Raw genomic sequence first — 122,138 nt, 5'->3', positions numbered from 1 at the left:
GCCAACAGGCGAGATTGTGCAATAAGAAGGTTGTCCGCAAGAGGTCAGTATTGCTCAGAGCTCGGATTACAATGCGAAGTCCATTGGTCTCTACGTCAAGGCGCTCAATTATTTGATTTCTTGAACCTGTTTTCACAAATTCACAGATTCAAGTTTCCTTCCCGTACAACCTGAACCCACAAATTTGCTAATTTTCGTCGTTTCATACAAAGACTTGAACCCATTATATTGTGTTAGCTGGACTCACCATTGCGGCTAATTTCGAACAGTGACGGGCATTGCTAATGCTGCGTATTAAAAGTAAATCATTATTGTTCTATTGGCAGATGGTTTTGCTCATCCAAAGTATATATATTTTGTTATTTACCACCTAATATTTAAACTAACTGACTAACTGACTCACTGACTGACTAACTGACTGACTAACCAACCAACCAACTAACTAACTAACTAACTTCATACATGAGGAAAATTATCTGCATGAACAAGATATTTTTACTTGAAAATAATAATATTTTACCACAAAAGCATACTGTTCCCACACTCGGGGGAAAATTAGTATGATGCAAATGATTTATTTCCTTATTTATTTATTTATCTACTTATTTGTTCCTTATTTGTTTATTTATCTACTTAATTATTTAATATTCTTGAGTGGTTGTGTCAGCAGTAAAATTTCTCATTTTACATATTTTTCCTCAGTTTTCTAATTGGATGTTTGCATTTCATTATACATGACAGGAGTAAATAATAGACACTTTCAAATAGGGATTCCGTCACAATCTTGCACTCAGGTTCCCTCTCTGTCACTCTTTCTTACCTTTTTCCTATTTCTGTTGACGTTACCTTATTTAGTCACTCACTTCCAGGTTCAATTTTCCCCCTCACTTGCCTTGATTTTCCCCCTATCAGGACCCTCCCTTGTCACTATCGAAACCCTTTGTCACCTTTGTTCTGTGCTAGTTCATTGTATTTCATGTCACATCCCAAACATCTTTGTTTCAGAGTTTTGTCATTCCAGCGTAGCACACTGAGTATACTGAACCCTTGCCTGCCCTTCCGGATCACAAATGCCGCCTGACAATTTGTTGGACTGGCGCCTTTGTTAATTGGACTTACAGGAAAGACCCATTGCCTGCATCTTCGGTTTACAATTGTTACTTCACAACCTGACAACCTGTGTACCGAATTCTGCCCGAATAAATACCAGTGTCCCGCACTCATAGGTTTTTCGGCACTTCTCAGTGTGGGATCTTGAAGGTTTCAAAATTATTCTCGGCACTCATGTTCAGATGTTAGTAGTTTGTTGCGATTTGCACATAAAGGATTAAAGGGTTTATGTTCTACGAAAATGTGGTGTGATTATTTTTGAACTTTCATGTGAGGCTTCGTATTATATGTTTAATGTCCCTGTCATGCATTGCTGTCAGGGCATGCAGTGTTGTACACAACATATACAGTATCAGCCTTATCTTTCCAGCTACTATAGAGCTTTTCAACCACCCAAGCAGGAGGTCAATTTGTTTGCTTTTGTTGTACACTGAGATGTGTCAGATCTAAAGAGGAGCCTGAAAGAAAAAGGTCAGCGTTTGACCAAAAGAACCAAACAAAATTCAAAGTAAGCGACCTTGCTGTCGTAATTCTTCTGGAGGGAATCGAATCGGACTTGCTTTCCACCCTGAACTGTGCCCGTCACAATTGATGAAATTCAAAGTAGAAACACAATAATATAACAGGTCAGTGTGCTTATTTTCTCACTTGCACAACATGATAAGAAGGATAACATGTTATTTTCCTTTACCGAAATATTTAGGCGTTGTCAAAACTGATAGAGTGGTTCACTTCAGTATATTTGCGCAGTTGAGTGTTTTACAAGAGTGACATTTTGACCCTGTGGCAGATTACAACGATTAGCATTATTTCCTATTGGGACCTGGGGGAACATGTGTTTCTTGTCCACTGATTCTTTTGGCTCCTCTCCAGTCTCCACACCGGGTTTAGCTAATAGCCAGGGGGATTGAAGTGAGAGAGAGAGGAAGAGGGAATAAGGGAGGGTGTGCATGTGTGTGTGTGTGTGTGTGTGTGTGTGTGTGTGTGTGTGTGTGTGTGTGTGTGTGTGTGTGTGTGTGTGTGTGTGTGTATATGAGAATCAACACTACTTGCCCGTGATGGGTGGAGAGACTCCCAACAAAACGAAGGAAGAACAAGGAGGGGGATAACAAGGGGAAGAAACTCAGAAATTGCAGAAACTTCCCAGAAGAAGAAGAATGAGGACGACCTGAGTCAAGGATTAGCGTGGAGCGTCCTGGTGAACAAAGTATGTTGCGTGTGGCCTCATGAGGTAATCCAGATGTTTAGTGTCCGCTCACTGGGACATCTCCTTGTTGAACTTCCAAACTCAATGAGATCGTAGGAGCAGAGAATGGAGGGTATCCTGGTGTTCTTCCTGGACCTACTGTGGATGGCAGTGGTGGCAAGATGTGCACAAGGACCGTCAGCTCTACATCAGGAAAATGGTGAGGTGCCTTTGCATAGATTTTGCTTTGACATATTGGACAATGTTGATGGAGGTATTTATTTTAGTACGCAAGGCAGAATTTATTTAAATAAAGGATACTGTGATAGTTGACAGCCACAAGCCATAAAAAAGATGTTGACGTTATGGTCTCTATTACTGTCTAGTGCTTTGTTTTGTTTACAGTACTCCTGCCTTTGAAATGAGGGCTTAGGAATTTAATGTGGATTTTTTAAAATGTACGCAAAAATAAAACACAAGCCTACAGAATGTGACACAAAGAACAATTTTAAACAGTATTTTTGATGTCAACTTGTATTGTGCACAAATAAGGTACAGTTTTTTCATGAAATATAGCCAAGTGGAATAGTAAACTCTTGAAACAGTTCAAACAAAAACAAAGTTAGGGTTCAAAATAGACCAACCTTATCCTTGAGTCAATTTGACCCAACATTCTGTGCTATTTTGCAGAAACACCAACCACAAAAAGTGTGTAATGTCTGGTTTTTTTTGTACAAGATAATTATGCAAAAAAAAAGTACTTTTCTAAAAGTGACACTCCTAAAATTGGTTCATTATAGATTAAACAGTCAGGTTCAAGCTATTTGGAACACTTGTTGACCTCTTATGAAGACACATCTTATGAAGAAGAATAGAATAGAATAGAATAGAATTTACTTTTATTGTCATTCTTTGTAACCATGCACACAGGACAAAATGTCGATACACCTGACCCATACAGTTAAACTGTAGCGAGCCGATGCAGCCGCAGCCAAACAGGGCGTCGCCATTTTAGACCCAACTGCTGTGTTGGGAGTCATTAGGTGACCAGACCCCCCAATTCTAACCCCTAATGCTGCACACCAAGCAGGGAGGCAACGGGTTCCAATGTTTAAGTCTTAGGTATGACTCGGCCGAGGCTTGAACCAGCGACCCCCCAGTCTCGGAGCGGGCGCCCTACCATCTAGGCTACCGAGCTGGTAAATAGAGGGTTCTTTATAAAAATGTTATCAAAATAATAAAGTGATATCATGTAAATGGCTTCAAACATTTGTCTAGGTTTCATCCATTGAACAAAGTATCTATGGAGCTATTATTATATTATTTTATTTTATTTTATTCCAACTATAAACCTTCTTACCAACTAACTGACCATCCATCCATTCATCCATCCATCCATCCATCCATCCATCCATCCATCCATCCATCCATCCATCCATCCATCCATCCATCCATCCATCCATCCATCCATCCATCCATCCATCCATCCATCCATCCATCCATCTATCCATCCATCTGGCATAGAATCTACATACACAGTAATAAATTGCAATAAGATTCTACACACGTTTTAAATCCAGACTGTTGAAGCTAATGCCTCATATTGCTTATGCTTGTGTTAGTGTTCCATCATAACTGGAAGTTTCATATGTGTTCCCAGTAATTGATCTGCTGTCAGCTGTAAACATATCCCACCCAAAGAGTGGTGTGTCCACACTGCACAATTTGACGGGGGCCGTGTACCGAATCCGTTCCAGAGCGCCTCACTTGACGCTTCCAGCTCAGTATTCCAAAATCTTGCACTCTGAGCTCCAGGGAAGCATGGGGCTCCACCTGATGGCCCAGCAACTCGGAGGAAGCAACATCACACTCTTGTCTCTCACCACGTCATCTTCATCCATTCTTTTCCAACTCACCTCTTCTACCCTGGACAATGTGCTGCGAGTGGACTACCGGGCTGGAGGGGACACTCGGAGCATTATTTTCCCCGGGACGAACCCCTTTTCTTTGGGGCAATGGGTCCGGTTGGCTGTCAGCCTGGAGCCAGAGAGGCTCGTATATTTTGTGGATTGCCAAGAGGTCCAAGTTGTCCTCGTAAAACCGGAGGAGAGGCTGGCGGTGGAGCTGCCTCAAGATGTTGTTGTCACCCTGGGAAGCACACCAGGGAAAAGAAACAGCAAGTTTAGTGTGAGTTTTTCAACTTGTGTTCTAACAAACAAGGTTTGCTTCGTGTGCATTTCTATCGAAATTTCAAGAAATTTTGACGTTTATTGAGCAGGGGTTGCCAACCTTTTTGAAGCTGAGAGATACTTTATTTTCTTACTGTTTAGTTTGATGGGCTACCGGTGTGATATGCAGTTCTTAAATAACAACTTATCAGATTACTTTGATGTTACTATGTTATTAATATGTTACTAACAGGTTGTAATTACAGGAATCAGGGTTAAAGCAATCTCAATCAACCACTAAAACAACAGGGGCACTGACTGATCAAATATGTACCGGTAAATTATGACATAATTTAAAAATGATAAAAAAAACTGGTCATGTACCCTAGTTAAAGACACAACGTCGAAAACTTCTCAATAAGTTGGGAATTAAATTTCTTCGAAAATCACAATGACTGCTGAGGTATTTTTAGAACTGGCAACATGTTGTTATGGAAATTCCTTTTGTGAATCCACAGTCATATTCTACAAAATGTTCCAGTTAGGACATTATGTGTTTTAACATCAAAAAAGGTACACTACTTAAACAGTTTAATACATTTTATGTTAAAAATCACTCGTCACAACAGCAAATTAACAGCACACGCACAACAATTTTCAATTTCCGACTAAAAGATAGTGTAGAACCCAGATTAACCTGCTAAAGGAAGGATAATGCTGTAGTTTAAGCAGTTTAGAGGTAATTTCAAACCAACGAATAAAAAAAAGCTAACTGTTTGTCCTTCCTTCCTCTTTTCCCACAGTCCTAAAGTGACAGTGTAATATTTAGTGCCTCCTAGTGGTTCAAAAAACTTTCATCCATTAAAAAAAAAACATTGATTTGATTACAAAACAAAAATGCATAAACTATCATACCAATGTTTGTTTTAAATAAAAACAAAATCATAGGTCGAGACATTTGTACTGTATATCTTTCTCACCTTGGAATCCCTTTTTGAATCGGCGCCATGTTCTTCCGGTATCCTGCCGCCACGCTTGGTCCTGTATCACTGGCCCTCGCTAGTACCAGACAACACAATGCCATCTAGTGGTCAAATATTACATATTGGGGCTTTAAGGGCTCATATTTGTAGAAAGTGGTAAACAGTTCTTAACTTTTTAGGTTTTACATGTATCGTAAGGACTTTAGAAGTACCCAAACATGTTACCGTGTCTTAACAAGAGAGGGAAAACTGGTCCAGGGCTGTTATTGGGCTATGACGTAAAAAAAGGGTCATGTTTTTTCTATCCTTGAGATCATGTTTGTTCTTTTCACGATTATTAAGATTGAAAGGCTTTGCTTCCTGACTCTAATATGTCATTTGTATGATTTTTTTTCTTTCCAGGGTAATTTAAAAAAAGCAGAAATCTCACTCAAGTCTTATGAGAAGAGACCTTGGCACTGTGACAACGTGACAGGTAAACATTTGTTCTTTTTAATTTGTGGTAGTCAAAAAAATATGTCAAGATCTCACTCACAAAAATCATACACTAGAAGTCGTTTAAAATTCATAAAAATCTAACTTGGACTTAAGAATAATTAATTAACAGAAAAAACACCTTTAAAATAAAAGGAAAATGCAGATATATTATGGATAAAAAACGAAAAGAACGGGTAAAATATGTCAAGAACCGGAACAGGAGAAGGACCCAGATGCGTGATGTTTCTCACAAAAGCTTTATTTTACTGGAAATTGGGCAGTCATGCACATTAACCCAAAACACCAGTAATTCGGCGATCGTTGGGCGGAAGACGTAGGGCAGCAGTCTGGCGTGAATGACAGGAAGCCAGAGGCCGACGTGATCGATACCAATTGCACGAGCAGATATCGGACGGATGGGGTCGATATCGGACAGGACTGGACAGACAGGATTGATATCAGGCACTGGAGACTGGAGTCCGATAACAAGCAGGACAAGATAGACGGAAACGATACCAGACACTTGAGATAGAAATTAAAAAGGACAAACTAGACGGGAACGCTACCAGACACTGGGGATCTATAACAAACAGAACAAAATAGCTGGGAACGAAACTGGAGATCGATATTAAACAGGACAAACTAGACGGGAACGATACAGGACAGGAAACACGAGCAGGAAACCAGTCAAAGTCAAAACCCATGTCTTGTGGGAGCAGAGGTTTGTTGACGGACTGACAAAGGGTGAGTAAGAGCACTAAGCTCAAATAGGAGGGAAGCCAATCAGTCAACGAGCCGCAGCTGGCGCCAAACGGACGGGGCACATTGGGTGCCATGGGCAACCGTGACAAAATACACAAGTAAAAAAGTATTGTCGAAAAAAACAATGAATTCTGCAAATCCAAAAATCTAATTAAAAGAAATAAACTGACTTCAATGTTAAAAAAACAATAATTCATACAATTCAAACTTGTATTATGAAGTTACTTCTATTAAAACACATGTACCCTTATATTATAAAAAAAAAATGAAATATGATAATTATTACAAGAGAAAAAATGAGGTACAGTTTCTTAAATCTGTTTTTTCTTTTCCAAGCCAAATTAAAAGTAAAAAGAACAACAACATTTTGACAGCAAAAATATTATCGCTGGCAGAAATATTATTCATAAATGTAAATAATATTACAACAAAAACAATTAAATCATGTACATTCAATATACTTATACAATAAGATTGTAAAAACCTCAACTATACCACATTTAAAAGACTATATTTATTAAAAAATGTGAAATCCATGCTTTTCATAGGACTGCATGTTACTGTTACAACAACACACCTTTCCAGACATTCGGATCTTTCTTTGTTGCCTTCCGCCTGTCTGTACATGTACATTTAATGTCTGGTCAACAATACATCCTGTAGTGAAAAGATACTTTCATGACAATTTACCATTTTCAGTGTGCCGAAGGCCACACTGACACTCATTTCCTTCCTCTTGTTTACATTTTTAACATCTCATCTTGCCATCAGCGGCTACACAAACACTTAAAGTCAATTAACTTGGCCTGGAAACTTTCCAGGGCCCCAGGAGGGGTAGAGGGGTTCATTGAACTTCATGCTTAGCCCTTAAATGTGGTTTTAATTTAAACATAGAAGTCATGCAAGGCTATCGCTGTTCAGTATATCTTATGTATTATTTCCCTCCCTAGATGTCCCGTCTGCAACCACTCACATGCACAGTGAGGATTCTCAGAATTTCAGTGGCCCTGAGCTTCAACAGGAGCCTTCTTACGCCACCAGTAAAGTTAAAAGGAAGCACAGAGCGCCGTTCCAGAGCGCTCATTATCCACCACATAGCATCCAGAGTGAGCAGCTGCAAAGGGGAGCAGTCCTTGGCCCACCAGGACTCCCCCAAAGGGGGAAGTCTCCTTCACAGACGAACCTGAGCGGTCTTGAGAGACGCCTGGAGGACCTGGCTCGTATGCTGGACATGTTGAAAGCTCAGGTGGAGACTACAAAAAGTAGCCATGTTTTTTTTCTAGAACTACAATCCACATAATACCTGTTAATGAAACGTACAATGCTGTACATTAGGCTCCTATTTAGTCGGATTGGGAGTCAGGTAGAAGTGGCTTTAGAGCTGCATGAGGCTATTTGTCGCTCTCCAGTGGCTTCCTAGTGCTTTTACAAACATGTTTGAAAACGGAAAATGATAAATTATACAGTTTCCGCAGGACAAACACACACACACACATATACTTTTCTGCAAGGCCATAGAGGCTTATATATATATATATATATATATATATATATATATATATATATATATATACACACATATATATGGTCCATGTCCTTGTAAAGCGTTGATGGATTGATGACTAATCTAAAAATCAAATCTAAATTCTGAAAACCCAAATAAGTATGCCTTCGCCCTAAAATGTAGATCAAGTTCAGCGATTGTGATTGTGTTTGGCCCAGCAGATGACATTACACCACACAGAACAGGGTTGGGCAAACTATGGCCCACAGGACCAAGACAGCCTTTTTAATCCGGCCTGCCAAACTACTGGTAGAAAAATGGCAAAATTCTAACATTTTATTGTCACACTATAACTTAAGTGCAGGGACCTTTTTCAGCCAAACTGAGATTTTTGCCTAAATCAGCTTCCCTTTAAAAACTGCACTATCTGCACAAGTGCCCAAGTCAGTCAATCTTTTATATTGAAGATAACAAAACAAACCTTTTTGCCTAACTCAGGATCTTATTTAAGACTACCATTCTCTTTAGAAAGGTCTTTTTTTCAAGAAATTATCCCGAAAATGGCTCCAGAAATTATATGTGACTATATAGTAAAAATGTAAATGTTTGCTCTTTGGGTGCCACTCTTGTCCCCAGTCTCCCTTCATTTAGGGCCGTGCATTGTTAAAAAAAACAATTAAGCATTTTTCAATACTTACTAATTTTCTGTCATGTGTTTTAATTCATTTTTTAACATATTAAATTTGACGCCCCAAAAACTTTTGAGCTAGTCCTAATTTAATTTGCGTCATTATCAAATTTCTTACTTAAAAAGTGACAAAATCTATTTGTTTGCTTTTATTCCTCATGTTTCAAAGCATATTTGATGAAAGGATGGATTTTTTTAAACAAAAATCTAATAAAATATATTATGTACAGTATGCCACAAAAGTAAGTAGACCCCTCAGATTTCTGCAGAGCTTTTATTATTGTCAGGACCAGAACAGAATCAGGACCCAATTGCGTAACGTTTACCACAAGTTTTATTGAAAGAAAGAGGAAGGGCTGCGCCCACGATCCGGTGTTCGCTGGAAGTGGGAAGCAAGTCGCTCTCGCACTCGGATTGTGATCTGAGTACGGGAGTGGATCTTCCGTAGCGAGCAATGGCAGTGTCAGGGACGGAAAAACAGGTGGGTAGCTGGGACAGGGAGAGCGAAAACGTGGTTGAGGTCGGAAAGGAGTCGTAAACCAGGACAGGAGAATAGACCTAGTCGGGATCAAAAATGGGTCGTAAGCTGGAACGGGAGAGCAGAAGTGGTCTGGATCAAAACAGGTCGTAGCTGAAGACAAACAGGAGCAAAATCAGGACAGGCGAGTGTTAGGGTCGAAAAAGGCTTGCCTTGTATAAACAGAGGTTCGCAGACGGACTGACAACAGGGGATTGACAGGACTGGGTTTAAATAGGGGCAGGGAGCCAATCAGAATCCGCAGCGGTTGGTTCCAAATGAGCGGGCACAGGTGATTCACATCGGTAATCATGAAGATTATAATGTTTAATCGAACACTACTGAAGAAACATTGCTTTTACACAATGAAAGATACTCAGTGTAAAGCTTATATAGCAGTGTAAATTCATTTTTCCCCTCAAAAAAACTCAAAGTATAGCCTTTATGAGCTAAACCCCTGTTAACAAAAGTGAGTACACCCTAAACTAAAAGTTTTTTGAATTTCAATATTTTGTACGGCCAATATGATTTCATGATATGATGTTTCTTCAGTGATGTTCTACTAAACATTATAATGAAAACCCTGCATACATGTGAGGGGGTACTCACTTTGTGATATACTGTATGTCACTGCAATTGAGAAAAAATAAATGTGTGCTTTTTCTTCCTGTTTGAGACATCGGATTCCAGACACAATCACTCAATTACTCGTGTTTTCCCTCCCAGCCCGTCTGCCAAATTTTGAACCCGATGCCTGCAAGTCAAAATATTTGGCCAATCCTGACATAGAACATCATATATATCTGTATTATACATAGAAAGAGATAAGCACATTTCAGTAATTGAAAACTTCAGTACAATTCTATACTGTACATGTCATTATTTGTCCTGTGACAGAATGAGGACCTGCAATCACGAGTGCACTACCTGGAAGGGTGCGAGTGTGTGCGGCGGTCTTGCATTTGGGAAGGCAGAGAGATGGAGGACAGACAAAGCTGGCAGACCGACGTCAGCACTGTATGCATGTGCACGTCCGGGACAGTTACCTGTCGAGCCACCATCAGAGGTACACTCAACTATAATCGATCAAGAAACCAAAAAAACATCACCAAAGTAGGGCATGACCTGAAAAGACACTTGGATGAATACATCCTCTGTTGCTCCAACTGAGACAGCTGTTTTGACATGCATAGTGAATTGTGTCCTATCTGGTTTCATCCTATCAAAAACACTTGCTGCCTGTCACTCATGACTAACAGCTGGTGCGTATCCATTTTTGAGTGTTTTGTGCTGGAGTTACCCGGTATGTTTATACTGGCCTACGATTACAGATAACTCTTAAACAGAAATGTTAAGACAGAAGTCCTTACATAGCACTATTGGACCTAATCCCGTATTATGAAGATGGTGTGGTTCTGCTCTGATAATCAGGAAGTGTCAATTTAGGTAAAATGGAGAAGTATCCTTTTCTAGGCAGGACTTGGCATCCCAGTGCACGAAGCTAGCTCACTAAAACATGCTCAGATGAGTTTAGCACGGAAGAACTCAAGGGCGACATCTGAGAGCTTGGAGATTAACTTAAAAGTCCTGCTTCCATTTTGACTTCCTGTGTATGGTCTTCATTGAAGAGGGGGGATGTGCATAGATAGTCAATCATACCGAAAGCATGTACACTCTAGACAGTAAATTTTACTTGCTGCTTCTAAAGGATAGTAGATTCCAGGGTATCCACTTTGTCCCCCTCAAATTTTCATTGACAACTTTTTAGTTTGACTTGAATGTGCTGCGAGAGAGGCTTTGGATTATCTACCCTGAGGTGGATGTCCCAACTTAACGCACTTGGCTTCCCCAGTCAGTGTGAACAAGGGCCTCACATAATTGTTTCCTTTTGCCCTCCCTTCTATCTTCTCATTAATTCTTTCTGCGTGTCAGTCTTAGGAGACTCCAGATGTATACACTGCTTTGACACGTACATAGACACAGAATCAGTAAGTTCCTCTTTCAAATGGATTTTTTTGCAAGATTAACTTTAATGTTTTGTGTATGCTATGTAGGTTTTGTAGGTGTGTTTATTGTGGTAGTGGCAGTGGCAATTTGGGAAGGGGGCGTAACCATAGAGAGAGGAAGACTATGGCTTATACCAATAAACAGTTCTTCTAGCAAACCAAGCATGAATAAGATCAAAGTGCGTGTGTGTGTGTGCACAGTGATATGTCATCGGATATCCTTCAGATAACTGCAGTTCCTACTTAAAGACGTTTGAGCATTTATTCTATATCACTGACTATCTACTAGTACGCCCTTCGTACTTGTTACACATCTAAGTGCACTGATAAAAATAGTATTTAAATCTGCTACATTTACAGTATTTTCACTTAATAGGCCATTGTTTGACACACTTATATGACAAAACTATGCAAAACTGAACTGGTTCAAATCCAAAGGTAGCACAACTAATAAGAAACAGTCATTATACAGACATACACAGATCTTGTGGTGCATAATAAGGAAATGAAATAATTGCTCAAGGGTCCAATGCTTATCAGCCCCTTCCTCCTCACAAAGAGAAGCTTCTGACATCCAAACCATGCCACCCTCTCATTACGAGTGGAGCCAGATGTTGCCCATGCAGTTGACCTGGTGAGAACCTGATAGGGGAAGTGTGTGTTTGGGTGACCCCATCATTTCCACATTCCTTTTCTTGTGGCCTGGCAGTGCACTCGCTCCTGGTACACGTCCTAGTACTTGGATCACAAACACAAAATCAAGCGATTGCTACATGCTGCTGCATAACCGGAACATGACACTTGCTTACTCTTCCCATTAGATTGTGAGCACAGCGACACGGGAGTTCACAATGTGTCCTACAATGCCAACACGTGTGGGGTGAGTTTTTTATGTACACACTATCACCACATACACAGCAAAGTTAATTTCATCGCACTTTGAAAGAACATAATTTCAAGGCAATATATTATTTTTTAGGGCAGCACGCCGGCGCAGTGGTTAGCGCGTGTGCAGCACTGTTCTGAGGTCATAGGATAGAATCTTCCTGTGTGGAGTTTGCATGTTCTCCTCGCGCTTGCGTGGGTTTCCTCCGGGCACTCCGGTTTCCTCCCACATTCTAAAAACATGCATGTCAGGTTAATTAGCCATTCCAAATTGTCCCTAGGTGTGGATGAGCGAGTGAGTTGTCTGTCTCTTTGTGCCCTGCAACTGGCTGGCAACCAGTTCAGGGTGTCCCCTGCCCACTGCCCGAAGACAGCTGGGATGGGCTCCAGCACACCCGCGACCCTACTGAGGATAAGCGGTCCAGCTAATGAATGAATGAATGAATGAATGAATGAATGAATGAATATTTTACGGGAAAGAAATATTGTCAAGGACATTATGTGTGAGAAAACTGTAAAGTTGTTTTTATGTATAGATCAGAAAAAAATGTAATAGAATGACATGACAAAGATCATTCCAAATATGACTAGAAACAGATTGCATTAAAACATTTAAAACGGTTACATTTTTTTGTTCCAGTCGGGTGAGACAGGTTGTTCGGGTGTGGCATGTCCACCCCTTGACTGCACCCAGAGAGAGAACATACCTGGGAAGTGCTGCCAACAATGTGCAGGTACCATATTGCAATTGGAACTTTCATTTATTATGAATTTATTGACCCTTTGGTTATTTATTTTTTTTTTGTCAGGCTGCATCCATTCAGGTGTGCGTTATGATCACAATGCAAAATGGAGGCCCCCAGAGAGTCAATGTGATGTCTGCCACTGTTTGGTGAGTGTTACTTGGGTTTCATCATTTATGTTTTACAAATACAAATAATGATATGCAAATGGAATAAAAATAACCAATGAGTATAATTGATTCATTTTACCTCAGGAGGGTGACGTTCGCTGCGAGCGGGAACCATGCCCCCTTTTGCCCTGCACCCACCCTTCAACTCCCCCAAACCACTCCCCAAACCACTCGTGCTGTCCGCTGTGCCAAGGTGTGTGTGCGAGTGTGTTTTGTGTAGTAAACACAGATGTGTACATGTTTATATCAATCCCAGTTTACATTTAATTTTTACATTTATAGCTGTCAAAAATGAGAGATTGCAATAATAAAGTTTGTCCTCCAGACTGTGATGTGAACGGTCACCACTTCCCGAACGGAGCTGCGATCCCTACCGGAGATCGATGCGAAGCATGCTCATGTGTGGTAAGTGCAAATGAGTGAAGTATTTCAAAGTGTGACTGAGTAACAAACACCAAAGTCCTAGGATGGAAATGTGGCCTGTTCAGCTCATCCCTGTCCAGTCCTGTTTTGTTCCAATCCCGTGCATCGCGCCGGAGACTGTTGCCCACGGTAACAAAAAAACGCCTCCTGCTTCTAAATACATAAATCCCTCGTACATTTATCACGTTTGTGTGATTCGCAGGTGTGCTGAGTGTGAGTACGACTCTCGGATGTATCTTGACGGACAAAAGATTCCGTCCACGGATGACCCTTGCGTGGAGTGCCGCTGCTCTGTGAGTTGAAATGAAAGAACTGAATGCCTTTATTGTCATTATACAAGTATAACAAAATTTGAACTTCACCACATGTGCATGCATAAATACGAAGAATAAAATACGTACTGTAAAAAATAGAATAAATAATATTGTGCAATAAAACCAGTATTGAGATACTGTCGGCTATATATAAAGTGTCTGGAGAGGTAGGTGCAAAAATGGTAATTGCAAAGTTATATATCAGTTGTGTGCGTTGTAGACAAGCGTGTAATGAAAACAATTGATATCTTTTGTCAGGCAGGTCAAGTATCCTGTGAGCGCACGGAGACATCATGTCCCGCGCCAAGCTGCAGCCACCCGGCAAAACGCAAGGGAGAGTGTTGCCCAACATGCATTGGTACTCTCCAAATTTTATAATACATATTACATACATGATGTTAATTTTTTTTTAGAAAATAAGACATTTAACTCCAGGTTATGTACAAATTGCTTTAAAGGGAAAATCTTGCATATTTTAAAACAGTTCATTTTGTCACGGTTGCCCATTGCCCTCACTTGGCCCCGCCCGTTTGGCGCCAGCTTCGGCTTGTTGCCTGATTGGCTTCTCTCCTATTTTAACTCAGTGCCCTCATTCACTCCTGGTCAGTCTGTCAACGAACCTCTGCACTTGCAAGACGTGTGTTTTGACTCTGTCCGGGATCCTGCTCGTGTATCCACAATCCGGTATCGATCCTGCCTGTCTCCTCCTGTCCGGTATCTTGCTCCAGTGTCCGGTATCGACCCCGTCTGTCTCGTCCTGTCCGGTATCTTGCTTCCGTCTCCAGTATCTGATATCGATCTCGTCTGTCTCCTCCTGCCCTGTATCTTACTCCAGTCTTCAGTTTCCGATATCGATCCCGCCTTTCTCGTTCTGTGCTGTATCTTGCACCAATCTCCAGTATCCAGTATCGACCCCATCTGTCTCATCCTGTCCGTTATCTTGCTCCATTCTCCAGTATCTGGTATCGATCCCGTCAGTCTCGTCCTGCCCGGTATCTTGCTCAAGTCTTCGGTATCCTGTATGGATCCCGTTTGTCTCATCCTGTCCGGTATCTTGCCCCAGTATCCCATATCGATCCCGTTGGTCTCATCCTGTCCGGTATCTTGCCCCAGTATCCGGTATCGATCCCGTCTGTCCCGTCCGGTATCTACCCGTGTGTCCAGTATCGATCCCATCTGTTCTGTCAGCCCTCGATCTCGTCTGCCTCTGACTTCTCTGTCTCACTTCTTCCGCCCAGCAATTGTCGCATCCCTGGCGTTTTTCTTTTATTAAAGTTATTTTCCAATTAAAATTATTCATTGAACAGAAAAACTTGTGTAGTTTCAGGGAATAATGAAGGGATTCTCAAGAAAATGTTTTATGTTATAACAAAATTAATATATTTAAATATAAATGTTCAAATACATGGGAAAAAATGGTTTTCAGTTACGACAAAATTCAGTTTATTTTTATTGAAATAAATATATTTGGTTGTTTATTTTAAAGGATATTTGAATATTTCTTCTTGGGAAAAATAGTTTTTAACTACTTTGTCATGTATGTGTTTAATCTATTTTAATTAGAGGTGTTTTTCCATTTTAAAATTACACTTTTTAAAAATGGCAGCTTTTGAAGGAAGGTTTTGAAATAAAATAAATTTGACTTTATCAATAACATTTAATTTCCAAATACCTATATTCTAGTAAAACAAGATTGTTTTGCAGGAGTCAGATTTTATATTGATATTGTGTGTAATGTGTGGAACAGAGTGCGAGTACGACGGGAGGGTACATGCCGATGGAAAAGTGTTTGTCCCGCAGGGAAGTGGCCCCTGCCTGCAGTGCAGGTGTAAGGTAAGTCCTCACCAACAAATATTATTATCATTTGGCTTCTCATCCCTCTGTTATTTGCATTTGCCACATGACAGAGCGGGAATGTTGTTTGCCATGAAGAAAAGTGTCCTCCCGTACGATGCTCGAACCCCGTGCGAGATCCGCATCGCTGCTGCCCTGTCTGCAAAGGTAAACCCATCCCAGAGTTATCTGATCAGCCATATAATTAGCAAACCCCAGTAGAAGGATGCCATAACTATTTTCTCCTTGCAGAATGTGAGCCAGAGTTTGAAGACGGTTCCAAGTTGCGTCCGGACAATCCCTGCTCCAGCTGTACGTGCCCGGACGGTGACCCGCAGTGCACCCCTATCTACTGCCCCTCAGTCAGCTGTCTTCATCCTACCAAGACTGCTGGTAATACAAAAATAGAATAAATACATGATGGATAAAAATGTTGGAAAGTACCTTAAAAAAGTAATCCGTATAATAGAATATAGCTGTGATATTCAAAGTCAACACTTCAGGTTTGTGTGTGTTGTGGGCCGGCAGGATCTTGCTGTGTGGTGTGTGACAGCTGCACATATCATCACCGTATCTATGCCAACGGGCAAACGTTTGGGACGCCCGAGCAGCCATGCCACGTCTGCACCTGCCTGGTAAGTGTGGGATGTTGCCCATACATTCTACTTTACGGTAATTCCTGTGAACAACTACCTTCCACTGTTCCGGCAGCACGGCACTGTGAATTGTGAGAGACAATCTTGTCCAGCACTGAACTGCAGCAACCCGTACATGGCCCCTGGAGAGTGTTGCCCGAAATGCTTAGGTAATTTGAGAGTAGTCCAATATTGTATCAAGAGCATTAAGTCGTGTACGTGTAAGAGCACAGTGGTACCTCTACTTACAAATGTCTCAACATACGAAAGTTTCAGGTTACAAAGTTCCTGAACGGGAAAATATTGCCTCAAGTTACAAAGACGTTTCAGGATACAACTTCAAAAATATAGTATAGCTCTCACTTGCATTCACCCCTTTCAAGAGTTCTACCTGGCACTTTGGTGCATATGAGTTCATCCCGGCATGCTCTTCATGTCCCCCTTCCCTCTCTATAAACAGTCTTCTGTAAATGACATGAAGTCTCAGAATAGGTGGAAAGGAATCACGCGGAAAAAGTATTGACAGGTCGGGCTATCGCTCATTATTATGACGTCTGCCTCGCGTATTTCCAACAGAATGTCGAAAGCCAGCAAAAGAAGATGTCATTGGATCAGTTTTTCAAGACACGCCAGGAAAAAAATAACTGATGAGGACCAGTAAACAAAGAAGCCAGTTAAAACAATACATGAATATTCCTATTATTTCCTTTATTCTTTGTTTTCTTTTACACTATGTGCCTTTCGTTTTATGTTTCTTGTGCGGTGATGACCTAGAGGGGGATAGGCTCCACCGTGCTGAACACACCACAGGAAATGGTGCCCCTTACGATCCTAGTGGTTATGGGATCCAAAGAACCAAACAACAAACCAAACAACCAACCAACCAACCAATAAAACATTTTAACATAGATATCTAAAAAAAAAAAATCATACTTTTGCAGGGCTTGGAATGGATTAGCGCATTTATATTCAAAAAGCGTTTCTACTTACAAATGTTTCAGGTTACAAAGCTTCGCCCAGAATAAATTAAATTCGTAAGGAGAGGGACCACTGTGTTTCATGATTGTGTGTTGAGAAAAATACCTTCTTTAGCACTGTTTGAGATTCTTACCTTCTTTAAGTCATTTGCGTGAGACGTCACCGCCTGATTTGCCGTTGTTTTTGCTTCTTGATTCCAACGCCAAGACTGCGTGTTTGAGAAACACGTATTTGTAGACGGTCAGGCCTTCGCCAACCCGACAAGCGCATGCGAAGAGTGCACGTGCGCGAGCGGAAGAATCGATTGCAAGCAGGCCCGGTGTCCTCGGCCGCGTTGCAACGCTCCTCTCGCGGGTACATGTTGCAGAAACGATTGCAACGGTGAGCCAGGCAACACATACAGCACAACACAAAAGTCTGATTTTGGTCCATATCTACACATTTGTTTGATTTCACACACACTGACAAAACAATTTCAGGTCTTACCTAAAGACTTCTAGGTTTATTGAAAAAAAATTGCCCCGTCTTCCCGAAAGATCTATGGCTTAGTAAAAATTTAGCAATGAAAATATTTTTGCACATACACAACAAGGGTGAAATGCCATTTTGATCAAATATTCACTCACGGAGTCTACCGAAAGCTTTTACATACACACCCGAGACACACTCAGATATTAGTGTTTTTTTTCAAATAAACTTTTAAAAAACACACTTAATCACACAACAATTTCATACATAACCACTCACACCACTGAAATGGAAAACAATTCACCCGCATTACACGACTGAAACACATCTGGAATGATGTCATACACATTTGAAATATGGAGCTTGTCACATAATAAACAATGCCATACTACTTAAATTGCCTGATATACTTATAAAAACATGTGTAAGTGTCATGATTACCGATTCGAATCACCTGTGCCCGCTCATCTGCCGCGGGTTCTGATTGGCTCCCTGTCACTATTTAAACTCAGTCCTGTCAGTCCCCTGTGGTCAGTCCGTCTGCGAACCTGAGTGAATACTAGGCAAGCCTCTTTCGACCCTGACTCCCACCTCTCCCGTTTTTGCTCCCGTCTGTTTCCGGCTACGACCCGTTTGGTCCTGACCACGTCTGCTCTCCCGTCCCAGCTTATGACCTTTTTTTGTCCCCGACAACGTCTACTCTCTTGTTCTGGCTTACGGCTCGTTTCCGACCCGACCACAGCTTGTTCTCCCAGTCCTGGCTACCGACCCGTTTTTCCGTCCCTGACACAGCCATCGCTCGCTACGGAAGATCCACTTCCGTGTTTGGATCATAATCCGAGTACGAAAGCGACTTGCTTCCCGCGTCCAGCGAACACTGGATCGAGGGCGCTGCCCCTCCTCTTTCTTTCAAGAAAATTGTGAGAAAACGTTTCGCGATTGGGTCTCCCCTGTGTGCTGGTCGTGACAGAAAAATGTTCTGATGTGTACGTACTTCTAAAGAAAAAAAACTGTACTTAACAACATAAATACTTTCACATATTCCTGAAGAATTTTCGCTGACATTACACTAGGGCAGGGGTGCCAAACTCATTTTAACTTGGGGGCCACACGATAAAACAAACATTCTCTCGGGGGCCGTACTAGTGGATTTGAGAGAAAGAAAAAGAGAGAGAAAGAAATAAGGCAAAGCAAAGGAGATAAGAAGAGAGAGGGTGGGACAAAGAAAGAGAGAAAGGGAGAAAGAGAGAGAGAGAGTGAGAAAGAAAGAAATATAAGTACACCATTTTTGTGAGAGGCTTTGGCAACATCAAGTGGACATATGTCAACCTGCAGCTTGTTTTTCTCTTGCGCTTCTCTGAGCGTTGTCTCGCGGGCCGATTTTAATCCCTTAGCGGGCCTGATCTGGCTCTCGGGCCCCCTGTTTGGCACCCCTGCAATAGGGATATACTCTCCTGCAGGGGTCAGCTGTCATGATGACTGATTAATTTCACCTGTGCCCGCTCGTCTGGCGCCAGCCGCTGCGGGCCTCCTGATTGGTACCCCGTCCTACTTAAGCTCAGTCCTTTCACTCGTCTGTTGTCAGTCCGTCAGCGAACCTCTGTTTCTACAAGGCAAGCACTGCGACTCTGACTCCCGTCGGTCCCGCTTTTTTCACCCGTTTTCCACCCGTCCGTTCCTGATTTCCCCGTTTGTCTCCGGCTATGACTTGTATTTTGACCCCAACCACGTTTTGCTCTCCCGTCCCGGCAATCGACCTGTTTTTTCCGTCTTCGACACCACGATCTCCCGCTCTGAAAGATCCACTTCTGCATTCGAAACACGTTCTGATTCTGTGAGCGGCTTGCTTCCCGTGTCCAGCGAGCACCGGATCGTGGGCGCTGCCTTTCCTCTTTATCTCAATAAACTGGTGATTAACCTTACGCATCTGGGTCCTAATTCCGTTCTGGTCGTGACATCAGTAACCTTTTTCAAAATTAAAAGTACATTTTGTTACTTATTAGCACAAAGGGCACCCAGTTTTATATGCATTTCTAAAAAAATAAAAAAATAAAACTTTATTACTATACTGTATTGTTACTATGTGATTACCATGTTAATTTTGGAAGTAAGGTCAAACAAACTCAGTCAACCGCAAAAACAAAAAAGGATTTTACTGGAAATCACAATGACCCACCACTGGTGAGTAATTTTCACAACAGGTCTGCAGGTACCGGGGTGCCCCCTAAGGACACCAGAGGTGCCTGTCGGCACCATGTTGGAGTCCCCTGCTCTACAGTATAATTGATTTACATTATAAAAATGCTCTCACACATTTTTTAAACTCTCTACTCTATTTAATATTCACACATGCACCAGAGCTCAGACGCTCAAATATACAGCAGAAAATATATTTTTTGCTTCCACATGCACTACTGAAGCTCTTACAAATCAACCAGAAAGTTCAGCACACAGACGTTGATATGCAGTTCACCATGACTGTCAGGACCATTAGGAAACAGGACCCAATTGCGTTACGTTTCTCACAGTTTTATTGGAAGAAAGGGAAGGGTTGCACCCACAATCCGGTGATCATTGGGCGCGGGAAGCAGGTCGCTCTGAACGCGGAAGTGGGACTTCCGTGGCGAGCGATGGCGGTGTCGGGGACAGAAAAACAGGTCGATAGCCAGGACTGGAGAACAAAAACGTGGTCAAGATCAAAAGACGTGTCAAAGCCGGGAAACAGACGGGAGCAAAAACAGGTGGGAGTCAGAGTTTAAAAAGCTTGCCTAGGGTACACTGAGGTTTGCAGACGGACTGCCAACAAGTGACAGAAAGGAGTGGGTTTAAATGGGGACCGGGAGCCAATCAGAGTACAAGGCAGTTGGCGCCGAATGAGGTGCTTCACATCAGTAATCATGACAATGACAACGTGATTTGTCACCTTTCAGGATGCAGCTATGGTGGCAAGGATTATCCCAACGGTCACCAGTTCGAACATCCCACCGACGCATGCAGGACCTGCAGTTGTATTGTGAGTCTTCACTTTCACGTTTGCTGAGAGTTTTTCTATTTGCTTCGTACAAATACAGTAGTTGTGTTTCTGTAGCCTTTTTTGTGTCTCTCCTTCCAAAGTTTGTTTTGCTTTCATGACCTCTTTCTTGAATAACCTCTTAATTTTCCCTCTCCACCAAGTTTGGATCTACAACTTGCACTAGGAATCATTGCGTAAACAGTTACAATTTTATTTCCCTTCCACAGAATGGAAATGTCCAATGCCTCATGAAAAGATGTCCACCCCTATCATGCTCCAACCCGAATGTACTGCCTGGTGACTGCTGCCCTCAGTGTCCTGGTGAGGAAGTACAAGCTAATGCACAATTTGTATGAAAAAGCTGCTTTTCAAAGAAAGAGCATTTGTCTTAAGGAGACAACATATTGCTTTGTCTTTAATATTTTTCTCCTCGGGCTGGTTTTGATCGTAGAGCTGCCCTTGGATTGCGAGCTGGAAGTCCAAACCTACCGACATGGCGAGCGCTTCTACTCTCCATTGAACCGCTGTCAGTTGTGTTCATGTGACAACGGTACTGTGCATTGTCACAGGAAGCCGTGCACCTTCGCTTCTTGCGCCCATCCTGTCACACGTGACTGTTGTCAAACTTGTCAAGGTATTACATAGGATATAAATGAACTCAGTCTTCATTGCCTCACTCTGTCCAGTAAATACATTATAAGGAATACTGTAATATGAAATGTATACAGTATGATTCTTAGGAAGTTAAAAGAACAAGTACCGTTCCATCTCCACTAGGATGCCTTTATGAGGGTCGCGAGCGAGCCAATGGCGAGATATGGGACGATGCTTTGGACCCATGCGCTGCATGCGTGTGCCAAGAGGGGTCTGTAAGATGCGAAAAGAAGCATTGCCCCCCTAGCAACTGCAAGCATCCTGTGCAACGACACTGCTGCAAGTCCTGTGACGGTAGGGAGTTATGAATGTTACAGTAAATCACAAAAGATAGTACGACCCTCACATTTCTGCAAAAAATTATTTATTGTCATGATTACTGATTCGGGGCACCTGCGGCTGCCCCGGTGGCGCCAACGGGCCTGGTCGCTGATTGGCTCCTTGCCACTTTTTAAACCCCCCCGGCTCCCTGTTACCGGCGAACCTTCAGGTCACGCTAAAGCAAGCCTACTGAACCAAACTCCCCTGTTTTTGACTCCCGTACGTTTCCCGGCTACAACCTGTTTCCGTTTGATCACGTCTCTGCTCCTGCGCCCCAGTAACCCGACCTACTTTTCCCTCTTCGACAATGCTATCGCTCGCCAGAGAAGTGCCACTTCCGCGTCCCGAGCGACCTGCTTCCCACAATCAACGATCACTGGATCGTGGGTGCCAGCTTACGTCTCTTTTCAAATAAAACTAAGAAACTAACGCAATTGGGTTCCCGTCTCTGTTCCTGGTTCCTGACATTTATAATGTTTAATAGAACATCACTTAAGAAGCATCGCTTTGACACCATGAAAAGAAGTCTGTCAACAAAGGCCATGGCTTACTGGGAAGTATCTTCTGTTCTGATGAGACATGATGAGACAAATATTAATTAATTTCGTTCAGATGGTGTGAAGCATGAGTGGCAGCAACCAGGAAAGGAGGACACATATGTTTGTGTCGTGCTGTAAGTCATGCATTGTGTTGGGAATGTCATGGTTTGGGGCTGCACGGGGCTGAGTTGGGGATTTGCATTTCATTGTGGAAAAAATGATCTCAAGCATGTACTATGAAGTACTGGAGCAAGCAACAATCCCCTCTTTCCAGAAACTGGTTTGCAGGGCAGTGACCAAGGCTTTTCTAAAGAGACTAAGGGTAAAGGATATGCAATGGCCAAATACGCCTCCAGATCCAAACCCAATAGAGCATTTTTGGGGCATATTCAAGCTCAAGGTGGAGAAGCACAAGATCTCAAATATCCCCCAGCCCAGTCATGTTGTTATGGAGGAGTGGAAGAGCATTCCAGTGGCAATTTGTGAGGTTCAGGTGAAATCCATGACCAGGAGGACTGACGTAGTTGTGCAAAATCATGGTTGCCAAAAAAAAATATTGAACTTCAGGAACTTTTACTTAAGGGTGTACTCACCTTTTACCAGGGGTTTAGCTACTAACGGCTATATTTTGAGTTTTTGGAGGGGAAAAATACATTTACACTGTCATATAAGCTTTACATAGACTACCTTTTTATTGTGTCAAAGCGATGTTTCTTCAGTGTTGTTGAACTAAGCATTATGTTGAAATCTCTGCAGAAATGTGAAGGGTCTACTCCGCTTTGTGACATACTGTATATGGTTATTTTTAAAATTGAGTAACCAGTAAAGTAACTAACTTATTATTTTCGTTACGTGACACAACTTTGGACTGCACTCTTTGAGAAAAAAATGCATCCAAATTTGATATATTATCACGATATGAACAAATACAAAATACACACGTTTATTGAAATATCTTCTTTGGGCAGGCTGCTTGTACAACGGAAGGGAGCTAGCCGATGGTGCAGAGTTTGTGGATGATAGGGACCCCTGCATCGTGTGCTACTGCTATGCGGGTGAGGTGGTCTGCACCCAACTGCCTTGCTATGGAGACTGTCGCCATCCGTATAAAGCACCCGGCCAATGCTGTGCCGAGTGTGAACGTGAGTTGCGCTTTCAGAAAAATAAATTTTTTGCAAGAGTGATAGTATTGACAAAAAACACCAAACTTGGAGGACATTTTTTTGAGATTTTTCAACAATGGATGCAAAAAAAGCTTGAGAGGAAAGTTTTGAATGGATAGATGGATCAAAAAAGAGAAATACAGCGGCTTGCGAGTCTATTTGGCCCCCTTAAACTTTGTGACCTTTTGCCACATTTCAGACTTCAAACATAAAAATATAAAACTGTAACTTCTTGTGAAGCATCAACAATAAGTGGGACACAATCATGAAGTGGAACACACATTATTGGATATTTTAAACTTTTTAACAAATAAAAAATGAACAAGTGGGTGTGCACAATTATTCAGCTCCATTGAGTTAATACTTAGTAGCGCCACCTTTTGCTGCCATTACAGCTGCAAGTCACTTTGGGTATGTCTCTATCAGTTATGCACATTGAGAAACTGATATTTTGCTCATTCCTATTGCAAAACAGCTGGAGCTCAGTGAGGTTGGATGGAAAGCGTTTGTGAACAACAGTTTTCAGTTCTTTCCACAGATTCTCAATTGGATTGAGGTTTGGACTTTGACTTGGCCATTCTAACACCTTGATATGTTTTTGGGTGAACCATTCCTTTGTAGCTTTTGCTTTATGTTTTAGATCATTGTCTTGTTGGAAGACAAATCTCCGTCACAGTCTTTTGCGGACTCCATCAGGTTTTCTTTCAGAATGGTCCTTTATTTGGTTCCATCCATCTTCCCATCAATTTTAACCATCTACCCTGTCCCTGTTGAAGAAAAGTAGGCCCAAACCATAATGCTGCCACCACCATGTTTGACTTTGGGGATGGTGAGGGTGATGAGCTGTGCTGCTTTTACGCCAAACATTGTTACCAAAAAGTTCGATTTTGGTCTCCTCCGACCAGAGCACCTTCTTCCACATGTTTAGTGTGTCTCCCTGGTGGCTTGTCGCAAACTTTAAACAACACTTTTTATGGATATCTTTAAGAGATTGCTTCCTTCTTGCCACTCTTCCATAAAGGCTTGATTTGTGCAGTATATGACTGATTGTTGTCCTATAGACAGATGCTCCCACCTCAGCTGTAAACCTTTGCAGTTCATCCAGAGGGGTCATGGGCCTCTTGGCTACATCTCTGATCAGTTTTCTCTTTGTATGAGCTAAAAGTTCAGGGGGACGGCCCGATCTTGGTAGATTTGCAGTGGTCTGATACGCCTTCCAATATTATTGCTTGCACAGTGCTCCTTGGGATGTTTAAAGCTTGGGAAATCTTTTTGTATCCAAATCCACCTTTAAACTTCTCCACAATAGTATCTCGGACCTGCCTGGTGTGTTCCTTGTTCTTCATGATGCTCTCTGCGCTTTAAACAGACCTCTGAGACTATCACAGTGCAGGTGCATTTATACAGAGACTTGATTACACACATGTGCATTCCATTTATCATTGTTAGTCATTTCGATCAACATTGAATCATTCAGAGATCCTCATTGAACTTCAGGACAGTTTGCTGCACTAAAAGCAAAGGAGCTTGAATAATTTTGCACACCCATTTTTTTGTTTTTTATTTTTTTTTAAAGTTCAAAATATCCATTAAAGTGTGTTCCAATTCATGATTGTGTCCCACTTATTGGTGATGCTTCGCAAGAAATTACCGTTTTATATCTTGATGTTTGAAGTCTGATATGTGGCAAAATGTCACAAAGTTCAAGGTGGCCAAATAGTTTCGCAAGCCACTGCGACTAAAAATAAGCACCATTGCAAGAAATCGTAAGAAAAGAGGCTCCTTTTCTCTAGTAATGTCATCTTTTGTGACACTTCCTCAAAAATACAACCAAGTCAAATGGTGTGTTTCGATTCGTCAGGCTGCTTTTACAACGGAGCAGTTCTGAATAATGGCCAGTCCATTCCTGACCCGGGGAATGCTTGCTCTGAGTGCACCTGCCAGGTAACACCCAAAAACATACGCACACAAATCCTACCTTCTTGAAATGCGCATGTTTGCTTTCAGATTGGCACAGTGCGCTGTGTAAAAAAGTCCTGTCCAGTGACGCTGTGTCCTCACCCTGTCACCGATATGTGCGGATGTCCAGTGTGTGATGGTATGTTAACACATATCGGCGAAAATATTGTTTCAAAAGACCAAATAATCGATATTTTTTGAGGGTAACGAATTGTGAAAATGTGATATCAGATGCATTGTGTTAGTCTATCGACTGACAGGAAGGATACCCTAAAAAAGGATCGCGGATCTGTTTTCAGTGGATGGTTTACTTGACAAAATAATGAAAAACCAGAGTGTCAATTACACTCCTTAACAGTAGATGGCGCTGCTCAAAACATCCTTCCTGTTGAGCCAGTCGTCACCGTCCCAATTGTATTTGAGTGGAATTACATCTCATTTTATTGTGATTTTGTCAGTTTTATTTCCTTTTTCTGCCCATAATAATGGGTCCCAAGAAAGTTAAAGGGGAAGAAAAGTTGAAAACAATGACGGCAACAATCAAGTGGAAGTAGGAAACGATTGGGGAACAATAATATATTGTGCGAGTGTCTGCCATTGAAACACTGCTTTAAGGTTCAGTAAATGGCTTAAAAATATTACACTCCTCGCTTTTTTTTTAGTTTAGTTAATCTTAACCAAATCATTGTCTACGTGTAGGTACACCTTTTACACACATTTTCAGTACGCATTTCTTTTAGTGTATGGCTATTTTAAAGCAAGTTTATTATGATGCTTATTTGCCATGTTGGCTTGTTTGTAAGTATATATGGTAGGTTTTGGTTTTGCTGGTCATTTTGTATTTTGAAAAAAAGGTAGATAAATTCTACTATCTCTGCTTCAAACGGCAAAGTCCTTTCATTTGATAGATTTGAGAAGTGGATATTTTTTCTTGATTTGGGTCACTGCTCTGTACGGTGAATGAGGGGTAAGCTCGTCCGCAGCACAGTTCTAAGGTTATGGGTTCAAATCCAGCTACAAGCCTTTCTGTGCAGAGTTTGTATGTTCTTCCCGTGCTAGCGAGGGTTTCCTCCGAGCACCCCGGTTTCTTCCCACATTCCAAAAACATGCGTGTCAAGTTAATTGGCCGGTTTAAATTGTCCCTAGGACTGAATGAGTGAGTGAGTTGTCTGTCTCTGTGTGCCCTGCGACTGGCTTGCAAGCAGTTCAGGGTGTCCCCTGCCCACTGCCCGAAGACAGCTGGAATGGGCTCCAGCACCCCTCGCGATCCTGCTGACGATAAGCGGTGCAGATAATGGATGGATGGGTCTCCTCTTTTCATTGGGGTGGAAAAGTGGGTCCCAAAGTCAGACTGGTTGAGAACCATTGCTGTAAAGGACATATAAGCCCAGGCAACAATTAAAAAAAACAATTTTTAACTGAATTCTTCCAGAAATTTAAACAATATATCAATTTAGCTTGTTGGTGATAGGAATGAGTGGAGAGGTGTTGTAAAAGGATAGTGGGATGTTTAGACGTGTTCTAAGGGATGGGCAGGGCACCCGTATGATGCGGCAGGGTTAAACCAGGGACAGCTGTCGCGCCCTGCTGTTGAAGAGAAGAGTGTGTTGTGTCATCCTGACCCGAGTGACACGGCCGCTTTCTTGTGTCCCGTTTCATCTGGAGGGACGAAAGCATGACCAACTTGGGTGCCGAGGTGCTTAACTTGTTTGAATGTTTGGGCATGTGGGTTGGCCATGGTCAAAAATATTTTTGTGTGTGCTTTTTGCTACTTTTCCCCCTTTTTTTATTTTCTTTTTGTGTATGTGTTTGTCTTGCTCTCGGTCACCCCTCTCGAGGGATATGACCAGGGTAGATATTAGGTAGGTCTATCAATTTAGCAAGCAACAGTTAAGTTGTCCATTCTTTTTCGAGAAAATGAAGTTGTTGGACTGGGTGCCTGGAGTTTGACGCATTGCTCTTACATCTTCAATGTTTTGTTTTCTTTCTATTACAATCTCATTATCTGTTGATATCATTTCATCAATGCAGGCTGCCGCTTCCAAGGTGTCGATTACATGGACGGTCAAGTCCTGGCGGGAGAGAATAGCTGTCAGAAGTGCACATGCTCTGTGAGTACACAATCTTAACTACAGATACACCACCTAAGGGCCAAGTACTCATTGTTTTCCTCCACAGAGAGGCAAAGTGGTTTGTACTCAGAAACAATGCCCTGCCGTGTCCTGCTCTCACCCGGCATTGGACGGGTGCTCATGCGGCTCATGCAACAACTGTCACTTTGAGGGGCGCAATTGTTTGAGCGGGGAGCAGTTCCCGCACCCAACCGATCGTTGCCAGCTCTGCTCGTGTCTGGTTGGTACAAACAACAAACTGCTTCGTTAAGCCTGTGATTTTCTGCTGCTATAATAATGTCGGTTGGTCTGGAGAAGAACGGCGACGTGCTGTGCTCACGTGTGTCATGTCCGAGCATCACCTGCTTGCATCCGCTGACCCCTCCTGGCGAGTGTTGCCCTGTCTGCACTGGTATGTGTCGACACCAAGGGAGGGAATATCAGTCCGGCTCGTCTTTTCCGTCACCCTCTGATCCATGCTCCTCCTGCTCCTGTCTGGTCAGTTCACTTATCAGAACATATGGACTATTCACACTCTAACATTCTATTAGAATCTAGAACTTTCATCGTGGTCGTTCCAATGTATCAAGTAAAGATGTTCCTGCCCCTATGGTACATAATTTTGCTCATGCTCGTTTTCCTTTTTTATACTTTTAAATTATTTTTCTTGTCAAATAAGGCAAATAATCCAATTCAATATTGTATTTATGTATATTTACTACTTTCGTTTCTTCCTCGTATTTTTTTCATTTTACTGTATTTTAAATTTATTTTCTGGTATAATTATATTGAGGATAGCCTTTTTTTCTGTAATAATTATTATTTTTCTTATTTTTACAGAAGTCTAAATATGTTATTTTTCAAGTAACCCCAAAAAATAACTACATTCAATTTCATATTTCGTATTTTGTAATCAGGATCCTTTTCATCATGTATATTTATGATAAAAGTACTGTATTTCCTTTTTACTATATTATAAACTAGTGGTACCTATTACCATTATTATTTACATGCTACTACACATCCATATATTTGTACATTATATGGTCCTCACAATTCTTTGACACTTGTATAGTATCTTTTCACTTTTACTACGTACTTAGTTTTACTTCATATCTATTATTTATATATTTGGAGAAACTGCGGATCCGATGTATCGACATTTTCGTTCTGTATACTGTACATGTCTCATCTCATCTCATTAGCTGCACCGCTCATCCTCAGTAGGGTCGCGAGGGTGCTGGAGCCTATACCAGCAATCATCGGGCAGTGGGCAGGGGACACCTTGAACAGGTCGCCAGCCAATTGCACGGCACACAGGGACAGACAACCCGCTAGCTCATTCACACCTAGGGACAATGTGGACCGGCCAATCCACCTGAAATGCATGTCTTTGGAATGCTGCCCCTACTGTACATGTGTACAAGATAAAGTAGATCTATCTATCTCATTTTTTAAGGGAAATATAAAGCTTAATCCTAACAATGAGCAATACAATCTTATATGGTGACGGCAGAGTTTGACTATTTTGATACTAATTTCAATAGTTTATTTATTTATTTTTTTAATTCAGTCTTTTATACATAGGCCCAATGTTTTAATTTTTAATATGATAACGAAATTGGCAGATGAACTTGGTCATTTTAAGGATCGTTTCTTTCATTTTGGTAGAAAAACGAGATATAAATATTAAAATGCATAGTATTTTGCTGTATATTGTAATACGTTCCAATGATAGGGCAAAATTTGATTACATTGGATAGAATTCAATTGTCTTTATTGTCATTGATACCAACATAGTGAAACATTATAAGCAATGAGATTAGACATGGCACTCCAGGGTCAACATGTAATAACATGTAAACATGTAACAAGAGTGCAATAAAAATGAATGCAGTAACATTTCAGCAGCAACCAAAATTCCCAAATAAATCATGAGATCTATATTTCCAGTTTTGCACACTTGTTTAGGATGGTGATGGCCCTGGGGAAGAAACTGTGAGCCTGTTTGTCCTTGTTTTAAAAGAAAACGATTCGTCAGCTGAAATGTCTCACTCGCAATATCGAATGACATAATATGACATAATCTCTTTTATAACAAAAGAGAAACAAAGTATTTTAACGTTTTGACACTTAAGGACAATGCTTCCGAAAATGTATTTTTCCGTTATGACATTGAATGAGTTGATATTGTTGTGATTATTGTTACTTTAGAAAAAGTACAAACATAAATGCCACTCTTGGGCCACGCCGTGGAAATATTATGTCATTTATTTATGTCTGCATCCTTCAGAACGAGGTGGTGAGTTGTCAGAGGCGACCATGCCCCGTGCAGTGTTCCCACCCGGTCCCTTCTGACACCTGCTGCCCTGTGTGCGACTCCTGCCTGTTCGAGGGTGCAATTCACGCCCACGGCTTACCCTTCACGCCTTTAACCAAGCCTTGCCAGCGTTGCACCTGCTTCGGAGGCACAGTCACCTGCACACCTCTTGCATGTCCAAGGACTCCCTGCCACCGTCCAGTGACAAGGCCAGGACAGTGCTGCCCTGAGTGCACAGGTAACGTAGGTTGACGTAGTTCAGCTCGCTTATAATATTCCCTCTACTGCTCAATTTTCTGCTTTTTAATGACATTCAAACCGCTTACTTCTTACTTCTGCTTTGTCTTTATGATAATGAAATACAGATCTCATATATTCTTATGGTGTTTCTACGTTTGGCCATGCTAAACATTTGTACACAGATTTTATCTGTCTTTCTCTGTGGTTTGAAATGGCATGTGTCAACTCGCATTTGCAGGGAATTATCGGCATCTACTGTAAAGGAGTTTAAATTCCCCTCTTTTATTGGCATTATTTTCCTAGGTTCAAGTCCCGTGACCCACTGAAAACGGATCTGAGATCCACTTTTGGGTCCCAACCCACCAGTTTAGAAACACAGGTCTAGATTGTAGGGTCTAGACTCTATATCAGGCCAAAGGTTTCAGAAAGCGGGCCAGATTTAGTAAGCCAAAAATGTATAAGGGCTAATCGAATTTTTCAAGCATTTCTTAACACAGTCTTTAATAAATTCACCCTTTATAAAAGGATTGCATTTCCAGTGTTTGGCGATCAGTGTCGCAACCCCGAAGCTCGCCTTTGTAGCATTTCGATTTGACTCACGGTGTTCGTTTTATGGGTTTTTACCCACCAAAAGGGGTGCCAAGGAAGCAAAATCAGTGCTACAACTCTTGCTGTAGGTTCAATTTCCAGGCAGTCAGTTAAGTTATAAACCTACAATACAATGAACATAATTTACTTTACTTTCATTTCAATTACTAAATAAACAATAAAGCAATTAAATACTGTACTATATATTTTAAAGCAACATTCACTCTCCTAACTCCCGACAAATGTTTGAATAGAACAACTACATTACTCATAAATCACCGCACTAAGGAAGTGCGGTAATGTGACTGCCTAATGATTAGGCCCTAATCTAAACATGGCGCGGTGGCTAAAAGGGCTACTGCCACCATCTGGTGAAATTGTGATTTATTTTTTTTTGTACAAATTTAATTTATACTGGGGTCAGCATTACTGGCGGGCCTCATATTATTAATTTTATGACAGACGCCAAGAGTCAGAGTAAATTTGATCACATGCCATATCTGGACTTTGGACATATCTAGTCTAGACTTTAGACCACAAAATTGGTATCAGGACCAATATCAGCCTTTATTGAGGTATCAGTGCCAATATAAGCCTTTTTTTAGATTTCGTAGTTCTGATAGTCCTTAAACCAACATAGGTTACCTTCAAAAATGAAGAACCTGGAGTATTCAATTTCCCTCATATAATTGCAATATTTAAGTAAAACAATATGTTGGGATTCAAAGGTATTTTTTTAGTATATCAGGCATTTTTTGCAGGGGGAACGGAAGTTTCTTGTATCAATGGTATCGGAATGTGCTATTGGTATCAATGACTCTTTAAGATCAGTATGGGACTGAAAATATGTCGTGTCAAATATTCTTACTCTATATACTCAGATGCTTGAGAGGTTTTATGTCCATACACATTTATTATCGTCTTCATTTTCAACCGGGTTGTGTCTCAGTAGTGTAGTGTTTAGCACATTCGCCTGACGCACGATAGTCATAATTCGAGACATATGTTGGCCTGGAGAGGGATGGGCGCCACCAGGCTGTACTTGCCCAAGACACACCACAGGAAATGGTGCTCTAGTGGTTAAGGGATCCAACAACACCAACCACAACACTGCAAATGTTATCACCAAGCTACACATACATGAAAAAAATCAAAACACAAAACAATTTTGGAATCTCCATTGTGTTCTCAGGGTGCATGCTGGATGGCCAAGAGTATAGTGATGGCCAGACATGGACCCAGTCTTCAAACCACTGCTCCACTTGCACCTGTCAGGTAGGAATTGTCCCACTTTCCTTCAACCTAAGTGGAGCCAATTCCTAAAGGCTGACTCATTGTTTACCTTCCAGGCAGGTGTGGTGCAGTGTTCCACTCCGCAGTGTCCCAAGTTGGCCTGCAGGCATCAGCTGAATGATCCAGCATCCTGCTGCCCTCGCTGCAGAGGTAGATTTATTGCTTTCCAAATGGACGGCCTGAAAAAGAAATAAAATTTTAGTTAAAGTAGTGTTCTTACATGTGCTTGAAATTTTTGAAAATGCTTGAAATGTAATGTTATGTTTTAAAGGAGTGAAAAGTACTTAAATCTTGGGTAAAGTACTTGTACATGCTTGAGATTGTTGCCATGTTTCTCAACAAAAACGACGCTAACACCTCTCTCTTGCGGCTTCACTTTGCCGTTGCATATCGTCTTCCCCCGTGATTAACTGCAGCTGGCATAAGTTTGTACGGCATTTTCCTATGAAGCGTCATTGCCCGCCTAAAAACATTAGGGTAGCGTTTCTTAGTGGTGAATTGTAATTGGAAGAACTTCCTGCAACTGAAAATGTAAGCTCGTGCAACTATGTACATTTTATAGACGCTCTCGAAATAAAGGATTTTTTTATTTTTCTCTGGTTTTGGATTGGCGTTTGGACTCTACTTGAGCCGGACTTTTTTAAGTCATGTTTCTGCTACGGGGACGAGTATTAGGTCATTCTCCAACACTCTCCTCATCCCTCATTCCTCCTATCTTCTGTGTTCTGCCCCAATCAGCTCTACTAAAAGTAAGATAAGAGAAAATAGGTGAAGTTCAAATCAAAGGCTTTTAGTTGGGCATTGCTGACACATACCTAATAGTGAAAATTTGTAACCTTTTTAAGGACACCTTAAACGACGCACCCCACCTTTAAGGGTGGTGTCCGTAACTTCAAAACATTCTACTTACAGATGTCTTATTCTGGCTGAAATCATCATTACAGCCTCTGTCATGACCTTTAGTTATGCGTGCAAGTACGGTTACTTCCTGAGACGCACTGAAAAAAACGTCTTTTTTTTATCTTTTGGAATGTATCTGAAACAGTCATTTTCATACTTTCAGCATTTCAATCCTAGAATCAAAGAAAACCGCATGCACGCATGTGAAATCCCTTTCCTCCAGCGTACTGCGATCTGCAGCTGTAACACTGAATGTAAACGTAAGATAAAAAATAAAATAAAGGCAAATAGGCGCGATGGAAAAAATATAAAGGCTCTTTGAACTTTTTGTAACTACAGACTTAATAAAGAAAAAAAATATACTTTCAACATTTTATGGACACCTTAAACCATGCACCCCATGTTCAAAGTATCAAATATTGCTTGTTTTTTGAACACAAGCAGAGGCAGTAGCTAATGTTCCTAATATATTCTGCTATGTATTTTCTGGTAGCTGAGTGGTTAGCGTGTCCGCGGCTCAGTTCTGAGGTCATAAGTTCAAATCCAGCTACCAACCTTTCCCTGATCACTCCTGTTTTCTCCCACATTCTAAAAACATGCATGACATGTTAATTGGCCGGTCCAAATTGTCCCTAGGTGTAAATGGGCGAGTGTCATCTGTCTCTGTGTGCCCTGCGATTGGCTGCCAACCAGTTCAGGGCGTCTCCCACCCACTGCCCCAAGATAGCTGGGATGGGCTCCTTGCAACCCTACTGAGGATAAGCGGTGCAGATAATGGATGGATGGATCTTTGTTTTCATATTTTTACTTCATCGTATTGTGCCATGATTGTCTGTCACCAGGTTGCATGTACGGTGGCAGCGAGTACGCAGAAGGGAGCAACTGGTTTGCCGACTCGACCCAATGCAGCAGTTGTATGTGCGTGGATGGTGTTACTACATGCTCAGAAATCCGTTGCCTGTCCCCTTGCGCCAACTTCATCAAAGTGCCCGGCGAGTGCTGCCCTGTGTGCGCCGGTAAGAAAACTCAGTTAGGGAGGCAAAGCATTAGGTCTGCCATTGTGTTGGACTACCGGTAATTTTTTCTATGGGTTTCTAGACTGTGTATTTGAGGGCAAAGTTTACGGCCCAGGAGACACCTTCCATCCAGCTGGAGACCCCTGTCAAGTCTGCACCTGTGAAGTATGAAAATCACAGATCTTAGAAACTTTCATCTGATAACTTTAGCATAACAGCAGTCATTAGCGGACAGTCCTATCCTAAAACTGGTAACACAAAGCATATGTGTATCTTTTCAGGTAATGCCAGACGGGGAACAGCACCTACGCTGTTATCGCAAACAGTGTCCCAGTCTGGTTGGCTGTCCTAAAAACAATATCTTGTTCTCTGGACCTGATGAATGCTGCCCTGTTTGCGCACGTGAGTCGTTTTTCCCAACTCATCAACACTACATTTTTAAATACTTTTCAATTATTATTTGTTGTATGATTGTTTGTTCAGAGCCTCTTAGTAACTGCACTTCAACACTGATCGGCAATGAGGTCCTGGCTACAAACGACCCCTGTTTCACCTGTCAGTGCAGGGTAAAAAAAAAACACACACTTCTTACAATTCTATTAATTCGACTATTTTTAAAATGAACACTTGCTATATTATAAAATATAGGGAAGGAATTTAAGAGTTTAATTTGAATCTCTCATGACCACAGCTGGGCACATCTCAAAGGGGTACACAGACCATCACGACACAATCTCCTAAACCAAAACCTAAATGAGGGCAAGGAAAAACTATAAAACCTCAGCATGAGAAAAATGAAGGAATCTTGAGGAGGGGCGGCACAGGAGGTAATCCCCCTTCCAGATGACCAGGCTACAATGGATGTTGCAAGGGAGACAAAAGTAATTAGTTACAGTTACACACTACTTATTTCAAAAATAAACCGAGTTAGTAAATGAAAACCTCAATACAAGTAACTGGTTACCAGGGAAAGTAATTATTTCTGTTACTTTACAAATAAGTTTTATGTCGAAAAATTTGAAGTTGTTGGGGCAAATACGAAACACTGCGGTGACGTCTTTTACCTGGAACTAATATTGAGCTTAAAAATATTCATCCCGACACGACCCGAGTCGTGGGTAAATAAACCCGAACCTGTCCAAACCCGACGGATTAACTTGATATGGTAACCAAGCACGAAACAAACCCGAAGCTTTAATTTGCCCCCTAAGTAAACACGAAGCAATACAGCATACTTCAGCATCCAACTGTGCGTTTTGGTTAGGCTACGCAGCTTAGGGTTGACTTGGGGCCGAGCCCCTCAAATCAAGTGTGCACTGCAAATGCAGCGCCTAAATTAACCTTTTGGCGCCGAAGTGTGCATCTCTGCGACGTGCAGCGGATGAAAGTGAAACTGAACAAAAGGGCAGCAAAAAGAAATTCAAATGATTCAGATTACAAACTGCAAATAGTGAAAGATTTGGCCGAAAAGCAGAAAGAAAGTTTGTAAATCTTGTGAGCTATTAGCAAGAAGCAGAAATGACGTCTGACGTGAGGGAGGTGGAAGGAGGAAGCCACGCATCTTTTTCCGTAACACCGTGGAGGAATATTCATTTGGATATAGTGATTTTCAGCTAAGCTGATAGTTTGGTAAGCATGTTCTTTATCTAAACAATTACTTGAGTAGAAGTAAGCGCATGCTGTGTAGATCCTCCAAGAAGGGGGAAAACAAAACCAAAAAAATGGCATGAGAGAATCCCGACTAGCCCCACGTAATGATTGACATTTTAGGCCTGACTATTTTAGGGAACGGAGCATGAGGAAAGCCCCAAACGGCTCCTCATGTTATTTTTTTTACTTTAATGCCTACATTCCTGATTATGATGTAACATTATGCATTGGAAAAAAAGACAAAATTGTTGAAAAAAAAACAAAGAAAAGAAAAAATACAAGAATGAAAGTTAAAAGATAAAAGAAGAAAAATAAAGCATTTTACATAAACACATTAATACTGAAAAACAAAAGAAATATACCCGCAATTAAAATATTTTTAAATCTCCCCAAAAGATAAAATACAAATTAAATTTTCACCTTTTTTAACACGCATTTAATCAAAATGTTCAGGGTGTCCCCTGCCCACTGCCTGATTTCGCCTGAAATGGGCTCTAGCACCCCTGAGACCCTAATCAGAAGAAGCGGTTCAGGGGATAAATGTCAAAATAAATTCCAGATTTACATTTTTGGTCCTATTGTCCAGCCCAAACACAACGTTGCACACGGTTGTGACTTTGACTACATGCGTGTTTGTTGTGCAGGATCTAACATGGACGTGCCTTCATCAAGGATGCCCATCGCTGACTTGCCCCCCTGGGGAAGAATTCACCCCTCCTGACTCGTGCTGCCCCGTGTGCAAAGGTGATGTATTACTGTCTTTGCACCAAGTCCTTTTTTGTCAAATTGGCGTTTCCATTGTCACTGAATTGACCTTCGTGGCACAGATTGCGTGATCGAGGGTCAGGGCCGCCGCGTGGCGAGCGGCAGCAGCTGGACGGACAGCGACGATGACTGCGTCACGTGCACTTGTAATGTAAGTCCAACGTGCGCATGTCTTGGAAAATATTCTACCTAAAAAAATCTGTACGCTCGTGTCATTTAGCTAGGCTACATTGAATGCAGCATTGAGGAATGTCCATCCGCACCATGCCCAGATGGTCAGAAACAAGTGAAGGTTAAAGGGAAATGCTGCCCCCGTTGTCAAGGTAACCCCGTCGGCAGCTTGTGAATGCGCTTGCCGTATGTGACCGCGAGTGTTTTTGCGGTAGAGTGGGGAGTTCCATGCGTGCACCAGGGCACGGTGTATCAATCCGACGAGCACTGGCAGGTGGACGAGTGCACCGGCTGCACTTGCGTGGAAGGGGACGTGCACTGTCATAGCCAACGCTGCCCTCCTCTCAGCTGCAACACGGTCAGTAGAATCGAAAATCAAATGTCTCCGGACTATAAGGTGCACCTAAGAACCCCAAATTGAGCAGAAATTTTAGAGTGAGCTTTACGATCTAGTGCGCCGTGAATACAGTATAACATGGTGGATGAAATTGCATAGTTACAATTAAGTGATACTGCATACAGTAACTGTTCTGCCTTTGAAAACATATAGAGTGGTCGTCTAGTGCCCTCTCGTGGTTAACATGTTAATTGTACAAGCATGCTCGTTACATTTCAACCAATGATGAAAGTTTCGAGTACTTTTTTATCTTTAGCCAATTTTCAGAACCCTGCCAATTATTTGAGAGCATTTTATCCCATAGTTTGTATTTTTTAGTTATGCATGTTTAATGGAAGTATTTCCCTTGTGCAGTGGTTAGCACAATTGTCCAACATATGAAAAGTCCCCGGAATTCAAGACAGGGTGGAAACATATGTTGGCCTGGAGAAGGATGGGCACCACCAGGCTGTACTTGCCCAAGACACACCACAGGAATTGTGCCCCTACGACCCAAGTGGTTAAGGGATAATCAAACCAAACCAAAAATATTTAATGAAATGGATGGAGCAAATGGTTGGGTTGGAATAAATCATGCTAGTGTAACTATTCTGCCTTTGAGAAACATATACAGTGGTCTTTGAGCGCCCTCTTGTGGTTAACATTTTAATTGTACAAGCATGCTTGTTACATTTCAACCAATGATGAAAGTCTTATTTTTGTCTTTAGCATATTTCAGTGCTCTGCCAATTATTTGAGATCATTTCATCCCACAGTTTGTTTTTTAGGTATGTCTTCATAGTTCAGTGGTTAACACAAATGGATTTGAAGAATATTTGTGTGAGGTCACTGTTCTGCCTTTGAGAGATATATGGAGCTGCTTGGAGCGCACTCTTTTGATTAACATGTTCAATGAAATATAGACGCCGACTTTCAGATACTTGTCGCAAATCTCTTTTCGTTGTTGCTCAGCGTTTACTAGATACAGTGGAACCTCGGTTCTCGACCATAATCCCTTCCAGAACCCTGTTCAAAAACCGATTGGTTCGATCACCGAAATCATTTTTCCCATTAAAAATAATGTAAATCGTTTTAATCCGTTCCAACACCCTGAATGTTTACCTTGAATGTTTAACGTGAACATAAAGATAACCCAGGCTAATTGTACGTTCGCGTTATCGTAATCTTCCGTTCGAAAGATTACGCTAACATGAACGTGTAAAAATAAAATAAAAGGATAAAGAAAAGAATTATGAATAGGATTTCTTACCTTTGTGGTGGTCAGCAGAAGGCGCAGGTGGACGGTGGGGAGAGGAAAATCATCAAAAGTTTTTCAACCTCTTCCAAAACTTGCGGCTGTTGCTTGCTTATAGCACTCACTCCCCTAGTCACATCACTAGATTTCACAGCCTCCTTATTCTTTAGTATTGTACTGATCGTATATTTAGCCATGCTGCATTCCCTAGCAAGATCAGACACTCGCACATCTCCTTCATATTTGGCTATTATTTCTTTCTTAAATGCAATAGTTGTACGCACTACTTTTCCTTTTTCACCTGTAGCAACTTTGCTGCTTGCACTTTCTTCGGAGGCATAATAAGGGGCTAAAACACCCGTACGCCGCTCAGCATCGCACCATAGCGTACGCACTCACGCATTACCGGCGTTCGAACTCCGATTTTTTGACTGAACAGCGAAGAAAGAATTTCTCTAAATTTTTGGTCGGACTCCGATTTGTTCGAACTGAGAGGTGTTTGAAAACCGAGGTTCCACTGTATCTACTGTTGTAAAAGGAGATACTTTGGAGAGGACAGAACAGTAACCATTTATAAATAAATTAATCTATTATACTATTATTAATTAGTGGTGAAACCAGATGTCCTAAAGTAAGTTTATGTTCTATGAAATAAATTATTCTAATTTAAATGTATTTTTATGCAATCTTTGCACTTACTGTAGTTTTAATATGATGCGCCTTAAAGTGTGCTATATATATGAAAAGTATATGAAAAAAAGACAATTTTTGCGGGTGCACCTTATGATCTTGTGCACCTTACAGTGTGGAAAATATTGTACAGTATATGTATTATTTATGTATTATTTTTAACTAAAATGTGTAGGGATTTTTCTAGCTTTAATATTGAAAATCATGGTACATGGTGAATTTGCATGTCCGGGAACTGTCCAAAAGGGGATGTCGTCATTCTATCCATTCCAAAGTGAGCCAGCCGAAACAGAAAAAGTGGAAGTCATTTTTGTGCTGGGCTTATTTGCTCTACAAAATCAATAGAATTTCTAAAATGTTTTTTTTTTATATTTTGCCACAATAGGATTATTTTTAGCACATTAAATATAAAAAATAAAACAACCAACCTAGTTTCTGAATGTTTGCACATAAAAAAAAACTAAACAAATAAGCTATTACAATAGTGATTCAAAACAGTATTAATTATTGGAATTCAAAAAGTACAGTTTTTAAATTGTGGAAATGTTTAAAAAAAACACGCTTTTTTGAAGTAAAAAATTCTTGTTTCACTGCATGATCATTTTTTAAATTTTAAACATTTTTCTTTTTCAGACGTATTTTAACTAATATATTAATGATGTTTGAAGTTTAGTAGACAATAAGAATGAGGAGACACCACATCAATAGATTTTAAACTTGCAAGGACAACAGCGAAGCCCAAACCTCGGACATGAAATTCCAACCCGTTCTAAAGTCTCTCCCCGGATCTCTCAATTTCTATTGAATCTCTTAGGTTAGAAAAGCAGAATGAGCCTTCAGGGATGGGCATACCAAAAAACAGCAATATTATTGGATGAGAGCGACAATGATGTAAACACTCATAATAATCAAAACAACAAACAACAGTGCGCAACAATAGTCAAAATAACGAACGAGCATCCTATCCTATCTCCTTTGCAAGGGTCCAATATTAAAAACAGCATAAAATTATCAGTTGTGTCAAAAGAAAAGTGGGAAAAAACATCTGCCGTTCTTGTGTTCATTTTAGGTAAAATAAGGAGAATATTACACAAATAAACAAGCCCAATTATTTTCTAATGAACAATAATTTAATAATCTTAAGTTCTCATCCACTTTACTGTACCTAAAAAGCTAAATATATAATGAAATATTATCAGATAGTATATTGAGAAATAATAAGAATAAAACTTGACATCGGAACAGGAAGATTACAAAGAAAATGTATTTTGATTATTACAATAATGACAAAGTTGAAACAATTAAACAAAGTGTTTATTACTGTGTGTTATGCACACATCCAGACCTCCAACTGCATTGTGTGGGTTTTAGGATGAGATGCCATCGTTGGTCCCTGGCTTGTGCTGCCCTCACTGCATCGCCCGACCAGCCACGTGCATCGCGTTTGGCGACCCTCACTATCGCACCTTCGATGGCCGCATGCTCCACTTTCAGGGGGCCTGCACCTACGTTCTGGCACAGGACTGCCAGGGAGGAGATTTCAGGTGAGAGAATCCCCGCGGCAATGGAAAATGCACGAAGAGGCCTTTGCAACGACTTCTGTTTTCGTTTCCAAGTATACACGCCACCAACGATGATCGTGGCCGCCAAGGGGTGTCATGGACCAAAGAGCTGACTGTCTTCATCGGAGCTGTCACAGTGCAGCTGTTGCAGGACTGGCATGTAAAGGTTGGTGTAAGGAGACAAAATAAAACATTTACCCTAAAAAATGAGGGTTCGTTAGGATGGAAGTTAAAACCAAATACATTTAAGTAACTCACAACTTTATTTACCTTCCAAAATGAAATATATTTATAGACCTTGAAGGAGAAACCTCAAAACCCTAGCTTCAACCAAAAGCCTTACCATAACTCCAACCCTAACCCTAGAACTAGTAAAGCTTGTTTAGGGAGTACACCCACACTAAGATAAGGAATTTACCAGTTAAGCTCCCAGTGAAACACTTTAGTAGGTTAGTGCTGAAACCCTACCTCTTTAACCCTTGTTCCAAACAAAACCCTAACCTTAGCTCCAACCAAAAACCCCAATTAACCCTAGCTTCAGCCCCAATCATAGGGATCAGTTATAACCAGGGGATCAAACCCACAACCCTATGCATGTAACGAAAGCAGCTTACCAGTAAAACTAGGCATGAAGCGCTTTAAACATGTAGTCTAGTGTTCAAACTTTTGCCCAATAACCCTAGTTCTAACCAAAAGTCTGCCTTCAATCCAAATCAAGAATTAGTACTGGCTTTCCTGGGGATTAAGCCACACCTTCCAAGTACAAGACAAGCAGCTTAACAGTTGAACTACCAGTGAAACACTGTGTGTTAAAGCTGAAAACCTAGCCCCCTAACCCTAGCACCAACACTTACCTGAGCTTCTAACAAAAACAAAACCTTAGCTCCAACCAATTAAGTATAGCCATACAATTAGTACCAGCTTGCTTGGGTATTAAACATGCACTCTTTAGTATAAATGGCAAGTACTATACCAGTCAGGCTGCAGGTGAAGCATTTAAAGCTGTAGTTTAGGACACAAACCGTAGCCTCCTACAACATTTGCTCCAACCAAAAGCCTTACCCTTGAATTAGTACTGCTTTGCCTGGAGATTGAACCCAAATCCCTGTTTGGGTGAGGCAAGCATTTTACCACTTAGGTGCTGGTAAAAACAAGCTGCATGATAATCATTTCTCTTCATAACTTAATCTCGTTCCATACTATGTTTCACAACGGTGATATCAATGACAATAACGACAATTTAATTCAATACTTGTACAATGGAGGAACGTTAAAAATTTAAACACTCCAAAATCAGTTTTGATCACCCAACAATTAGTTACAAAACTTTCTGACTGATAAAAGCCAAAATCCACATAAATGAGGAATCCTAGTTATACACTTTGACGGTTCCCCTCAGGTAGACGACACGCCGGTAACATTGCCCTTCCTCCGAGAACCGCACGTCTACGTTGAGCGCAAGGCCAACACTATCCTGCTCAACAGTAACATCGGGCTTAAGGTCTGTCCGCCTCCAACTTGGAGCCCGAGCACTTCCTGTTGACGACCTCTCTCTGGTGCAGGTCCTGTGGAACGGCCGTTCCCACCTGGAAGTGAGCGTTCCGGGCTCCTACAAAGGACGCACCTGTGGTCTGTGCGGAGACTTCAACAACTACCCTCAGGATGACCTACGCATGCCCAGCAGACAGATAAGCCTGTCCGAAGCAGACTTTGGCAACAGTTGGAGGGTAAAAAACAAAAAACAAATTACCTTTTCCAACCTGGTTACAATTATACAGCAACCAACTATTATTTGTGTGAGTTAGGTGACAAACGGGAGTCACTCACTAGCATCGTGTCGCCCGGGCTCGGACGTGGACCCGTGCAAGGAGGCAGGTTATCACGCCCGCAGAAGTGCAAACGCCCGCTGCAAGGAGCTCAAGTCTGCGGCGTTCAGGCCGTGCCACCGTGTTCTCCCCCCTGAGGCCTGGTATGCCGCCTGCGTCTATGATTTGTGCGCCTGCGGAGCCAACACCGACGAGTGCCTGTGCGACGCCCTGGAGGCGTACGCCGGCCAGTGCCGGGAGGCCGGCGTGGTCCTGCAGTGGAGGGGGCCCTCCTTGTGTGGTAAGTGGCACCAAAGTAGAGCTATGGGAGACTATAGGAGATTAATGTCTGCAAGAACTCCAGCAATATTTTGATAGTGGAATTGCTGTGGATATATATATATATATATATATATATATATATCATACAGGTGCCCTTCCCATCCCTTAGAACGCGTCTGAACAAGAGCTCTAGCTGGTGATAGGAATAAGTGTGTTGTAAGAGGATAGTGGGATGTTTAGACGTGTTCTAAGGGATGGGAAGGGCACCTGTATGATGCGTCAGGGATAAACCAGGAAAAGCTGTCGGGCCCTGCTGTTGAACAGAAGAGTGTGTTGTGTCACCCTGACTTGAGTGACATGGCCGCTTTCTCGTGTTCCGTTTCATCTGGAGGGACAAAAGCATGCCAACTTGGGTGCCGAGGTGCCTAACTTGTTTGGGTGTTTGGGCATTTGGGTTGCCCATGGTCAATTTTTTGGTGTCCGTTTTTTGCTACCTTTTCCCTTTTTTAAAAAAAATGTTCTTTGTTTTTGTGTATGTGTTTGTCTTGCTGTCGGTCACCCCTCTCGAGGGATATGACAGGGTAGGTAGATAGATAGATAGATGGATGGATGGTAGATGGATGAATGGATGAATGGATGGATGGATAAAACTGAATAAATACAAAAGACCCTCCCCAAGCATCAAATTTTATAATAATTGGATGTCGTCCACAGCGGTGAGCTGCCTGACGGAGAGGGGCTTCGTGTTTGACGAATGCGGGCCCCCTTGCCCCGTCACCTGCTTGAACTTTGGGGCCCCGCTGGGGGTCATTGAGAGTCGCTGCTTCAAGCCTTGTGTGCCGGGCTGCCAGTGCCCGGCCGGCCTGGTTTTGCACAACAATTCCTGCGTCCATCCCAGCAAGTGCCCCAAAATCATTCACGGCAAGCCGTCGTGATGTTCCTTCAAATTCGAGCTGTGAGATGATGTCAGACTAGGTGACCCTCGGTGGCCAATCGCAGAGCTTCAAAACACAAAAAGAAGAAAGGTGCTATTTAAAAAGTCACAAAGGTTAGTCGTTTAACTTGAAGATCCACTTGTATTATTTTCAAACACATTTCTAAAACGATGATGGACTGTGTTCCCAATGGACCTACGTGTTCTTCAAGCACTATGGAATGTCACATTATCTCAGGTTTTATTCTTTTTTTTTTTCAAACGAATAAAGCGCCTACTACCGTGTCTGTTCAATTATTAATCTGCTCAACGAAAGCTTTGAGGGAAGGAAGTCAAGCCTAACCGTATAAATGTGACTCCATGCCCTCGTGATACTGCTGCTCCCCTGTTGGCTGTGGTAACCATAGCAACCGTTTGCATTATTCATCACCCCTTTAGATGACACACCATGGAACAGGTAAAGAAACAAAATACCGGAATTATTCAATTGGGTTTTTTAACATTTTGTTCGTTTAAATTGATTTTTTTTTTCCAGTTTTACAAAATGTTTCCTGTTTTTCCTTACTAAAATAAGAACAATTATACTAAACATTTAGCGAGAACAAATAGCAGATATTTTTTTCTTCTACAATCACAACTTTTTATCAACATTCACAAACTTTTATCTACCTTTTAGTTCTTCAGCAGTGAATGGTCCTGCGTTGGCGAACGGATTTTGGATGTTCTCATTGAAACAAAGAAAATGAAGGAAAAGGTAGAGAAAGTGTGCTACCTTGATTTATAAGTGCAATTCTCTGTTTCCAAAAGCTCGTAACTCAATATACAAACAAAGAATCATGTTTTTTTTTTCCAATTTTGTGTGTAATTCTGCTTGTGGCCACTAGATGCAAGCATTTATTCCTTAATTCATTTATTCTTAGATGTTGTCCAAATGTTTAGCATTAACGGTCTTTTTTCAGTGAATCTTTTTAAAAATATATAATTAAACACTTGACTCATACAAAAGAGTGATTTTAATATTATTTTGTGCAGTTACATTGTGAACGCCAGCTGCTCAAAGCATGGCATCTCGATACGCAGCAAGTGTACAACAGCCCATTTGTCGGGGACACAACTGTGCTCCAATGCTCACATCAAAAGACAAAGGTAGAATATTCTGTGAATTAATTTCCCCACTCCAAAAAAATTGATTTTCAAAAATAAATAAGAAATCACCAGCAGAAGAAGAGATGAAAGTTGTGCAGCGAATCCAAAAAGCAGCAAGAAGCAGCTGGGCCAGGTACGATTTTTCAGCTCGTTGTATAATTTTAATTCAAAGGATTTGAGTAGATTTAATAGTTGCACACTTTTTTCACACAAAAATGAGACTCAATCCCAATAACCCCACTTCATTAGTAGACAAAGACTGTCCCCTTATCCCAAAAGCAGGAAGGGGAAGTGGGAAGAGGAAGGGGTACAATCATTGTTACAGTTAGGTCAGGAGTGCCCTTGCTTCTTTCATTTCACACCCCCTTGGCATTATTGAGCAATTGTGGGAAGGAATAAAACAATCATAGGTTTATCAATCATTCCTACAGAGTCCAAAAAGCAGAGAGGTGGTGACAGGAAGACGAGGAAAGGATTGTTTTGCAAGTGAAACGCTAGGGTTTAAAGTGATGTTGTGATAGGCAGGCGGTGTATTCCCAATCCCTAAACTCTAGGTCCAAGAGTGGGCAAACTACAGCGGCCCGGCAGGCTATTAAATCCCTACCGCCGAAAATGGTCAAAGTATAATGACTACAATACTACAATGAAAACATGTATTTTTGGGGGCAAGCTATGTCCTTATTTACCTTTTTTATGCTTACTACAAAAATACTATTGACAGAAATATAACAAAAATACTACAAAATGACAAAACAAAGTATTAAATTTAGTGCTTTAAAACGGGACCTGGGCAGCACAGCGGCGCAGTGGTTAGCGCGTGTGCGGCACAGTTCTAAGGTCTTGGGAACCTCAAATCCAGCTACTAAACTTCCTGTGCGGAGTTTATATGTTCTCCCCGTGTTTGCACTGGCACTCCGGTTTCCTCCCACATTTCAAAGACATGCATTTCAGGTGGATTTGCCGGTCCAAATTGCCCCTAGGTGTGAATGAGCGAGCGAGTTGTCTGTCCCTGTGTGCCCTGCGATTGGCTGGCAACCAGTTCAGGGTGTCCCCTGCCCACTGCCCGACGATTGCTGGGATGGGCTCCAGCACCCCCGCGACCCTACTGAGGATAAGCGGTGCAGCTAATGAGATGAGAAACAGGACCCAGTATATTATTTAGCTTTCATTGTAAAAAGAAAAAAAATCTGAAATTCTACAAGTATAGTACTACAATAATACCATCATACAGAAATGCAACAACAGAAATACTGCTTCAGAAACATTGTAAAAATCCTATTTCAGAATACTACAAAAATCCCACTACAGAAATACTACAAAACACTAGAAAAATACTTTTGACTACTCTTATAAAAGTCAAATATAAGAAGAAAAATTCTGTGTAGATGTGTGCATGTATATTTTCTCATCTCATCTCATGAGCTGCACCGCTTATCCTGAGTAGGGTCGCGGGGGTGCTGGAGCCCATCCCAGCTATCTTCGGGCAGTGAGCAGGGGACACCCTGAACTGGTTGCCAGCCAATCGCAGGGCACACAGGGACAGACAACCCGCTCGCTCAGTCACACCTAGGGACAATTTGGACCGGCCAATCCACCTGAAATGCATGTCTTTGGAATGTGGGAGGAAACCGGAGTGCCCGGAGGAAACCCACGCAAGCACGGGGAGAACATACAAACTCCGCACAGGAAGTCCAGTACCTGGATTTGAACACGCACAGGAGGTTTTCAATACCATAGAACTGTGCCGCACACGCGCTAACCACTGCGCTGCCGCATGTATATATTTTATTTTTTCTAATAAATCAGAAAAATAAATAGGTCTCCGAATGTTTTAACCCCTTGTGGCCCGCAACTGAAAAAGGTAAAGACAAACAACTTCAAGTGATGAGTATTGGGATTTTGCACCTTGTCATTTTTCCGTGAGTGCAGCTTGGTAACAAAAGGCGTCCAAAGCATACTTGGACTCCCCAAGCCGGTTCAAAGTTCAAAATTCAGAGGTGAATCTTGGCCGTGGGCATGCCGTCCGGACGTGATCCTCTTGAGCGAAATCAAATACGACGCGGTGACCTGTTTGCTTTACGCTGACATGCTGCGGAGACACCACGGTGAGGAAAAAAGGCGCTCCCTTTTGCCCGAATCGGGAAATCCATTTTTCCTATCTGTTGTCGCAGGGATGAATGTGTGGGAGACTCTGTCGCCATGGCGACGTCACCAAGAGGAGCTTCAGGTGGAAGAGCTCGCAGAGGAAGCTTTGGCACGGGACGACTTGATGGCTTTGGCCCACTTGCCGGGGGCGTTTACAATATACAAGTACAGTAATGTTCCACGGACAGACTGAGAGGATCATTTCTTCCTCATGCCATGAGGCTTTTTAACTCCACCCAGGGTAGTAAAAACCCACATTAAACCCCAGCCCAACATTTGCATATTACCCTATTTTTATTACAGTGTGTATTTTCCCTAGCACCAATTAAATACTCTGTAGCAAAACATTATATTGGGTATTTTGTATTCTATATCTTTATTTTATTTTTCAACACAAGGATACTGCTGGAAGTGTGAATTACCCTACGGGCATGAATCAAGTATCTATCTATCTATCTATCTAATATTGGTAACTCTTGTTATTTGGTGAGATTTTGGGCAGGTTCAAGCATTAAATGTCAATCAGGAAGTCAAGCCGGGAAGGGCTTCTCACTCTCCATCTCTTGCTGATGTTTCTTTGATCATCCACACGTCATGTGTTCTATGTTTCTTTTTCTATGTGGAGGACCTGCACAGCATGCAGGCTACCCTTTTTTGAGCCCCGATCTTAAGTTGAGTGTGTACAACTACAACCATACCGCCATTATTGGAATCGAATCAAGTCCTATTTTTTTTTATTTTTGTTCCAGAGCTTACCCTGAGTCCGGACCAGGATGCATCACTGCGGTTTCTCTACTGTACAAATTAAAGACGTGTCGTCAAAAAGAGAAAGAAGAACTGACATCTTTGGTGGAGCGGTACAAGTTATATTCATGTTTTTATGAACGATTTTAAATGTTCCCCTCTTAATCGTTGTGACTCGATAGGCTGGACAAAGAGAGTCTGCCTTTGTTGTGTTTGCACATTCGATCAGCGACTCTGAAAGCTCAGAGAGAGAAAAACGCTTACCAAGCATTTTTGGCCGTGAGGCAATCCTGGAACACATGGTGAGACGAAAAAGGATAAAGACGATATTTTGTCGTGCCGCGCGAGTTGATTGCGATTTGTTGCAGGCCACAAGTTCGACGTCCGTGCAGGGAAGAACAAGCCGCTGCGTTTTTACACGAGGATGACGTCGAAGGACACGTCAAAAATGATGATTTAAGGTTATCGCAGCAGGTATTAATGAAAATTTTAGGGCATTGATGCCACCTAGTGGACTGGATCTGAAACTACAGGCATTTTTAAATTTATTTTTTTCTCCTTTATGAGGCCTTCCTTTTTCAAACCGTAATTTAACAACGCCATCAAAACCCTTTAAGTTTTATTTGTAATTAAAATCCAGGTAGCTTTCAATAAATTTTAAAACTAAAAACCCCCATAATACAACATTAATCTGTGAGGTGTGGGTCATTAAGTGAAGTTACCGAATGGCAAGGGGATCGAAATCTATGGTAATAAGCTTCTGCGTTCCAAATCTCCCAGATCCATAACAAATAGTAAATAGTAATTACTAATTCTATGATTTAACTTGGCCATGAATTAAATGTTATACATAAATAAAACATTTTTTACATTTGGTGTAATGTGGCACAAGCTGGTACTGTGGACTTTGTGGGTGGATGCAAAGGCATGGGTTAATACGAACACTATATTTGAAATTCCAGGATTGTCATATCCTTAGAGTACTTTGATCGCACGCTTATTTTTCGGTTTGTTTTCTTGTATTTTTTTATATTTGCAAGCTTCATTTCCATGGTTATCATGTTTTTACTTATTTACTTATTTAGCAGGCATTTATTTACTTATTTACTTATTTGCTGTCGGTCTCCCGTTTTGAGGGATATGACCAAGGTAGATAGGTAGAATTTATTTAGCATAACTGCAAGCCTTGAACTCATAGCGAATAAATCCAGTTTAAAAATACTTTATTGTATCACCTACTCTCTGAAAGAAGAGTGTAACACATTGTGGGCCAGAAGTATTTCACCATCTTCACGATGCTTTTTTGCAAAAAATAGCAGACCAGCCTTTTATATGACGTCGACCAATGGCAGACATGCATCTTAGAGCTGTATATAATAACACATCAAAGTTTAAATGTTGTATATTTTTTGGCGTGTGATATATTTTGTTGATGTTGTATAGTTGTGAAAATGTTGTAACGAGGGGCTGAAATGAAGAATGTAGGAGCTAAGAGTATGAGGTTAATGTGCCATAATTGGCCCCCAGCCCATAGTTTAGACAACATAGGGTTTGGTTTTTGTATGGTCATTCCAAAACTGTCAATGTGTGTATTCCAAATCCTCCAGTCATTACTGCAGTTATTGGTGCTGACCCAGCAGAAGGAGAGGAAGCAGCTGGTTCAATTGTTGCATGATGTCACTTTGGAGGATGTACAAAGACCACTTCCTGGAGATTCTCCTAAAACAAGTACTGTAGTCTTCTTACTCTTAACTATTTCCTGCAGCCTAAGTTCCTCCCAAAATAACTTTCCTTGCCTGGTAGGTTGCATCAAAAGACTGCAACAAATTCACGCCAGGAGTGAGAATAAAGTCACTAGTGGACCTCCAACAGAGTGGACCCGAGACCAGTTGGACCGAGCCACCTTGGTGCTCCTGGGAGACCTTCTGGAGATACAGGAGAGGCAGGAATCATCCTTCCTTGTGGAGCTGCTGGATGAGGTAATGCTAGCAATGAATGCATTGAATCCAGCGACTGACTTTAGAATTTGTCTTCAGAGCCAGCATCAACAAGTACTGAGGCAAGAGTTTCAGTTCAAACTCCAAGAACAAGACCATCACCCCAACCTGCTTCAACTCCTTGAGTCAATTGTCCCCTCTGCTACTTTGGATGCTAATTGTTGCTGCCAGGAGCAAGTCCAACATCCGCCCTGTTCTGGAGGACTTGCTGAAGTCCAGAACTTCCCTGGTAGACCATGTGAATCTAAGATAAAAGGCATACTATTTGAAGGAGTACAGATTGAGGAAAGCCCTGATGAACATGGAGTCTGTGCAGGTACAAACAAGAAAAGAATGTTCACTCTAGTGATTCCCGCAGGGACCAGGTAGCTTCCCAAAGCAGTGGTCCCCAACCTTTTCTTTACCATGGACATGTCTAAAGTCTGACAATGTTCTCATGGCCTAGCCCAGGGGTGGGCAACCCGCTCCTCAAAAGCCGCATGTCCTGCATGTTTTGGAGGTTTCTCTTCTCCAACTCAGGTGATTCAAAGTTAAGATTGTTAGTAAGCTGTGTGGGGAGCTTGATAGCTCTTCAGTGATAGGTCATTATGATTTTCTAGGAAATTATATTCCAACTGGCATGATGGTTTAGTGCAGTGGTTCTTAGTGTGGCGCGGGGATGGGTGACATCGCGGACCTTTTTTGTTAAAAAAACGTATTAAAGGATCAAGTGCAGTTGTGCCTCCACTGCACTAGGGAGCAGTGGCGCTCTCATTGGGAGTGTTTTTTTTACATTGAACCTCCATGCCGTGCATAAAGGACAGATTATAAGCATCGAGAATGAAGTTTAGATACAAAGTGGGGCAGACCCTCAAGTGACCCCATGAGAAATAATTAACCCAGATGAGACAATTCTTGGGGGCACGAGAGGATTTCTTCTTCCTAGAGGGGGGCCTTGACTGAAAATAATCACTGGTTTAATGGTTGAGTGAGACCAATGACCTTCGTCCTACTTCTAATAATGGCAACCTGGTAATAACATAGTAATAGCTTAGTGATAAGGGATAATTATGTTTAGATACATACATCAAACAAACTAGTATCCCTTCATGTTAAGAAATAACAAAAAGGTGATTCACCACTTCAAAACGGTTGCTGACCCCTGCTTTGCACCTTACAGGCTGTCAAATTGACATTTTTTTTCCTCATCTGTTTCAGACACAATGCCAAAAGTGGCAGGAGAAGATGAGCAAGAGTCACTGATCACTCTACCATGGAGCACACATCTTGAAGATGGTTCTGAAAATGAGGGCGAGGCCTCGCCTGTAGCAAAAGTGCAGTATCAGCCCGGCACCTCTGCAGAACACATGACTATGGAAAATTGTCAAGCAGAGTTGGGACCAGCTCGACTTGCAGTGAGACAAATCCGCCAGCAGGAGGTGCTCATTTTGTCCTCTCACAATGCCCTCAAAAAAGTGTAATTGGTGGGTGGGCGGATCCCTTCACCACTAGGGTCAAATGAACACCATTTCCTGTGGTGTGTCTTGGGTAAGTACAGCCTGGTGGCAACCATCACTCTCCAGGCCAACAAATGTTACCGTTACCCACGTCAAGTTTTAGGGGGTCAAGTAGGCCCCCACCTCCTTAAAGGGACATTGTGTATTGTTTATAGTCTTCTCTTGGGAAAACTAAACTTAGTTTCAAAAAATAATATTGATTCAGCAAAAATAGATTAACTGTAATATAAACGTGCATTTCTATAATATTGATTGAGAAATTTGCATCTATTTGACATAACATGGAAGTAAGCTGACATAAATGTCCACCACAGGTACCTAAAAAGACAAAAAACCTTGTAAGAGACTGGCTAAAAAATGTGTTTTGGTCACTTTGGGTCTCCATAGTAGGGGCAGCACGGCGGGACAGTGGTTAGCAAGTGTGCGGCACAGTTCTGAGGTCATGAGATCGAACCTCCTGTGTGGAATTTGCATGTTCTCCCCGTGCTTGCTTGTTAATTGGCTGGTTCAAATTGTCCCTAGGTGTGAATGAGCATGCAAATTGTCTGTCCGTGTGTGTCCTGCGACTGGCTGGCAACCAGTTCAGGGTGTCCCCTGCCCACTGCCCGAAGATAGCTGGGATGGGCTCCAGCATCCGCGCGACCCTACTGAGGATAAGCGGTACAGATAATGGATGGACGGATGGGTCTCCATAGTTTGTATTTTTCCTCTTGCATTGTAGCACTTGTCAGTTACAACACACAATACAGCGACATCTAGCGGCGAAAGTGTACAGTGTCTATTTAAAACAATTTAGATTTTCCATCTATAAGGAGTTTGTGGATTTACTTAAAAAGAACTAGTTTTAACTAATAATAGCAGATAGGTTTGCTACTTCATTTAATATTTTTATTGACATATTTTGAATATTGTTGCAAATATGTACTAACATTTTACTTTATATTTGTGAGATTTAAAACCATTTTTCATTAGAAAATTTTTTTGTTAGAAATAACAAAATACCATTTGACATGTAAAGCTTGTTTCTTAATAAAAACGATGAATAAAATAATTATGAACAAAATTCTATTTCATCTTATACAATTCAACTCTAGAATAGAGATCATATAGCTTTCTTTATTGGAAAAACAAAATTAAATGCACTAGGAACAGGGAAAACAAGTTTAGAAGTCAGTTTGAATTTAAATAAAATAATTATTCATTCAGTATAAACAATTTTTCTTTAAAATGGGATTGGAAACCTATTATAAATATTTGATCATTTAACTGACTTAAGGAACAAAATACATCAACTTAATTAATAGACAATGATTTCTTATTTCTTGTTCAGAAAAAAAAACAGCAAGTGCAGTTAGCTCGATGGTTTATAAGTTGTAGGTGGAAGCCAGGTCCCTAACCCCTAAACCTATGTTGAAAAATGTTTTTTTAAATATCTTGAATACGTACACAGGAACGAATGTCCAACCTGGAGAAGCCAAATAAAGAAAACGACCAGATTCGTGGACGGCAGACCTCAAAGTCAATGGAGCTGGATGGAGATACGGTAAAAGAACAGCGAGCTTCTGAACCAACCACATAGGCTAATGCGGGGGTCAGGAACCAATGGTTTGCAAGCCATAGATAAAAAAGTTGTCATGCAAATCTTATCTATAACGTTAAAATTTTGATGAGAGCAGTCTGGAGTCTAGTGAGCACTTAGCAGACAGTGCTACAAAAGAAGATGGGAGCAGTTCAGTTTATAAAGAGAAAACACCCCACTATTTCAGTCAAGGTGTCACACCAACAGACTCCATTATGGCTGTACATTGCTAATGAATCCTTTAAAAACAACAACTAAGGTTCACTGATGAGACATTTTATGAAAACCAACAAGAAAAACTCAACAGGCAGAAATGCCAGCCCAGCACACAGTGCCATTCTGTTGGGTGAACAGTACCAATGACCGCTGCTACGGTCACAGCGCACTTCTGCCTGCACCGAAGGGAAATACATCAGTATGTTTGCAGTATTTAGTGACATTTTTAAAAAAAACACCCTGCTTGCACCTTGTTGCAAAGCCATGATTTAGTAAAAAATGAAAATCAGAATGAGGATCAACTATCTTAAACTGTGGGAGGGAGAAAAGTTTAAAGTAGTATATTAGATTTTAATTTTTAATGCTCTGGAAAGATTTGATTTATTTAAAAAGAAATCCAAATGTTTTTCCATGATGACTTTTGGGGTAAAAAAGGTCCCCAACTACTGTATGTTCTTACTGAAAACAAATACAGAAGTCTAGTTTGTCACAGGTAATGGTTAATTTCATAATCAATTCTAAGAGAACAAGGGAGAGAAAGGCATCTAGGGAGGCTAAACGACCAAGGGAGCCAATATCAGCAATGGAGAGAGAAAAGACCATGCGGAAGCTGGTGGATGTTCACCGTCGAGTGGAGAGAAAGCACCAGAGGGATCGAGACAGACAACAACTCAGGGTGAGAGGGGGAAAAAAAATGAAAAAGACAGGACAATGAGGACCATCTTTTTTGCTTTAGGTCCAGGAACGTTTGTCCATCATTCAGGACAGGAAGGCGGAAAAGGAGATTTTGGGGCCTGAGCACAGGGAGAGGATGAGAACTCTCAGTCAAGACATTCCTCAAGTAAAGGTAAAGTATACTTCAAGTACTGCATTTAACTTAAAACTTGGGTCATTATCAGTTTCTGACTTACTAGCATTTTTCTACAGCGTGCAAAAAAATATCCAACACACTATTGAAAAACACTTGTAAAATGTGACTTAATTTTCCAGGTTGTTATTGACAGATATATTTTTTTATAATTAACCCAGTTCTGGTCTTTTTAAAAAAATAACCCAAAACGGGTAAACAAAGGACTGACAAGCTAATTGTATCAATTTGATCAAACTTTCTGCAGTTTAGCATGATACATCGTTTTTGTTTTTAAAACATGACCCAATTTTCAGGTTATCATCAAAAATAGCTCAATTTAACAAATAGACAACTTGTAGCAATTTGATCCAACTTTCTGGGTTGTTTTATACGGAATACCCTTTCAGAGGAGTTGTTTTAAGATATATATTATATATTGCATCATATTGTATAAAACAATTCATCTAATTTTTTTCAAATTGTTTTGGGTCATTTGGATGAGCCCAACCTAATTTCTGTGGTTCATTTGAACATTATTTTTTAAAAACAAAGTACGGTAGTTTGTTTTGCAATACTTTCAGACTGTGACCCAATATTTAGGGTGTTTTATTGGGGACTATGAAGGTGTGCTATATAAAGTTGTCAATTTGAAGGACAACTACCCATTTTTTGTAAGATATGTTAATGACCAAATTATTGGTCTCTTGAGCAAAACATGGCATGCCATCTTGAATGATGGCAAGTGGTGGATTGGTCACCACTTGACCTAAATTGGATTATCTTTTCAACCAACATTTTTAAGATTGTAGTACAGTAACTGTTACATGGTCATCAGGATAGGAGTCAGCAGAAGATGATTCTGAGAGAACAACTGGAGAAGCTCAGAAGAGAACGCTCCTTCATCATGCAATCCAGAAGAAAAAGGTGATTGCTCAAATGAAGAGTGCAACATTTCTAGAAAAACGATGTTTGGGTTATCATTTCTTGAAGGAACACTGCTGGTTTCAAGGAACTCCTGGCACCTGTGCATCTCCCAAGCAGAGATCCCGAAGACGGATTTGAGCAAGACGACGGCTTGTGTTGAGTCGTTTTAAAAAATAAAATTGTGTGTGTGTGTGTGAACAATGATGGACTTGCGGATTGTTTATTATACAGTTGATTTTTTTTTGAACAAACATAAGCATGAACAGTAACATCACTAAATCAATGACAAGCCCCGGGAGCCTGCTACCAAATGTACACATTAGAGCTCCATAAAGTCTTTAGAATTGAAAGTCGGTCTTTTACGCAACCATAAGGATGTCGATGAAGCGTTTTGTGTCGGGTGGGGTTGACTTTCTTACAAATCAGGATACAGCACTCCCCTTTTGCTCTTCTGAAGCGAGTTGGCAAAAAATTGAGTTTCCAAACAGCTCCAATCAATGTTCTGACATCAGATTTTGTCGAGTGGTCTTAAAGGAAATCCAACCCAAAAAACTTAAAATACTACAATTCAAAAACGGCACAAGGGACTGGTGAGACTCGGCAGTCTGTGGCGCCTCGTGTGTGCGAGTGGACCCAGTTTGTATGTTATCGGCCGGTAAGCAGCATGCTTGTGTGATGGATTACACTAAACCATGTAGACTAGTCAACAATATCCTTTGTTTTTTTAATACACTTGACCTTAAACTGGTTTGTCAGCCTCAACAGCGAAAGCGAAGGTCTGAATAAAGGTCCGACCCGAAGCTTTGCCGATCACTACAATCCATTCAACACAAAACCATAATTCCGACTCGAGCATCACAAATAGGCACCAGAAAAGCCAAGGACGGTGCGAGTGTGTGTGGTTGAGTCTCCGTGACCGGAAAAACGCGCGGGTGTGATTGTGCGTGAGAAGTTCTGTAAAGGTGTTTTGTAACAGCAGGGCCGGCGGAATGTCTTCTACTGGTGCGCACACTGCACCCCGGGCCCGTGGTGGCCCCCTTCCTCATCGGAGCTGTCGTTGTAGGCCTCTCTCCGACCCCCGCCGCCCTGACCTTGACTCCGGTCGAAATCCATCAGGTCCACTTCCTCGGCGTCGGCCGAGATGTTGGGATCCTCTGCGCGGCCTGGTAGCAGGCATTCCAGCTCCTGCAAAGGACCGCATCGATCATTAACCTCGTTTGTGATTTTGCCATACTCGAAGTGACTCACGTTTAGCTTTTCGGGGCTAATCCAGTTGTTGGTGGGGAACTGTACGTCAAATTTAACGTAGAGGTCTCCCTTCTCAAAGGGGTTTCTGTACTGTGGCATTCCTTCACCCTTAACTACGCGAACACAGCCTGAGAAAGATAGAGCAGAAGACAAACTACTTTAGCACACCACTGTTTCCCATCAAATTTTGTGAGACCCCAGTGGGTGGACAAGGGGATGAGACAGAAGGTCACATTTACTGATGAAGGGGACCAAGTTCCATGTGAAGCATTTTTTTTTTGTTTGGCTGTGGGTGCGACTTATAGTAAGGATGCGACTTATCTGTGAAATTAATAATACATTTACCGGGCATATGACTACACATGTTTATTATCACACTAAACTGCGGAAGGGCGCTCTAAGCCTGTGTTGATCATTTCAACCTTGCCATGTTCTCCACCATTTCTTAAACGGGATTTGAAAGTTCAGAAGATACGGCATCATTAGACCAAAGTAAATGTTTTCAACTTGCTCAAAATGGATTTCTTTAACATGAACAAATGTTCTGTGCTTTACTGTTCTATTACATTTTCCACCGAAAATGAGATACAAAGTCATTTTAGTGACGTTTGGGCAAGTGACATATGCTGGGGGTAATGGGATGAGTGCATTTTACGCGGTGAGGCGGAGGGGGCGTTTTCAGCACGCACCAGTGATTTATAAATAACAACCGTGGAGACTATATGTAATGGCACTGAAAAGAAAAATCATATTCTGCAGATTACAAGGTGCATATAGTGAAATATGCAGAAAGAAAGTTTGTAAAGCTTGAGTAGGCGCAACAAGTGAGGTGTGAGTTTGAGTTAAGAGTTGTGTGTTCAATAAATGGGTGCCGAGTGTGTCGCTCCCAAATGAAGCTGCACATGTTCTGTGTATTTTTCTACACAGAGGTGTGATCCAAGACCCTCCCCAAAACGACACGATACACTTATCAGCTACTGATGAGAAGCGAAAATGATGTACAGGACTGTCTCAGAAAATTAGAATATTGTGATAAAGTTCTTTATTTTCTGTAATGCAATTAAAAAAACAAAAATGTCATACATTCTGGATTCATTACACATCAACTGAACTATTTCAAGCCTTTTATTATTTGAATATTGCTGATTTTGGCTTACAGCTGAAAAAAAACCTCAAAAATCCTATCTCAAAATATTAGAATACTTCCTCAGACCAAGTAAAAAAATAATTTTATAACAGCAAAACTAAATCAAACATTTGAAAATGTCCATTGATGCACTCAGTACTTGGTTGGGAATCCTTTTGCACGGATTACTGCATCAATCCGGCGTGGCATGGAGGCAATCAGCCTGTGGCATTGCTGAGGTGTTATTGATGCCCAGGATGCTTCGATAGCGGCCTTCAGCTCATTTGCATTTGTAGGTCTGGTGTCTTTCATCTTTTTCTTAACTATACCCCACAAATTCTCGATGGGGTTCAGGTCAGGGGAATTAGCAGGCCAATCAAGGACAGTGATGCCATGGTCAGTGCACCAGTTACTGGTGGTTTTGGCACTGTGGGCAGGTGCCAGATCATGCTGGAAAATGAAATCCTCATCTCCATAGAGCTTTTCAGCAGATGGAAGCATGTAGTGCTCTAAAATCTCTTGGTACACAGTTGCATTTACTCTGGACTTGATGAAACACAGTGGACCAACACCAGCAGCTGACATGGCTCCCCAAACCATTGCTGACTGTGGGAACTTCACACTGGATTTCAAGCAACTTGGATTTTGCTCCTCTCCAGCCTTTCTCCAGACTCTGGCGCCTTGACTTCCAAATGAAATGCAAAACTTGCTTTCGTCCGAAAAGAGGACTTTGGACCACTCTGCAACTGTCCAGTGCTTCTTCTCCATAGCCCTAGTCAGACGCTTCTTCCGTTGTCTTGAGTTCAGAAGTGGCTTGACCATGGGAATACGGCTATTGTAGCCCATTTCCCGGACACGTCTGTGAACTGTGGCTTTTGATACCTGGACTCCAGCTTCAGCCCACTGTCTTTGAAGCTCCCCCAAATTCTGGAAGCGGCTCTTCTTCACAATTTTGTTAAGGCTGCGGTCATCTCTCTTGGTTGTGCAGCGTTTCCGGCCACAATTTTCCCTTCCAACAGACTTTTTGTGGATATGCTTTGAAACTGCACTCTGTGAACAGCCTGCTCTTTGAGAAATTTCTTTTTGTGTCTTACCCTCCTGATGGAGGGTATCAATGATGGTCCTCTGGACAGCAGTCAGATCAGCAGTCTTCCCCATACTTGTGATTTAGTTTACTGAACCAAGCTGAGTGTTTTTAAGGCTCAGGAAACCCTCGCAAGATGTTTCGAGTTAATTAGATGATTCAGGTGATTAGTTGAATAGCCTACTTGTATACTTTTTCATGATATTCTAATATTTTGAGATAGGATTTTTGAGTTTTCTTAAGCTGTAAGCCAAATTCAGCAATATTAAAATAATAAAAGGCTTGAAATAGTTCAGTTGATGTGTAATGAATCCAGAATGTATGACATTTTTGTTTTTTTAATTGCATTACAGAAAATAAAGAACTTTATCACAATATTCTAATTTTCTGAGACAGTCCTGTATAATGTGAGCGGCGTAGAGGCGAAGAGGAAGCGGCGCATTGCTACCGTGACACAGTGGATGAACATTTCTTTGGATTTAGTGATTTGAGGTAAAACATAGTTTTGTAGGCATTTTCTTTATGCTAAAGTTATCTGAATAATAAGTTATGTTATTGATATTAACAGGCATGTCAAATATGAAGCGTTCAGTCGTGTACAAACTTATTCAGCCCGTTGCTCTTTTATTTGAAAGATGACAAGTTATGTTTTTGCAGTTGGGTTTTATCAAATAAATTTACCCTACAAGTGCAACTTATACCAATTATAATTATACACCACCCCCCAAACTAAGCGGCACTAAATAATACACAATACCCCTTTTAGTGCTGAAATTTCAACCCACTCAGTTCCATGCGTACCTGGTTCTATGACTTTTCCTGGTGGGTACTTGACAAGCAGCTGCCGTCCATCAAGATGTGTGACTGTCATTTGGAAGCCGCAAAGCGCCTCAACCAAACCGATCCGCTGCACCATGTGAAGGTCGTTGCCATCTCTGCGAAATTCCTAAGACCAACCGCAATATTTTTTTTTAGATCTTTCAAATGCGATATTGACGTGATGGTTTTCATTTTCTCCCTACGTCGTGTTCTTTCTCCTGTAGGACCAGGACAATGTCTCCAGGCTCCACACCTGGCGCTTGGTCAGCTTCACCAGTAAACGTGATCTTCTGTCCGTGTCTCATGCCTTTGTCCACGTGCACCTCCAGCAATTTTGTTTCCTTGCAGACCTTGTGACCTTCGCACTTTTTACAGCGATCTTTTTCACTTATGACCTCGCCTGCGCAAACACAAGTGGCCCGATATTGGGGATTACTTTTTGATCCTGTGCATGACACTGTGTGAATTGTTTCCAGTCACATTACCCTCTCCTTTGCAGTCTGTGCAGACCGACTGCACCTGTTGGACCATGCCGGGTGCGAGTTGTCGAATCACCACCCTCATACCCAGTCCTCTGCATGCCACGCACTTTTGCACTGCGCCAGCTTTGCCACCCTGACTGCACAGGAAATGATACAATGTCAGAACTGTGGATGCTCAGGTATTGTAATCGAACTAAACAAAGGAGACTCACCCATTGCAAGTAGCACAAAGCACGTTCTTGCTCAGCTGGAGTTTAGTAGTTTTACCATTATAGAGATCTTCAAGTGAGACTCTGGAAGTAAATGTTCACATTCACTTTCATAGATAGTAACGCCTTGTGTGGTAAATTAGATACACAAGAAATCAAATTCGGAATCGACAATTTGCATAAAGTTGATCTATTTTGTGTAAAAAAATTAACAAAAAAAAAAGGTAATTTACTTGAGAGGGTGCACCATGTCTTCCCCTCGCCTCCGTCCTCCGTTTCGTCCTCTGCTTTGCCCCCCCATGAAGCCAAAGAGTCCGCCGCCAAAAATGTGAGAGAAGATATCGTCCATTCCAGGCCCGCCACCGCCGCCTTCCCGTAGGCCTTGTTCGCCATAGCGGTCGTAGAGTTCTTTCTTCTCCGGGGTGGTCAGTACTTCATAAGCAAAACTGATCTCTTTAAACTGGGTGGCAAGATAAAAACAAACAGGAGAGGCGAATATTGGTTAAATGGTAGCCTTGACAAATGTTAGCAATAATCATAATTATACGCTGCTTTGTATATCGTCTCTATTTGTTTGGGGTCTGATGATTACAGCCGAGTAAAGAGAAACAGAGGTTCTAAAACCCAAAAAGTATTTCCTGATAAGCCAGTTCTTATAGTTCATATCTCAAGCGAAATTTGCATTTTTCTTTTACATCAAAAACTTTGACAATCAGTTTTACAACATTACGATTTTTAAAAAATCCAGCTCTGAGTAAGAAAAACTGATGAAAGTATACATAAATAACCTCACAAATAGGAGTGTTGCATTCAAAATTACCATACCACTATCAATTTCAAAGTGCATTTTAATGTTTCAAATGCTATTTAAATGAATTCAAACCAAACCCGCCACAATTTCAAGTAATCAAATGATACCAAACTAGTCTAACTATAGTGAACAGAGGAAAATTCATTTTTGAAAAACACAATATCTTGTGACACTCAAATGGCAATTTTGGATGTTAAAAATATTACCTAAAAAGGATCACCAAGCTACTTTTATTTCTTATTGACGCAAATGGATACCAGTCTGATATGAATCTCAAACAGTAATTTAGAATGTTATTACTATGTTGTAGGTTTAAAATGAACTTAGTCAAACACTAAAATATCTGCCTTTTGTAAGGGCACCTCGTGACGGACATACATAATTTACAAAGAATTTTGAAAGACTTGAATTTAAAAGGTTTATTGTGGTAATTATTTCTTGTGCCACCACTAAACTAATTCCTAGAAAATCCCTTGTCAAACATTTTAAGAACCGAACTGAAGGGTGGCGTTTTTGGGATCTACCTGGTGGGTGCCTTTGTGCAGTACGTTGGTGACCCCAGACCTAAATTTTGGCCTTAGTAGGCCTAGGCGATCAAAGGATAACAATCAACAGCATAAAATTCTCGCCAAACGAAATACTAAAATCGTTCACTAAAAGTCAATAATTTTAACTGTAATTACACCGGATATAATATGGGCGTTAATGCAATGAAACGCAAGTTCCATAATTCAGGAGACAAAGAAGGTGACGAGGACCAGCCAATCATTTCGCAGGAATAGCAGCTCACACAGTGAAAGCCAAAAGACTATAACACGGTCAAAATGAGAGGTAATGAGACGAAGGACACCCAGTGTGAATTTCCCTACGGGGATGAATAAAGTATCTATCTATCTATCTATCTATCTATCTCAGTAGACTGTCCACTCAAAGCATAGTGTAAGATAGGAGAGGCCCATCATTTTCAGTTTTTTGGAGGCATTTAGGTTACCTAAAAGCCCAATAAATGACAAAAACGAGCGTCAACATGAACTGCAAACCATGACGTGCAACACAAAAAACTTACTCCACCACTTACAACAGTATTGCCCACTAGAACACGCTGAAGAAAAAAAAAATTCAGTCCCAAATGAGTGCTAGTGGATGTTCAACAAGCACCGGGCCAATAAGCAAAAAATACGAGCTAGCAAGGCGCTACCTGCCTATACCTGCAACGAGAGTTGGGAACGCCCTGACCTGTCACAAAGCAGCAAGAAAGCCAGATACTGTGGACATACTGATTTTTCTTTGATTCGTCTGTGTGCCAAGCGACTGGCTGGCGACCCGTTCATCCTGTCCCCTGCCCACAGATAGCTGGAATGGGCTCCGGAACCCATGCGACCCTACTGAGAATTAGTGGTGCAGATGATGGCTAGATGGATATTTATATGCAACATTTTTTTAAATTGAACATTTTCTTTTGTCTATGTAATATTTAAGATTGTCAGACACCCTATGACAGGGGTGTCCAAACTTATCAGAGAGCGAACCAAATTTGCTAAACCAAAGATGCGTGAGGGTTGACTATTAAGCCTGAGATTCCTTTGAACAGTTAAATTAATTCACCCCTCGAGAAAGGTTTGCAGGACCTGACGGTCAGTGTCAAGACCTCGAAGCATTTTCATCTGACTAAAAAAGTGCTTCAAGTTGCTTTACCTTTACAAAGCATTTGGCACTTTGTAGTCAGCATGTATCGCGTGGCAGTGCCTCTTGATATTATACTCTTTGAAGACAGACACAGTCTCTTGGCAAATTAGATAGATAGATAGATAGATAGATACTTTGTTCATCCCCGAAGGGAAATTCACATTTCCAGCAGCATCCCTGAGCTGAGAACAATCGAGAACAATCGATACAAACGTAGATTATGTGCAATGTTCTGCATTTTGATTTCTTCATTTTGTCAACTTTATTTTGTTTAATATTACTCATATTTGTGAAATGTTGTGTAGTCATTTGTCACACTGTGTCTTTGTCCGGTCATTAAAGATTGGTTAAAGCAGCATCTGGTTTTGTCAATTTGAACACGGGGGCAAAAATTAAAACGTACAATGTATAATAAAAACTATGTGATAATTATCATGATAAATATCGATAATGACTGATTACATTTTTTATTGTGATAACAATGTCATATCGCCCAGGCCTGGTCCTTAGTATAAAAACATTAAATCACATATAATCGTGAAACAGGTCTTATATTAGTAGGACTTCAGTGAAGCCAATCGTGGTCACTTTCCTTTTAACACCTTAACGTTCCGAAGCGGGCCATCGGAACGTTGACAAATGTGCGCGCTATGTCACCAGTCACTGAAATACATGATGCCTGCGTATCATTGGAAACCTTAACTCTTGGGATTCAAGATATCATAACAATTTAAAAAAATTCTCATCACAGAAACACCTCAATCAGTCTGAAACAAGATACCCGAAAACTATAAATCAAGTGCAGCTCACCAATTACGCAGTCATCAAATTAGTTGAATGTAGGCCATCATGGAGTCGTTACTTCCAGGAATGTCCAGTGAATCCATCGGAGTAAAATGTTTACTCCGAAACACGCGATAATGACGTCAGATAGAAAAAAAAATCAGCCTAAAAGCATTTATGCTTTCTTCGATGATCTTTGTAATCTGTTCCCATCCCCCTAAAGACTCGTAAAATTGTTCCAAATGCGGTTGTTAGCCTCTGACCATTTGATTGACACCGCTCTCATCCATAGGCGGCTTTTATTTCATGGTCCACAGCTCGCACTAGCCTATACGGGCCCGTTTGATTAAACAAATATTGCACTATTATTATACACGGGGGTGCACAATCATTGGTTGACTTATGGAAAGAGAAGTTAAACATTTACAACTCTTTAAAATGTTTAAAAAATTCGCCCAACTAAAATAAAAACATTTTAGTTTTAGGGTTGTAAACTGGTCATCCCTAAAGGGCCACTTTTGGAAACGCCTACCGAAAAAATGTATGAAACACAATGTTTAGTTTTTTTAGATTGTGATCAAATTTGACAAGGTACCAGGTATGGCTTCGAGCTATTGTTTCACCAATTTTCTAGCTACGATGCCCATGCTGCACTCATCTGCAGGCATTTTAATGAGAAAAAAATTCGGGCGAGAATAAAAACCTATTTTTGTGTATTTCGACTCAGATTACTCAACGTTAGTAGCACTTGCAGTGATCATTTCAGCGTGGGGAAAAAAAATCTTACCATTCAAATTAGACCAAAACAGTCCATATTCTCCAAACAGTTAAAGAACAGCAATATTTACTATGGGTACGTCTTGAATTGCGATTTTAGCCAAATTTACAGGAACTTCAAGGGGGTAAATTACACCAAAGAGTATTTTTTTTTTCATACCTTGTCTCCAGCATCCGGGTTCTTGTCGGGATGGTACTCTTTGGCTAGTTTGCGATAGGCCTGCAATACACCAAGAGGAACACGTGGCAATTATTAAACCAGAGGCAGAAATTGATCATTCCCAAAGAGAAAGAACATCACAGTGGGGATGTATCAAACACCAACCACTTTTATAACCTGATCAGCCCATCTACATTTTTTATTATAATGATTTTCTGGGTCATAAGAAGCAGCAAAACCTTTCTGATTCCAATTTTTATTGTATTGAAAATCATTAATTGTGCATAAAGTACTTTAAAGGCTTGTTTTAACTCGTCAGATATGGTTAATGGAGAGGAGCTGAATATTTCTCGAGTTGAGGCCTTTAATCCATTCATCAGATGTGATTAATGCAATGGATCTGTTCATTGACCAATACAAAATAATGGAAGGCACTGGGACAAATTGTTGAACCCCCAAACCAAAGCTTTGGTGTGCTGCGTTCTAAAAAATAAAAAGCTTCGACTGGGAGGCCGGCTGTCAAAAACACCAGGACACCAGCAGGAACATTGCTGCCTGTGACACCTGCAGTCTTCACTTCCAAAACTTTTTTTATTCATGCAGTTTAAAAAAAAGGTTAGTTTGTCTGAAATTTCAAACAATCCACTGACTCATCGAATTGGTTGTTTTAGGGTTTGCAAAATAACATGTTTAAAAGATGTGATGTTCGACATGTTCGATTAACTTTGTTCGAGAATTTAGATGTAAATAAAAACAAAAGTCAGCATAAAATTAAATAAAATATAACAACGCAATGTCTGGTATTTTAATCCAAAGGCAACATGAGGGTTATGAGATGTGTGATAAATGAAATTAGGCCATTGTAGAAATATTACCGTGACATCTTTCACCCACAATCGAACATTGAAAACGTATATTTGGCGCTTATTCAAGACAAAATTGAATTAAACATGACAATCTTGACTTTAGTAACAATTTGACTTCATTTACAAGGCCGGACGGCCTCGGCTATTTCCTGAAAAGTATCGTCTAATATCCGGTGCCCTACACTCGTGCTCACTTCGGATTAAATATAAACGTTAAAACGTGACTGTTTTTTTAAGTGACCCGATAGTATGCTATTAAATTAACACATGGTAAGGAAATAAATATACCCGTAGCAAAAGTCGAATAGAGTTTGCGTCACACTTGTTATCTCGCCTTAGCATACGCGCTAGCTAGCATGCTAACAAGCTAGCTCATGTCGGCTAAGAATTCGAGGCCCATTTTCACAGGTGACCTCGCCATTACCGTTTCACGATTCGAGTTTTGGGGACGTCCTCACCTTTTTGAGTTCGTTTTCGGAAGCCGACGGCGAAACGCCGAGGATGTCGTAGAGTTTAGTGTCCGCGACTTTCGACATGATGCTTGCGAGCCGGCGAACTCCTTCGGCGGACGTTCAGCTGAGTGAGGGAGGAAAGGGAGCTGAGCCGGCTTGGTGTTGGTGCCGGGTTGCCAGATTCAGACGCAAAATCCCCCCCCCCCCCCCTGGTGTGACGTAGAGGGCCCCCAACCAAAGGGGGCGGGCACAGGGTATTTCTATAATTTTATACGGGGCCATAATCAGGTTTTATTATTAGCCTTACGTGCAATGACGATCTTTTATGACACTAGATTGTAGAGTGTAGTTGTGTTTGTATGAAGACAACCTAATGGAACCCAGCGTTGGGCACTCCTCCATGAGATTCACAATTTAATATTTTTTATACGCACCAGCATACTCGTGTTTTTGCTGTTATTAGTGTCAATAAATTTGTTCAACCCCCCCCCCAAAAAATAAGATCCGGACTACAAAGCTAAATAAGGAGGATCGTGTATATTTTGTTAAAGACGTGTTATAAGATAATTTTAATTTGCATATCATTTAAGTCAAGTCATGTTTAATTGTATAGCCCTTAATCACAATAAGTCTCAGAGGGCGGCACAGACGATTTACTCATTTCTAAGAACTAGGACAGATGCTGAAAGATTTTTTTGTGGTCTTTGCTGTATTTGGTAAAAAGATGCTGAAAGAATTAATTGTGTTGTTTATTTGGTCAATAGAATAAACTTCATCTCATCTCATTAGCTCATTAGCTGCACCGCTTATACTCAGTAGGGTCGCGGGGGTGCTGGAGCCCATCCTAGCAATCATCGGGCAGTGGGCAGGGGACACCCTGAACTGGTTGCCAGCCAATCGCAGGGCACACAGGGACAGACAACTCGCTCGCTCATTCACACCTAGGGACAATTTGGACCAGCCAATCCACCTGAAATGCATGTCTTTGGAATGTGGGAGGAAACCGGAGTGCCCGGAGGAAACCCACGCAAGCACGGGGAGAACATACAAACTCCGCACAGTAAGTCCGGTAGCTGGATTTGAACCCACACGGGAGGTTCCCAAGACCTTAGAACTGTGCCGCACACGCGCTAACCCTAGAATAAACTTCTTTACACAAATTATCTTGGTTTTTGTTCAACATAATTGCTGTGAGTAAATAGGTGCCGTGCTGTGTTTGTAAGGTTTAACATTGTTTAATAAGGGGAATTGCAATCCTTAATAAGGCTGACATGTATTGAACATACCAGAATGCTTGTGTGTAAATAAATACAAACTAAAAAGATAAAAGAGCACTCACTCTTCTGTTTTTTTTTCATTAAAAAATGTTACACATTTTTACAACAGGAACTTTAAGCAACTGGAATCTCGTGTGAACAGTGCAAAACCTCCCATTTACATTAGGTAAGTTGCTAACACTAAGAATGTTTAAAGCCACCTTTTTCAGAATGATAACTCAATATGGTTCATCAACATGGTGCTCGTGGGCAGCAGTGAGCCCCCTAAAAATACCAGAGTAGCTCATATGTTTCTAAAAATAACTCACTGGCCATGGGCCATTTTGAATTTCTTGCAAATTTGAGTTCTAAGTGGAAATGTTTTAGTGGTTGACTGATCTCATCTCATTAGCTGCACCGCTTATCCTCAGTAGGGTCGCGGGGGTGCTGGAGCCCATCCCAGCAATAATCGGGCAGTGGGCAGGGGACACCCTGAACTGGTTGCCAGCCAATCGCAGGGCACACAGAGACAGACAACTCACCCGCTCATTCACACCTAGGTACAATTTGGACCGGTCAATTAACCTGACATGTATATGTTTAGAATGTGGGAGGAAACCGGAGTGCCCAGAGGAAACCCACACAAGCACGGGGAGAACATGTAAACTCCACACAGGAAGGTTCAATGTCATGACCTCAGAACTGTGTCGCACACGCGCTAACCACTGCACTGCCGTGCTGCCATATATATATATATATATATATATATATATATAAACGGAGTAAACTCAGGTGCTCTGCATCAGTAATCATAGCACGCCATGCTGTACTTGCCCAAGATACACCACAGGAAGTGGTGCCCCAACAACCCAGGCGGTTAAGTGTTTTATGAACTGTGATTAACATACTAATATAACATACTAATGAGAAAAGTTTTTAGAAATGCACACATTACATTTTCATCTTTTTTCCATTCTATTACTTGAGCACTGAAAGGAGTACTTCTGTTTAATGACAATAAAGGCAATTCATTCATATCAATCTGGTAGCCCTTTACTCTAATCAGTGACATAAAATAGCTCTTAGCTTCAAAAACGTTGGTGACTCCTGCCACGAACAATTAGTACATACGCTTTCTCTGGTATATCCCACCACACTATATATTCTTATAATACATTTAATGACAAGTTACCATTCCTTTAATTTAAACCCTTAATTTTAAATGGCCAGTAGAAGACAGCATAAATTGCAAGTAATTGGCACAAATACAAAACCGATCCAAAGGAATGACTTTTAGTCATATAAAAGAAAATTAGATCATTATATTGACATAATTGGGTTACACCCCTGAAACATACATCTATCATCAGGTTCACAGATTTGATCGATTGGACAATTTTGGATTCCTCATTTAAACTCTTATTACTAAACTGAGCTGAGCTGCTGAGGTTAGATCAGGGTTATGGAACACCCATTAAAGCAAAAATATTTTGATGTTTTTTAAAAAAAATTCAAGAGCCACGCAATATGTTTTATGATAAAATATAACAAAACTGCCAACTCGCTCTCCAGACAAAAGCCGATTCTTCAGCACATTTTATTTCTCTATAAACTATTTCCATAGTACTATTTTGGAGTAAATAATTCTGTAGTAGTATTTTCAATATAGTATTAGTGTAGTAATATTTTTTGTACTAGTTCTCTACTCTTTTTTTATTTTCAGAATGAATGTAAAATCATACATGATCTCCGTTTTTAGCACTATATTTGGTATTTAGTTTTGTAGTTATTTTCTAGTAATGTTGTTGGATTTCTGTAGAAGTATTTTTGAGTGGACAAATAAAGAGACTGGGGAAAATGTTGGAACCAAAGAAGTTAACCACTCTTGGGGGCCTGTAGCTGTTGCGGGGCCCTAAACAACCGCTTAGCTCTTCATATATGGCTCGCAAGCCATAATATCCCGACCCCTGGGTTCGAGGTCCTTTAAAGGTATTCACCTAACAAGTATTTTACCTTATAAAAACCGATATGATATCTAATGAATTATTGCATGTGAATCTACATGAAACTCATTTTTCTTCTTTGTTTGCAAGATCCCTAACTCCGCAGCTGAAATAGTGGAAATTGATGACACTCCCTATTTCATCACAGTATCTATAGAAACCAAATGTAATAATGCATTCTATGGAATGGCAAAATACAAAATGCCCACTATAAACCATTCAAAACGATTTTATATTTGTGTGTAATGTCACTTTGTAGCTTTTCTTTGAATTCCCCTTTGACGACACAAGTCCGCTAACGGTGACACCTGCCGTCGTCGAAATGTCATCAGGGTGATCGCGGTTGCACGGTAAGACGGGCAGCCCAACTTCTGGACTAAATCAATATTTTGCGCCATTTGAATCGCGATGACACCACCGGGAGTCGTATAGATAGTTGTTGCAGTAGAGTTCGTCTGACGTCCGTGTGTTCCGAAACCGGCGCGGTGGTGAGTGGAGCCCGCTCGGCTAGCGCTTAGCTAACATACGCCACAATCGGAGCCCCGCTGTGGGCCGCGCTGAGTGACCTGACAGCTCGAGTCGAGACGATGAACAAGGACAATGACGGCTAAGAGGTGAGATCTACAATTCCATTGAATTGAACAATTTTTCGTTTAAAGAGGAAGTCAATTGGAAAGCGATGACGCAGAAAGGGGGAGTTGGAAGTCTGCTCGTTAGCTGGCCACATTTAGCTCTGCGATGTAAGGTCCAACATGTTCATCTTCATTAAGAAGTGCGAATGGGAAGCAGTCTACTGTATACAACCCTCTTAAATTGGTGCGTAATGCGCATTGACAATTAATTAAAAAGAAAGTAATTCAACTCATGTCACGGTTGCGTCCTATGACAAGTGACGCTCTTTTGCAACACTGAATCCAATCGGCACGTGGAAATAACAATCGCATATTGCAAAGCCTAGCACTTTGACGGTCAAATCCAGGGGTCGACATCCTTTTTGAAGCTGGCAGCTATTTTGTTATGTAGGGCAGTTAGTGAAAAGTGTCCCTAGGGGGCGCGCTTTCACTGTCTATTGTTTTCGTATCCCTTTTAATGTCAGCAGGTGGTTTTATTTAGTCAGTTTGGAGACCCCTTATTTTACCAGCGTCTTCTTGTGGCACCATACACGTGTCAGTGTTTCTTTTGGATTGATGAGGTGAGGACGTCTGCATTTGTTGATCAATCCATCCATCATCTGCACCGCTTATCCTAAGTAGGGTTGCGGGGTGCTGGAGCCCATCCCAGCTATCTTCGGGCAGAGGACACCCTAAACTGGTTGCCAGCCAGTCGCAGGGCACACAGGGACAGACAATTTGCTCGCTCATTCACACCACGGGACAATTTGGATCGGCCAATCCACCTGACATGCATGGAGTGCCCAGAGGAAACCCACACAAGCACGGGGAGAACATGCAAACTCCACATAGGAAGGGTTGATCTCACGACCTTAGAACTGTGTGCACACGCGCTACCCACTGCCCCGCCGCTCTGCCCACCCATAGAGCATTAAAGCAAAGGTCCGCCGTGCTGCCCTTCACCCATAACCATATATTCCAATTCCATTTTATGGCTCCTGACTGATACACATAAATTATTTTATTTTATAACCTTGAAACGGGTGACTGGAAACCCTAACACAATTAAAGGGTTGAAAACGGTTGATGACACATGCTGTATTTGAGTTGCATATTTAAGAGACAATCAGTGGCTATAAACTTCTAAAATAAAGCTCCTTAAGTAGGTATCAAGATAATGACATAGAATGAAATAAGAAGAAAGGGATGTTAATCATTGCTCTGTTTGGACAATCGGCTTATTTAGATGTACAAGCAATCGGCCACTTTCACCTTAGCATTGCTACATTTTAAGTTTCTGTTGCTAGTATATAAAATCATGTATGGACTTGCTCCCTCATATCTTTCAGATTTAATTTCCCTCTATGTTCCAGTCCAGAGCCTTCACTCTGAAAATGCTGGTCTACTAGTGATCCCAAGAGCCAAGAAGAGAGCTTTTTCCTTTCCCTCATGTAGGTTTTAGATCAGGGGATGGTGTAATAATAGTCTGTGGTTTACAATAAACTGTGGTCTGTTCAGCCCTTTGAGACTCTTTGTGATTAAGGTCTATACAAATAAACATGACTTGACTTGAAAAGAGGACCTTAAGGAAAAACACAGCAAATGAAATATTGTTAAAGTTGAACAATTTACGTTAAAATATCAGATTATGAATACGGTGTCAAATTTTCTCCACGCAGCTAAGCAAACGGTTCGCCGCAGACGTCAGCCATGTTTTGGAAATTTGACCTCCACACAGCATCTCATCTGGAAGCCTTGCTGGACAAGGAGGATGTCACGCTCACTGAGCTCATGGATGAGGATGACGTGCTGCAGGAGTGCAAAGCCCAGAACAGGAGGTGGTAACTATATCGTTTACGTTGCTTCATTTGTTGCCACTTCCCTGACTTGAAATGATTTTGGCTTCTGTAGACTCCTGCTGTTCCTGTGCCAGGACCAGTGCATGCAGGAACTGGTTCGCAAGATTACCACAGAGCCTCCAGCTGGCATTGAAGAAACCAAAAGATTCAAGTTTGTGCCACTTACACTGATGTTTATGTTTTTTCTGTGTTTTTTTTTTTTTTTTTTAATTTGTGATATTCCGGATCCACAGGTATTCAAACATAGCATGTGAGTTGTTGACGAGCGATGTGGGGGCCATCAACGACAAGCTGGGCGATGAGGAGGCGCTCTTGGAAAGCTTGTATACCTTTTTGGAGCAGCCCTCCCCTCTTAACCCACTTTTGGCGTCGTTTTTCAGCAAGACTGTTGGGAACCTCATCGCAAGGAAGACTGAGCAGGTAAAAAACACCAGACATGAATTACTTTGAGTAATTGTATGTGCACAGCACTTTGTATTTAGCTATGTCTGTTATAAAGGGCTTTACAAATAACGTTGACTTGAGTATTTTTAGTAATATTTAAACAGCTCCTGATACAGATACTGTGCAGAACTATCAAGTCGTCATCAATACAGAAACCAACTGCATACATAAAAAAATCTAAATAATGTTTTAAAAATCCCTACACGAGTTCTTCCGCTCGCTTAAAGTGTGAAATTATCCAAATTTCCTCCCTATTTCCCCGCCTCATTTTGAAAAGGCCACCAGAGGGCGTCGAATTTTACATCACCATCGCTGGAACGAAACCATAACAATGTCTCACAAACGTGGTGCCCTACTCACGGGCAAAACAACTCACTAATGATAGGTCATTGTGATTTTTGGGGAAATTTGAAAATGTAAAAAAAAAAAAAAAAAAAAAATCATACAAAACTTTTATATTTCTAGTTTTTTTATACCCGGTGTAAGAAGTTCTTAACATTATCAGCGTCATTACATACTCAATGTATTCTATACATAAGTTGTATTTTTTTTTTAAGTGCTATTTTTCAAGGAACAAGTTTTTTTGGTTGGTTAAGCTTATTTATGTTTAACTTCCAATAACAACAGGGTAATAACATAATGTAAACAACATAGTCAAATACTAAGTTATTTCAGAAGTGCATATCAACTCGTATGATATAAAGCTGGTATCGGCAAAGATGCCAATAACTGGTATTGGTATTTACACGAAATGTTGTTGTATGCATTTAATATTACGAATTATGAATCATTTGATCTGTTGTTTTAAATGCATAGCTTAAAACATTAAAAATGTGAGGGTCTCACTTGAAAGGATGAGAAGAAAGTCTAGTTTCCTTAAATAACTGAATTTGGCTGACATGCCCTTGTGTTTGGTTTGCATTCAGGTGATTAGTTTCCTGCGGCGTAAGGAGGGATTCCTCACCTTGGTCCTTAAGCATATCGACACGTCCGCCATGATGGATGTTCTGCTACGTCTTATCAGCTGCGTGGAGCCGCCCCCTCTCCGATTGGAGACTCTGGCTGTACGACAGGAAAACATGTTTTGGATGCAATGGTGCACACGCTGATATTTTCTGCTCTTTATGTACAGTGGCTGAATGAAGAAAAGCTGGCCCAAAGACTTGTTGAAATCATTCACCCGGAGATGGATGGAGAGGTTAGTGCTCAGTGAAGCCATTTTGAAATAAATTTAGAACTTGAGCGCTACCTTGCCTCTTTTGCGAATTGAACCATCATTTGAATGAATGGAGCCATACAACATAAATTATACTGAATAAAACACATTTGTTACCTTGTGCATAACGATGTCCCAAATTTGATTTGTGTATCAACGTAGCAATGTAGAAATCAATTCGCATTAGTTTTGATTTTTACAATATTGAAATGGACGTCGCTGTGTGTTTTTTTTTTGTCAAGAGGCAGTCCAATGCGTCACAGACTTTGTGTGACATCATTCGTTTAAGCAGAGATCAAGCCAATCAGCTCCAGGAAACGTCCCAGCCCGATCCTTTGCTGACTGTGCTGGAATCGTATGTTACGGAGACACAAACCCTGCTGATCATGTTATTTATGGAGGGACTCACACATTCCTTGTGTGCGTCTGTTTTGGTAGGCAGGAGTTGGTGGAGGAGCTGCTCCAGAACATGTTCTCGGGAGACAAGACCGAGAGCTGCATTGTCAACGGGATTCAGGTCCTGCTCACTCTTTTGGAAATCAGGAGGCCTGTGTGGGTTTGCTGACCTTTCTTGATTTCGTCAATGTGAAATTGCCCAAGCTCACTGTTTGATGAAGCTGTCCATGTCTTTCTTCTTCAGCGTGGATGGTGTCATGGACACTCAGGGCTTTGAGAGAAGTTACACCGTGAATAGCAGCATTTTGTTGGCCATTCAGCCACACTTGGTGCACTTCCACCAGCTCCTGCTGGAGCCTCCCAAAGTAAGTTAATTAGAATTATGAAAACATTTAGAAAGCATTAGTCAAATCTTTTATCTCCTAGCGGAATCCGATTCTGACGACTTTGGGCGTAATTGATGAACCTTTGGGGAACACACGCCTGCACGTAGCCAGATTAGTGGCCTCATTACTGTACACCAGCTCTGCCAGCCACGCAGTCATCGCGCAGGAACTCTGCCGACTCAACACAATGGACCTGCTCCTGGTGAGACAAAATCCAAACATTTCCATTGTGCGTCCTTGTCAAACAAAAACCCGATTGTGTTTTCAGAACTCGTTCTTCAAGTACACCTGGAACAACTTCCTGCACCTCCAAGTGGAGCTATGCGTGGCAGCCATTCTGCGACCCTGTGCCCATGAAATGAGACTCCAGCTTTCCCAAAACGAGGCGTCGCAGGAGCAGGCTCTAACCGACAATACAGCACACAATTTATTAGTGACTCATGTAGGTATCTCCAGCATGCTGATTGAATCCTGCTTTTTTGATGACTCAATTTTCTGTGTCAAGTTGTTTCAGCACTGCCGCCTTGTAGAGAGGATTCTTCTGGCTTGGGAAGAGAATGATAAAACACAGTAAGTGTCAAACTTGAGTTAGCAGGGCTGGTAACCGAGGTCTGTGATGATTTTAGTGTGTAAATGATGTATTTTAGGTCGGAAGGTGGAATGAGGAGAGGCTATATGGGGCATCTGACGAGAATTGCCAACACAGTTGTGCACAATCTGGAGAAAGGCCCGGTGCACACTCAGATTAGTAATCTCATCAATGGTATGAGTTCTTTTTTTGGGGCAACGCAAAACGACCACTGAACATTTATCGCACATTTTATCCTGACTTGGGCTCTATCATTAAAACATTTATTTTTTGGGGGGTGGGCATAGAGTTACCAGATGCCTGCAGAGGGCGCTGGGAGACATTTGTGAAGGAGACACTCTCAGAGACCAACAAGAGAAACTCTATTGATCTGGTAAACACATGCAGCACATCACATACTTTCGAGCATTTTTTTTTTTTTGTATTTTTTTTATGTTGTCTTTGTGTGTTTAAGGTCGGCAGCGGTAATTCAAGACCATCTTCAGAAGATGACATGGAGAGCCCCTTCCCGAAAGAACTGACAATTCAGCAGGTTTCTGCACCCACATAAAATACAGTCTGTTTAGTCTGCCTTGTCAGCAAACCAAGTGTGTATTGTTTCAGGCTTTCTCAGACTACCAAATTCAGCAGATGACTGCAAATTTTGTCGATCAGTTTGGTTTCAATGACGAAGAGTTCACAGATCACGACGACGTTGTCGGGTGCGTGTGCGCTTCCGGCGGGTGTTGAAACGGTACTTTTTACATTTGCGGTATGAATATGTCAATTTTTGCAGGGCGACGTTTAATCGAATTGCAGAGATCAATATAAATATTGATGCAGGCCTGGACAGTGTGAGTTTGAAGATTACATTATTTATGCAGTGCTTTTTGTTTTGAGACATATTACTTTCAGGCCAATGCAGCTTCGTTTGAAGCTTGTGCCAAGGAGAGAATTCAAGCCTTTGATGATGATGAAGAGGACATCTGGGAGGAAAAAGAATTCAACTATGCAACGCAAACAAAGTCAAGGAACAGGTTGGCAGATGTTCTCTTTGCATCCTCAATAGTGTCACGACGCGTGGGTGATTAATTCGATCTACCCAACCAAGGTTCGGTGGCTCGCAGGTAGCTCAAGGCCAAGCCCCGAGTAAAGCCTGTGAGACGTCAGCAACTTTAGGCAAAAATTCGAGTTCAGATTCGGATGAAGGAGATGAGCTCAAAGAAGACTTTGACCCTTTCGCCAGCCAGGGAGAAGCCACAAAGAGTGAGAGAGCATATGATTATCATAGGATTGTCTCGGTCGCTTTGAGTGACTGTCTCGTTCACATTGTTCCTTAGACTCCGGCTGGGTTGCAGACTTTGAGGAAGTAAATTCAAAGGCTCCCGCGGCAGCCGACGGCTTTGCTGCCTGGGACAGCCTTCCACCTGCCGCAACTGAGACAGAGAAGGGCTGGGCCAAGTTTACAGACTTCCAACCTTTCTGTTGGTAAGCCTGTGAAATGTTGGTCCTAACTGCGAATTCTACCACTTGACCACATGAGGTTTTGTCTCAGGCAATGGCCCGCACGTCTCCAAGAAATCACACCCCTAAATTTTGTGTTAAACTTTAAAAATGGACAGTTTGTGGAATTTACTATGGGCAGAACAAGGCCAGGGTGACATTCCAAAACAGAAACCCCTTGAAGTGTAGAGGGAATTCCTTTCCCAGGGCAGTCTGAGGAGCCTCATCCATAAAAAATGTATATAAAAAAAGAAAACTGTGCCTATCTTTTGAGCGGTCAATTTTCTTGTTTTTTAAAGTGCACTTTAGTTCATTTCCTGCCCTTTACTCATATATACATCAATATATTATTTGCTGGCTTGCCAGTAAATGAGTTAATACCCTTACATGTGGAAAAGGAGAGCCAATGTTACAAATCATTTTTGTTTCCATCTGTTAAATCCTTTTCTGCTGACCACACCACCACACAAAGCTCACCGTTTGAAGTTCTTTAGTCGTGGGCCGCATCGGGTTAAAAGATCTGCCCAAAGGAGTTCTATTTTTTGTATCAACTTATAGTCTTGAATCATATACCTCAGCTTGGCATTTTTTTGTTAGTGTTTTTATACATTCCATTAAGGCAATGACAAATAGGAATGTATCTTTTTAGAATAGCAGCAACTATATGCATTTGCGGCGTTTACAAGCGTGTGTCATTTTTCTTTTTTGTCAATAAATAAACCATCCATCCATCCATTATTTGCACCGCTTATCCTCAGTCAGGTCGCGGGGTGCTCCAGCAGCCATATTCGTGCAGTGGGGGCAGGGGACACCCTGAACTGGTTGCCAGCCAGTTGCAGGGCAGACAGGGACAGCTAATTTGCTCGCTCATTCACACCTAGGGACAATTTGGACCGGCCAATTAACCTGAAATGCATGTTTTTGGAATGTGGGAGTAAACAAGCACGGGGAGAACATGCAAACTCCACACAGGAGGTTCGATGTCATGACCTCAGAACTGTGCCGCACACATACTGACCACTGCGCCGCCGTCCTGCCCCAATAAATAAAACATTTAATCAAATTGTTTTTGAAACACTCAGAATAAAAGCAAAGTAGCAAATCATGTCCCTTTTTGAAGTACTTCATTTGATAAATGCTTTGAAAAACTAAATTCAATATGTCTAGCCCAGAAGTTTTTCCTCATTAAATTTAATAAATATTTTGATTTAGAAAACAAGTGATAATCAAAATAGCAAGTCAAAAAATGAAGCCAGCTAATAAACTGTTGGGGATACTGGGGACAAAAGTGGTACCAAATAAACACATTTTTATTTGTAGTACTTTTTTAGTTACTATTTTATACATAATATCGATATGTTAACATTTTTATTTGGCGGCCTGAATGAAAAAGACCGTAGTTTCCCCAATACTGAGCTAAACAATAGTGTTTAATACAGGGGTCTTCAACATTTTCAAGCAGGAAGCTACTTTTTGTGACAAATTAGCACAAAGGGCACTCAGTTTTATATATAAATGATTAAAATAACAAGTAATTGTAACAACGCATGCAATTACTATGGTGTTACTATGTTATTACCAGTTTAATTATTGGAAGTACGGTTAAATAGATGCAGTCAACCACTAAAAACATAATAGAAAAATCAAAATGACTGCGGACTGGGGCGTTATTTTCAGAACAGGTCCGCGGGCACCTCCCATGTCCCTAGGGCGCACCATGTTGGAGTTCCCTGATTTAAAATATGCATAAACTATAAAGATGTTTTAAAGATTCTTTACAAAGTTTCCAGTGTGATTTAAAAATAATCTATAGGAACAGTTCACCTAATTTTCCCCTCGACTCCCACAATGGGGTTACGCTGTATACAAATACGAACAGGCTTTTATTGGCGCTCCAAGGTGTCAGCACTTGAATGTTTGTATCATGTCGGAAATTAAATTTAGAGCTGGGAATGCTTGGAATGTGACCTCCTGGACTTTCACCCATTTTCTCAAAATAGTTGCAGTCTGTATCTAGTGCACTCACGCCATCAACTTTTGACATGATCTATATTTATGACCTCAGTTCTGAAACAGGCCCTCGTTGCAGCTCTCCTGTAGACTCTGACCTCAGCAACAAACCAAGCCAGAATCGTAAGACGAGCTTGATTTCTTTCTTATAACAGGAACATTTACTTTAAGGGTGGAGTGTTTTCTTACATGATATATAACCCCGTTTATCCTACCTCTTCCCTCAAGCTTGTGTGTGGAGCGTATGTGGGGCAAGGAAAGCACCCTTGGTGGCATCTGACAGCTCCTCCTCGAGTAGCTCGGACACAGAAGAAGACGAAAGAAAGATGGGGCCCACTTCCGCCCAGACTGTAACCACGGAGATAAACAGCACGGGTGATGGCAAGGAAACCATCCTGCTCACTGTGGATGCCAAAAACGAGCGTGCCATGTTCAGCAGGTAAGCAAACCATGCTTCAAATCGTATGCCTTTGCCTGAAGTTCAAAATAACAAGAGGGTTTTTATTTATTCAACTCCCTAAATTCCCGGGTCCCTGCTGATCCTCAAAGTCTTAAAAGGCATTAAATTCATTATTCTAAAAATAAGGCCTTAATTGTCATTAAACTGTCCAACTTTGGAAAGTCTTTGAAACGTAAAACAAATTAATAATATCTATATTTGAACTACAAAGATTGAGTAAAGTCATTTTTCATGCATTATGATAAAAATGCTTCATGAATGTAGCAGAAGAGTTTTGTGGAATTGGTAGTTACCTGCCAGTTTTGACTGAGGATTAATGATATACTGTAAACATCCTTTTTATTTACCGTTTTCCATGTGTAAAACTTTGGAGAGTGTTTTTTCAGACGGAAAGTTTTCAACTGGACCAAAATGTGATTTAAAAAATGGTTTAGAAAAAACATTTGTTCAAAATTGCCTCTAATTTAGGTGGTTTTGTTTTGTTCGTTTCAATTGCGGTATTTTCTGTCGACTTGGTCTTAAATTTGATTTCCAAGGGCATTAAAGTCTTAAAAGGTATTGAATTTAACTTGCCCTAATCTGTGGGAACCCTGATTTCACACGCCGCTCTCATTTATGCAGCTTGGGTTCATTTTTTACCAACAAATGCCGGTTTCATCGATTAAAACCATTACAGGGTTTACCTATTCATTCAGGTGTGGTATTATATAAGGGAATGTATGAAATTGTCCAATGTAGTAACGTCAATTAATTTCCTCATTGAATCCAGCGTGCAAAAACACATTATGAAATTTCCAAGTCATAATTCGGTGCTACAACAAAAGCGGCCACATTAAGGACAAGCACAAGTCAAGTCACATTTTTTGTACAGCCCTTAATCACCAATAGTGTCAAGTCCTGTTTAATTACATGCGCAGACCACTAATACATTCCCCAAGACAAGTAGTAGGCATGATTATTTATTAGAAATACGTACCATGCTAAGTTTGATAAACAATGAGCTATGATAATCTTTAGTTACAAGTCTTTCAAGCAATTCACAGACTCCGTTCAAACGGGAGCTATTTCTAGAACAGACATGCGGCCCTACACCATGGGGCTATCAAGTACCTGCTGGCAACTACACAAGCATACTTTCATTTTTTATTACATTGCAAAGACACTTGTAGCTGAGTATATACCTCCCCCAACACACCTTACCTTGCGTAATAGTTTGCAAGAAAAAGGATAACGTGACTTAATGGAAGCACTTAGTTTATTGGCAGTTGATTTGCTAAATTTTGCAAGCAGCTTCTTTTATTGTCCCCAAAAAAATGAAGAAATGAGATTACTTGCAACATCCATTGTTAGGCGCACTATTAAAATATGGCCTTTGACATAGCTGGTAATCTGCTTGCGTCAAACGGTATCATTAGTTTAAAGTATTGCTTGAAAAGAAATTCATATCTTTTCTAGTTTTTGTCAGTGCCAACTCCAGATAAAAAATTACCAGTAATGAGATATGTGCTGCTGCTTCTTGTAAAAATTGCCTTTTAAAAAGGATATGAAAAGAAAAATATTCACCCAAAAAAACATCAAACTGCATTAATGGGCCCGTCCATTTTCTAAACCTTTCAGTATTTCCTTTCACTTTTCATCTACATCCAAAATGGCTTCTCAAAACGATTATTCTCTTCCATGTAAGCAGTGCTGCACTACATCTACAGTATGCTTTGTGTCTGACAAAACAGCCCCTCCTTTTTCCCTCAAAGCACTTCTCCCTCCCCCTCTTTCCTTGATGCTGTTCTGACATTAGCCCTACCTGTCTCTTCTCACCTGTTCCACCCCCTCCTCCCCACCTTCAGAGTATTCAGCCCAGCCAGTAGACGGTATGTGATGTTTGTTTGAGAAAGCAAATCCCATCCATGATGAAACACAGGACCCCCGTATTTGCTTGTGGCCTTGAACGTGGATGTGTGACACGAACTAGACTAATTTGTCATCAGTGGACTGCACTAACAACATGATATCAACTACTTGTGGTCCATATTCTCAAAAACAGTCAATTATTAGCTCCTCCATAAATAGCAATGGGAATGTCTGTGGCCTTACATGTTGGCCACAGATTTTGGAGTTAATGACATATGTTTAATACTTATCACCCTGCTAGTGTCTTTGATGTAAAGCGAGGAGATGGGGAAGGCTCCAAGTATTACGCATTGCATGTTTCAAACAAAAAAGTCTTTTATTCCCAGGAAATTCATTAGCACGCAACTTACTAATAAATACTACCCCCCCTTCACAAGCATGCACAATTTGATCTTTGTTTGGGCAGTGTGGCCAGGCACAGTCAACAACTGATAACAGAAGTGAGCTTTTAACCAGTCAGTAGCTACAGTTTTTTTTTCTTTGATGGCTGCTCATGAGACTCTATTTTTTTTTCTAAGCTAAATCCACTTTTTTCTTCCCTGGTTTTTAAGTCATGCAGGGAAGACTGCAGAGATGGATCCTGCAAGAAAACAAGGAGATTGTCCTAGTCCTACTCAGACCAGTCCTAATCAGCAGCCTGCTTCTGTCACACAGTGAGTACACAAAAAACAATTTTTGTAAACAAATATTAAAAAGTACTGAAATGTCCGAAAAAGTTCAAAAACAAGTGAAAAGTAAAAATATTTTTTTTTTTTTTTAAAAAGCACTGAAAAAGCAAAAATATTACTGAAAATTATGAAAAACTACTGGTTTGAAAAGTACTCAAAATGAAATGTAAAAAAGTGAAGATTGTACTGCAAAGTATGAAAAAGTAATAAATCGTATGAAAAGATTAAAACACTAATGTAAGTGAAAAATGTACTAAAACATATTGAAAAGCACTGAAAAGTATGAATAAGTACTAAATAGTACGAAAAAGTACTGTAAAGGAAGAAAAGTACTGGAAAGTGTGAACCATTTTGCAACTTTTAACTGTCATTCATAAGTTTAAACTTTAGCAGATACTCAAAATAAAGAGAGAATACATGAATAGATTTTGAGTTTGCAAATAGGGCTGGGAGAGAAGCCTTCAGATAACGAAATCATATCAGTTTTAAGGCTTTCCTCTGAACCCTCTTTATAAAATGGTAAATGTTCTGCATTTATATAGCGCTTTTCAAGTCAATGAAGACCTCCCAAAGCGCTTTACAATGTGCTTCACACTTATCCATTCACACTCACACACCAAAGGCGGTCATGCAGCCATGCAAGGAGCCTACCTGCTTATTGGGTGCATTAGGGATTTAGTGTCTTGCCCAGGACATATAACACGGAGGAGCTGGGAATCTAACCCGCGATCTCTTGATCCCAAGACGAGCGCTCTACCTTCTTAGCTAATCTTCAAGGTTACAAAAAAACAGATCGGGCTTAAGGCTGTGCTAATTAAAGAACAGCAACATTGTCGGCCAATTTCGACTGTAAAGGAAATGGCTTTAAATTATATTTATTTGGTTGAAGAGGCAGAAAGATGTTCTCGCCTCTCTTTCGAAGGTTGGATGATGTCACGGTCACCAGAGGCATTTCATGTGACCTGTGAGCTCCTTTTGTTGCTTTTCAAAATAACGTTCTCTAATTAGTTGATTATACTTATTATAATAATTACATTTGTTGATAAGGAGCAACATTTATGTGGACACAAAAGGAAATAAATCCTCTATCATGACAAATGACAAATATGCAAATAATTAGTTTTTCATTTACAAGTCAAGAGTCTGGGGGTTCAAAACTTTTTTTATACAGCTGGAGAATCTGGTCACTTCCTGTGAATTAATAAAATGTTTGTCTTTCGAGGTGTTCGCAGAGCCAGTGGTTGGAGTTTATGGATTAGTGACAGTGTAGTTCCTCTTCACGACAATTATGTTGTGGTCAAAACGATAGTGCGCAAAAATAATCAAAATAAGGAACTACCATCCTAATACGTTTCCTTTCCTGGTGTCCAAAACTAAATAAACCTATGAGACATATATTTAGAACTGTAGGTCATATTTTAATAAGATGTGCCTCATTCATTCTTGCGCTCCTCTGTTTTATCTCACAGGCCAGATTAAATCCAGTGGTGGACCTGATTCGGGCCACGGGCTGTATGTTTGTAATTCTTGGTCTAAGTACAGTGGAACCTCGGTTTTCGAACGCCTCTCATTTCGAACAAATCGGTTCTCGACCAAAAATTTCGAAAAAAATTCCTGCTTCGCTTTTCGTTAAAAAAATCGGAGTTTGAACGCCGGTACGCTAGGGGTGACGCTGAGTGGCGTACGAGTGTAGATTGCCCCCACCCCTCGTGAAGAACTGTTGTCACGGCAACGCGCACTCCTTTTCCGTTTTCGTTTTTCAAAAGCGGTGAAGGGAGTGTTTTAACCCCTAATTTTGCCTCGGAAGAAGGTTGGTGTAAGCAGCAAAGTTGATACAGGTGAAAAAAGAGGAGTAGTGCGTACAACTATTGCATTTAAGAAAGAAATAATAGCAAAATATGAAGAAGGTGTGCGAGTTTCCCTTCTTTCAGGAATACAGCATGGCTTCTGCCGACCGGTAAGAAATCCTATTCATAGTTCTTTTCTTTATCCTTTAACCGCTCACCACTTGTTGTGGAGACCCGGGTGCTAAATGACGTGTAAACGACCCGATTTTTTTTATTTTTACACGTTCATGTTAGCGTAATCTTTCGTACGGAAGATTACGCTAACGCGAACGTACGATTAGCCTGGGTTAGCTTCATGTTTACGTTCATGGTAAGCCTTCAAGGATTTGGAACGGATTAAAACAATTTTACATTACTTTTAATGGGAAAAAACGGCTTCGGTGATCGTACAAATCGGTTTTTGTACAAAGAAATGGAACGGATTATGGTCGAGAACCGAGGTTCCACTGTCGTAGCTTACTTCCTCAAATTCAATCAAGGAGTGTTTGTTAACAGATGAAAAAACAGACACTGGAATAATTTATTGACTACACATAGTATTTGAAGCCTCCAGGAATTTAGTATGGTATTTCCTCACAAAATAGCTCAAGGCATTTGTTTTAGAAGGAGTCTTTTAAACTCAGCCATGATCTGTCCTGAAGAGAGAAAAAAGGAAGCATCCAATTAACTAAGGCGCGGCATTCCGCACCACTAAACGAGTGAATGTCAGGCGTGGGGGCAGCACGGTTATTTTAGGGGAAAAAATACACTGACAATTTGTGACCTGCCTCCTTCCTCTACATTGTTCCCCTGCCCTTTAACATCCTCTTGTCACACAGTACTTGTTTTCCTTTTGTTTGTTTATTTATACAGAGAGAAGCAGCCCTCCTCCAACGGACCGGCCTAACCACATCATTGGCATTATTATCAACAGCGACCCTCCTACACACAGCCATCTTATTTTATGATTTCTATTTGAGGCCATTTTTTTTGCCAAGAGGCACATGTCCAACAGCCAAAAACAGTTTAACACAAGACTATTTTTTTTTACGGTTTGACACAATTGGACTGAATCTACATTTCAACATTTAGACCTTTTTTGTGCTTCTTTTATTTACTTAATTTACCTTGAGACGAATCGGTCCCTTTTTAAATTACAATTTTAAAAGAGAGCTAGCCAAGACAGCCAACAGCAAAAAAGTTCATGAAAAAAATTATAGGAAGCTGTATGAGCATTTATTCAAAGCATTTAAATCATGTGAAGATATTTTAAATTAAAAACAAGAAACCGGTCCATTGGTGCGCTGGTTGGTTTACTAGTTCTACATGTGATAGAGAGATTGCACATGGACCTGGAAGAATTTATCAAGGATATTGTGACGAATACCTTATTTTCCGTACTATAAGATGCACCAGATAATAAGGCGCACCCTGAGAAAATAATTTGGCATCATATTTTTTATATGAAAGGCACACTGGACTATAAGGCGCATGGAATTTAATCTACAGTAAGAGCTACTGTATTAATTCATTGAGCATATTATACAATAACTGCATATATTTGAGGCAGCACGGCGGCGCAGTGGTTAGCGCTTGTGCGGCACAGTTCTGAGGTCATGAGATCGAACCTCCTGTGTTGAGTTTGCATGTTCTCCCTGTGCTTGCGTGGGTTTTCTCCGGGCACTCCGGTTTCCTCCCACATTCCACAAAACATGCATTTGAGGTTGATTGGCCGGTCCAAATTGTCCCTAGGTGTGAATGAGCGAGCGAATTGTCTGTCCCTGTGTGCCCTGCGACTGGCTGGCAACCAGTTCAGAGTGTCCCCTGCCCACTGCCCGAAGATAGCTAGGATGGGCTCTGGCGCCCCCGCGACCCTACTGAGGATAAGTGGTGGAGATAATGGATGGATGGTATATATTTGTGCAATGATAGATAGATCGGTCGAAAATTGTCGCTGACCAAAATTGCAAAACATTGTATAAAACGGGAATCCAACCTGGGTCGCAGCGGTGAAAGTGCCAAAAATGAATCACTACACTACATAGTGATATAGATAACATATGAAAAAAAAGCCTTCAGTTTTATCTCTTAAACTCACTATTTCTACGGTGCAAGATTTGAATGTTAGAGAATGGAAAAAACAGTCTTTGCTTTCTCTAACATTTAATTCTGGCACCGTGTGTAAAAATAGTGTGATGAAGAGATAAGATCCTATGCCTTTTTATATTCCAATAGCATCACCAGTGGTCTAGTAGTTATGTGTTGGAGCTCTCAATTCCACAACCCGAGTTTGATTCCCCCTTTTCTTTGAGATTATGGTCAGTGATGTTTTTCAATTGATCAATTATTGCACCAAAATTGTAGTATACCGTAATACCTTGGGAAGTAAGGCAAATGTGTAAACATTGTATGTGTTTCCAATCGTATCCAATGTTTTTTGTGGTATATAAGTTATAAGAAGCAATTTCAAATTTCTAGCCAATTTGGATTTTTTACTTGGGCCTCATAGTCTGGAAAATACGGTAGTTTCAACGTCTTGCCTGACCAAGTGGATCAGGAAACCAAGCATTACTGTTTTAGTTTTGGGAGATAGGAGAGCATAAACTCCGTCCGGTGTGCAGGAGTGAAGACGTACTTCCGATATATCAAACAAAAGCACACATTATTCAGACTAACACAGCTCCAAAAAGACTGATGCGCATGTTCTTAATCATACCGCTTCCTCTGAGGCTGTTAGTTGTACTATTGTGACCTTTGCACATGTATTAGGTTGTGGCTCCTTTTAATAATAAACGTAATATAAATGTATAATACACACATAATCATATCTATTTTTGGAACAAAATATAGGAGAAATGCGTGTGTGTGTGTGTGTGTGTGTGTGTATTTGTGTGTCGTTGAAACGAGGCAATAATGATGTTTTGGTATTCAAGCATCAGTTTCAGAGGAAAGCGCGTGGGTTTGTGTAGTCTTCCATATCATTGCGCTTGTTATTTTATAGCGCATTAAGTTATCAGCCTGAAAGCAAGATTTTGTCTTCTTGCTGTATGTGTCAACTACAAAATGAAAGCTAGTATCAAGCTGATTTTCTGACGAGTGGCCACGGGCATTTGTTTACCTATCGTTTATTCAGGATAAACTGTATTATTTATCTTTTGACTTTTTTTTTCTCATAGCTGGTTAGTTATACATTGGCTCTGTGGAATCATTTGCAGGTTGACATTGCTCTTGTCTATAGCGTGTCTGCCTCATAGTTAAAAATGGGTTTACAGAACAATTTGGGTAAATCTAGATATGATTTACTTCCACTCAGACTGTAGAAAAGTAAAAAAAAAAAAAGGTAGAATAAGTTTCACATTTTCAAAACCCTTGCGAAGTTCCAGCCTTTACTTTTGGGATCCATTAAAATCCAAAGCAAAAGTGTTCGTTATCCCTTTCTTAATGAATGGGAAGTTTTTATTGTTCTGTGTGTAAAAGTCACAAATAAATCCATTCAGGAATAAGGAAAACGTCGTTTCCAGCGCAGGAGAATGCTGTGTCGACGTGACTAACAATGTGATGCTTTGTGGCATCTCACTGGCTCTTGCTCATTCCAAGGTGTCAGCGTGATGTGCGCGCGGTAGAAAATAGAGCCTTGTTGTGAAATGCCTTTTTGTTTTGTCACAAATTGATGCTGTTTTTTTTTTTAAGCAATGTGTCTGTTACTGCCACCTTAGCTTGTGAATTCATATGACCTAATTAAATATGTCCCTTATAATGTGAGTTGTGTCCGTGTGTGCATGCTCGCGTCCATCTGTAACACGGATACAGGCTTAAATATGTTTACCTTGAGGGCAGGTGAACTAATGGATTACAAAGCTTTTTATTACACAACTTTTTTGGGTGCACTTTATATACATAGAAATATATAAGGCCAATTTATTCATTTGAAACTTGGACTCACAGCTCCCCTCCCAAAAAAATCTACACACTCTTACCAAGCTAAAATTAGTCTTGAGGGTCAACCACAGCCCCACCCCATTGCCTGCCGCTGGGCAAAAACAGATTGTGTCTCCTGCACTGCGTCAGTTCAATATTCTCATGTTGCATTGATTGATGGATATGAACTTGGCTTTAAGATGTATACACCCTAAATGTTCTGTTTTTTTTTTTTTTGTCTGACCCACTTGAAAACGAGCTGCTTAGCTCCAGGGGCGATCCATTAATTCAAAAATGTCTCTCATTTACTCGATTAGGGATCACCCAAACTTTTTTGATGAGAGCTACCTTTTTTGTCACTGATTAGCACAAAGGATTCCCAGTTTCGTTTGAGTTTCTAAAATAACTTGTTTCTTAGTTCCCCTTAATATATCCCAGAAAAATCGACCCTAAATATTTCAACCAGTTCAAGTCATGTTCAGTCATTTCTGATTCAAATTATTTCTAATAGTTGCAAATCCTTCAACAAGCACGAAAACCCGTCATCTATATTATTCCAGATTATTTTTTTCTTTCTAAAATCCAAGAGTTACCTGTTTGAGAAGTTTCTAAATTAACTTATCATTGTTACTTTACTGTATTGTTATTACGATGTTGTAATTATTACTAGGATTGAAATAGACTCTGTCACCAACTAAAACATCTACCTTGTATAAAGACTGAGTGATTTACATATATAAATTATAGGCTTTTTTAAAAACTAATTTAGGAAGAATTGATCATGTTGGTAAGTGTCCAGAGTTTAATTCCAGCTACCGCAGCTTCCCCGTGCGGAGTTTGTATGTTCTCCCCGTGCCTGCTTGGGTTTCCTCCAGGCACTCCGGTTTCCTCCCACATTCCAAAAACATGCATGCCAGGTTGACTGACTGGTCCGAATTGACGTTAGGTGTGAATGAATGAGTGAGTGAGTTGTCTGTCTCTGTGCCCTGCGACTGGCTAACAACCAGACCCGAAGATAGCTGGGATGGGCTCCAGCACCCCTGCCACCCTAATGAAGATACGCGGCGCAGAAAATGGATGGATAGATGAATTGATCATGTATTTTAAGACACTAATTATGTTAATTGTTCATTCAAGTTAAAAATGAAATCTAGAAAATTGCAATGACCCCTAAGTGTTGAGCTGTTTTCAGCACTGGTCCGCGGGCCACACAGGTGCTTTTAGGCACAGGGATCACGAGAGAATTGAGGTTTAGGTTGATTGGTGGGGAAATTACACTTGGTTTCAAGCCATGCTTGATTTAATCAGTTTTGAGAGGGTGGTTCTACATAATGCAAATGAGCCACAGCTTACTTTTCTCCATTGCAGTACAGTGAACATGGACAATCCATTGCAGGGATCGCAAACGTTTTTGAAGCTGAGAGCTACTTTTTGTTACTGATTAGCGCGAAGGGCTACCAGTTTGATTTGCATTTCCGAAATAACATGATTACTATGTTGCTACTATGTTATTACCAGAGGTTAAAATAGGCTCAGTCAAACACCAAACATCAGGGCAGTTTGAGATCAAATTGCCAAGAAAATTACAGTGACCCATTATGTATTTTCAAAATCGTGGGTTACTCAGGTGGTCATGGAGGGCTACCTGCTGCCCATGGGTACCATGCTGGAGATCCCTGATCCTTTCAGTTCACCTTTGCTTAAAAGACTGAAAATGTTATCTTTTTGCCAAGACCATGATGGTCACCCAAATGTCTTATGATCTTCCACAGCTTAGCACCGGCACACGGAAAGGGAAAATTCAGTTTGAATGGCATGCTCATCGACACTGGCATGTTGCTTATTTTAAGGTCAGTTGATTGCATATTTTTACGCAGAAATGTTTTGTCAACTTGTCACACAGTCAACAAACAGACCAGTTGTCCCTACTCTCGTTGGAGTCGCCTTTACTTTGTCATGTGCATCTGCTCCTCACACACAACCACACACAATCACATGTGCGCGTTGTAGAAAGGGGAAGGGGAGGAGTATTTCAACTAGTGTTGGAGAAACCTGCCTGTCCGCTCGTAGCCGAGGAGGCGGCGCTTGCGGGGCGTGGGACTACAGACAAAGAAGACAAACTCACTCACACATACAACGCTCAACTACACACGCGACTGTAGTCGGACAGCTGGAAGCGATCTTCAACTCTTGGGACTTTTTCTTTTTTCCTCCCCTGGGCTAACTAAGTTGTCAAAAAAGGGGGGGTGTGAGTATTCTCCAGCTGTGTGGATCTATAATCTGTGTTAGCAGAAGTGCAAAAAAAGTATGCACATATTGGTGCGCTGGGATGGAAACTAGTGGTTGGCTCTGTTCTTAGCTCTCCGCCATGGGGGGTTGCCATAGTTACCCCACCACCACCAAAGCGGACAGCAAGGCTCCTCCTGACATCTGCGATGGCAAACTGTAAGTTATGCTCTTGTGTTTACTTTCTTAAAAACAGGGAAAAAAAGGAAGGCTCTCTAGAGAGGCTTCCGTACGAAATGTCGCATACTTTCGCGATGGCATCAGTGGATTCCTCAAGCAGACGATGAGTACAAAGCGAAAGCAGGGAGTTGAATTTACAGCGCAAATGTTTGCTCTTGGGATACACGCTGTTGATTCCACCCTGGTGAGAGGACAGCAGGCAAAGGTAAACACGAGTCACCTCTTGCGCTATGTGTTTGTGGACAAACACAAGAGTTGTGGGTCTGATGTGTGCATGTGAGTAGACCGCCACTACAGACGCAGAGGCCTTTTAGGGGTTCAAGGAAAAGATGTCCGTCCAGGGAGGACAGGATGTTCGCTCCATTTCCTTCTACCAGGCAGCTAAGTTCTTCGGAAAAATTTAAACTAGGGGTTACCAAAATATGCACTTTGCCTCTCAGTTGAGATCTAAGCGTTATCCTCTTTAAGACTTTTTAATTTCACAATATAATCAAGTATCAAATTGGCAGAATTCAACTAAGTGAGACAATCTTACTGGACCATCTTTAAAACTTACCATAATGGTGCAGCATCGTGGTTAAGTCATCACCAGACCTACCCCACAGTTGTGAGGTTCTTGATTCGATCCCTGTCTGCATCTTTTCCCGTGCTTTTGTGGGTTCTCTGTGGTTACTCTGACTTCCTCCCACAACTCAAAACTATGCAGGAGAGGTCCCATCTCATCTGAAACCATAATAAAACAAGCATGGTTAAAAATAGAATGTCAACCCATATTTTGGGTACATTCCGAAAACAATAGTTGATCATTGGGAGGTTAAGGGGGTGTTTTCAACAGCTGATCAATGGGTTACTTTTGTCCTTAATAAATCAAGGAAAAGTCTTCTTTTTGTGTAATGTAGAGTGAACCTTCGGTATGATACGGTCTTCTTTTCATGGTTTTGCTACATAACAGATTTGCATCTTGCGTTGTGTTCTGCATTATTTTTGGCTAAAAAGTCTACAATGCATTATTATTAAACGGTACAATGGTTATTATTTAAAAAAAATCCACAAATAAAAGTATTTACAGTTCATTTCTAAGACTAAACAAATGCTTGAGCCAGTAAAAGGGCTTTTTTTTTGTTTCATTGTATTCTGTATTTAACTGTACAATTTTTTTTAAAAATCAAGGTTTGGGCTTCATGGAGTTTGCCTCTCCCGGGTTCTTTTTGGAACTATACACGATAAATGAAAGCTTACTGTACTGTTATGTACATTTTGGGGGAAATTTTTGAAAATAGCATTAATTTGGCACCATACTGTGTTTAAACAAAGTATCGCAACTCTAAGTCACAACACTAATTATTTTCATTGGACAATCCTTTTATATTATTTTATTGAAATTCAATTGTGAATGCAAGACATGAGGTCCTGAGTTTACCCTGCCTAGCAACCTAAATGTAAGACATAACGACGGCAAAGAATCCCAGCAATTCTGGCAAGCTATATTGCTACGTCTGTTAGATGGCAATCAGGTAGCACTTTGTCATATTTTTGAAATTTTCCCTGTGGATAAACCAACAATACAGTATTTCTTCGCTAGATAATATATTTGGGTATTTGTAATGTGTCTTCCACATGGATAATCAGGATATATATTACACTTCACTACAGCATACATTTAAGATTTTTTGAAAAATGTAAAATTAGGCCAAACTACAAAGGTGGATTGTATTCTTTTGACCTTAACATTGAGCTCATTCCCTAGACAAGAAACAAAAGCCTCGACAGAAAACATAGTAAGAAGGGGAGTTCAGAGCAAGTGAATGCCCAGCTGCTGTCTAAGAGGTATGGCAGCTGTACGATTGCATTGCGGATAAAAGATAATCTCTCACCCCCTCCCTCAAAAACAAAAAGATAAAATATTTTTTAGAACTCATTGAAAGCTCAATGGAGTGTCAAACTTAGCAGACATGCTAATCATAATGTGCTTTCTGGAAATAGAATATAACATGCAAAAGCATGTTTTTGCTGCAGCCCAGCTCATTGCTTTGCATGTACAGTATTCAAATTTGACTTTTGTCACTGTCCCTAAGGTTTAACAGGAGAGTGGTTTATTTTTTGAGGACATAATAGAATACAATATAATTGAATGGAATAGAATAAAATGGCCTTTATTATCATTATGCAATAGTAAAATGGAACTGGAGGGATTCTCCTTATAGTGCAAAGTAAGATTATTATTATTATCACCAGCAACATGTTTTCGCTAATAATCGTCAATAGTTTTGGGCAAATACTTTATGTGATCACACTAGACAAATACAGTAGCCGCACTTTGTTAATGCTGTATCAACAGTTTTTATTTGATTAGTTTGCTGTGAATGGCTGGGAACCGGTGCAGGGTGTCCCCTGCCCACAGCCAAGAGATAGCTGCGATAGGCTCCAGTGCCCCCCGTGACCTTAGTGAGTATAAGCAGTGCAGTTAATGGATGGATGGTTCACATTGATGATAAAGTGTGTTCCAGGCTTTGAAATACAATTTGTACAGATCAAGGTTAACAAATATGGTGCTTGTGAGCACCAGGTAGTGTCTAAAATATCTCACTTGTCATTGCAATTTTCTAGGAAACTTGATTTCTGACTGGCATCAATTCTTCCAAAAGTATTTTAAAAAAAAATAGCCTACAATTCATATTAGTAGATCACCAGTAGGTGTTTTAGTGGTTGAGTGACTATTTGACCCCATTTCTAATAATCACACCTGGGTATTAACAGTGACATAGTATCAACATAGTAATCGCCAGTGTTGGGAATAATGAAATTACGTAACGGCGTTAATCTTTAAGTAACAGTGTAATCTAACTCATAAATTAATCCGCCGTTACAATAATGTTATCATTGAGGGTCAAAAGCTGCGCATTACTTTGGCTGGGGTACGCCAACGGCGGCATTTCTCTGCATGCCTGTCATTCAGCGGCGAGGTTTTTCGGTCTCCGAAGAATTGTCTTTTCAGATCATGTTACCATTCAAAATAGCCACTACCATAAAGTTAGATAGCTATTACCAATATAGTATTTACTGATGCGCTGAAAGAAAAGGTAATTGAGGGCTGAGTCACAACCGGCTCGTGTCGTTGGCAAACAAAATGGCTCTATGAACCGGCTCTTGGAGGTGGGAGCCGGCTACCCACCAATCGAAAGCCAGTTTCCTTTGGCAGGCTCTTTTACTCTAGTGATTGGTCAAAATGCATTTTTTTTCAGGGATTCTGTGTTTTTTTATTTGAATTTGTTGAGCATAAAAAGATTGGAACAGTTTTTTATCTGATCATTTTCTTTCTACATTCATACAAACGTTATTTTTGTATCCTGAGTTTCAGTGTTAACATTTAAGTATTAATTTGGATTTATCTTTTCCCCTTTTTAAGTCATTCAAAATAATACAGTGAGGCAAGCCAAAAAAGGTTTCTAAAAAGAGTCAGAATTCCCATCTCTACAACTGATCATTCTAGTTAGATTTAATTTATTAAACTCACTATTGTTTACTGCTGATTGCCATTCTATTAAATTGTATACTGTTTATATTTGTTGCACTTCAAGTGTAGGACGATGGTGTTGCTGGTGAGGTGCAATAGTTATTAGAAGGTTCTATAAAACAACTACCTATCTGTTATTCTCTATTGAACTGACCTGAATACTGCTCAGAAAATTGCAATTTTTTTCACATACAACAAAGAATTTGACCCCTGGAATAGATTTTTGAAGAGGATGCTCAAATTTAAAAAGGAAAAGGATTGGGTGTTATTGCGCAAAGCGGTTTTTCTGACTTAACATTTTGAATCAATTAGAAATGGTTTGAATTAGGATTGTCTATTTGGAACATGATGTGTATTAGTTAAAGTGTTAGGGGAATATTCTCGATGAAATACTCTAAAAAAGGCATTTGTTTTCCCACATACAGTAGGTTACATTTTTGGTATTGTTTAAGTTTCTTTAAAAATATATAAAACAAGAGTAAACATGAGAATTGTAAAAACGGATCATAGAGAGACAGGGCAATAGCTGTTAAAAGTGCATTGTGTGAAATTGGACCACTTGATGGTACTGTATTGTCTAATGCGAATGAAAACCAATGCCAAGTAAGCACAGCGTAGCAGCAAGATGCCAGACAAAATACACATTTCTCGACCTATGAATATTTGTAAAAATAAAAATTGGTATGGTTAATGTATATTTGCCCATTATTTAAATTAAATGTTACACACTGTCCCTTTAAAAGGAGCTGTACAGGATTTATAACTTTTTTACTTGCACCTGCAAACTCTTGATTGCATTAGTATTGCAGCCTCTGTCAAGCTCCTTTATTATGGACATGCAAGTTGCGTGCACTCCATAGACACACTCGGATAAAGTCTTTTTTTCATCCTTCCTGGGGATTGGATTGGCATTTGGACTGTACTTGAAGCAGGCCTATTCTTACTTTCACCGTTTTCATGCTACACTAACAAATAGAAACAAAAAAAACGTGAGGAGGAGCATGACGTCACTCTCCAGCACCCCTCCCACTTTCATTCCTTCGACGTAATGTGATTTTTCGCAACAGCTTTGCTGTAAGTATGATAAAAGCAGATACATATTGTATCCTGTGTTTCAGTGTTAACATTTAAGTATTAATTTGGATTTATCTTTTCCCCTTTTTAAGTCATTCAAAATAATACAGTGAGGCAAGCCCAAAAAGTTTCTAAAAAGAGTCGGAATTCCCATCTCTACAACTGATCATTCTAGTTAGATTTAATTTATTAAATCTAATAAATTAAATTAAATCCAACCATTTGACATTAAATAGTGGTAGGTGTTTTTGTGCTTTCTTTCTTCAAAATATTAAAAAGCAGAAATCTAATGCTATTGTTGGAGCGGTTTATTCACGCACAAAGACTTACTGTAGTCTCGGTTCAAGATAAACCAGCTGCAGACTGAAATACTAGTCTTGAGTCCAGATGTTTGTTGTTTTTTTTTTAAATAAGTAGACATTTTTATGGGGAGAAAAGCGGTTGTCTAATGTATAGATCGTATTAGTGAGCATGAAAGCAGACAAGCGCGGTGGCTTTTTGAACTCAGTTGGGCATAGTTCACACATACTTAATAGAGAAAATATTTAGATTTGATTTTTTTAAGGACACCTCAAACAATGCACCCCACCTTTGATATCCTTGGGGACCATTTCTATGGAATATCTCAGGGTAATTTTGAATAAAAATGCATTTTTATCGAACAAAAGACACTTTAGGTATCCTTACATTTCTTATGAAAAATAAAATAAAAGGACATGTGAGGATTGTAACATATTCTTAGAAAGACCAGGCATGAGGCTAAAGACAAAAAGCACAGTAAAATCCTTTTTGACTCTTTGTGATTAAGGGCTATACAAATAAACATGACTTGATTTTTATTAATATACGGAACCTTAAGCCCTTAATGTTCTGACAGCCCGCCGATGGGCTGCCGGAGTTTGGATAAACAAATACGTGTCTGTACGTTGTCACCAGTCACCACAATACATCATGCCACATATCATTGGAAAGCTTAAACTCTTGGGATTCAAGATATGAGGACAATTTCAAAATATACTTGGCCGTCTTCAACCTCTTTGAATGTGTGCGGAAATGGCTGTTACATCAAGGACAATCCATAGAATACAGCCGTGTAAAATATTTACTCCAAAACACACTGCCGACAGTTAAATATCTGGCTTAAACATTCGACGTTGCTTCTTGTAATTTGGTCGTTTTGCCACAATGTTTCCGTTTACAAATACACAGACTAGTGAAATGATTCCCAATTTGGTAGTTAACGCTCCTCTTTTGACACCTTTTCAATGATGAGTATTTGTCCATGCTAGTTTTATTCATGCATAAAACCCAAAGTTACATTAAACTTGAGTCTTCCTCGACACACCTGTCTCACTCCTACCTTTACTGCTCGGGCCCCCTTGGCGGCCATTAGAAAAAATGCAGAGTTAGCCGCATAGTTGCATAAGCCGCATGGTTGAAAGCTTGTGACAAAAGTTGCGGCTTATAGTCCGGAATTTGACCGTATATTAAGTTGCTTGAGGCCACAACCAGTGCCCACATAACCTCTGCACTGTCTTTCAAAGGGGGATCAACAACAACATCCTGGAAATGCGACCATACCTCCAGCAGGAGTACGCGTGCCAGCACATTAACCACATTGACATGTGCGCTCTCACGACGCTACCGCCCGGCGTGGACAAATGCGAGTGGCTGGCCAGCAACAGTAAGCGAATTTTTGCTCGCTTCAAAACGACGCCGAGTTTCATTTTTTCCCCTCTATCCGCAGCCGTGTCATTTTTCAAGCACATAAACCTGTTCTCCAGCGCGCTGTCAGAATTCTGCACCCCAAGCACCTGCCCGATTGCCTGTGGACCGGGCGACACGTGAGTTAACGGTGCAGGGCGCTGTGAAATGGAGACGTCAGATAATATGGTTATTTACGCCCTCGTTACTTTGTGAGGTGAACCTTTAAAAGTCAGGTGTATTTTATGCCTATCGTTGCTTCCAATGCCACTACCACATAAAAAGGTGAAACCAAGTGAGGCGTGAAGGAAAAATTTAGAAACATGCAGTAAATCCCCCCGCCTATCCGTGAGCTGATTTTTATAGTATATTTTTATGTGTGCTCTAGGGACAGTTATTCGCTTTAAAGCTTATCTATTTTCACATTTTTTTCACGTTCTTACTGAAATTAACGGTTAAGACTGAATACACATTAAAATATGACGGAATACAAAAGTGTCAAAGCTTTTTCCTCTAAGGACCAAATACAGAAATATTAAGGGATACAAGGATGATATTAATAATTTAAAATAATGACAATAATTAAAATTGGGCCACTATTTTTGACCTGTTATTTTGCTTATGATGTTCTCATTATTTAATTTCATTTTATCATTCTGCTGAAAACATAAGAGAACATCCAGCATAAAATAAGCAAATTCTCAGATAATCTTGCTTAACAATGTTTTAAATATAATTTTGTTTAGTGACATAATAGTTTGCTTTTATGGATTATTTTTGTCTTATTTTCCCAAAGAAAAAGAAAAGAAAAGGTTAAATGGAGCATTTTTTTTAACTCAGGAAAATAAATTTAACATGCAGTGAAATGCCTGGAAAAACAAACAAAAATGATGGGTTTTTTTTTTGCATATTTTTCACTCACCAAAGGTTTCACATTATCAAAGCTATTTTATAATCACATTGAGACAACCCTAGGAAATACTAGATGCAGTTTTCAAATGTTGATTCGATTTATCAAGGCACAAAAAAATCAATCGAAAGGGCAGATTTGAAACAATTTTGCAAAGAAGAGTGGGCCAAAATGTTTCCGCATTGTTGTAAGACTCATTACCGCAGACGTTTGGATTTCTGTTATCGCTGACAAAGATTGCCCTTCTCACTATTAGGCAATTACTTGTTCATAGGGCAAAATAGTTTTTTTTTTTTTGTGCCTTTATAAATTAAATTGATATTTCAAAAATCCATTTTGTATTTTTGGGGGTTTGCCTTTTAGTGATATAATTTTTTTTTTATTATCTGAAACCTTTGCGAGTTATAAATATGGAAGGGGGCAAATACTTTTTCACAGCACTGTAACTAGGTCTGTTATCACAAGCCAGTAAGTGTACAAAAGTTTATTGGTCATGAATCAGGGGGAGTTTAAAAAAGATGTAGTGTGGTGAATGCAGCGGGGGTATCATCAAATTGAGACATACTATTTCAACTTGTCCAATCTGATTTGTAACATTTTCTCTTCCTAGAGTTTATTTTTGGACTGACGATCACGGCAGGAAGCTAAAATGTTCTGCACCTCTGTACTTTGACTATGCCATGTCCTACATCCAGGACCTACTAACCGATGAAGAAGTGTTCCCGACAAAAGCAGGTACTAGCCACGAATCGACATGGTAACTTTCAAGGCACCTTTGATGACTTTCAGGGTCAGTTCCCATTTTTGATGGCCAACTTCTCCAGTACAATTAAAAAAAAAGTCCTGTGTGAGAAGTCACAAGAGAAGGAATACAACGGCAAAGCAAAGCCACCAGTGAGCCGTCAGTGTCATTTTTAAGCAGACTTGTTGTGCAACACGGCAACAAATTTCAAGTATTTACAAGCACTTCACCCAAAATTCAAGCACTTCTCAATCCTTAAAAACACAACATTCAAAATCAGGCGTTTTCAAGGATTTCAAGCACCCGTACGAGCCCTACTTTTTGAGCACCATTTGGATTTCATGTAGCAAAAATAAAATGTGGGGGCCAAATACACCAAACAGTGATGTCATATCCATGATCGAGCCAGCCAAAAACCTCAAATTACTCTGAGCCAACATTAGAACCAAGTATCAAAGACAGATGGTAGTAAGTAATGACAAAACTTCTTTACCAACTTCATACAAGCAGAACACTGTGTCAACATTTGACATCATTACTTTCAGTTTCACTAAACGTTTCCAGATTTCACAGTTATTATTTTAGTGAAACAATCATCATTACAGGATTTATTCTTTGACACATTTGTTTGATGGTGTGCCTTGAAATTCCTTTAACATTGTAACTTAGTTGTTTGTCCCCGAATCCTTCTCATTTACTCACCCTTTGAATTTCAGGCTCTGTGTTCCCCAATGGCTTCATCTTCCTGGTGCAAAAGGTGTTTTTATTGCTGTTCAGGACACTGGCCCACATTTACTGGTCTCATTTCCGCCAAACGCACGCGCTCGGCCTGCACGCGCACCTCAACACGCTTTTCTCTCACCTCTTGCTGTTCTGCCGGCAGCATGCCTTGCTTGATGCCGAGGACACTGAACCGTTGCAGGATCTTATCATGGTTCTGGGACTGCAGGAGGGAACTTTGGACAAGAAATAATATAAAATACTTTTTTGAAAGCCGTGCCAGGTCCTGTTGTGTAAATATTTTATGACGTGATTGAAATTTTGCTGGTCATTATGAAGCCAAGATATTATTTAATTGAAAGAGAAACGGACCAAATCGAGGGATCTACAGGGGCAATGTGTATTATTTGACCACTAGTTGTCGCTAAAAAGCACAAATTACGGAGACGCTGACCAAACCGCACCATCTTTTGCCCGGCCTTTCGTGGGGTTTTTGGGTACCCGTAGAAGCAAAATGCCAAACAATTATGTCGGATCCCCCTCGGTGAGACTCATGATATGTAAAATAAATGCAAATTTCTCAAACTTCGAGCATTTCAAAAATGCATGTTTGTACAAAAGTTCATGGATTTTTGCTCATTATTTAAATCAATGTTTTTGTAATTAAGGAAGTTTTTACCACAAGGAGGCCCTAAATAATACACACAGTTCCTTCAAGTGATGATCCAGTGAAATCATAATTTTTTCAAACATGTACAACCGACATTAAATGTGATTAAACGTTGTCAAGAATGTGTTATTCACTCACAGTATATTCTCTGCTGAGTGATGTATGAAATGACTTGTTTGTATATGTTCTTGTGCCAGAAACACTTGCCTGAAAAAATAAACAGTATGTGTAGAAACGTTTAGCCTGTTGAAACTGAAAACTGTTCATTGTGAATATCTTACTAGAACAGTTGGAAAAATGGATTGGTCTCTCAGGAACTGTCCTCCTATAGTTTAGATCTTACCTCTCAGATATGACGCACTGTGTTAAATATGGCAAAATGACATACGAGCCCTTTAGCGTTACCTGTGGTGTTCCGCAGGGTTCAGTACTTGGCCCCCTTCTTTTCAGCATTTACATGCTTCCATTAGGTGATTTTATTTGCAAGTATAATATCAGTTTCCATTGCTATGCAGATGACACTCAACTATATCTTCTGTTGGAGGAATCTGCCACACTAAACTGTGGAAATTTGGAGGCCTGCCTCACTGAAATAAAAGAGTGGATGTCCCTCAACTTCTTGCGCCTTAACTCTGAAAAGACCGAAATGTTAGTTATTGGTCCATCTAAATGCCGTGACTTGTTCACAAAAACTGCTGTGAACATTGACAAATGTCATATCACCCAGAGTGACTCAGTTAAAAACTTATGTGTCATATTTGACCCTGATCTGTCCTTTCAAACACACGTAAAGAATATTACAGGAACAGCTTTCTTCCATCTTCGCAACATTGCTAAAATTTGTCCTATGCTGTCTCAGTCGGATGCGGGGATTATAATTCACGCGCTTGTTACTTCCCGTCTCGGTTACTGTAATGCACTACTCTCCGGTCTCCCAAAGTCCAAAATCAAGAGCATTCAGCTGGTACAAAATGCTGCAGCGAGGCTTTTAACTAAGACAAGAAAGTCCGATCACATCACCCCAATTTTGGCAAACCTGCATTGGCTCCTTGTTACCCTAAGATGTGATTTCAAGGTTCTCTTATTATTATACAAAATCATACATGGACTTTCCCCCTCATATCTTTCAGATTTAATTTCCCCCTATTTTCCGGTCCGGAGCCTTCATTCTGAAAACGCTGGTCTACTAGTGATCCCAAGAGCCAAGAAGAGTTACGCAGGTTCAAGAGCGTTCTCCATCCGGGCACCGGTGCTGTGGAATGCTCTTCCCCCTGAGATCCGATCTGCAATCTCAGTGGAACTGTATAAATCTAAGCTTAAAACACAGTTCTACTCTATAGCATATGAATAACCTATACTTTTTGTTGACAATATCTGTGTATTATTTGTTATTGCAACATCCATTGCAGCCTGGTCATCCTGTAAGAGGGATTACCACATGTGCAGTCTCTTCTCAAGGTTTCTTCATTTTCCTCATGTTGAGGTTTTTGAGTTTTTCCTTGCCCTCATGTAGGTTTTAGATCAGGGGATGGTGTAATAATAGTCTGTAATACTAGTCTGTGGTTTGCAATAACCTGTGCCATTTGAGACTCTTTGTGATTCAGCTATACAAATAAACATGACTTGATTTGTTGGACAGCGCCCCCCGCTGGCACAGGGATAAACTGTATTACTGTCAGCTGATTACCACATTAGTCAAATGCACGTAAAGCAGCCCGAAGGTCCGACAGCGGCACTCATGATGATAGATTAATAGATCCGAATATGTTTGTTCTCTGCCGATCAGCACGTGGGGATGACGACAGCCGGTGGGTGCCGATTTAGGTCGTCCATCCTAGCTTTTCTACTGTCTTTTGAGATAAGTTAACATAATAAGGAGTAAACGATTTGGCTATGCTATTAGGAATAGCGACAAAAGAGTCACTCGCATTGTTTCAGCCGCCCCATTTGTTCCAGGTGTAATACATGGATACCGTATCAATGGTGGGCGTGGCTTAGCGCGGTCAGTCGGTTTTATTAATTTTAGCCTTGCCTTAATAAAAAGTCAAAAGTACAGTATGTATTTTTTGTCTACTTCGCTGTTTTCTGTCTTGCAATTGAAAACGAGTGCTAAAAATTACAAAAAAGATACAAACGAAGGAGACTCAAAGTGACCATGAAGAAATGTTTTTCCTTTTTTTTTTTGCCCAGCCTTTTAGGTTACCAGTAGCAGCAAGATGGCAGACAATGATGTCATCTTCCTCTGAGTGAAATTTCTCAACGTTGGGTTTTATTTATATGATAGTTCACGTATTTTGCTCAACTATTGTTGGCCTGGAGAGGGATGGGCGACCACCCATTTAAACTAATATTATCACTGCATTACCTGTATTTATAATGAATGACAATTTCTGCCACTAGGAGGCACTAAATAATACAGTACATACAAATAAATGCAGCTCCAGCGGATTATGGATTTACTGTCATTGATTGAATGATTTTCGTATTAATTCCTAATTATATTCATTCATTATCTGCACCGCTTAACCTCAGTAGGGTCGCGGGGGTGCTGGAGCCGATCCTAGCTGTCTTTGGGCAGTGAGCAGGGGACACCCTGAACTGGTTGCCAACCAGTTGCAGGGCTCCTAATTATATTTTTAGACTGTATTTTGTGTGGGGAATTTTGAAAAACGGTATTTGAAAACAGTGGAATGATTTTTTTCAGAACATTTTTGTGGAAAACCCCAATTTGGCCTCACCTCACTCACAATTTAGCTCTGGCGGCCCCTATGTACATCTGAGACCCCCTGACGGCAAACCTTGATTGTCATCCATTTTCCATTGAGCTTGTCTGTATTAGAAGCTCAGATGAAGCTAAAGCCTATCACTGACGGTTTTAGGAGAGAGGTGGGGTACATCCTGAACTGGTCAGTATCTTAACACAAGTTGAGCCTCTTAAAGTATCCAGAGTTTATCGTGGTTGTGTGCTTAACTTTATAAATCCTGATGCAGGTGCTATATTTCCTTTCCCGTATTGAAGAAATCTACCAGTAATGTAAAAACGCCCTTTTCAAAATGAACATGGGTCTCAACATGTCGCTTCGCAGTAAGATGAGCCCCCCCCAAAAAATCAAGTTTCCCAATCGAAACTGCATACGCATTGTTCTTTCTACTCTCAAAGCATTACATAGTTCAATTGTGGCATGGCTCACCTATTATCTGTAATTCTTTTATCACATGACGTGTGCAACGGGCATCAATTTCGCTCAACTGCAGGGGGCACTCTTAGATTAAATATCAGCCACTGTGGATGTGTGAAAACAGGTGATTTAAGTGGCCCATTTCTTATTCCACAAATCAAGTATAATACTAATCAGAATACCAAATTAAATGGGGTAGATATTGCAAAAACCTTTTGACTTTTGATTTAAAACTAGCAGAACATCTTTTCAGACTTCCCTATGTAAGTGTTAATACATGTCAAATCATGTTTATTTGTATAGCCCTTAATCACAAAGAGTCCAAAAGGGCTGCACAGACCACAAATTATTGCAAACCACAGACCTTTATTACATCATCCCTTGATCTAAAACCTACATGAGGGCAAGGAAAAACTCAAAAACCTCAACATGAGGAAAATGAAGAAACCTTGAAAAGGGAACGCACATGAGGTCATCGCCCTTCTAGGATGACCAGATTGCAACAGTTGTTGCAAGAACAAATAATACACAGATATTGTCAACATAAAATATAGGTTTTTCATATGCTATAGAATAGAAGTGTGTTTTTACCCTAGATTTAAACTGTTCCACTGAGATCGCAGATTGAATCTCAGAGGGAAGAGCATTCCACAAAACCAGGGCCCGAATGGAGAATGCTCTGTATTTTGCTTTAATACCTTTACTTACATATCATCTTACAGGGCAGCACGGCGGCGCATGTGGGGCACAGTTCCAAGGAACCTCCTTTGTGGGTTCAAATCCAGCTACCGGACTTCCTGTGCGGAGTTCGTATGTTCTCCACGTGCTTGCGTGGCTTTCTTCCCACATTCCAAAGACATGCATTTCAGGTGGATTGGCCGGTCCAAATAGTCCCTAGGTGTGAATGAGCGAGTTGTCTGTCCCTGTGTGCCCTGCGATTGGCTGGCAACCAGTTCAGGGTGTCCCCTGCCCACTGCCCAATGATTGCTGGGATGGGCTCCAGCACCCCTGCGACCCTACTGAGGATAAGCGGTGGAGCTAATGAGATGAGATGGGAGATAAGACCTTTACTTACATACGATTATATAAGTAGGGATATGCAAGAATCTATATTAAAAAAGTGTGTGAATTCTGACCACTAGATGGCACTGCATTGTCTAATGCGGACAAAAATCAGTGCCACCGAACACAGCGTAGCAGCAAGATTCCAGACAAACATGGCAGCGACTACTAAGTATGTATTCCACTATGTTAAATAAATACAAAATTCTCAATATATGATTTTCTATAAACAATAACATTAGTATAATAGTTAATGTATTTTTGCCTAGTATTCAAATCATTTTTTGAACTGAAATAAAGTTTTTTCCTACCCGAGCAGTCACTAAATATTACACACTGTTCCTTTAATGTATCTCTACCTCAGAGAGTATGATCTACTCTCTAGTGGCTGTTTGAAAAATAATTCACTAATTTTCTGCCCCCTTAACCACCAGGGTCGTCGGGGCACCATTTAGGCACTCGTTCTCCAAGCAGTTTTATTTGAGGAGGGGTTTGCTCACCCACATGACACAGATGGTCCTATTTTCCTTGGTTACCAGTAACGGGAGGGGCCCCCTGATTTGACTCAGATACAGCACCTCAATCACATTTTTCGGTGTAAAGAGTCTTCCCGTTCTTTAAAAATGAGCCTGACCTTGTGATTGACAGGCAGCGGCGCGTGAACATTCTGATACCAGATCCGAAATCATTGGGGAAAACATCTCTAATTTCGTTTAACAAAAACAGTAAGGTAGGGTTTATTTCCATAAGGCATTCAAAATATTTATGAATAAAGTAAAATTGATCATACCAATTATATTGATACTTCTTTTGTCAATTCTTTTGTCACATATCTCCACTGTCATATGTTAGCTAATTATCTAAAAAGTCTCTCAATGGTGTAACCGTAAATAGTTATCAAAGGAGTAATCATCTACTAAAGCGGTCATAATCGAAAATATCTATCTTAAAATACTCCAAGTTCATTACAGGGATAGAAAATCGATATAAATCATATTCAATATTTGGCAAACTATAACTTTGGAATTCAAAGGTAATTCTTTTAAAATAATACAATACAATAGTTGAAATTGGGCCATCGAACATGCTTGATAATAAGTATGAATAAAAATTATTCATATTCAGTACTAAAAATCTTGCATGTTATGGCAGTTTCACCTTTGACCGATGAAGTCAATATTTGCTATAAAGTTTGTTCTGTAATACAAACGAATTACGATAACCTTGGGATGACATTTTTAAGTAATCGGTCTGCAGAAGGGTAACATGCAAACACTATGTGGGTAATTTGCGGGATGAGTTTTGTGGAGCACATGCCGAGGCTGAGTTTAGGCCCTTGGCAGTGGAAAGTGAGATTAGAGTTTAATACGGCAAAGTGCTGAGTACCAGTCAGCCAGACAACAATTTAGCAGTTTAATCAACCACCTGAGAGTACAAGATGTTCATTTAAACTGCTTCACGGTCGAAATTTGTCACCTATCAGCTGTTCTGGGATAGAGGTAGCCTAATGGTTTGGGTTTATTTTTGATGGATGCTCATAAATAGTTTACAAGTTTGAAAAGTCCACCTGCTTCGTTCACTGGTTTAAAATCGAAAATATAAATTAAATACATGTTTATTTCAATATTGTTACAATGATGCATCGATCATGGGTCGCTAACAATTTAGGAACTTTGTACAGGTGTTGTTTAAATAAGTATTTTCTAATTGGGATATGTGTAGCCCTGGAGGCACATGATATTTTGAATACATCTGAAAAGTATTTTTTAGACAAATATAAAAAACTATCTTTCTAGATAGCTTATCCCAGATGATAGTGAGAATTATCGGCAGTCCGATCGATCAATAGGCCAATCTATCCGACAGTCTGATAGATCAATAGTTAATTAAGAAGGCTATCTACTGTACGTAGTTACAAAAAAGCTAATTTTCTAGATAGCTTCTTTATCCATACCGACATTGATAGATTAAAAAAAGCTATCCATCTATGTAGATAAGCCAGCTATCCTTTTAGATGGATACATTTTATCTAACTGGTGTCATAATAGTCTGTCGTTTGCAATAATCTGTGGTCTATGCAGCCCTTTGAGACTCTTTGTGATTAAGGGCGTCACAAATAAATATGACTTGACTATTATAGAAATGCATTTCAAACTGGGTGCCTTTTGCGCCAATTAGGAAAAAAAAATTAAAAGGGAGCTATTGTCTTTAAAAGGGTTGAAGACCCCTTTTTTAGATAGATCTACAAATGATAAAAAAAAAACATTTAAAAAAAATCTTACAAAACGAATCACTTTTTCATATCTTGATATAGATGAAAAAAAGCTATCTGGAGAAAAAAAGGGTCTACCTTTCTAGCTGAAGGGTCGGGAACCTTTTGACAAAAGAGCCATAATAGCAAGAATATTTTGATTTTTTTTTGAGAGAGCCACACCATATATTTGAAGACAAAATTCAACCGAACCGCCGAACCCGTTCTCCAGACAAAAGCTAAATCTTCAGCATATCTAATTTTAGTGTGTAACATTTGATGATTTGATAAAATCTTTGAAATAATAATGCCTGTGTCCCATATCTAAATAAATATGTACCGGTATCTTATCTGCCTATCTGATCCATCAAGAACGGAGTTGGGAACTTATGGCTCGCGGGCCATATAGTCAAGTCATGTTTAATTTTCTAGCCTTTAATCACAGGGAGTCTCAAAGGGCTGCAAGGACCACAGATTATTGCAAACTAAACACTATTATATAATATGTATTCTGTGTAGCACTATTTAGTTATTCTATATAACACGCTACAGTGGGCATTTGCACGTCACACTGGGTATTTGTATATTGTATTCTTTTTGCTTTATTATTGTATTGTTCTCAGCTCAGGGATGCTGCTGGAAATGTGAATTTCCCTTTTGGGATGAATAAAGTATCCATCTATCTATCTATATGCCACTTAAAATGTGTTTTCCTCCCGCAGTTACTTAAAAGTGTTGAGGGGCTCATTTTTACTGTCATATTTTTAACTAAGTAGTGGTTTCAAACAGGGTGTGAGCAAAGTTTTTTGTAAGAATGTCACAAAATACTGCAAACGAGGATAGAAACGTATTTACCTTCAGTGCAGACGGCACTTGGCGAGGAGTCTGCGTGTCCTACCCTGTGCATAGCTCTGCCAAATTCTACCGCTCACCCAATGAAATTACTTTAGGTGCTTCACCAGAGCTTCCGGGTAAAAAGTTTGTTTTAGGTGAAAGTTTGTTGTGTGGCTTTTAATGATGAAGCGTTTAAACAATGGAAACAGAATGCTCAGTAAGCTTCTATATACAGGATTATTTGGCGATTTACAGCCAAAACGTGGTCTGTTGGTCTGACACCTTGACTGTAAACTGTAGTAGAAATGGTTTCCTATTTACAATAGACTGAACCCACTGTGAAGTCCACATTGCCTTGGCTTTGCGTTTACGGCAAAAGTTTCCTCTTGTAACTATGCATTAAATCATCGCGCAAATCCTATAACATTTCTAGCCTTGTGTACTCATGAAAAAACCCATCTATGGTGCTATGGAATGCTCTGCCCGCTGAGATTTGATCTGAAACCTCAGTGGTACTGTTTAAATCTAGGCTTAAAGCACACTTATGTTCTATAGCTTATGAATGAACTATATTTCATGTTGACAATATCTGTGTATCGTTTGTTATTGCAACATCCATTGCAGCCTGGTCATCCTGGAAGGGGGATTACCTTATGTGCGGTCCCTTCTCAAGATTTCTTCATTTTCCTCATGTTGAGATTTTTGAGTTTTACCTTGCCCTCATGTGGGTTTTAGATCAGGGGATTGTGTTATAATAGTCTTTAGTTTGCAATAATCTGTGGTCCTTGCAGCCCTTTGAGACTCCTTGTGATTAAGGGCTAGAAAATTAAACATGACTTGACTATATGGCCCGCGAGCCATAAGTTCCCGACTCCGTTCTTGATGGATCAGATAGGCAGATAAGATACCGGTACATAAAAAAATCTTGATATTTATTATTTCAACATCCTTAAAAAACGTGTTCTGCTTATTAGTTGAATTTAGATGAAAAATATTTTCCAAAGGATAGGTCAGCACAAAAAAAAAAGGTTGAGAAACTCTGGTCCAGACCATTGTTTCTCCTCCTCCAGTCTTCACTCCTCATCCTCCTCTTGCTCCCCCTTCAATAAGTTGCAAAGCAGGACACGCGAATTATTTTAGCTGCTAGAGCGCTGGTGACAACACGCTTCACTTTTAAACAAAAACACATTAAGGAACGCTGGACACATTTACATTTTTTTCATTCCGTGGAGAATCAACGCACCTTGCTCCTGGGCGCCTTGAGTGGCTCTTTTGACCCCGTCATGTGTGCAAAGCTGACGGCATGGACGTGTCTTCTTTTCGGCCTCCTGCCACTGGAGACACAAACTCGTGCACCGTTCAACCACAACCTCCAAAGCACCAGGTAAGATATATCACCGTCCCTTGCCCAAATCGCCATTTCGAGCTTTAGAGGCTACAACATGAGCGGGTCATCCAAGAAATATTTGGGAATAAATTACATTTTGTATTTTTTTTTTCTTAACTTTTTAAGTTTAAGTAGTTTTGAACGTCCTCTGCTGGGTCAGGACCCCCAAAATTGGGCTCCCCTAATTATGCCTCGGCATATTTGGATAATGGCTGCTGGGAGTAGACGACTACTGTACTGTATTTTAAAATTATACTTTTATGGATGTTAAAGTAATACATAAATATAAAAAAAATAACAAATTTTCACCAGTTTGAATCAAACAAATAATAGTCCATGCTGAATAATAGTCCACGTTGATAAAGATTATTATGGTCCATAAGTAATTATGATCAGGCACTATTATCTGTATCCAAAACCACAATAAAAAGGAACACACAAATTTATGGTCAAATGTTTTTTTACTTTTTTTTTTTTTGTTTTGCCTTCAAGATATATCTTTAGTTATTTTTACCCAGGTTTGTTTTTACTTAATTAAAACTTGACCCATGAACAATATAGTATTTTTCTATAGGTAATTATGATCGGGCACTCAATTATTTGTAGCCTAGACCTCGTTATAAACAAACATAAAAATGTCCATGTCATTACTTAATTTTTTTCTTAATTATCTGCTTTTATTTTGTTATGTACATTATTTCAAGGTTTTTTTTTCTTACGTGATTGAAATTTGACTTATTAACATCAGATGAATAAAATCAGCTTTAAAGGGGGGAAAAACACATGAGAACAGTTAAAAATGCACGGTGACTTCTCAAGTCAGGTTAACTACAGACTACTTGCACAAAGAAATCTTAATTATTGAAATTAAGCAAAACTCAGGTAAAAAAACAATGACAGCACAGCTTTAGAGAACAGATAAGTTGTGATTGGTGACTGACCAATTAATGGAATTCAGAGAAGTTAGGCAAGCAACATATCAAACAAACACCAGTTACAATGGTTTTGTATTTTTGAAGGAGAAAATATTCACCTATTATTCAAACTATATGTTAGAAAATATGAAGACTTGACCCTTCCGATTAATTTTATAATGGTGGGTTGGTTGGATCCCTTAAGCACTAGGGTCCAGCCGCACCGTTTGCTGTGGTGTGTCTTGGGCAAGTACAGCTGGGAGGCACCCATCCCTTTCCAGGCCAACATATGTTCCACCCAGTCTCAAACCGGGGACCTTTCGCATGATAGGTGAACGTGATAACTACTGCACTAATATAATAATGACACTGTGGTTGGGTCGTACATTTAGTCTCTGTGTGTTTAGTCACAGATTCTGTGACAAACGATCACAGGTTTCTCAGGCGCCTCCAGACATTATAGGGGTATCCAAATGGGGCCACTTAAAATCTTGGGGTGGCCATCATTTCAGGTTATTAAAGTTAAAAGGTCAGGGGAAAACTTTTATAAAAACTAAAGAATGTATTGCAGGGGTGTCAAACTCATTTTAGAGAGAGAAATAAGAGAAAGGGAGAAAGAGGAAAAGAGTGGCTGGGACTAAGAGAGAGAGAAAGGGAGAGCGAGAGAGAGGGAGAGAGAGCGAAAGCACGTGAGAAGCAAAAGAGATAAAAAGAGAAATAGTAGGAATCGAAGAGAAAGAAAGAAACCCAAAGAGAAATAGAAAGAGAGAAGGAGAGAAAAGAGAGAGCGAAAGAGAGAAGAGAGAGAAAAGGAAAAAAGGAAGAGGGATCAATATAAGAGAGAGAGAGAGAGACAAAGAGAAACAAAGAAAGAGAAAAAGAGACAGGGTGAGTGAAAGAGAGCGAGAGAGAGAGTTAGAGAAAGAGGAAGGGAGAGAGAGAAATACAAGTACAGCGTGTGCGAGAGGCAGCTGGATTTGCCAACATCAAGTGAACATATTTCAACCAGCAGCTCATTTTTCTCTTGCACTTCTCTCAGCGTTGTCTCACGGCCCGTACTAAATCCCTTACCAGGCCTGATCCGTCGCGCGGGCCACCCGTTTGACACCCCCGGTTTATTGTATAATATTTTGATGTTACTAATGTTTATATTAGTGCATAGTCCTTAACAGTGAGTTGCACAACCAAAATGACACAAAAATAATGCCATGGTAAAAATACCACAGTTATACTAGAGTAATGCGACAAAAATAAAAGTACAGTAATACAATAAAAATACTATAAAAATACCACAAAAATACGACTCGAGTAATATACAAATATACTACAAAAATACTATTGCAGAAATACTGCAAACATACTATAAAATATAATTACAGTAATACTACAAAAACAAAACAATTACTGAGTGGTGGTAGATACAAATAAAAGCAAGTACAGAGACAATCATATCTTAAGTAGACATTTCCCAACACAATGTTAAGGTATCACAAAAATAATTATTACTGAATGAACAAAATACAAAAAAAAGAACTTTCCAACAGGGATCAACAGATTCCTAGGTTATACCGTATATAAGACATATGCTCATAACAGTATTTAATGTATATAGAGTGTAAAAAATAAGTATTTGAACACCCTGCTATTTTGCCATTTCTCCCACTTAGAAATCATCAAAGGGTCTGAAATTTTCATCATAAGTGCATGTCCACCGTGAGAGAGATAAACTAAAAAGAAAAATCCAGAAATTACGATGCATGATATGTTAACGATTTATTTGTGTGATACAGCTGCAAACAAGTTTTTGAACACCTGAGAAAATGAATGTTAATATTTGGTACAGTAGCCTTTGCTTGCTATTACAGAGGTCAAACATTTCCTGTAGTCTTTCACCAGGTTTGCACACACTGGAGGAGGGATCTTGGCCCACTCCTGCACACAGATCTTCTCTAGATCAGTCAGGTTTCTGGGCTGTCGCTGAGAAACACAGAGTTTGAGCTCCCTCCAAAGATTTTTGATTGGGGTCAGGTCTGGAGACTGGCTGGGCCATGCTAGAACCTTGATATGCTTCTTACGGAGCCACTCCTTGGTTTTCCTGGCTGTGTGCTTCGGGTCGTTGTCGTGTTGGAAGATCCAGCCACGACCAATATTCAGTGCTCTGACTGAGGGAAGGAGGTTGTTCCCCAAAATCTCACATCACACAGCCCTAGTCATCATCTTTTTAATGCAGTGCACTCGTCCTGTCCCATGTGCAGAAAAACACCCCCAAATCATGGTGCTACAATCCCCATTTTCAACAGTATGGATGGTGTTCTTCGGATTGTACTCATTCTTCTTCCTCCAAACACGCTTAGTGGAATTATGATCAAAAAGTTCTATTTTGGTCTCATCTGACCACAAAACTTTCTACAATGACTCATCTGTATCATCCAAATGGTCATATGCAAACTTAAGACGGGCCTGGACATGTACTGGTTTAAGCAGAGGAACCTTTCGTACCATGCATGATTTCAAATCATGATGTCTTAGTGTGTGACCTACAGTAATCTTGGAAACGGTGGTCCTAGCTCTTTTCAGGTCATTGAACAACTCCTGTCGTGTAGTTCCGGGCTGATTCCTCACATTTCTTGGAATCATTGAGACCCAAGGAGATGATATCTTGCATGGGGCTCTACTCCCATTGAGATAGACCGCCATGTTTAGCTTCTTCCCTGTTCTAATGATTGCTCCGACAGTGGAGTTTTTTTCACCAAGCTGCTTGGCAATTGCTAAGTAGCCCTTTTCAGCCATGTGGAGGTGTACAATTTTGTTTCTGGACAGCTCTTTGGTCTTCACTATGTTACAAGTTAAAGTCCTACTAATTGTATGGGATGGACAGGTGTCTTCATGCAGCGAACATCCTCAAACAGGTGCATCTGATTCAGGATTATACATGAAGTGCAGGTGGACTTCTAATGGGCAGACTAACAGGTCTTGCGAGGTCAGAATTCTAGGTAATACACAGGTGTTCAAATACTTATTTTGGATTTTTCTTTTTAGTTTATCTCTCACAGTAGACATGCACTTACGATAACAATTTCAGACCCCTCCATGATTTATAAGTGGGAGAAATAACAAAATTGCAGCGTGTTCAAATACTTCTTTCTTCACTGTATACTGGCAAGCAGGGGGACCAACAAAATTATTGGGGGGGGGGGGGATGCAGCCACCCCTAGGCTCCCCCTGAGGGCGCCACTGGCGTTTAGTTGGCACACACCAAAGTTGTGAGAAAGTTGTATGAGGTCATTCCTTTCATCGGCCTGAAGGTTAGACAGAGTTGAGGCTGATTTCACTAATTTGGGACAAGGAAATATGTGCTTAGCAGGACCACATCTTTTATTGCAAGTCTCCTTGAGAAATATTCATCCAAACACCATTGTAAGATAGCATATTATTACCAAGAAAAATCTGTTCTTGGGAGGGTTTTTAATGTTACACGGTGAGACTTTGTTCTGAAACTATTATGCAAGGCGGAAAAAGTGAGTCTCATCAAAGTGGGCACAGCGGGGGGTTGGCAAGATCAGCAGCTGGTGGGAAAAAGTGAGCGTGACAGATTTAACACAACTCGGGCGCTGGCAGGAGCACAATACTAGGCAGAAAAAGGCTAAACATGAGCAGTTTTTATTATGTCGATTAAGTGACCGTTACAGAGGAAATAATCATTTATTGAGTCAATCTTCAAGTTGTATTTATACATCCTGAATTAAAGTGACACCCATGCTCAAGTTTGTAGCCAGAAGAAGAATGAAAACACCAGTCAGGATTGCATAAAGCAGCGATTTTCAACCACTCTGCCGCGGCACACTAATGTGCCGTGAGAGACCGTCAGGTGTGCCGTGAGAAATTATCCAATGTCATTTTTAAAAATGTATCCATCTATCTATCTACCTTGGTGATATCCCACAAGAGGGATGACCAACAGCAAGACAAACACATACAATAACAAAGAAATTTAAAAAATAAAAATAAAATAAAAACACACACAAATTTTTGGGGACCATGGCCAACCCAAATGCCCAAAAACCCAAACAAGTCAAGCGGTCATGCTTTCGTCCCTCCAGATGAAACGGGACACAAGAAAGCGGCCATGTCACTCGGGTCAGGGTGACACAGCACACTCTTCTGTTCAACAGCAGGGCCCAACAGCTTTCACTGGTTTACCCCTTCCGCATCATACGGGTGCCCTGCCCATCCCTTAGAACACAGGAGTCAAACAAGCGGCCCGCGGGCCAGATCCGGCCCGCTAAGGGATTGAATCCGGCCCGCGAGACAACACTCAAAGAAGCGCAAGAGAAAAATGAGCTGCAGGTTGAAATATGTCAACTTGATGTTGCCAAAGCCAGGTGCCTCGAACAAAGACACTGTACTTGTATTTATGTGTCTCTCTCTCTCTCTCTCTCTCTTTTTTTTTCCACCCCTTTTCTCCCACTCTGTCTCTGTCACTCTCTGTGTCTCTCTTTTTCTCTTCCTTTGTTTCTCTTTGTCTCTTTCTCTCTCTGTGTCTTTTAACCTCTTTTGCTCTAACTTCCTTTTTTCCTTTTCTCTTTCTCTCTTCATACCCTTCGCGCTTTATTTTCTCTTTTTTCTCCTTCTGTCTTTCTTTTTCTCTTTGGATTTCTTTCTTCCTCTCCCTTTCTTTTCCCCCTCTCTCTTTTGTTTCTTGTGCTCTCTCTCTTTCTTTTCCACAACTTTTCTCCCCCTCTGTCTGTGTCGATCTCAGTCTCTGTGTCTCTCTTTTTCTCTTCCTTTGTAGCTTTTTGTCTCTTTCTCTCTCTTTTAACCTCTTTTGCTCCAACTTCCCTTTTTCGTTTCTCTCTTTTCTCTTTCTCTCTTCATACCCTTCGTGCTTTCTTTTCTCTTTTCTCTCCTTCTGTCTTTCTATTTCTCTTTGGATTTCTTTCTTCCGCTCCCTTTCTTTCCCCCTCTCTCACGACTTTTTATCTTTTGTTTCTCGTGCTCTCTTCCTCTCTCTCTTTCTTTTTTTTTCCCGCCCTCTCTCCTTTTCCCTCCCTCTTTCTCTTATTTCTTTATCTCTCTTTTTCTTTCTCTTTAATCTACTAGTCCGGCCCCCGACAGAATGTTTGTTCTATCGTGTGGCCCCCGAGTTCAAATGAGTTTGACAACCCTGCCTTCGAACGTGTCTAAATATCCCACTATCCTTTTACAACACCTCTTCACTCATGCCTATCACCAACAAAATTTAATATTTTATAAAACATTTATAAATCATTATATGAAAATACTATGTCATTGTCAAGTGTCTGTTCTGTAAAAACTGGAGATGTGACAAATTATATTGTAATTAAACATACTGTTCAGTGTCATTTTATAACATTTTTGGTTAGTGGTGTGCCGCAAAATTTATCCAATGTAAAAAACATGCCCTGGCTCAAAAAAGGTTGAAAAACACTGGTTTAAAGAATACAATTTACAGACACGATGCTATTTTGAGTCAAATTAAAGGGGTGAATTCAGCCTCTTGTTGTCTGCAACTGTGTTGTTAAAAACACAGTAAAACTTCCGAAAACATATTCTATTTTATTCTTAATTATGACTTTACCTAGATTAGTGCTAACAGTTGAAAAAATGAAATGTTTCCTCTCACATTTCCATGTAAGCTGTTTAAAAACGACAAAGATGTTCCTGAAAAAGAGGACAAATACAGTATATTATCTGCACCGCTTATCCTCCGTAGGGATTAAGCAATAAAATCGACCTGTTTCATCTGTTTGGCTACTTGTCTGGTGAAATTGATATCACAGTTGCTGAGGCCTCAGCAAAGGACCAATAATCGCTTTGCTTTCGCCGAACGACCAATCGCTGTTCACCTGCTTTTAGTAGCAGAGCCATGATTGGCTAGATGAAGTTTGTGATGTCATCTTCGCTCGACATGAAATTAACAAAACCAGATAAATTGTTTCCTAATCAATGTTTTACAAAGATTAAAATGCCGTGTTTAAACTTGAACAACACAAAATTGATAGTGATAAGTTGATTCTTTGGGCAGCACGGCGGCGCAGTGGTTAGCGCGTGTGCGGCACAGTTCTGAGGTCATGAGATCGAAGCTTCCTGGTTGGAGTTTGCATGTTCTACCCATGCTTGCATGGGTTTCCTCCAGGCGCTCCGGTTTCCTCCCACATTCCAAAAACATGCATGTTAGGTTAATAGGCCGGTCCAAATTGTCCCTTGGTGTGAATGAGCGAGTGAGTTGTCTCCATGTGCCCTGCGACTGGCTGGCAACCAGTTCAGGGTGTCCCCTGACCACTGCACGAAGGTAGCTGCGATGGGCTCCAGCACCACAGCGACCCTACTGAAGATAAGCGGTGCAGCCAATGGATGGATGGATGAAGTTGATTCTGTTTTTAATATTGGACACCTGCAAAGGAGAACGCATAGCATTTGTTTGTGGTTTGGACTATTATGCACTTTTTAAATAATCTTCACTCTCGGCCAATCATGTTGCTGTTTGGATGTCCATCTACTTTTGTAAACTTAGATTTAATAAAAAGAAAGGTCTCAAGGGAGGGCTTTTAGAACAGGTTGGAATTTCTTATCTGAGGTTTGAACGCTCTCCTGTTCTCTTTGCAAGTGCAAAATAAATTGATGTATTCTCTTTTTATTTTAAGTGTCTTCTAGACTGTAAATTTAACAGCTTAGAAAGCACTTTGGGTTGACTTTAACTTCACAAACTCACGGCAAACGTGAAAAACATGAGTTACCCAGAGTTGATTTTTGGAGCCTTACTAAGGGTCATTACCGGTCACCACTGTGCAATACCGGAATGCCTGAAAAAGAAAAAACAAGAATGGAGGGAAAAAAAATCAACAGTATTGTGATGATTCCAGATAGCCCAGGGAGGGGAGAAGTACTCACGAATCTCTTGAAAGTCGAAGTGGGGGAGCCTTTGAACAATCTTTTTTAAAGGCCCTTCATTTCACAATCCACTCATTCCGTTCCTGATTACTGGAAAGATGTATTCTTAAAGATAGTGTCATCTAATAGTAAAACCTTTGAAGAAACGGCCAAGGTCCTCGTGAAAATTGAACATCCAATGTTGTGAGGCGTCATATGACTTCAGTGGAAGACACTAGAGCCATTTATAGTAAATCCTGGCGGACTCAGATTTTTTTTGGGGCCCTGGCTGTGGAATATTCTCAACTAATTACTCAAAATACAGTATTTAATTTAGTCAGGTAATGGCCACAGACATAGTGGCCAAGTAAATAAAACAAATGATAATGAATATGTGGGTCATTCTGATCTCTAAATCAGGCATGTCGAATTTACAGCCCTTTGGATGATTAATCCGGCCCGTCAAAAATTCTGAGTATGTCAGAAAAAAAAGAGGAAAAGAGGCGAGTCTTTAGACCAATTCTATAAAAAATAAATTAAAAACAAAATCAAGCAAATGCAAACCAAAGGCTCTCTCTGGCCGCTAGAAGACAGTGTTGAGTTTGCATAGCGTGGTGAATTGGTTCAGGTGTAAAACTGCATTCACTCTATTGTTAAAATAAACCCGTTGACAAATTCAATGCCAAACATTAACATCTTCCCCCCCTTTGTTTATAGAAATATGTGTTGTGTTTAGAAAAGATCCCTTGTCATCCGTGATTGTAATATGTGGGGTAGGTTACAAATCTAGGCTGAATCATAATACATAATTGTCATGTCCTGCACGGTTGTCATGGCGCCCAGCTTGCCCCGCCCCTTGACACCGGCTGAGACGCATTGGACTGATTGCTTTTGGAGTACTTAAACGCTCCTTTTGGGACTGCCTGTTGCCAGACCATTGCTTTACCTTGTTGAAGACCTGTTCATGCCTGTTTGATCTGAGTAATGCCTAGTTTGTAATTTTGATTGCCTTTAAACCTGTTTGGTTTTTGGTCCGTTTGTGTGTTGGACAACTTTTATTTCCTAACTAAAGTGACAGATTGTCTACGCATATGAGTTCCGACTTCCTGCTTCCCGACCCGCTTCGCGACAATAATACTGAAAAACAGAGCTAAAAACGTAGAGTTGACATTCTTTTACTGATCTGAGCCCCTGAAAACAGAAAGTCTGGATCCGACCCCAGAGGCAAACTTAGTTTGATATGCCTGCTCTAAATAAATAGCATTTACCAATTTCTGAAAATATGTCTTGTTTATGTTTTGACAAACTATAGTAACAGGAAAAACTGCAATAAACACTCGCCAAAAATCTTGACTAGTTTATTATTTTATAAAACTTGTGTTGTTTTTTTTAAAACACTTCGTGATTTGAATTTTTTTACATTACACTATCATTTACTTTAACGTTCTATTGTTGATTTATAGTTAACCATCCTGGAGCCAACACCCAAAACAGCAATCGACAGTAATCTATAGTAACATAAAACAGTTCAATCTGAATAAAATATAAGATTTATGTTTCTAAATGTGAAATCCCCAACTCTGGCAGCTTGTTAGCTGCTAAAGCGTTTTTGCTAGGAAGCATTTGCATAGAGACTGTTGAATTCGCTCTTTCCTTTTTGGTTTCAATCATTTAAGTAACTAGATTAAGGGTGGAATCAAAAATACCTTTAACATATTGTTAAAGATGGGGTGCGTCATTTGAGATGTCCTGAGAAGGTTGTAGGTAGAATATTTTCTCAATTAAGTAAGAGTTAAAAATGCCCATATGAGTTCAAATAGCCTTTATAATTTTTTCCCCGTCACGCCTATCTGCTTTTAGCTTACTTTTAGCAACGCTGTTCCGGGACGTGCAAAATATTAGGAAGCAGCTGTCAGGTTCGGCGCTATGTCAGGTTGAAAGAAGAGACACGTTTTGAGTTACAAAATGACATTTATTAAAGAAAAGCAAGCACAAATTACAAGACGACTGAATTTCTTGATTACCATGAAATACATCCCATAGACTGAAGCGTGAGCACCTTTCTTATTTTGTTACAAGTATTCTGATTGAAGGATAAAATAAATCACGCGATTGTAAGAGGCATTCTGATTGGACAATTTCTTTGGTTACTTGGTATAATATACACTGCTGGCAACTAAAGGAAACTCTAACCTAACAATAAACATAGAAAAAAGAGAGTACAGTCTTCCATTAGGGGGAAGCTAACATAACAATATACATCAAAGGCAATACCCTTTAAACCAGATACATAGCTAGCGATCACAGACTTCCTTTGTCTAGTGGTTCCTGGGAGTTGGATTAACAAAAATGATTTATCTGATAGGCTAGGATGAAGAGTCTTGGACACCACAATAATTCCTTGTTTGATCAGCACCTGGAAGTTCTTTTTTAACGGATAAGCTAGCATTAGGAGTATCTGGGAAACTGTTGGTGGCCATTCAAGTTTTTTAATGAAAGACAACTAGTTGCTGTCTGGGAACTTATTCTTTTGACCTTACAGGTGCACGCCTCTGAGCACAACTCAAATTTGTAAAACCACAAACTTATTGAGAATACTAAAAAGAAAAAAAAAAAAAAAGAAAAATTAAATAAATATATATATATATATATATATATATATATATATATATATATATATATATATATGAAGATATAAGAGTATAAAAGTATAAGAGTATAAAAGTATAGGAGTATAAAAGGCACATTTAGACCATAATTTCCCTTACACCAACAATTGGGGCCAAAGGGGGGTGGAGAGTGATTGCATGCTCGTTCCAGCGTTTTTTGTTAGTGTAGCATAAATAGGGGAAATTAAGAAAAGGTCACTTTTAAATACAGTCCAAGCACCAACCCAACCCACCAAAAAGACCAAGAGTTCAAGCGAGTGCGTCTAAGAAATGCATCTACTTGCATGCGCATCTTGAACAAGCTTACCGAGGCCCCAATGACGACTTAAGCCAAAAGATGGCGTCAAAGAGTAGAACATTACCAAATCCTGCAACTTTAAGTAAAAACAAGCCTGAGTTTCATTGAATTGCTGTGAGACCTTAACGACTTTGTGTATCGTGATTTTGCACGGACAAGACCAATTCCACATGCTACTATCATGTCAAACCCTTAAAATGAACTCTTTATCGTTGTTTTTCGTAGATCATCAAAATCCTTCAGACACATGACGCCTCATTTTGTGACATCGACAACATTCGTCTACGCTTTCCCCTTTGACGACGTCCCCGCTCTGGCAGAGGCTCGCCTCATTTGGCGGGTTCTCCTGAAGAAGGAAGCCCCACCTGAGTGGTTCCGACAAGAGCTGCAAGGACGACCCAGGGCCCCGAAAAGGATCCGGGGCCGTCGTCACGCCAAGGGCCGGAGGGCCCGCGGGCAGCTGGTGAGGGCGGGCTGCGTCCTGGGCACCTGTCAGGTGCAGAACCTCAGCCACCGCCTCTATCAGCTGATTGGACGCAGCGGAAGGGAAGACTCCTCCCCCATCAACCCTCGCAGTCCTTATAGCTACGGCTGAGACTCCCATCCGAGATTTCGGGATTTGGTCATCAGACCGCACTCTGTTTCGAGCGAACTCCTGTTTGACCTTCTCCAAATTTTTGCACATCTCCCGAGTGTTCAGTGTTGTGGTACTTTTTGTCCTGGAACGATCACAAAATTCACAGCAGATGTTTCACAAGTCCCGTGTGCGTTTTCTTGTTATTTTGTGGGATTTGATGTGTCATCAAAAAGAGACGAAAGAAGTTACAGAATGACAATCCCCATAAATCGGGGTGGGTAAACTTCAGCCCGCAGGCCACATGCATTTTAAACTAGCCAGCTGAATGAAAATGGTCAAATATAATGACAATACAAACCATTATGTACCATATTTATTCATGTATAGAGAACTTTTTTATCCCAAAAAATAACTTTACGGTATTAGTGCAAGAATTGATCATCCTAAAAGTAGTGCTGCCCTCAATTGCAAAACATTGGATGTAACGGGAACTGAACCCGGGTCGCGGCGGTGAGAGCGCCAAATCTTAACCACAGGATCACTATTGATAAAGATGACATAGGAAAAGGCATTACATTTTATCTACTGGCACTATTTTTAGTCACGGTAACAGAGACGAATGTTTCAGAATAGAGAAAGCAGAAAGTCGTCATGAAAGATATGAATAAACGGAAAAAAGCACAACAAGGGAAACAACTATTTTGTGTATCTGATGATGGACAGGAAATAAGTTGGGATTGTGTTTATGTTGTCAAAAAATGATTTGAATCACGGCCACACGTATTCATAGAAATGTGTCACTTACAATGCTTAGTTTGACCTGAGAAAACGTGACACCAAATTTTATCCAGATTTGTATTCAAGAAGTGTCAGGCAAACAAATACACAAAATAAAGTACTACTAAAAAAACAGAAATACTACAGACTTATACAACAAACTTAGTGCTTGAAAACAGAAAACTATATAATTTTGCCTTAATTCTGAAACTAAATGAATACTACAGTATTACTACTAAAGTACTACAAAAATGTGACAGAAATAATGTAAAATTTTACCGAAATACTACAGAATACTAACAAAATATGACTTCAGTAATGCCCTGCAACTGGCTGGCGACCAGTTCAGGGTGTCCCCTGCCCACTGCCCGAAGGTAGCTGGGATGGGCTCCAGCACCCCCGCGACCCTACTGAGGATAAGCGGTGTAGATAATGGATGTATGGATGGACTTCAGTAAGACCATAAAAATACTAAGTAAATAGCTCAAAAATCTATGAGACATTACATAATATATATATATTGTTTTAATTGTTAGCATTTCAAAAGCAATTTGATGAAAGCAATCGATTTAAGAAGAAATATAAAAACATAAATGTTACATGGACAGTACATGTAAATCTCTATAAGTACTGTATATTTGGCCCCCAGTCAAATCTTTGAATCCTAAAAGGTCTGCCCACCCCTGTCATAAAAGTTTAATGAAACACAAAAAATTTAAAATCTGCAATTGACTGCATTGATTGTGATGCTAAAACTTAAAATCCAAAAGGATTTTTTTTTTAATTTAAAAAAAAAACATTAATAGACACTGATCTCGGTATATCAGAACCAGTCAATTCTAACATATAATTGTACAGAATTTCCATCATTTGTCATATTTAAAAGTTAACGTTTTACTAGTTTAATTTTTGGTGGTGCAGTTGTAGATGTTACCTGTTGGTTGCGCATGTTTTGTAAATACTATACTAGCGATGTCCGATCCTACATTTTTTCAAATACAGATACAGAAACAACATACCGGGTTTAACACCTTTTTAATGGCCAAATTCAAGCACTTTTAAAGCCAACTTTCAAGTTTCTCCAGTACCCTGCCTCTTGGTCTCTTTGACTTGATCTCTTGCGCGAGGGAGATGACACTTCGCATGACAACGCCATAAAAACTAATGCCGGCTGCCTTTAGTCAAGCCGCCAATGCTGGTGTGGCAGCCTTTATTTTTCAGCAGACTGATTTATTTTTCTTCGGTTAATGCGTGGTCTATCGAAAACTGGCCACAATTTCAAGCATTTACAAGCACTTTACCCCAAATGCAAGCGCTTTTCAAACCTGGAAAACACAACATTGAAATTCAAGCAACCTTAAGGGTGTTAAGCACCCGTACGAACCCTGAATATACCAATCCCAATCGTAGTAAAAATCCTAAAAAACTACAACACTGATGGTCTGGTTTCGGCTACAAGTACTAATCCTTTTTTGTGAAAAACGGGGTCAAAAAACAGCTTCAAATATTGTGCAATACTTTTCAAAGTCAACTGGCTTTTGGTAAGCTTCATAGATACCAAATAATGTGCTCACTTGATCCCGATACAAGCAGATGTTGAACAAGTTAAGCTCAATCCATTTATCAAAGTTTTTCACAACTAATCAAAGACGGATCAAGATGGTTTTTATGTGTGGGGTATTCGACTTGAGATTGTGTAACCAAAAATGCCAGCGGTCAACAACTTTACGAAACCGCACACAAGCATTGACAACAAAGAGACTAGAGGTTTTGAAATGAACTGGTTTATCCGTGCAATTCAACCTCTTTAGAGCAATTAGTGGAATTAACCACCGTGGTTTTGTAGCGCAAAGGAAACTTTTTAACCCAGGGGTGTCAGACAGGCGGCCCGCGGGCCGGATCAGGCCCGTTGAGGGATTGAATCCGGCCCGCGAGACAACGCTGAGGGAAGCGCAAGAGAAAAACGAGCTGTAGGTTGAAATATGTCCACTTGATGTTGCCAAGACCAGGTGCCTCTCACAAACGATGTATTTGTATTTCTTTTTCGCTCTCTCCCTTTCACTTTCTCTGTCTCTCTTTATCTCCTTATTTGTTCCTCTTTGTCTCTTTCTCTCTCTGTGTCTTACTTATTTACTTTGCCTTCTCTACCTTTTTTTCTTTTCTCTCTTTTTTCTCTCTCTTGCTTCCCCCTTCTCTCTATTTCTCTTTGGATTCCTTTCTTTTGCTCTCTTTTCTCTCTTTCTCTCTCTTGCTTGCTTTCCCGTTCTCACTTTCTCTCCTTTTCTTTTCCCTCCTTCTCTCTATTTCTCTTTGGATTCCTTTCTTTCTCTCTCTTTTCTCTCTTTCTCTCTCTTGCTTGCTTTCCCGTTCTCACTTTCTCTCCTTTTCTTTTCCCTCCTCTCTATTTCTCTTTGGATTTCTTTCTTTCTTCCCCTCTCACTGTTTTTCTTTTTTATCACTTTTGTTTCTCTCCTTCTAACTCTATCTCTCTCTCTCTCACACACACACATTTCTTTCTCTTTAATCACTAGTCCACCCCCCCGAGAGAATGTTTGTTCTATCGTGTGGCCCTCGAGTTAAAATGAGTTTGACATCCCTGTTCTAACCTATCAAATTCCTGCATTCTGTTTTCATGGAAATACGAGGTATTATTTAAGATTATTAAGGGCAAGCGCTCTATTCTCATGAATTTTTGTTTTTACGTGCTGTTATTTAACTTTAACACGCACAACTGAACCTAGTTTTCCCGTCATGACGCGTGTTTACCTACAAATGTGTACGTTTGTGTGTTTTTTAACACATTGATAAGCTTGTGTAATAAAGTACTAAACCCTTTTTGGAGTGGGCTTGTTACTTTCTACATCTTGTTCCAGTAGTTACTGTTTTTTGAAGAAACATTTCAAACGAGGGAAAATACATTAAATCACTCAGACACACCTTATGACACCCTACTCACACATATACATTCATGCATAAGAGGAAAGTCCAAAACGTTTTCCTTCACTTTTGTGCATCGTGACATGGCATCTCGGACAAAATGCCTCAGTACACAAAAAATAAGAAAAAAGAAAGTTGTGCCCTTCTCTATTTTTGTAGTATTATTAGTCCAAGATAAAGTAATATAAACCCAGGGGGGGGGGGGGCAAAAAAGAACATTTATGTATATATAAAATTGTTTATTGCACAGGCAAATCAGAAAAACATTAACAGGCAGATAGCTGAATTCTCCATTAAAGAATTTAGTTCAGTATTCCCTTTTGATGTTTTAAGGAACTTGCTTCTGAAAAACTTAAAACGGTAAGCTGTGTCCGTGAAATGAAATCAAACAGCTTATGAAGTTAGATAGAAATAAAGGCTTCTGAGTTTTTAATCTAAGAATTAAAACAAATGCTGCATTAACTGTAAATTAA

At 40.4% G+C, this 122,138-nt stretch overlaps 6 protein-coding genes across 8 annotated transcripts; 5 read left to right on the top strand and 1 right to left on the bottom strand.

Moving 5' to 3' along the window:
* Window positions 1-2,277: 2,277 nt before the first annotated feature.
* On the top strand, window positions 2,278-43,740 carry kcp (kielin cysteine rich BMP regulator). The gene is made up of 46 exons (XM_088339326.1): window positions 2,278-2,516; window positions 3,957-4,483; window positions 5,850-5,922; window positions 7,637-7,932; window positions 10,293-10,461; window positions 12,223-12,281; window positions 12,927-13,020; window positions 13,096-13,178; window positions 13,284-13,392; window positions 13,525-13,604; window positions 13,666-13,751; window positions 13,825-13,915; window positions 14,195-14,294; window positions 15,684-15,769; window positions 15,844-15,937; window positions 16,022-16,162; window positions 16,298-16,404; window positions 16,481-16,574; window positions 17,590-17,763; window positions 20,781-20,863; window positions 21,091-21,184; window positions 21,315-21,497; window positions 21,641-21,811; window positions 23,346-23,519; window positions 25,402-25,484; window positions 25,548-25,638; window positions 27,531-27,610; window positions 27,678-27,851; window positions 27,929-28,108; window positions 29,904-30,168; window positions 31,951-32,033; window positions 32,108-32,201; window positions 33,794-33,967; window positions 34,050-34,132; window positions 34,249-34,369; window positions 34,451-34,533; window positions 36,262-36,361; window positions 36,445-36,533; window positions 36,603-36,705; window positions 36,769-36,911; window positions 40,246-40,418; window positions 40,491-40,602; window positions 41,836-41,937; window positions 41,999-42,163; window positions 42,242-42,542; window positions 43,238-43,740. The coding sequence occupies exons 1-46, from the start codon at window positions 2,423-2,425 to the stop codon at window positions 43,456-43,458; spliced, it is 6,282 nt and encodes a 2,093-aa protein (XP_088195452.1). The 5' UTR covers window positions 2,278-2,422; the 3' UTR covers window positions 43,459-43,740.
* Window positions 43,741-46,547: 2,807 nt separating this feature from the next.
* On the top strand, window positions 46,548-54,726 carry LOC148362776 (uncharacterized). The gene is made up of 14 exons (XM_088340507.1): window positions 46,548-46,708; window positions 46,775-46,913; window positions 47,498-47,605; window positions 47,675-47,794; window positions 47,861-47,966; window positions 49,100-49,220; window positions 49,296-49,471; window positions 49,529-49,805; window positions 50,687-50,907; window positions 52,436-52,528; window positions 53,304-53,456; window positions 53,517-53,621; window positions 54,471-54,554; window positions 54,621-54,726. The coding sequence occupies exons 1-14, from the start codon at window positions 46,690-46,692 to the stop codon at window positions 54,690-54,692; spliced, it is 1,794 nt and encodes a 597-aa protein (XP_088196633.1). The 5' UTR covers window positions 46,548-46,689; the 3' UTR covers window positions 54,693-54,726.
* A 34-nt stretch (window positions 54,727-54,760) lies between these two features.
* dnaja2b (DnaJ heat shock protein family (Hsp40) member A2b) lies at window positions 54,761-65,266 on the bottom strand. Its single transcript, XM_088340330.1, has 9 exons — window positions 65,064-65,266; window positions 63,740-63,799; window positions 59,756-59,982; window positions 59,526-59,606; window positions 59,317-59,450; window positions 59,035-59,231; window positions 58,814-58,958; window positions 55,803-55,930; window positions 54,761-55,739 (listed from the first exon to the last, which is right to left on the bottom strand). Exons 1-9 carry the CDS (start codon window positions 65,139-65,141, stop codon window positions 55,551-55,553), a joined length of 1,239 nt encoding a protein of 412 aa, XP_088196456.1. The 5' UTR covers window positions 65,142-65,266; the 3' UTR covers window positions 54,761-55,550.
* A 3,197-nt stretch (window positions 65,267-68,463) lies between these two features.
* Window positions 68,464-85,933, top strand: ppp6r2b (protein phosphatase 6, regulatory subunit 2b). Of its 2 annotated transcripts, XM_088340325.1 has the most exons (24): window positions 68,465-68,930; window positions 70,607-70,765; window positions 70,839-70,937; window positions 71,020-71,206; window positions 72,157-72,294; window positions 72,363-72,428; window positions 72,689-72,801; window positions 72,885-72,998; window positions 73,087-73,207; window positions 73,269-73,430; window positions 73,497-73,670; window positions 73,734-73,798; window positions 73,876-73,991; window positions 74,105-74,190; window positions 74,272-74,349; window positions 74,421-74,518; window positions 74,593-74,650; window positions 74,712-74,833; window positions 74,908-75,062; window positions 75,137-75,284; window positions 77,365-77,432; window positions 77,538-77,748; window positions 80,229-80,330; window positions 83,045-85,933. In XM_088340325.1, the coding sequence occupies exons 2-24, from the start codon at window positions 70,638-70,640 to the stop codon at window positions 83,076-83,078; spliced, it is 2,643 nt and encodes an 880-aa protein (XP_088196451.1). In that variant the 5' UTR covers window positions 68,465-68,930; window positions 70,607-70,637; the 3' UTR covers window positions 83,079-85,933. The 2 variants fall into 2 exon arrangements, with proteins under 2 accessions (XP_088196450.1, XP_088196451.1); XM_088340324.1 differs by having other exon boundaries at window positions 68,464-68,930; window positions 73,497-73,798.
* A 2,240-nt stretch (window positions 85,934-88,173) lies between these two features.
* LOC148362773 (MOB kinase activator 2) lies at window positions 88,174-98,124 on the top strand. 2 transcript variants are annotated; one of them, XM_088340326.1, is made up of 5 exons: window positions 88,174-88,534; window positions 94,688-94,827; window positions 94,891-94,987; window positions 96,368-96,492; window positions 97,216-98,124. In XM_088340326.1, exons 1-5 carry the CDS (start codon window positions 88,458-88,460, stop codon window positions 97,470-97,472), a joined length of 696 nt encoding a protein of 231 aa, XP_088196452.1. In that variant the 5' UTR covers window positions 88,174-88,457; the 3' UTR covers window positions 97,473-98,124. The 2 variants fall into 2 exon arrangements, with proteins under 2 accessions (XP_088196452.1, XP_088196453.1); XM_088340327.1 differs by lacking the exon at window positions 88,174-88,534 and adding an exon at window positions 88,573-88,760.
* An 8,213-nt stretch (window positions 98,125-106,337) lies between these two features.
* On the top strand, window positions 106,338-121,160 carry adm2b (adrenomedullin 2b). Its single transcript, XM_088340328.1, has 2 exons — window positions 106,338-106,599; window positions 117,600-121,160. Exons 1-2 carry the CDS (start codon window positions 106,499-106,501, stop codon window positions 117,967-117,969), a joined length of 471 nt encoding a protein of 156 aa, XP_088196454.1. The 5' UTR covers window positions 106,338-106,498; the 3' UTR covers window positions 117,970-121,160.
* Window positions 121,161-122,138: the final 978 nt, after the last annotated feature.

Source organism: Urocampus carinirostris, chromosome 7 (genome assembly GCF_059441175.1).
Source record: "Urocampus carinirostris isolate Australia breed hairy pipefish chromosome 7, RoL_Ucar_1.0, whole genome shotgun sequence".
Taxonomy (NCBI): domain Eukaryota; kingdom Metazoa; phylum Chordata; class Actinopteri; order Syngnathiformes; family Syngnathidae; genus Urocampus; species Urocampus carinirostris.
The sequence above is the reverse complement of the archived record's forward strand: the minus strand, read 5'-3'. Positions and strand labels throughout refer to the sequence as shown.

Coding starts and splice junctions, on each gene's coding strand:
- kcp (XM_088339326.1), top strand. CDS start 2,423: ATGGAGGGTATCCTGGTGTTCTTCCTGGACCTACTGTGGATGGCAGTG. Junction 16,575..17,589: donor GTGTTGCCCGAAATGCTTAG/GTAATTTGAGAG, acceptor TCCAACGCCAAG/ACTGCGTGTTTGAGAAACAC. Junction 21,185..21,314: donor CTGCTGCCCTCAGTGTCCTG/GTGAGGAAGTAC, acceptor TTTTGATCGTAG/AGCTGCCCTTGGATTGCGAG.
- LOC148362776 (XM_088340507.1), top strand. Junction 49,806..50,686: donor TGAACATGGAGTCTGTGCAG/GTACAAACAAGA, acceptor CATCTGTTTCAG/ACACAATGCCAAAAGTGGCA. Junction 53,622..54,470: donor TCAGTCAAGACATTCCTCAA/GTAAAGGTAAAG, acceptor TCATCAGGATAG/GAGTCAGCAGAAGATGATTC.
- dnaja2b (XM_088340330.1), bottom strand. CDS start 65,141: ATGTCGAAAGTCGCGGACACTAAACTCTACGACATCCTCGGCGTTTCG. Junction 59,983..63,739: donor ACCCGGATGCTGGAGACAAG/GTATGAAAAAAA, acceptor CTTGCCACCCAG/TTTAAAGAGATCAGTTTTGC. Junction 59,451..59,525: donor CTTTGTGCTACTTGCAATGG/GTGAGTCTCCTT, acceptor TTTCCTGTGCAG/TCAGGGTGGCAAAGCTGGCG.
- ppp6r2b (XM_088340324.1), top strand. CDS start 70,638: ATGTTTTGGAAATTTGACCTCCACACAGCATCTCATCTGGAAGCCTTG. Junction 73,992..74,104: donor GATTAGTAATCTCATCAATG/GTATGAGTTCTT, acceptor GGGTGGGCATAG/AGTTACCAGATGCCTGCAGA. Junction 80,331..83,044: donor CAGCCTGCTTCTGTCACACA/GTGAGTACACAA, acceptor TTATTTATACAG/AGAGAAGCAGCCCTCCTCCA.
- LOC148362773 (XM_088340326.1), top strand. CDS start 88,458: ATGGGGGGTTGCCATAGTTACCCCACCACCACCAAAGCGGACAGCAAG. Junction 94,988..96,367: donor GCCTGTGGACCGGGCGACAC/GTGAGTTAACGG, acceptor TTCTCTTCCTAG/AGTTTATTTTTGGACTGACG. Junction 96,493..97,215: donor AGTGTTCCCGACAAAAGCAG/GTACTAGCCACG, acceptor TTTGAATTTCAG/GCTCTGTGTTCCCCAATGGC.
- adm2b (XM_088340328.1), top strand. CDS start 106,499: ATGTGTGCAAAGCTGACGGCATGGACGTGTCTTCTTTTCGGCCTCCTG. Junction 106,600..117,599: donor CACAACCTCCAAAGCACCAG/GTAAGATATATC, acceptor TGTTTTTCGTAG/ATCATCAAAATCCTTCAGAC.